Source organism: Bombina bombina, chromosome 4 (assembly GCF_027579735.1).
Source record: "Bombina bombina isolate aBomBom1 chromosome 4, aBomBom1.pri, whole genome shotgun sequence".
NCBI classification, from domain to species: Eukaryota; Metazoa; Chordata; class Amphibia; order Anura; family Bombinatoridae; genus Bombina; species Bombina bombina.
In genome coordinates, this window is record NC_069502.1 from 43,109,283 (window position 1) to 43,253,461 (window position 144,179).

At 39.3% G+C, this 144,179-nt stretch overlaps 1 protein-coding gene and 1 long non-coding RNA gene across 2 annotated transcripts in view; one reads left to right on the plus strand and one right to left on the minus strand.

The window, feature by feature from the left end:
• The first annotated feature begins 30,220 nt into the window (after positions 1–30,220).
• LOC128655229 (uncharacterized) lies at positions 30,221–109,351 on the plus strand. The gene is made up of 3 exons (XR_008401737.1): positions 30,221–30,290; positions 89,988–90,092; positions 109,078–109,351. It is a non-coding gene; the product is annotated as an uncharacterized LOC128655229 (long non-coding RNA).
• A 31,302-nt stretch (positions 109,352–140,653) lies between these two features.
• Positions 140,654–144,179, minus strand: part of LOC128655230 (C-type lectin domain family 1 member A-like) — a 140,217-nt gene continuing 136,691 nt past the window's right edge. The window contains exon 4 of the mRNA XM_053708897.1: positions 140,654–141,102. The gene's annotated coding sequence lies outside the window, so the exon portion shown is untranslated. The remainder of the gene's footprint in view (positions 141,103–144,179) is intronic.

Genomic DNA, 144,179 nt, shown 5'->3' on the forward strand with positions numbered 1-144,179 from the left:
CTGCACTAAGTTTCGGGATTTGAACTTGATCTAAATATTGTTGGCATTTATAGCGATGAGTGTGGTCTAACCTATCCGGGAACAAATTGTATAACCTGTGGTAAAAAATTTTAAATTCTTCAGCTATTTTGTGAGTGTTTTCAACATGTTTACCTGAGTCAGTTTTAATCGAGTGAACATATGTTTGTTGTTGTCTTTTTTTTAAAGCCCGCGCTAGCCATTTTCCGGGTTTATTCCCTTCCCTATAAAATGTTTGTTGGAAGGATAATAGTTGCTTTTGCGCATTTATCTGAAGTAGCTTATTTAGTTGATCCCTTTTAGAAGTCAGCTCTTCTAAAACTAGAACGTTATCCGGGGATTGTTTATGTAAGTAGTCAAGGTTAGATATGTCTTTGGCTAATAAGGTGAGTTCTTCCCTCCTTTTCTTTGTTATATGTGCCTTTGTTTTGATTAGTTCTCCTCTGATTGTGCTTTTATGAGCCTCCCATATGGTCGGTATTTGAACATCTAGTGTATTATTCAGGATGAAATAAGATTTTATGTGTTTGGCCAGCTTTTTTACCTGATTTTTTCCCATCAGTAAAGACTCATCTAGCCTCCACTGAAAGGATTTCAAGGGAGCCGAAGGCCACACCAGCCTACAAGAAACTAAAGAGTGATCAGACCAAGTAGTGTGTGAAATATCTGCTGCTTTAATGTATGACAAGGCCAGATGGTCTACAATGATATAGTCTAATCTTGAATAGCATTTATTTGGACTCGAAAAGAAAGTAAAATCTCTTTTCTGAGGGTTTAAGTATCTCCAGGCGTCGTGAACTCTTAACAATTTGAGATTTTGCCAGATACTATGCATGTTAGGAGTTTTTAGTTGTGTGTCTGGGTTTGAGCAGTCAATCATGGGGTTAAGGGGGACGTTGAGGTCTCCTGCAATAATCAGGGAGCCTTTAGCATGTGTTACTATAGAATTAGTGACCGTGTTAATAAATTTGCTCTGGAATTTATTGGGGGCATACACATTAGCTAATGTAACAGGTTTGCCAAAGAGAAGCCCTGTGATACATAAAAATCTCCCTTCTCTATCACATTCTACATGAGTTTTAGTGAATGATATGTTTTTGTGAATTAATATGCTAACCCCATTTGTTTTCTTAGCAGCGTTTGTACTGTGATAGTGCTGTGGATAGCTAGAGGAGAAGTACTTGGGAATATGTTTAGATTTGAAATGGGTCTCCTGTAGCATGAGGATGTGCCCCTCCCTTCTCTGCAGATCCACTATTGCCATCCTACGTTTATTTGGGCAGTTTAACCCTTTCGTGTTTTGAGTGATAATGACCAGTTCTTGTTGACCCTCCCTACTCGTCATAGTTTCCTATGTGAAGTGATGGGTAATGCAGTGATGACAGCTTACCAAGCTCTCCTGACATCAAATCCGGGCACACTGGGCTAAACAATAAAACAAAATTAACAACAATAAAATTAAGTACATGTACATAAGACCAAACAAGAAACCACATTCTTCTTCCAATAAGTGGAAGAGTTACGTAAAACATCTAAACTACTAGGGAGATTATCTCCCAACTGGCTGAGCACATTGAGTTTACAATTTAAGAACAAAACATTGCAATCAATGAAGCATGAACAGGATAATTATAACGGATATAGATACTGAAGGGTTGGTGACCCTGAACTACAGTCCAACTGTTAACCAATGAAAGTCCTTCAGGAGACAATCCTAGGGGAAAGGAGAGAAAGAAGAAACAACAACACAGAAAAATCACAGCAACAAAAGAGAAAAGGATACAATCTGCTTCAATGCGTTCATCCCTTTTCAGACTCCGGATTTTGGCTGTTTGTAGTCAGTCTGCGTGACCTCTTCTTTTGTATCTGCTGCCAGACTTTCCTCTGAGGCAACTGGACCATGCTGGACTCTTTGCTTTGCTGCTCTTGTGCCCCCAGAGATTCTTCCAACTCTGGCGTAGGGATGTCTAGCTCTTTGCAAATTTTGTGGATATCCCCTGGTGTAGTGCAAACAAATCTCCTCCCTTGCCAGATGATTATTAGATGGAAGGGGAAGCCCCACCTATATGGAATGTTCATTTTCCTAAGCAACAAGGTAAGAGGTTTGAGCTCTTTGCGTTTGGTTAGAGTTCTTTGCGAAAGATCTGCAAACATCTGGATATCTGCGTTTTCGTACTTGATAGGTTGCCTTTCTCGGGATGATTTCATGATCTCCTCCTTGACCTGAAAATTGGTAATACGTACTATCACATCCCTGGGGGGTTGTGAGTCCGGAGGCTTGGGGCGAAGTGCTCTGTGCCCCCTGTCAATATCTATTGTCTGAGGTGACTCTGTTTGTTTGAGGAAATTAAAAAGATCTTGTAGGTACTGTTCCAGACCAGATGCTGGTATAGATTCAGGTATCCCTCTGATTTTAATATTGTGCCTCCTGCTCCTATTTTCTGCATCATCTATTTTTTCCTCTAAGTCATGAATTACGTCATTTTGCTTATATATGAGCTTATGCAGATCTGACAGTGCTGTCGCATGCGTGTCTTGAGTGTTTTCTACTGCCTCCACCCTATGACCAATATCCGACAGTTCCTTTTTAAGGTCACTTATTTCATCTTTAATGCATTGCTTTACCTGCAGGATCAGGGTAGAGAAATCTTTTTTCGAGGGTAGTGACTCAAATAAGGCTTTGGGTACAGTGACAGCATCTGCTACCATTTCAGATTCAGACTCAGAAGAGGAGTACGCATTTACAGAGTCCTGGTCTTCTATGGGATTGAGTGTGGCAGACTTGGCTTCTACTGCTTTGAAAAAATTGTTTACTGAAGGTGTGGGATGGCCTTTTTGCTTAGGGACTGTCCCTTTTCTACCAAGTTTTTTAGGAGACATGATGATATTTCCCACTGGCTAGACGCCAGTTCTGTGTGATTAGAAAGTCTATATACCTCTTATTTTGAATTCCCCAGGGCAAGGAGATTATTAAAGTTATTCACTCTTCTAAGGCATATGTCAAGAAAACTGCTGGGTTATATTTGCTGGACTGACAGATTGTGACGTAGCTGCATAATCACCCAGACTTTTATGGGATATAACTTGTAACACCCAGGGCCTTCCTCTGAATTAATTCCTTCTGTATCCTACACTGACTTAGCAGAAAGTGTGTTGTCTCTATGTGTAAATGTAGCAGATCACGTTGTCTTCCCCCTTTCAGGCCTATCCTGCTCTTTTTCTTGTGTTGATTGCCCTTATAGCATCCTTGCTCATGTCATGCAGTGATGAGATGTGTGTCCGCTTAATTATATTTATATAATACTGGAGTGGTAATGTAGCGTGTTGGTGATTACATATTTGCTTGCCGCCATTTAACCTGCCCCTCTCTCTTCAGTTATAAAGATGGCGCACTCCGCGCCCGGAACTTTTGCGGCTATTACCAGACTCCTAGGTGCAATTTGAATAGAGGTCTGTTGCCTACCCCTTTCACCTTTAGCTTACCTCCGCTTCAGGTTAGGGTAGTTCTGCAGGAGTCCGGAATGCGGTACTTGCAAAATCCAGCGTGGATCAAGGCCTAAGCAAGCGCAGCGTTATATTATCGCCCCAGGCGCGATAACGATCCGTCCTCCAGCTTCACATTAGGCTGTCTGAGCGATGATTAGCCCAATCCACTTTGCTGGGCGACTTTTCCCCACTTCAATTAGGCTTTTTAGTGCCACTCAGCCAGATAGGGCTCGGGAGCTCACTTAAGCCGCGGCCATCTCCTAGGCTGGCTAGCTCCGCCCCCCCTACTGTTTCTTTTTATTTCCTTTTGCGTTTTCCCTGCAGCATGGGAAAAGCAGACAGCGCCTCAGATACCTCAGAGGATATCTGGGCAGCAATATCTTGCAAAGTAACCTCAGACGGATCATGAGAGGAAACGCAGGGCACTGCATGTGTAGATGAATAGGATTGGGATGCTTGAGGAGACAGCTGCGGCACATCTGAAACAGGAGGCTCCTGAACAGCATCCGCCTTAGCTAATGATGGCTCAGGGTCAAAAAGTCTATTTCTATAAGCTAAAGTTCTTTGAATACATGAAGAACAAAAAGGTACTGGGGGTTCCACCTGGGTATCAAAACATAAGCTACAGGTAACATCCTGCACAGCCTCTTGATCCATAATACAAAAAAAAAAAGCATATAAAAAAATCTAACTTTTTTTTAAATCTTTTTTCATTTTAAAGATTTTTATTGAGGTTATTCAAATATAGAACAGCAAATAAAAGGTCAGTGGCATACATACATTGGGTACAGCAATAATTGTTTTGCTATTACATTGAGGTAGAGAGTATTGAATTACAATATACATAACCGTGTATAATCAGAAGGGAAATACAGTACTAATGTACAATACACTGAACAGAAATATTTGGACCTCATTTTTTTTTCTCAATAGAAACATACATTTCACTTACTAAGATATTCAAAAACATTTAAACATACAAGTCAATAGTAAGCTTTTTCATAATAACAGATAAGAAAGAACAGCACAAAAATCGGGCGTTCATTGGCCCTAATAGGAGGACAATTAAAAGGTGAGCCATCATGGCCCATATAATGAATTTCCAGAAAACTTGATATATAAAGGTCAGACTAAAATACACATCTCCCTCGGAGAGGGGGTAAGGAAAAGGGGTAAGGAAAAGGGGATTAGGGCACTGCGGAAAGGGGGAAAAGAGAAAAGGAAGAGAGAGAGGCGGGGGAAAAAAAAAAAAGGGGGTAGGGAGAGGGGGTCACATAGGCACCTTCCCCAAAATTCAAATGCGAAACAGTGAAGCAGGTAGGTCTTATTTATCGGAGCTCAAGCCAGTCAGACCACGTCTCCCAGTAAGAGTCTAGAGTATTGGTTTCCCCAGCGACATCTTTCCATGGTTGCGAAGTGATTTATCACCTCACAGACCTCATTAAAGTTTGGGGGTTCAGTCTGCTTCCATGCCCGGGCTATACACAGTTTGGTAGCCACTAAAGCATAGATTAAAAACTTCGTGGCGCTCAGGGAGAAAGACCTCGGGAAAATGTGGAGCAAAGCCATCTTAGGTGTCAAGTGTACATCTAGATTTATGGAGCCAAGTAATATTTCAACCTCTCTCCATAAAGGAGCAACCTTGGGGCAGTCCCACCATATATGAAGGTCAGAACCTTCAAGATCACACTGTCTCCAGCATTTTCTGGTGGTGGACGGGAACATTGCTGCTACTCGCGTTAGGACTCTGTACCATTTCAACACACCTTTCATATATGTCTCAAAGACTGTGACACAATGAAGCGTCTTCTTAGAGAGAGTAATTGCATCTGCAATGTCACACTCTGAAATGGTTGTATTTAATTCACAGGTTTTTTTTTTTTATCTTTTAACAAAGGGTATAATACAGAACAAAAAAACGTTCTTAAATAAATGTTCCCTTTAAATTTACCAAATCAAGAAAAAATACCCCAAGCAACATTCTACACCTCAGCAGAATTACTGAGGTGCCCTACCTGTCCTGCAACCCGCAGCAAACTGAGAAAAAAAATGATCCCGTGTACAATCCAGATTCCAGAGAAGCAAAAACAGCAAGAAGCCTTCTAAACAGCAGAGCCATCTGAGATATGTGCACCTCACTCTACAGGAAGTGAAGAAAAGCGCCAAAAAAAGCTCTGACATCAAAGAATCAGAACCTCCCTAAAAAGGGCGGTCCTACAGCTGACAAAAAAGTCATTTTGTTTTTATTAAAAACAACTTTTTGAAAACAGGCTTAAAAACAAACAATAAAAACCCCCAATAAAAGTACATAATCCGTTACTAAAAATGGATCCTCACTGAGCCATCAATAAAATAAATAACTCCTCACACTAATAGTGCCTGCCATAAAAACCTGCACCCTTACAGGAATAATAAAAAACGTCCCCCTGCAGCGTTTCAAAACTGGCACTTACCTTAACCCCTTAAGGACCAAGGACATATAGGGTACGTCCTACAAAAAATGTCAGTTAGTGACCAAGGACGTACCCTGTACGTCCTCAGGGGTTTCAAGTGTTGGAAGTGATCCTGATCGCTTCCAACCGCTTTCAAGGGGTTGCATTGATGCCTCGCTACTGAGGAATCACTGTAATCCCTTTTTGTAGCCACCGATGCAGAGAGAGCCACTCTGTGGCCCTCTCTGCATCGGGCATTGGTGGTGCCGATTGTTGGTGGGTGGGAGCAGCAGATGGGAGGTGGTGGGTGGCCCATCGATGTACCGGCATCCTGATCCAGTTGTGGAGTGTTTCTCCTCAGTAGGGGGAAGCGTCCGGGGGGGTGGCGCACGTGCGGCGAAATAACGATTTATGCGGCCAAAGTCTTTTGCATTGATGCTTAGGTGGGGACATATTGGCTGTTGGGCAGAGGATCTGGGAGGGGGAGGTAGGTAGGATGTTGAGGGGGGGGCAGCTACACTTCAGAAAATATCCTATTAAAAAAAAAACATAATTTATGCTTACCTGAAAAATTCCTTTCTCCTGTAGTGTGGTTAGTCCACGGGTCATCATTACTTCTGGGATATTAACTCCTCCCCAACAGGAAGTGCAAGAGGATCACCCAGCAGAGCTGCTATATAGCTCCTCCCCTCTACGTCACACCCAGTCATTCGACCGAGAACCAACGAGAAAGGAGAAGCTAAAGGGTGCAGTGGTGACTGGAGTATAAATTAAAAATTTAGACCTGCCATAAAAAACAGGGCGGGCCGTGGACTGACCACACTACAGGAGAAAGGAATTTATCAGGTAAGCATAAATTATGTTTTCTCCTGTTAAGTGTGGTCAGTCCACGGGTCATCATTACTTCTGGGATACCAATACCAAAGCTAAAGTACACGGATGACGGGAGGGACAGGCAGGATCTTTATACGGAAGGAACCACTGCCTGAAGAACCTTTCTCCCAAAAACAGCCTCCGAAGAAGCAAAAGTGTCAAATTTGTAAAATTTGGAAAAAGTATGAAGAGAAGACCAAGTTGCAGCCTTGCAAATCTGTTCAACAGAGGCCTCATTCTTAAAGGCCCAAGTGGAAGCCACAGCTCTAGTAGAATGAGCTGTAATTCTTTCAGGAGGCTGCTGTCCAGCAGTCTCATAAGCTAAACGTATTATGCTACGAAGCCAAAAAGAGAGAGAGGTAGCAGAAGCTTTTTGACCTCTCCTCTGACCAGAATAAACGACAAACAGGGAAGACGTTTGTCGAAAATCTTTAGTTGCCTGTAAATAAAATTTCAGGGCACGGACTACATCTAGATTGTGTAGAAGACGTTCCTTCTTCGAAGAAGGATTAGGACACAAAGATGGAACAACAATCTCCTGATTGATATTCCTGTTAGTGACTACCTTAGGTAAGAACCCAGGTTTAGTACGCAGAACTACCTTGTCTGAATGAAAAATCAGATAAGGAGAATCACAATGTAAGGCCGATAACTCAGAGACTCTTCGAGCCGAGGAAATAGCCATTAAAAACAGAACTTTCCAAGATAACAATTTGATATCAATGGAATGAAGGGGTTCAACCGGAACACCCTGTAAAACGTTAAGAACTAAGTTTAAACTCCATGGCGGAGCAACAGTTTTAAACACAGGCTTAATCCTGGCCAAAGCCTGACAAAAAGCCTGAACGTCTGGAACTTCTGACAGACGTTTGTGTAAAAGAATGGACAGAGCTGAGATCTGTCCCTTTAAGGAACTAGCGGATAAACCCTTTTCTAAACCTTCTTGTACAAAGGACAATATCCTAGGAATCCTAACCTTACTCCATGAGTAACCTTTGGATTCGCACCAATATAAGTATTTACGCCATATTTTATGGTAAATCTTTCTGGTAACAGGCTTCCTAGCCTGTATTAAGGTATCAATTACTGACTCAGAAAATCCACGTTTTGATAAAATCAAGCGTTCAATTTCCAGGCAGTCAGCTTCAGAGAAATTAGATTTTGATGTTTGAAGGGACCCTGGATCAGAAGGTCCTGTCTCAGAGGCAGAGACCAAGGTGGACAGGATGACATGTCCACTAGATCTGCATACCAGGTCCTGCGTGGCCACGCAGGCGCTATTAGAATCACCGATGCTCTCTCCTGTTTGATCCTGGCAATCAATCGAGGAAGCATCGGGAAGGGTGGAAACACATAAGCCATCCCGAAGGTCCAAGGTGCTGTCAAAGCATCTACCAGGACCGCTCCCGGATCCCTGGATCTGGACCCGTAACAAGGAAGCTTGGCGTTCTGTCGAGACGCCATGAGATCTATTTCTGGTTTGCCCCAACGTCGAAGTATTTGGGCAAAGACCTCCGGATGAAGTTCCCACTCCCCCGGATGAAAAGTCTGACGACTTAGGAAATCCGCCTCCCAGTTCTCCACTCCCGGGATGTGGATTGCTGATAGTTGGCAAGAGTGAGACTCTGCCCAGCGAATTATCTTTGATACTTCCATCATCGCTAGGGGGCTTCTTGTCCCTCCTTGATGGTTGATGTAAGCTACAGTCGTGATGTTGTCCGACTGAAACCTGATGAACCCCCGAGTTGTTAACTGGGGCCAAGCCAGAAGGGCATTGAGAACTGCTCTCAATTCCAGAATGTTTATTGGCAGGAGACTCTCCTCCTGAGTCCATGATCCCTGAGCCTTCAGAGAATTCCAGACAGCGCCCCAACCTAGTAGGCTGGCGTCTGTTGTTACAATTGTCCAATCTGGCCTGCTGAATGGCATCCCCCTGGACAGATGTGGTCGAGAAAGCCACCATAGAAGAGAATTTCTGGTCTCTTGATCCAGATTCAGAGTAGGGGACAAATCTGAGTAATCCCCATTCCACTGACTTAGCATGCACAATTGCAGCGGTCTGAGATGTAGGCTTGCAAAGGGTACTATGTCCATTGCCGCTACCATTAAGCCGATCACCTCCATGCATTGAGCCACTGACGGGTGTTGAATGGAATGAAGGACACGGCAAGCATTTTGAAGCTTTGATAACCTGTCTTCTGTCAGGTAGATTTTCATTTCTACAGAATCTATAAGAGTCCCCAAGAAGGGAACTCTTGTGAGTGGAAAGAGAGAACTCTTCTTTTCGTTCACCTTCCACCCATGCGACCTTAGAAATGCCAGTACTAACTCTGTATGAGACTTGGCAGTTTGAAAGCTTGAAGCTTGAATCAGAATGTCGTCTAGGTACGGAGCTACCGAAATTCCTTGCGGTCTTAGTACCGCCAGAAGAGCACCCAGAACTTTTGTGAAGATTCTTGGAGCCGTAGCCAATCCGAATGGAAGAGCTACAAACTGGTAATGCCTGTCTAGGAAGGCAAACCTTAGATACCGGTAATGATCTCTGTGAATCGGTATGTGAAGGTAAGCATCCTTTAAATCCACTGTGGTCATGTACTGACCCTTTTGGATCATGGGTAGGATTGTCCGAATAGTTTCCATTTTGAACGATGGAACTCTTAGGAATTTGTTTAGGATCTTTAAATCCAAGATTGGTCTGAAGGTTCCTCCTTTCTTGGGAACCACAAACAGATTTGAGTAAAACCCCTGTCCGTGTTCCGACCGCGGAACCGGATGGATCACTCCCATTAGTAAAAGATCTTGTACACAGCGTAGAAACGCTTCTTTCTTTATTTGGTTTGTCGACAACCTTGACAGATGAAATCTCCCTTTTGGGGGAGAGGATTTGAAGTCCAGAAGATATCCCTGAGATATGATCTCTAACGCCCAGGGATCCTGGACATCTCTTGCCCAAGCCTGGGCGAAGAGAGAAAGTCTGCCCCCCACTAGATCCGTTCCCGGATCGGGGGCCCTCAATTCATGCTGTCTTAGGGGCAGCAGCATGTTTTCTGGCCTGCTTGCCCTTGTTCCAGGACTGGTTAGGTCTCCAGCCTTGTCTGTAGCGAGTAACAGCTCCTTCCTGTTTTGGTGCAGAGGAAGTTGATGCTGCTCCTGCCTTGAAATTACGAAAGGAATGAAAATTAGACTGTCTAGCCCTAGGTTTGGCTCTGTCTTGAGGCAGGGCATGGCCTTTACCTCCTGTAATGTCAGCGATAATTTCTTTCAAACCGGGCCCGAATAAGGTCTGCCCTTTGAAAGGTATGTTAAGTAACTTAGATTTAGAAGTAACGTCAGCTGACCAGGATTTTAGCCACAGTGCTCTGCGTGCCTGAATGGCGAATCCGGAATTCTTAGCCGTAAGTTTAGTTAAATGTACTACGGCATCTGAAACAAATGAATTAGCTAGCTTAAGTGTTTTAAGCTTGTTTGAAATCTCATCTATAGTTATTGAGTCAAGAGTCTCTTCCAGGGACTCAGACCAAAAAGCGGCCGACAGACACAATACATGCAAGGGGTTGTAATATAAAACCTTGTTGAACAAACATTTTCTTAAGGTAACCCTCTAATTTTTTATCCATTGGATCTGAAAAGGCACAGCTATCCTCCACCGGGATAGTGGTACGCTTAGCCAGAGTAGAAACCGCTCCCTCCACCTTAGGGACCGTCTGCCATAAGTCCCGTGTGGTGGCGTCTATTGGAAACATTTTTCTAAATACAGGAGGGGGGGAAAAGGGTACACCGGGCCTATCCCACTCCTTAGTAATTATCTCTGTAAGCCTCTTAGGTATAGGAAATACGTCAGTACTCGCCGGTACCGCATAGTATCTATCCAGCCTACATAATTTCTCTGGGATTGCAACGGTGTTACAATCATTCAGAGCCGCTAATACCTCCCCTAGCAGTACGCGGAGGTTTTCAAGCTTAAACTTAAAATTAGAAATGTCTGAATCCACTCTATTGGGATCAGAACCGTCACCTGCAGATTGAAGCTCTCCGTCCTCATGTTCTGCATACTGTGACGCAGTATCTGACATGGCCCTATTATTATCAGCGCACTCTGTTCTCAACCCAGAGTGATCACGCTTCCCTCTAAGTTCTGGTAATTTAGACAAAACTTCAGACAAAACTAATAGCCATGTCCTGTAATGTGATTTGTAATGGCCGCCCTGAAGTACCCGGCGTTACAATATCACGCACCTCCCGAGCGGGAGATGCAGGTACTGACACGTGAGGAGAGTTAGTCGGCATAACTTTCCCCTCGTTGTTTGGTGAATGATGTTCAATTTGTACAGATTGACTTTTATTTAAAGTAGCATCAATGCAATTAGTACATAAATTTCTATTGGGCTCCACTTTGGCTTTAGCACATATAGCACAGAGATATTCCTCTGAATCAGACATGTTTAACACACTAGCAATTAAACCAGCAAACTTGGAAATACTTTTCAATTCAATTTACAAATAATATGAAAAAACGTACTGTGCCTTTAAGAAGCACAGAAAAAGTTATGACAGTTGAGTAACAATAAACCGGAGAAACTATAAAATCAAATTCTTTCCGGTAAAAACACAATTTTAGCAAAGGATTGCCCCCATTAGCAATGGATAACTAACCCTTAAATAGCAGAAAAAATGTACAGAATATAACGTTTTTTATCACAGTCAAAGCACAATCTCACAGGTCTGCTGTGAGTGATTACCTCCCTCAAAATAATTTTTGAAGACTCTTGAGCTCTGTAGAGACGAACCGGATCATGCAGGGAAGAAAACAGACTTGTGACTGAATTTCTGATGCGTAGCAAAAGCGCCAAAATAAGCCCCTCCCCCTCACACACAACAGTGAGGGAGATCAGTAAACTGTCTTAAATTAAATAAAATGACCGCCAAGTGGAAAAAAAACCGTGCCCAAAATGATTTTTCACCCAGTACCTCAGAAAATTAAACGATTTAACATGCCAGCAAAACGTTTAACATCAAATAAATGAATTGTCATTAGAAAAGCCTGCTGCTAGTCGTTCTCACTGCAAGATAGGCTAAAATTTTATGCATACAGTATTATCCCAGTGAAGTGCCATTCCCCAGAATACTGAAGTGTAAATATACATACATGACAGCCTGATACCAGTTGCTACTACTGTATTTAAGGCTGAACTTACATTATATAGGTATTGGCAGTATTTTCTCAGTCAATTCCATTCCTCAGAAAATAATATGCTGCTACATACCTCTTTGCAGGTGAACCTGCCCGCTGTCCCCTGATCTGAAGTTTACCTCACTCCTCAGATGGCCGAGAACAGCAAAATGATCTTAACTACGCCGGCTAAAATCATACAAAAAACTCAGGTAGATTCTTCTTCAAATTCTCCCTGAGAAAGAACAACACACTCCGGTGCTGTTTTAAAATAACAAACTTTTGATTGAAGATATAAAAACTAAGTATAATCACCACAGTCCTCTCACACATCCTATCTATTAGTTGGGTGCAAGAGAATGACTGGGTGTGACGTAGAGGGGAGGAGCTATATAGCAGCTCTGCTGGGTGATCCTCTTGCACTTCCTGTTGGGGAGGAGTTAATATCCCAGAAGTAATGATGACCCGTGGACTGACCACACTTAACAGGAGAAAGAGACATTTTTGGGGCCAAACTGGGTACTGGCAGAAAGCTGCCAGTACCCAAGATTGCGGTAAATATGTAAAGGGAGTGGGTTTAGAGAGCTGTATGGGGGGGATCAGGGAGGTTGGGGGCTAAGAGGGGATCCAACACTGCAGATTCAATTAAATGAAAAAAAAAATGCCTTTTATTTTAGTACTGGCAGACGTTCTGCCAGTACTTAAAGGGACATTAAACCCAAAAAGTTTCTTTCATAATTCAGACAGAGAATACAATTTTAAACAACATTCCAATTTACTTCTATTATCTAATTTGCTTTATTCTTTACATATCCTTAAAGAAATAGCAATGCACATGGGTGAGCCAATCAAATGAGGCATCTATGTGCAGCCACCAATCAGAAGCTACTGAGCCTATCTAGATATGCTTTTCAGGAAAGAATATCAAGAGAATGAAGCAAATTAGATAATAGAAGTAAATTAGAAAGTTGTTTAAAATTGTATTCTCTATCTGAATCATGAAATAAAAAAATTGGGTTTAATGTCCCTTTAAGATGGCGGTGACAATTGTGTGGTGGAGGAGGGAAGAGAGCTGTTTGAGGAGGGTCAGGGAGGGTTCAGGGGGTGGGATGAGTGAGGTGGGAGGCTGATCTCTACACTAAAGCTAAAATTAACCCTACAAGCTACCTAAATTAACCCATTCACTGCTGGGCATAATAGAAGTGTGGTACGCAGCGGCATTTAGCGTACATTTTTATTTTTTTTAATTGGCAAATGGTAAAAAACTATTTTATTAGCATATTTATACATTATTTATAAGTTATTTATTAAACTGGCAACTGAGTTGTAACCAGGGGTCAAGTCATACAAAAAAACTGTGGGAACTCAAAAGGATTTCCACCCACTCATAGTTAATATTGTTTTATACATACACAACTCTGTCATGAGTGTCATATGAGTGTGAATGGTCTAGTATGTTGCTGTCTATTTAAATGTAAACACCCACACACACACACTCTCTCTCACACACACATATACTCTCCCACACACACAATCTCTCTCACACACACACTCTCTCTCACACACACACACACACACACTCTCCCATACACACAATCTCTCTCACACACACACGCTCTCTTTCACACACACACACTCTCTCTCACACACACTCTCTCAGACACACTCTCTCCCACACACACACTCTCTCCCCACACACACACACACACACTCTCTCTCTCTCACACACACACTCTCACACACACACTCTCTCCCACACACACTCTCCCATACACACACACACACTCTCTCTCACACACACACTCTCTCTCTCTCACACACACTCTCTCTCCCACACACACTCTCTCCCACACACACACTCTCTCCCCACACACACACACACACACACACTCTCTCTCTCTCACATACACACTCTCTCCCCCCCCCACACACACACTCTCTCTCTCTCACACACACACTCTCTCCCCACACACACATACACTCTCTCTCTCACACACACTCTCTCTCTCACACACACTCTCTCACACACACACACTCTCCCACACACACACTCTCTCCCCACACACACACACACACTCTCTCTCTCTCTCTCTCTCACACACACACACTCTCACACACACACACTCTCTCCCACACACACTCTCCCACACACACACACTCTCTCTCTCTCACATACACACTCTCTCTCTCTCACACACACTCTCTCTCACACACACACTCTCTCAAACACACACACTCTCTCCCACACACACATTCTCACTCTCTCCCCACACAAACTCACACACATTTCCAAGACAACAAACGATTATGCAAAATAATGCAAGAACCTAAACTGAAATACCAAACCTTCAAATAATTGAGACTAAGTACAGGTACTGCATTTTAAAAGAATGAAGAAAACCTTGGCTTTGGGAGTATTCATGAGCACTATGAGTTTAGTGGGGGGGTCACCAGGGGATCATCAGAGTATAACCCTTCTCATTTTACAATATTTTTAAACAAACTGAGCTAATAACCCAAAAGACAAACAGGGAGCACAGGTATAGAGCTCGCCTCAGTGTAGACAGATCACACAAATGTAGTATGCACAACATAAATGTTTTCTTCACAGACAGCTTCTTTATTAATGATGACGACCTGTGCACTCTGAAGTAGGCAGAGACTAGTATCCGTTTTCACAGCAGAAAGAGAATAACAGACTTAACCTCTGCCAAGGGGTTCTACTCACCCCAGCACAATGTTCCCGCACACTTTAGTGAAGCAAAGATAACAGTTTTCAGAAGCTACACTGCAGGATGAATCACGTGACTGCAATAACAGACAAGCTAAAGGGGAGGGGATTGCCCTCATAATACAAAATCACATCTAGCAATTACCATGTCAGCTCAGTATAAGTTGTATAACAAACTGCAAAGCCTGTGCCACTTTCTCATGTAAACAGTAAACACTTTTAGCTGTGACAGTGCTCTCACTAAGCTGTGCACACTTCAGAATTGTTTGCTTGCATAAAAATACTGATGTGTACTTCAGTGTCTTAGCCAGGGTGCTGTCATTGCATATCTACCTGCTCTGTGCTTAGACGCTCCGGATCTTGCTGGGTGAGGGGAAAGTCAGGGAGGGCAGAGGGCACAACGAGTGGTATAGTCTCAGCTAGTTCTGTAGCAGTTAACTACACCCCTTTTTAAGGTAGCACCAGTCACTCTGAATGTTCTCTGCACGCTTCTCAAGAAAGGGAGTTTGCGTGTCCGATCCTGTGTAAGAAGTACACAGTTTGAAACCCTGGCATGTGGTAACACTAAGGGGGCTGTCTTCCCAGGAACATTTCCGGGGATATAATTTGTCCGGGGACAGTATCCTCAATCCGGGGACTGTCCCCTGAAATCGGGGATGTCTGGTCACCCTAATTTAGCGGCCTTCTAATTACAAAAAGCAACGCCAAAGCCATATATGTCTGCTATTTCTGAACAAAGGGGCTCCTAGAGAAGCATTTACAACCAATTATGCCATAATTGCACAAGCTGTTTGTAAATAATTTCAGTCAGAAACCTAAAAGTGTGAAAAATTTAACAATTTTTTTTATTTGATGACATTTGTCGGTGAAATGGTGGCATGAAATATACCAAAATGGGCCTATGAACCCTACAAGCTTCCTTATTAACCCCTTCACTGCTGGGCATAATACACGTGTGGTGCTCAGCATAATACACGTGTGGTGCTCAGCTCAGAGGCCTTCTAATTACCAAAAAGCAACGCCAAAGCCATATATGTCTGCTATTTCTGAACAAAAGGGATCCCAGAAAAGCATTTACAACCATTTTTGCCATAATTGCACAAACTGTTTGTAAATAATTTCAGTGAGAAACCTAAAGTTTGTGAAAAAGTTTGTGAAAAAGTGAACGATTTTTTTTTTTTATTTGATCGCATTTCGCGGTGAAATGGTGGCATGAAATATACCAAAATGGGCCTAGATCAATACTTTGGGTTGTCTACTAAATATATATATATATATATACATGTCAAGGGATATTCAGGGATTCCTGACAGATATCAGTGTTACAACGTAACTATCTCTAATTTTGAAAAAAAGTGGTTTGGAAATAGCAAAGTGCTTCTTGTATTTATTTCCCTATAACTTGCAAAAAAAGCAAAGCACATGTAAACATTGGGTATTTCTAAACTCAGGACAAAATTTTGAAACTATTTATTTTGGTTGTATTTTGGTGGTTGTAGATGTGTAACAGATTTTGGGGGGTCAAATTTAGAAAAAGTGTGTTTCTTTAAATGTTTTCATCATATTTTATAATTTTTTTATAGTAAATTATAAGATTTGATGAAAATAATGCTATCTTTAGAAAGTCCATTTAATGGCGAGAAAAACGGTAGATAATATGTGTGGGTACAGTAAATGATTAAGAGGAAAATTCCAGCTAAACACAAACACTGCAAAAATGTAAAAATAGCCTTGGTCCCAAACGGTCAGAAAATGGAAAAGTGCTGTGGTCCTTAAGGGGTTAATATTTATCTGTCCAGCAGTAAGACAGCTCACCTGGTTTGAGAGGATGCCATCCCTCACATGGACCTGTGGAAATACAGAAATACTGAGTAAACTTACTCAGGCTATCTAAATAGGGCATCAAAATGTTTTGGGAAAACGCAGTGAGGATTGTACCCCACAAGTTCCCAATTGCTTAAAAGCCACCACTGCTCTACTGAAGAGACTGACATGGGCTAAGGCTAGACCCTTTAGAAAGATCATAGCAAACCTACTCTGCTTTTAAAATTAAAAAAATCTTTATTGACACCAAAACTTCACCTCCTCCTTGCACCACAGACAAAGAGAATGACTGGGGATTATGGGTAAGGGAAGTGAGATATATAACAGCTTTTCTGTAGTGCTCTTTGCCTCCTCCTGCTGGCCAGGAGTGATATTCCCACTAGTAATTGATGATTCTGTGGACTCACTATATCTTAGGAAAGAAATATCGGCTAGATTACGATAACTTGCACGTTCTTGTCACCGCTCACTTTCCTACAGTGCTGGTATTACAGGTTTTTACAAACCCAGCGTTAAAAGGCAAGAAGTGAGTGTAGAGCAAAATTGTGCTCTATACCACACTCCAATACCAGCGCTGATTAAGTCAGCGGTGAGCTGGTTGTACGTGCTCGTGCACAATTTCCCCATAGACATCAATTGGGAGAGCTGGCTGAAAAAAAGCCTAACACCAGCAAAAAAGCAGCGTAAAGCTCCGTAATGCAGCCCCGTTGTTTCCTATGTGGAAACACATTTTATGTTTACACCTAACACCCTAACATGAACCCCGAGTCTAAGCACCCCTAATCTTACACTTATTAACCCCTAATCTGCCGCCCTGATATCGCAGACACCTACATTATACTTATTAACCCCTAATCTGCTGCTCCGGACATCGCCGCTACTATAATAAACATATTAACCCCTAAACCGCTGCACTCCCGCATCGCAAACGCCTTTTGCGGGGCATTGCCCCAAAGAAATCAGCTCTTTTACCTGTCAAAAAAATACAAACAACCACCACAACAGTAAAACCCACCACCCTCACAACCAACCTCCCAAATAAAGGCCTAACTAAAAAAAAACTAAGCTCCCCATTGCCCTGAAAACGGCATTTGGATGGGCATTGCCCTTAAAAGGGCATTTAGCTCTATTGCAGCCCAAACCTCTAATCTAAAAATAAAACCCATCCAATACACCCTTAAAAAATCCTAACACTAACCCCTGAAGATCCACTTACAGTTTTGAAGACCGGACATCTATCCTCAATAAAGCCGGGAGAAGTCTTCATCCAAGCGGCAAGAATTCCTCAACGAAGCTGGGAGAAGTCTTTATCCAAGCCGGCAGAAGTGGTCCTCCAGACGGGCAGAAGTCTTTACCCAGACGGCATCTTCTATCTTCATCCTTCCGACGCAGAGCGGCTCCATTTCAAGACATCTTCAATCAATGGGTTCTTCTACAATGAAGGTTCCTTTAAATGACGTCATCCAAGATGGCGTCCCTTAAATTACTATTGGCTGATAGAATACTATCAGCCAATCGGAATTAAGGTTGAAAAAAATCCTGTTGGCTGATGCAATTAGCCAATAGGATTGAACTTCAATTCTATTGGCTGATCCAATCAGCCAATAGGATTGATCTCGCATTCTATTGGATGATTGGAATAGCCAATAGAATGCAAGCTCAATCCTATTGGCTGATTGCTAGCGTGCTGTGGAGGCTAGTGTGCTGTGAAACTATGGAGTTATGGTCATGGATTCAGCTACTTTAGCTATGCTCCCTACAGATTGCTAGCCACGCTGGAGCTACTACTATTTTACAGCTTCATTCTATGTGGCGGTCTGTTACACCGTAACCGTTAGTACCAGCACTAGTGTGATGATTCATTCATATGCTGCTACGAGTTGGAACTAATATCAGTATTGCTGGAGCAATTTATAGGGCAGCCTTAGTCCCAAGAGGATTTGGCATGAAGCTATGTATGACTTAATGTGGGGCTGCCTATTGAAGCGTTTCACACTGATTGTTGGATTGCCTGTTGTGAACGTTTTCCATATGGTTTTTATTAATACAGATGAACACCTAGGAACCTTGCCTGCCTGTTGCTACATTTATCATGATTTCTGTAGCTGTTAATTGATATTACTGTGGATGTTTCATTCTTGCTTATGTTTGTTGCATTTTTTTTAATTTTTTTTTATAATCAGATTTTATTGAGGTTTTTGTATATTTTTGGATATTACACCAAATTATATGTTTTATCACATATACAACAATTACAGAAATATACATCAATAAAGAAAACAAGTTTGAGCAATAACAACTGAATTTCCAACTAAACATATAGCAATGAAACCTAATTTTTTTAGCTTTTGTGTACCTCATAACTTCTCTATAGATCACTCTTGGGCCTATACCTAATAACTTGGATCACTGCAGGGAGCGAGGGTGATATATAGCCACTCTTGGACATGCTGAATAAACATATGTACAATGTATGCAATATGGGTTAGCAACTGAATTTGTAATTAGCAACTGAATTTGTAATTATTAATTAATTAGGGGAGCATAAAATTATGTATTAAGATTTACAATTCTGCATTCGAAATCTAGATTCTGCTTGATCCAATGACCTCAGTAGGAAGGATTTGTATAATAATAATGGAATAATTCTCATAAGGGTTCAGAATACACAAAATATTTCGGGCAAAAAAATATTTGGTATGCAATTGCTGTGAGCTGCCTATAGAGTAAGTTTGTTGCATTTTTATACAGCAGATATTCTCAGACAGCTTAGATCCCATATCATTACCCTGCCTTGGTTTCTACCTCCCCAATTTCTTCTGGGGGGTTCAGTGTGTAGCTGGTCTGATGTCTATTGGCTATATTTATATATCACACTGTGCTGATGTTTGATTTATACCATGGTATAGTATTTTTTGTATTTTATCTAGCCTTGACCGGTCTTGTTTTTAGGTACTGCGCTAGTTATGCTAGGTATACCTTATCTTACACTGTGAAGTATGTCTTTGCACTGTGCAATTTAATAAATGTACTTTGACCCCATGAGTTGTCAAGTCACTTGGCCCAACAATAACCCAATCAATCATACTTTCCATTCACATCCTATGTAAGACCCCCCCCCCCCCTTTTCAACAACCTCAATAATGGCACAACACCTTTTTTGGTATAAAATTAGGCCGCAGCTTGTTTTTATTAAAACAAATTAATTTAAACATAACCATATATAAATAAACTCTCAATACATTAACATTATAATATAACAGACCCAACCAACCAGTGGTGCTAGTCCAAACTCACCCCAAACGTTTTCTTTCCAAGGATGGCCCTAACCCACATATATATATATATTTATTTATTCTTTTCTGGTCAAAGCAAAGGCAACCTGCTCTATCCGTACCTTCCTTTCCTAGGGTTAGACTTAGATTTAGGGGTTAATAACTTTAATATAGTCATTGGGGGCGGCAGATTAGGGGTTAATAAATTTAGGTAGGTGGCGGCGATGTTAGGGACGGCAGATTAGGGGTTAATAATATTTAACTAGTGTTTGCGAGGCGGGAGTGTGGCGGTTTAGGGGTTAATATATTTATTATAGTGGCGGCGATGTCCGGTTTGGCAGATTAGGGGTTAAAATATTTCTTTTAGTGTTTGCGATGCGGGAGGGCCTCGGTTTAGGGCTTAATAGGTAGTTTATGGGTGTTAGTGTACTTTTTAGCACTTTAGTTAAAGGGACACTGAACCTAATTTTGTCTTTCATGATAGAGCATGACATTTTTTTTTATTTTTATTTTTTTATTTTATTTATATTCCAACAGTGTAACTATTATATACAGAAAATAACATTGGCTTTTCCATCACATCACTCAAAATGTACAATAAAAGAGACAAAAAGATGTTCATTACACAATAAAATGTTCATATTGATATAAAAGAAAAGCATTCAAACAATAGTTATAGAGCCAACAAGACCTTGTTTGTCTCTTATAGAAAAAACAAAATTAACCCCTTAATGACCACAATGTACCCTGTATGTCACTGGTCGTTAAGGGTTTTTTCAGGACATAATAGCACAAGTCTAGCAAGAACACACTATTAATGCACTCCCTCCAGCAGGCTTTGTGGAATAGAGCAGTCTCAACGCTGGTGGCAAGACCGTGCTATAAATCAATCAAGTCCCAAAAAGAGGCCAGCGACATACAGGGTACGTCGCTGGTCCTTAAGGGGTTAAAAAACGACATAGATAATTGCAAGGAAACGTCCCTCTGATGGTGATATGAATCTACTCTGTTGGTTGTTTTTAATTTTAATTCTCTCTGACTTATACCAAAAAACAAAACAAAACAAAAACAGAAAAAGACAAAAACAGAAAACAAACAGGGGAGAAAAAATAAATAAATTATCCCTTCTCTCCCCTCCGCGCACCCAGTCCCGCCCCCCCTCCCCCCCAGACGCCTACCAAATTCTTAGTAAAACTATTTCTGAGTTTTGAAATGGGGAAATTATAAGATTTATTTCCGTCGTGGGTAATGTCTTTAAGAAGATTGCCCACTTGTCAAAGAATTTTCTAATATCCTGTTCATTTTCTATATTTGTGTCCCTTTGCTCAAGTATACACTGTTTTTTCATACAGTTCTTGACTTCAATTACACTTGGGAGAGCACGGCTTTTCCATTTTTTGCCTATTAAGTACCTGGCAGCAAGAATAGAGGAATTTACCATTTTTTCGCCAGTATACCTGCCAGATATTTTATTTAGACAAAATATTATCTGAAAAAATGATAGGGACACTGGTTAATATATTTTTTAACCAGTACTCTAGTTTAGACCAAAAGTTCCTTATTTTTGGGCATGACCAGAACATATGCCTCATGTCTGCCGCATAGTGTGAACATTTAGGGCATTTATTAAATCCTAAGTTAACACATCTGAGGCCTCTCGCGGGGGTAAAATATGCTTCATGCAAGATCTTAACCTGTGACTCGCGCCAAGTGGCAGAGAGTGTGGTCTGGGCAACTTTAGTTATTGATATTTGAAGCACTTTTGGCTCAATATTGCTGTGGGGGATTGATGTATTCGATTCTGCTGCCAGTTTGGCTAAGATTGGAAGACCTTTGTTAGTACCTAAGAGTTGATAACAAAAGGAAATTGATAGATATCCATTTTTGGCTAACACAAGCCAATTTTCCAATTTACCTAGTCCCCAGTTCCAGCCTCTTTCCTTAATTAGTTCCGAGACAAAATGTCTCGCCTGTAGATAGGCATAAAAGTCCTTATTGGATAGACTAAATTCTGTTTTTAACTCCTTAAACATTTTAATGCATCCCCTATCCCTGTCTATCAATTGACAGGCTTTGCTCAGACCGGCATTATGCCAGCCTCTGAACACAAAGGAATTTAGGCCTGCCAGGAATTTAGGATTTCCTATAAGGGGTAAATAGTAGGAAGCTTTAACATTAATTGAAAGGGAGGTAGCGATTTTGTACCATGCTTTTAGTGGATTAGACATTGTTTTCAGTTTCTTAATTTACACCGGTAATTCCTTAGGTATAAGATGTATTAGTGCCGTTGGGAGATATGGCGCACAGACATTATGTTCGAGTTCGTTGTTCAGAATGTAGTTATTAAGTGATATCCAATCAATTGCTATCTGAGCGAGAAAACAAAGATTATAGTGCCTTAAGTCTGGTAAAGCCAGTCCACCATATTCCCTCGGCACTGATAGTTTAGCCAAAGAGATCCTAGATCTTTTCTCTTGCCAAATAAACCGTATAAGTGAGCTGTTGACTAGGCGAATATCCTTTTCATAAAGAATTATCGGGGTGTTTTGAAGAATATAAAGCATCTTTGGTAGGAGAACCATTTTGAATAATGCAATGCGCCCGGATATTGATATAGGAAGATTTTGCCATGTCTTAAGTTTTCCTTTAATGTAATTCAATATCGGTGGAATATTAAGATTATAAAGATCTGGGAATCTGGCCGGGATATGAATCCCAAGGTATTTGAAGGAATCCGTAACCTCTCGAAAAGGTATACTTGAAAGGGAAGCAGCGTTCTTCCTGAGCCAAAGAATTTCTGATTTTGATAGGTTAACTTTATATCCAGAGAAGGATCCAAAATGGTCCATTATCTGGATCAGCTTGGGAATATTTACTTTAGTGTTGGCCAAATATAGAAGTAGGTCATCTGCATATAGTCCAATTTTTATCTCATATTTATGTATTTTTATGCCCTCAAGGGCTTGCCTAATCCGAATAGCCAGAGGTTCTATAGCAATATCAAAGAGGAGTGGGGAAAGGGGGCACCCCTGACGCGTCCCCCTACCCAATAATATATTGGAAGAGAGAATACCATTCACTATCAATCTTGTAGAGGGTTGGCTATATAAATTCTTTATAAATTTGGAAAATTTGCCTCCAAAGCCGAACTGTATTAATGATGTTAATAAATGTTCATGGAAGATGGAATCGAAGGCCTTCTCGGCATCAATGGATAAAATAGCCAAGTCAGGGGTGCCCCCGTCTCCACCCTCTGAACCTGCCCCATTCCAGAAATGTTCCAGCACTACCAGAAGTTCTCTAATCTTTGCGGAGGAGTTGCGTTTATTTAAGAAGCCTGCCTGATCAGTATGAATGATTTTTCCAAGTATCCCTTGTAATCTAGTTGCTAAAATTGTGGTTAAAATTTTATAGTCAGAGTTTAGCAGAGCTATTGGCCTATATGATTCCTTACAAGATGGGTCTTTACCGCTTTTAAGTATTAAAGTTGTAAAGGATGCAGAGAAAGAGGGCAGAATGGGTCTAGAATTTATATAAAAGTTATTAAAAAGAGTACATAAGTGGGGGGCGCTCTCTGAGACTAAGATTTTATAGAACTCGCTGGGGAGTCCATCAGGTCCGGCTGCTTTATTGAGAGACAAATTAGAGATTACCTTCTCAACTTCATCCACAGAAATGGGAGAGTTTAAAATATCAACATTTTCTGATGATAGTGTGGGATATGTAATTTTGTCCCAAAACTCAGTAGAGTTCTTCTCATCATATATTTTGCGTGCGTATATTTCCTGAAAGTATTCAAATAGTGCCTGTGAGATCTCTTCAGATTTTAACAAATGTGTCCCTTTATAGTGAAGTTGTTCTATATTAGATTGCTTCTTCTCATTCTTAACAAGCTTAGCCAGCATCCTGCCCATTTTATTTCCATACCTATATATTTTAGCCTGCATTCTCAATTCCTTTTGGGACTCTTGTTGTAATATAAATGTATCCCTTTCATTTTTAGCACGAACGTAAAATGGGGGTTTTATCCAATAAAAATTGATTATATGAGTTTATCAAAAATGTACCTATTTCTTTTTCTCTTAGTCTAGTCTTTTTAAGAAATATACTCCTATATGCTATTATTTCGCCTCTCATTACAGCTTTTGCAGCCTCCCAAAATGTTTCAGGGCGGTCTAAATAATTTTTATTAAAATGTACATATTCCTGAAATTTGCTTTTAAGCCATCCTTTGAACTTAAAATCAGAGGCCAAGAAATGGGGAAAGAAGAAGCGTGCAGGGGTAGATTGGAAATGTGTCTTTTGGAGCTCAAGTGAGATAGGAGAATGGTCTGATACTATAATCTGCGGTATTACAGATTTAACCTGAGTTGTGGGTATATGCTCATCTATCAGAAATAGGTCAATCCGTGAAAGGGTTTTGTGGGCTTTGGAGAGGCATGTGAAATTTTGGACATCCGGATTTTGAGTTCTCCACATATCTTGCAATCCCAAATTTTGTATAATTTTCTTCAGCATCTTGGCTTCTAAGTTGTCTTTTTTTTGTTTCAACCGCTTGGTGATTCCTCTGAGCCTGTCAATTGGGCATTGTGGTGCCATGTTGAAGTCGCCACCTATAATTCAGTGTCCCGTGGTATATAAAAGTAATTTGGACTGGAGCCTATCCCAGAACTCAGGATCAAATACATTGGGACCATAGACATTGCAGAATGTATATGCCTTTTGGGCAATTTTTACCTTGAGTAAAACATATCTCCCCCCGGGATCGGCCTCAGAGTGGACAATTTCCAGATTAATTTTTTTCCCTACCAGAATAGCTACTCCCCCCTTTTTCCTCACACTTGGTGCAAAAAAGATTTCCTTTACCCAGGAAGTTTTTAATTTTAAGGATTCTTCTAAGGTCAAATGTGTTTCCTGAATAAAACCTATGTCCGTTTGTGCTTTCTGTAACTGGGTGAGAATAGCCTTTCTTTTAATGGGTGTTGAGATACCGCCCACATTCCAGGAAATTATTTTACTTTTATCTACCATTGTTACTTTTTATGTGATCAAGGGGAAAGGAAGGAAGGGGAGAGGGAGAGCTGGAGAGAAAAAAAAAAAAAAAAAACCCATCCCCCCTTACCCTGTGTCCCGTCTTACTGAGACTTACAGGGTTTCCCCATCCAAGGACCTGCATTTCACTTATTTCATTGATTAATGTGCTTCAACTAAACTGTTTAGGGAGGTAAATCAAGCGAGTTGAAGAAAACTTTGGCTTGATGGGCTTCCTCAAACCAGAGCGTGGTCTCATTCACTTTGACTCTGAGTTTACATGGATATGTTATAGTGGCACGATAGTTATGCTGTATAAATTTAGAGCATATAGGAGCTAACTCTCTTCTTTTCGACGCTGTATCAGCAGAAAAGTCTTGGAAGATAAGGATTGAGCTCCCTCCAAAACTGATTGGCTGGTACTTACGATAATGTTGTAGTAAGGTAGATTTATCCTGAAAATTTAATAGTTTAGCTATTACAGGCCTAGGTCTGTTGCCACTTTTGTTGTCTGTGTGAGAGGGGCCTAATCTATGCGCTCTTTCAACAATAATAGGTGGGTACTCAGATGAGATCTTAAGGATCTTAGGTAGTGTTTTAGATATGAAGGCAGAGAGATTTTCATACTGTTGTTCTTCAGGAAGGCCTATAATTCTAATATTGTTTCTTCTAGAGCGATTTTCTAAATCTTCTAATTTACTAAGAATCTTTTGAATACTAGTATCTAGGCCCTGCACTTTCGAATTATGTGAGTTTGTTAGATCTTCTAAGTCGGATACCCTCTGTTCGACCTCTTGTAATCTAGTAGAAAATTGTCGCACTTCCTGAGTTAGAGTAAGAATGTCTTGTTTGATTTCGGTTCTGAGGATCTCAAATTTGGGAGAGAGGGCCTCTGAGATACTGGCAACTAAGCTTTGAACATTAGTTGCTTCCTGTGTTATAGGTGTGCTAGATACCAATATAGAGCTGTCAGTGGTATTCTCTAGGGTGCTTTTAAGTTTTCTATCCTTATTTCGAGCCGCCATGGCAGGAGAGGGAGTTTTGGATATATTGTGAAGGAATTTATCCATGTGCTGGGGGTGCACAAGTAATAAGTGATAGGGTTGAGAAGTGGTTTAAATTTAAATTATACAAAAAAAGATGTGAAAAAAGTGAGTTATACGTGAGTCCGCCCCGCGAGGGGGATACCGAAAAAAATGGTGCAGGTGTACAAGTGAAGTGTTGGAAATGACATAAAGTGATTTAATTAATAATGTGTTTTATCCCTCCATGGGGCAAGAGCAGGGGTTCTATTTGATTCTTTAGTTAGAATTAGTGATAAGGTACAGGAGAGAAAAAATCACTGCAGCTAGTAAATGCATATGGGTTACTTTTTAACAGCTCAACAAGAAAAGAAATGTTCCTTTATCTTCAGTACTCTTCCTGTTCTACTACTCACAGGAGGTACTGCCTTATATTTTTGTATAAGATATACTAAGTATAGATTAGTAAGAAAAAAATAAAAAACAAAGATCCTTTGATCTCGAGAGCTTTTAATATCTGACTTCTAGATATGCTTATAAAGCCACATTTGCGGCCTTCCCTGAAAGGTCACCTACAGCCCGCTAATACTGAATTATATATCAGCCATTTGAGAAGAGTTTTACTTTTTAACCAAGGAGCTCTTATTGACCACAACCTAAGTATAAACCAAGCATTAGTTCATAGCAGAATTTCTTTCAGATTTCAGAGAAAAGGTCACACAACATGAAATAATTAAAGTAAATAAGCTGACTTGGTTTTGTTAGTTTTGATTACTTACAATAAAACTCATTGCTTTTCCTAGAAATAGTCTAATTGTACTAGAAGAAAAGCAGAAAGTTAAACCCACAGAGACATAAATACGAAAAGCAAAAAAACAAGAAAAGAAAAAAACAAAACAAAACAAAATTCACTTTGTTAAAGTAGTGAGCTGCTAAATAGTCAAAAATAAGCTTGTTAGTGGAAAAAGATACAAATACAGATTGTATATATCAGACTGCAAGGTAAAACTTTTGAATAAAGCGAGTTCTCTTTGAAGGTTAAATTATTATGCAGAGGAGAATTTCTGCGCCTTTCAGTAACCTAGATCAGCAGTAGGCAGTTCAATCCGTCCGGCAATATTTTCTGAAAACTTGCCATAATCTGATATATGTATTGTGTCAATTCACGTAAAGGAAATGTTAGTTTGTGACAGACCAATCACCAATATAAAATAATGTAACAATTAGCCTCTTGAAAGCAACAAAAATAAGAGAATGGCTTTTTTGTTTTCATTTGAATGTATCTTCTGCGTGTTCACTTGTTAGTGAAGTTTTAACTCCTTGAGTCTTAGCCAGCCAAAATTTAAGCCCCTTCTCTTTAACTTTCTTCTTGTTTCCTTCCCCTTCCCTTCCTTTGCTGGTTGCCTCCCATTGATAAAATATTCTAAGTCTCTTTAGTATGAGAACCGCTTATGCCTCAGATAATATCAGGCCCCTTTTACCCACTACTGTAAATGCAATAGAGTCCCGGGAACTCACCTCCTCCTCCGCCGTCCGCCCGCCGTGTATGAGTGGGTATTGAGAGGTTCCCGCGGGTCCATACGATTTGGTCAGTCAGTGACCGGTGTTGCTTCTATCGCACACTACCGTGCTCAGCAGTTCTGTATAGCCCTCCAATCTCCCCCTCACGCAGCACCGGTGGGAGGGGAGAGACAGGCGGTAGTGCGCAAAGCCCCGTAAGGCAGTACGTAGCCCTGGACGTAGCCCTCTGATCCTTCCGCCAAGCCCGGCACCTCCTCTCACTCAGCACTGGTGGGAGAGGAGGCTTCGCCGTCACCAACGAGTGCAATGGGTCCCAAACGGTCTCCAGGAAAGCCAGCGGCAACTCTCCCTCAGTGTCTCACAGCATCTGCACTGTGTTCAAAATCTGCACGTGTGGCGGCGGCAGAGGGGCGGAGAAGCCCGTATCATGAGGGTATGTAAAGGGAAACCTATTTCGATTGTGCAGTTCTTCAGCAGAAGGGAGAATTGTTTTAAGTGTAGAGTATTAGGAAAGTTGTAGCCAGATAAACTATTTGCCTAAGTAAATTGTAGGTCTTCTCTGGCTCACTCCGTTTGCCAGACGCAGTGGGTTGAAGTTCCACTGTGTGGGTTCAAGAGATGATAGTCCGTACTATCCAAATAGCGGCCCCAATGAAAGGGATGGCGCGAAAAACCCACCGCCACCAGCTGTAGGACTGGAGTACAGAGCTTAGCAATACTTGCTCACTCCTCCTCCACCGGAAACCAGAGCGTGACATTTTAAGCAACTTTCTAATTTACTCCTATTATCAATTTTTCTTCGTTCTCTTGCTATCTTTATTTTAAAAGCAGGACTGTAAATATTAGCAGCCAGCCCATTTTAGGTTCAGCACCATGGATTTTGCTTGCTTATTAGAGGCTTACATTTAACCACCAATAAGCAAGCATAACCCAGGTTCTTAACCAAAAATGGGCCGGCTCCTATGCATCACATTCCTGCTTTTTAAATAAAAATAGCAAGAAAATGAAGAAAAATTGATAATAGGAGTAAATTAGAAAGTTGCTTAAAATTGCATGCTCTCTCTGAATCATGAAATAATATTTTTGGGTTTAGTGTCCCTTTAACCAGTCTTTTCGCTCTAAGGAACCCCATGCCCCCAGAGTTACCAAAATTGCTCTCCAACCCCACCAATGGCCATAATTAATCTGTGCAAGAAGGAGGCGAACTAGTACCCTCCACACCATGCATATGACTGCGATAATCATGAGAAGAAAATTCTTATCCTGTTTCCACCAGGGCGAGCGAACCTGTCACAATCAAACTTCTCTAAACTTGTGACATTGTCTTCCTGCTCAGCTCCTACATTCTCCCTCACCTAGACTCCGCCCAACAACAACCACCCACTAATCGGGCCTCCCGTCTTCCAGGGGTCAAAGGCCCCTTCCTACTAGCTTTGCCCGTGTCCAGGGGCAATCTTTTTCATTTTTGCACATATGAGTCTGTGAATATATTTTTGAAGAGTGCTGAATTCCCAGTCTTTGTTTAGTAAATGTATTTAAATGTTTCTTTGCTCATCTATAGGAAATATATATATATCCACTGTATATAAATGTATATGTGTTTATGTGTGTATGAATAAATATTACATTTACATTGTTTAACCCACATTTTACTTCATGCCATTTCCCCTGTTCTATATACTTTAGACTGATTATGAGCATCTTTACCTGTGATTCTCTATAATCTATGGGGCCCATTTATCAAGCTCTGAATGGAGCTTGTGGGCCCGTGTTTCTAGCAAGTCTTCAGACTCACCAGAAACACAAGTTATGGTAGAGCGGGTGAAAGACTGCTGCTCCATAACCCTGTCCGCCTGCTCTGATGAGGCGGACAAGAATCGCCGGAAATCAACCCGATCGAGTACGATCGGGTTGATTGACACCTCCCTGCTGGCGGCCAATTGGCCGTGAGTCTGCAGGGGGTGGCGTTGCACCAGCAGCTTGTGAGCTGCTGGTGCAATGCTGAATACGGAGAGCGTATTGCTCTCCGCATTCAGCGAGGTCTTGCGGACCTGATCCGAACTGTTGGATCAGGTCCGCAAGACCTATGATAAATATAAGGCTAAAGTGGTTAGAATATTTTAGTAAAATGTTATCATTAAAATGTGTATCCAATTCTTTGTCCCATTTATCTTTAGTAACTCTGACTTTCCCTTAAAGGGACATGAAACCCCAAATTTTTCATTCATGATTTATGTAGAACATACAATTTTAAACAACTTTTTCGTTTTCTTCTATAATCAAATTTGCTTCATTCTCTTGGAATCATTTGTTGAAGGAGCAGCAATGCACTACTGTTTTCTAACTGAACACATGAGTGAGCCAATGACAATCAGTATATATACAGTATATATGCAGCCACCAATCAGAACCTATGTTCTTTGCTGCTCCTGATCAAGAGAAGGAAGCAAATTAAATAAAAGAAGTACATTGGAAAGCTGTTTAAAATTGTATGTCCTGTCTAAATCATGAATCTCTAATTATGACTTTACTGTACCTTTAATATTCAAAATTGATTTATAGAGATAAAACCCTTCTATGCAAATTTGATATGCCGTATTCTGTATTTCAAATTTGACTTTTAATGCTTTATCAATTAACCGTAAAAAGTTGCTAATCCTGGTTTATTTTATTCAGAATCTAAGTTGACAAACACAACAAACAATCGTACATACAACAGCTTTTTGTGAAACCTCAAACATAGTTAGGTTAGGATGAGGTTAGCAAGCTAAAGTTTCCGTTTCCTGTAAATGGTGATTGCTCAAAAGATACAGAACTATCTTGTTCACTGAAGACCGCCAGAAATGAAATTTACCCAGTGAAAATATTATCGCACTGCAATATGGGATAGATATAATGTCCACCAAGGTAAGCAGTCTTGACTGATATTAAACAGCAGTTAGTGTTCCTTTAATAGATATGATAAAATAATAACTGGCATTTTTAACTTTTGAATGGGAACTTCAGCATTTATGTATTTTTTGCTGTTTAATTTCCTAGGTTTTTATTTTAAAATGTGTGCATGTGAGTGTATGATGTGTGTAGTGTATTTGTAGTGTTGGTGTTATGTGTGTGTAGTGCTTGTGTGGTTTGTATTATCTGTATGTTGTGTTTATGTATGTAGCATTTGCATAGTGTGTGTGTGTGTGTAGTAAAGCATTTGTTTTGTCTGTTCTATGAGGTAGTGTGTGTAGCATTTGTTTAGAGAGAGAGTGTGTGTGTGTATAGTGTATCATTTAAGTTAGCAGAATTTTGTTGTTCGTCGCTCAGTTGTATGTTGTATTCATCCTGCATAGCTGTTTCTGTTTCAGTTAATGATTGTATTTCAACCTATATATTAAATTGATGATCATTTGCACATGTTTGGTATAATTTTGTAATCATACACCTGACTATATAACCGAAAAATCCCTGACTTTGCACAAGTGCACGTAGAAGAATTGTTGCTGTATTGAAGGCAAAGGGTGGTCACACCAAATAATGATTTAGATTTTTATTCTGATCACTGAGTTTTTTAGAATGATAACTTTTTATATTATGCTTCCGGTTATATCAGACCATTACTGATTTGGTTATATATCATTAAAAATGCATAGATAAACATCATTAAAATTAATTAAATGATTGGGAGGTGAACTGTCTCCAGTTTAATAGGTTAATCATTCATATTTGATCAACTTTTCAGCTGTACATTATTGGAAGGAGGAAAATAACCATTACCTTAAAGGGACATAAAACACGTTGGGATAGAGACAAAATATAATAATATGTACTTTAATTACTTTACCTGCAAATTTATACTGCAGTGCCTCACCATTAACCCTTTCTTTTTAGTTTCTGAATTGTAAAGCTCTAACTCCCCCCACTCATTTCCTTCTATGGCTGTATCTATATCTATTGTTGTTTTGGTAGAAGGCAAAAACGCATAGGGATTATTTGCTGGAGCATGCCTAGAAGCTGTGAAATACAATGCCTGTGTCTAAACACTGATAAGAGGGGTGGAGTTGGCTGCTCCAGTCAGCTTAGCTATGTAATTTATTTAGCTTATTTTTGAAAATTATTTTAAAATACTTGCCAGCAATTTTTAAACAATTTTTTATGCAAACTATTTTTAATTAATTAGCCCTTTTAGGATATGCACAGATATCAACCTGTTGTATGTCCCTTTAATAACAATTTAATTAGTTGTATTTAACTAAAGAAAAATAACCGTTACCTTAATAATAATTTAAATAGTTTTATTTAACTAAAACATTAACCCTCCCTCCTCACACATAAGTCCCCGTGCAGATCTATTCCACTCCATACAATCTTCTGTTCAATGAGCTTCTTGAAATGTATTATGGGTTCAGTGTGCATAGATTTGAAGGGGAGCAATAGCATTAAAGGGAGAGTAAGTTCAAAATGAAGCTTTCATGATTGAGAAAGAACATGCAATTTTTAACAATTTTCCAATTTACTTATTTTATCTAATTTGATTAATTCTTTTGGTATCCATTGTTGAAAAGCATACATAGGTTCAGAAACAATGCACTGCTGTGAGCTAGCTGCTTGTCACTGTCTAACCCAATGTGTTCAGCTAGGCCCCAGTAAAACATTGCTCTCCTTTAACAAAGGATTCCAAGAGATTGAAGCAAATTTGATAATAGAAGTAAATCTGAAATCTTAAAAGGGTATGCTGTATCTGAAACGCAAATGTTTATTTCATGATTATGTCCCTTTAAGGTCTATTTCTCAACTCTGTATGTTTATTTTATAACATTTCTTGCTGTAAAAAGGGGGCATGTTATTTCTACAGACAAAAATTCAGTCTTGAGAACAACAAGATATGTAATATGTGATAATGTCTTCAAGATAGAAAACCTGCCCAGGAACCTCCTCATAGAATTTTATTTGAAAAACCTGATTTAAATAAAAATAAATCTATTTTAAATTAAAAAAAAACTTATTTAAATAAAAAAAATCAGATTTTTTGGATTTAAAATCCCCCATAAATTGTGTTTACCAGATAATAATTTTTTTATTTTTTTTAAAATAATTTTTATTGAGGATTATAATGTTATGACATACAATCATGAGAAACATAACTTCACATTGTGAATAAAACTGAAACAGAACATATACAAATAAAAGAAAAAAGAAAACATTTCAGTTGCAAAACAGCAATAATCGTTGGTATATCATATGTATAAAGTCTCTAGTCAAGAGAAGACCTCACAGTTTTTTTCTTTTTCTTTGTTTGTTGCACAACACTTCTTCAGTAGTTAGTTAACATTGAAGCCTTGTATGAACATACACATCAATGTATATAGTAATAATAAGCCTTAAGGAAAGATAAACAAATCCAGCACACTTATTTCATCTATAAAGCTTTTACAATTGTGAGAGGATGATGAATGACAAATGGTGCAGAAAAGATGATAATAGTGATCTGAGTCTGTTAGTGACCAACTATGAGAGTCAATACAATGCCTTGGATATATATTCCCAAGGCAATGTGTTTCAGAATATTGGGGGTAATTAGGGACTAAATATTTATATAGCCTTGTTTTCAGGTGTAATAAACAAGAGAGAAGAGGAAAGGAAAAAAAAAAAAAAAAAAGGGGAAGGGAAGGGAGGGGGTACAGGTTTCATCTACACACAGATAGATATCTCAAATAATTGCAGGTCTGTATGTCCGCAGGAGACCCACTAGCAACTTTCAGTCCCTCCTTCCAAGCACTGCTGCCAAGCTTCCCTACACATACAGTGCATCACAATATTGTTATTGGCTGCAAACACTGCGCATTCCATTGTTTCAAGATGTACCATAATGGACCTAACCTGACTCCATCTTGGGCCCTTAGATTGGAGCCAAGTCCTAGCAATACTCAATTTAACAGCCATGAAAATATATATGCATAGACATTTTAAATGCCTGGGCATCTTATTAGAGAATAAATTAAACAGTGCTGCAGCTGGGCGGTTAGCTTCCGTCATTCCGTCATATGCATGGGAGAGCCCACTTTACCACACCCCCTCCAACATAAGGGGGAGTTTGTTTTAGATATCTGAAAAAGGCGTAGGGGAGTGTAATGCCATTGCGTCAGAATCTTGAAGTAAAGTTCAAAGTACGTGTTTACCAGATAATTTAATTTCTTTCTGTATGAGGAGGTTTTCTATCTTGAAAACATTATCACATATTACGTATCTTGTTGTTCTCCAGACTGTGAAATTTTGTCTGTAGAAATAACATGCCCCCTTTTTACAGCAAGAAATGTTATAAAATAAACATACAGAGTTGAGAAATAGACCTTAAAGGGACATAATCATGAAATAAATAATCTGTATGAGGAGTCCAAGGCTTCATTCCTTACTTGTGGAAAATACCGAACCTGGCCACCAGGAGGAGGCAAATACACCCCAGCCAAATGCTTAAATACCTCCCCCAGTCATTCTGCAGAGGGAACAAGGAACAGTAGGAGAAATATCAGGGTATAAAAGGTGCCAGAAGAACAAAACAAAAATGTAGGTCCGCCCAACGGAGAATATGCGCGAGAGCCGTGGACTCTCCTCATACAGAAGGAAATTAAATTATCTGGTAAGCATAATTTATGTTGTCCTTCTTAATATGAGGAGAGTCCACGGCTTCATTCCTTACTTGTGGTAAACCTATACACAAGTTCTAGAGGACACTGAATGAAAACGGGATGGGTAAAAAGAAAGGCGGACCCTATTCTGAGGGCAACACAGCCGCCTGCAAAACATTTCTCCCAAAACCTGCTTCAGCCAAAGCAAAAACGTCAAACTTGTAAAATTTTGAAAAGGTATGTAAGGAAGCCCTACAAATCTGATCCATAGAGGCCTCATTCTTGAAGGCCCAAGAGGAAGCCACAGCTCTAGTTGAATGAGCCTTAATCCTCTGAGGAGGCTTATGTCCACTGTCTCATAAGCTAAGCGAATAATGATCCTCAACCAAAAGAACAAGGAAGTGAACAAGGCTTTCTGCCCCCTACGCTTCCCAAAATAGGCATCAAACAAGGAAGAAGTTTGTCAAAACTCCTTCATAGCCTGAAGATAGAACTTTAAGGCCCAAACCACATACAAATTATGAAGTACTAGACTTCTGTGAAAATTAATCACAAACAAGGGCGCCTCCTAGTGTAACACTGGTGATATATAAGGTAGATATATACTTTGAAAACATACTCACAAGTATGGCAGCATCCAATTGTGCTGAGTAGGGTGTTCTGGGAACTCTCAGTGTTCCAGTGTCAGGGTTTTTAAACTGCTTTGTTTGCCATGTGCTACTAGCAGCCATTTTGTTCACCTTTCTTGCTGAATCTGGTGCAGAGTGTGTGATGCTGCTCATTTCCTGCACGTCCTCGTCCCAGTAACCGCTAAAGGAGAAACCTTTGGTCACGGTTTTCCTTTCCTGGGTGGACTCCTCCATAGTCACACAGGCTCTTGATGATGCCGGTGCTGCAAGCTATTTCATTGACAGTGCTTTTGTATCACAGCACTCCATTCCTGTAACGGTCTATTCCACTTGCTATTGAGGCCATTGATGGCAGGCCCCTTAAGCCTGCACTCATTACTCACAAAACCACTCCATAAACCCTCCAGTTCAAGGTGATTAAATCTCTGCATTTTCCTGTTGTTCTTGGTTATCCCTGGCTCCAAAAGCACAATCCTAGTCTCGACTGGCGTAGGTCCTAAATTTTGTCATGGTCTCCGCAATATATTTCCACTTGTCTTCGGAAACCAGTCAAAGTCCTGTGCACTTCTTCGGTATCTCAATTGCCCGAGGAGTACCGAGAGTTCCAAGATGTTTTTGACAAGGTGCGTGCCGGTACGTTGCCTCCTCACCAGTCTTACAATTGTGCCATAGACCTGCAACCCGGAGCCACTCCTCCTTGGGGCCGGGTTTACCCACTCTCGGTTGCAGAGAATTGTTCTATGGAGGAGTATCTTGCCGATGCTCTGTCATGGGAATCATCCGCAAATCCTGCTCTCCTGCAGGGGCTGGCTTCTTCATGAAGAAAAATGGTGGCGAGTTAAGACCATGCATGGATTATAGGGGTCTTAATTGTCTTACCATTAAGAATGCTTACCATATTCCGCTCATTACGGAACTCTTTGACCGCCTCAAGAGAGCTACGGTCTTTTCTAAACTTGATTTGAGAGGAGCATACAATCTCGCTAGGATTAAGGAGGGCCACGAATGGAAAACAACATTTAACAACAGGAGCGGGCATTATGAGTATCTTGTAATGCCTTTTGGCCTATGTAATGCTCCAGCTGTTTTCCAGGAATTTATTAATGATGTCCTACGAGATATGTTGCAACAGTTTGTTATGCTGTACTTGTTACCACTCTTGAGGCTCATCGTTTTGATGTTCCCCGGGTACTTCTGAGACTACATGAGAATGGCCTGTTTTGTAAACTCGAGAAATGTGAGTTCCATCAGACTCAAGTAACCTTCCTAGGTAATGTAATCTCTGTTGCAAGGTTCTCCATGGATCCTGACAAGTTGCCTGCAGTCCTGCAGTGGCCTCACCCAGTTGGTCTTCGCTATATTCATTGTTTTTTGGGCTTTGCAAATTACTATAGGAGGTTTATTAAAAACCTTTCTTCATGGGTCAAACCTATCACTGACATGACCCGTAATGAGAATGATCCACTCCATTGGTCACCTACTGCCAATAAGGCTTTTGACAGTCTTAAGACTGCCTTTGCTGCCACTCCAGTTCTGGCTCATCCTATCCCTGTCCTGCCTTTCGTTCTTGAGGTTGATGCGTCTGAGACTGGAGTAGGTACCCTTTTGTATCAACGTCCTACGCCTGGCGGTTCCTTGCTTCCGTGCGGTTTCTTCTCTAAGAAATTGTCTCTGGTGGAGTGCAATTATGAAATTGGCGACAGGGAATTACTGGCCATAATTTTGGCACTCAAGTAATGGAGGCACCTTCTCGAGGGTACTAGCGTACCAGTGCTCATTCTTACTGACCACAAGAATTTGACTTATCTATCCGAAGCAAAATGTTTGTCGCCCCGACAGGCCAGATGGGCGCTATTTTTGTCTTGCTTTAATTATGTGGTTTCCTACTTGCCTGGTAGTAAGAATGTTAGGGCTGATGCCTTCTCTCATCAATTTTCGCCTCTGTCCAAGGAGGAGTCTGTAACTATTCCAGTTATACCTCCTAACCATATTTTGGCCACCATATGTACTAATTTGACTTCTCCCTTAGGGGAGGAAATCCTGGCTGCACAAACCAATGCACCTCCTGAGAAACCTAGTGGTAATAAGCCTTTTGTCCTCCCGTGGGGGAGGGGTCATTGAGGGGAGGGTACAGTCAGGGTTTCTTTTATGCTTTGTTTGCCATGTGCTGCTAGCAGCCATTTTGTTCACCTTTCTTGCTGAATCTCGTGCAGCGTGTGTGATGCTGCTCATTTCCTGCAAGTCCTCGTCCCAGTAACCGCTAAAGGAGAAACCTTTTGTCACGGTTTTCCTTTCCTGGATGGACTCCTCCATAGTCACCCAGGTTCTTGATGATGCCGGTGCTGCAAGCTATTTCATTGACAGTGCTTTTGTATCACAGCACTCCATTCCTGTAACAGTCTATTCCGCTTGCTATTGAGGCCATTGATGGCAGGCCCCTTAAGCCTGCACTCATTACTCACAAAACCACTCCATAAACCCTCCAGTTCAAGGTGATTAAATCTCTGCATTTTCCTGTTGTTCTGGGTTATCCCTGGCTCCAAAAGTACAATCCTAGTCTCGACTGGCGTAGGTCCTAAATTTTGTCATGGTCTCCGCAATGTATTTCCACTTGTCTTCGGAAACCAGTCAAAGTCCTGTTCACTTCTTCGGTATCTCAATTGCCGAGTAGTACCGAGAGTTCCAAGATGTTTTTGACAAGGTGCGTGCCGGTACGTTGCCTCCTCACCAGTCTTACAATTGTGCCATAGACCTGCAACCGGGAGCCATTCATCCTTTGGGCCGGTTTTACCCACTCTCGGTTGCAGAGAATTGTTCTATGGAGGAAAATCTTGCCGATGCTCTGTCATGGGAATCATCCGCAAATCCTGCTCTCCTGCAGGGGCTGGCTTCTTCATGAAGAAAAAGGGCGGCAAGTTAAGACCATGCATCGATTATAGGGGTCTTAATTGTCTTACCATTAAGAATGCTTACCGCTCATTACGGAATTCTTTGACCGCCTCAAGAGAGCTACGGTCTTTTCTAAACTTGATTTGAGAGGAGCATACAATCTCGTTAGGATTAAGGAGGGCCACGAATGGAAAACAACATTTAACACCAGGAGCGGCCATTATGAGTATCTTGTAATGCCTTTTGGCCTATGTAATGCTCCAGCTGTTTTCCAGGAATTTATTAATGATGTCCTACGAGATATGTTGCAACAGTTTGTTGTGGTGTACTTAGATGATATCCTCATAAACTTACCCACTCTTGAGGCTCATCGTTTTGATGTTCCCCGGGTACTTCTGAGACTGCATGAGAATGGCCTGTTTTGTAAACTCAAGAAATGTGAGTTCCATTAGACTCAAGTAACCTTCCTAGGTAATGTAATCTCCGTTGCAAGGTTCTCCATGGATCCTGACAAGTTGCCTGCAGTCCTGCAGTGGCCTCACCCAGTTGGTCTTCGCTCTATTCAATGTTTTTTGGGCTTTGCAAATTACTATAGGAGGTTTATTAAAAACCTTTCTTCCTTGGTCAAACCTATCACTGACATGACCCGTAATGAGAATGATCCACTCCATTGGTCACCTACTGCCAATAAGGCTTTTGACAGTCTTAAGACTGCCTTTGCTGCCACTCCAGTTCTGGCTCATCCTAACCCTGTCCTGCCTTTTCGTTCTTGAGGTTGATGCGTCTGAGCCTGGAGTAGATACCCTTTTGTATCAATGTCCTACGCCTGGCGGTTCCTTGCTTCCGTGCGTTCCGTCTCTGGTGGAGTGCAATCATGAAATTGGCGACAGGGAATTACTGGCCATAATTTTGGCACTCAAGTAATGGAGGCACCTTCTCGAGGGTACTAGCGTACCAGTGCTCATTCTTACTGACCACAAGAATTTGACTTATCTATCCAAAGAAAAACGTTTGTCGCCCCGACAGGCCTGATGGGCGCTATTTTTGTCTCGGTTTAATTATGTGGTTTCCTACTTGCCTGGTAGTAAGAATGTTAGGGCTGATGCCCTCTCTCATCAATTTTCGCCTCTGTCCAAGGAGGAGTCTGTAACTATGCAAGTTATACCTCCTAACCATATTTTGGCCACCATATATACTAATTTGACTTCTCCCTTAGGGGAGGAAATCCTGGCTGCACAAACCAATGCACCTCCTGAGAAACCTAGTGGTAATAAGCCTTTTGTCCTCCCGCGGGGGAGGGGTCATTGAGGGGAGGGTACAGTCAGGGTTTTTTCCATGCTTTGTTTGCCATGTGCAGCTAGCAGCCATTTTGTTCACCTTTCTTGCTGAATATCGTGCAGAGTGTGTGATGCTGCTCATTTCCTGCACACCTTCTTATGGCCAGACTGTTATACATCATCTTTGTGGGACAAGTGATGACATCACAATTCTGAGACTGCAACCTATTATTTAAAGGGCCACTATTCAGTATGCTTTGCCCTTGCGTTGTCTCAGACCTGTTTGTGATTTCCTGTATTCCAGTGTATTACCTGGCTAGTCTGACATCTTTTCTGATTCCTGATCCCTGACTTGTTCCTGACTGACTACTCGCTTTGGCTTCTGACTCGGCTTGTCTGACTACCAGCTCTGGTTTTGACTCCTGGCTTGTTATTTGACTTGTGGACTTTTTATTATTTTTGTTATTAATAAAGGTGTGATTATTTTTGCACTTCTCAGCTCAGTCTGATTCCTGGCATCCTGACACCCAGCTCACTGATCCAAAGAGCAGGGAATCCTTTTGACCGCTCCTATTGCTGTGAGCTGGATTAATTAAGCTCAGACTTCCAAAAAACGCCAAAAATTAAAATTTTATTGAATAGATTTTTTTTTTTAAAACAAAAAGGCAATACATGTACCCTATGTATATTAAAAAACAGTAGATCAACGCGTTTCTCAGCTCTCCTGGCTGTTTCCTCAGGCTTCTGTTAATCTTGTGGAAGTACTGGCTTTTAAATAACAAACAATCCAATCACAAAACGTTAAAAAAAAACACCCACTAATACAGGTGTGTTGCCTTAATTACCTGTCTCTTTAGAAAATATACATTGCTCTCCAGAAAGTCAAATGTTATTGCTAAGCTTGTATACAATATTAACACAAATGTACAATTGACAATCTTGTAAATGATGGCTAAATAGAAAGTTATATATCCTATATCAACAACAAACTGTTGATAAATTTACATAGATATTTACAAATCTCCTATTCCTCAGATGTGACAATCATGTCTCCTGTCATATGCTTAATCTCTGTCCTATAAAACTTACCCTTTTAGATAAACCTGATTGTGATTACTCCAAACCACAAATAATAATACTACGTATTAGTAGATTGCATGACCCAATCTTTTATTGGCCATGTGGTTATTCATTATTATAGGTGTATTATAAGTATAGTTTGTATCTCAAAACCACTTACAGCAACTACACAGCATATATAAGAATACAATATATATATACTTAACTCTAGAACTGACTTTGTTACAAAACGGAACTTCACTTCTGTATATCTGAACAATCATTTCATTGTGATTACGTATGTGTTGCTAGTCATCGTGAACCCACCTCCAATGCGTGTGTGTATCCATTCCTATTTCCTATATCCTGCGGTAACGGTGGAAAAAAAACCCTGGTACTGGGAATAAGTGAACTCTTTTTTAAGTTTATCTTCCATCCATGAGATCGAAAAAGAAAAAGAAGGGCTTTTGAATGGTCTTCTGCCAGACGACAAGATGGTGCCTGAACCAGAATATCGTCTAAGTATGGCGCCACTACTATCCCTCTGGTTCTGGTCACTGCGAGCAGAGCCCCTAAAACCTTCGTAAAAACTCTTGGAGCAGTAGCTAGACCAAACAGAAGTGCAATAAACTGGAAGTGCTGGTCCAGGAATGCAAATCTTAGGAACTTGAAGTGTTCCTTGTGTATAGGGACGTGAAGGAAAGCATCCTTCAGTTCTATCATGGTCATGAATTGTCCTTCCTGGACTAAAGGAAGAATGGACCTTATTGTCTCCATCTTGAACAAGGGGACATGCAGGAATTTGTTTAAACACTTTAGGTCCAGAATTGAACAAAAAGTACCCTCCTTCTTTGGGACCACGAACAGGTTTGAGAAGTATCCCAGACCTCTCTCTGCTGGAGGTACCGGCACAATGACCCCCAGGGCAGAGAGATCCCTCACACACCCTAGAAAAGCCTCTCTTTTTTCTGGTCTTGAAGACAGGTTTGATAAGAGAAATCTGCCCTTGGGAGGATGAGACTTGAAACCTATCCTGTATTCCTGAGCGATGACCTCCAGTACCCACGGGTCTTGCACGTCCCCAAACCAAGCTTCTGAAAAGAGTGACAGTCTTCCCCCTACCATATCCAAATTCAGATCAGGGGCCACCCCTTCATGCTGACTGACTCTGCAGTCTTCTTATTCTGCTTATTCGAGGACTGAGGAGGTTTACAAGTTCCCTTGGACTGCTCAGGCTTTGCAGATGGCTGCTGATGTTGGGATTTGTCCGAATGAAAGGAACAAAAATTAGGACCTTGTCCCTTAGGTTTGTTCTTCTTATCCTGTGATAAAAAGGCACCTTTGCCTACAGTAACCATGGATATGATTGAGTCCAAGCCTAGACCAAAGAGAATTTTACCCTTAAATGGAAGGGAAAGAAGTCTAGACTTTGAAGTCATATCTGCAGACCAAAACTTCAGCCAGAGTGCCCTACAGGCTAGCACAGAAAACCTGAAACCTTGGCATTCAGCTGAATAATCTGCATATTTGCATCACAAATAAAAGAATTAGCTACCCTTAAGGCATAATTCTTTCCTGGATCATGTCGAGGGGACCCTCCATCTTGATCAACTCAGATAAGGATTCGCACCAGTAGGTAGCCGCTCCCGCAACTGCAGCAACAGCCGCTGCCGGTTGAAACAAATATCCCGTATGCTGAAACATCTTTCTTAAAAAAGTTTCCAGTTTCTTATCCATGGGCTCCTTAAACGACAAACTATCCTCAAGTGGGATAGTAGTGCACTTAGCAAGCGTGAAGATAGCACCATCCACTTTAGGGACGGAACCCCACAACTTCAACTAAGAATCTGGAACCGGGGGAAGGGGAAAAAGAAGAACCGAGTCTTTCCCATTCATTCTTAATAATGTTTGCCATCTTTACGGGAACCGCAAAGTCTGAAGTACAAAAGTCAACTTGCCATAAATTTCAAAAAAAGAGGGGGGGACAACCAGAAGAGACTATTACAGTTAGAAAGCAAGTGGATTTATAATTTAGATACATTACACCCACAAGGTTTGAATCTAGAAATATAATTGAGAAGTTTTTTCACATAGATGCATACCTATAATTAGGCCTAGTTAATACACTTTTAAATACACGTTTCATTTTTGCCCAAAAATCAACTTGCCATAAATTTCAAACATATTTTTATTAAAGTCTTACAGAAATATATCTTGCCATGTGTAAAAAACACCTTTAGTACTGCATAGAGACTTTTAAACTAATTAAATTATTTATTATTATTAAAAAATGTCCATTTTATAACAAAACCTTTTTACTTATAGGTACATTTTTTATGTATAATCTATTTTATGTATAACCTTTTTTTTATATACTCCTTTTTACAAGTTTTAAATATATGAACTACGCATATATTTATCATATTTTTTGGTATTTTTATAATGTATTTAAAGAATTCCCATCCCTCTTTTTCTCTTTCCGTACAAATTATAAATTAAAAAATACATATCCTACATAACAATTTTGCCCCATGATGAATACATATGTGAATATAATGAGCAACAATGAATTTATAGTAAATATTAAAAATCTTTTAAAGTTCCTAAATTTTTTTTTTTTTTATTATTTATATCATGTAAAATAATGAATTGCTAATGAATCTGGTTATACCACTGGATTCATTTCTGTACTACATGAATACTTTTCAGATACAAGTATTTTCAACACATAACTTTATATAACATTTGCAGAAAGAATTTCCACTTTTTTGAACTGCCTACATCCTATATTATAACATAGCTTTTTAACAAAGGACCATTGGAGAACTTAGAATACATTTTTAACATAAAATTATGCTATTAACTAATAAAGTATATAAATAATGAATCATATACAGGTAGCCCTCAGTTTACGCCGGGGTTAGGTTCCAGAAGGAATGGTTGTAAATTGAAATCCAGTTTATAATGTAAGTCAATGGGAAGTGAGGGAGTTAGGTTCCCGGCCCCTCTCAAAATTGGCATAAGTATCACTTAATACATTATTTTTAAAGCTTTGATATGTAGACTTTAAATGCTAAACAGCATTATAACCCTAATAAAATAATCACACAACACAGAATATATAATTAAACTAAGTTAAATGAACAAAAACATTTGCTAAACAGAATTAAAAACCTAATAAAATAATCACACAACACAGACTTTACTTGCATTTTTCTACAAACAGTTATTTCTATGCATTCCAATGTGGACGGATTTATAGACAGAAAGATCTTGTTCCTTTGCAAGCTGCTCGATAGCTTAGGTCTGGTTAAACTGATTAATTTCAGCTTGCTTGGCTTGCATATCTTTGCTGCAACACAAGCGGACAGCTCCACCTACTGGCTATTTTAATCAATGCACTGCTTCTCAATGCTTTTCAATAGCAGTCACATGACTGAAAAATAGGTTGTTATTCTGAAACGGTGTAAATTGAACCGTTGTAAACCGAGGGCCACCTGTACTAAGATCGGTTTTACCTAAATGTTTTAATAATTGCTCTAATAATTGTGTTCAAAATGTTGCAATACATATGTTACACAAAAGAAGATTAAACGGCTCTGCACAGTCAAATTGAAATATCCAATTAAAAATGACCTGAAGAGTATAAAAGAGAGCGTTAAGCAGATCTGTCATAGCTTGAAAAAGGCTCTCTTGAGCTGAAACGCGTTGCTAAGACACAGACTGCTACCACGGAACAAGTGTTAGAGGACGCTCTACAGGATTTGTACACACGCTGTTGGCTAACTTGTCATCCCGCAATTGGTGGGCGTGACCGGAACCGGTACACGGATTGACAGAGGAGTTTCTCAGGGGCCACATACGCCGGAGCATTGCTCGGATCTTTCTGAGACGTATTTGCCACAGTTTCTTTTGCTTCTCCGGTGTTTCGAACTGGTTAACCGGGTGAGGAGATCCAACGCTGACCCAGGATTCTTAATCATAAGGTACTTTATCATAAAAAGCTGACATTGTGGAAAAATCCAAGCATACCATTTCTCACTGTGATTTCGAACTAAAACTACAAGTAACTTAATGGAGACCAGTGGATCTTATTGGAACTTCCTGTTATATCACAAAGGAAGCCTAATATGCAAGTCAAAAAATAGCCGTTTTTTACAAATATATATACATGAACTAAGATAGCATATATCTTTTGAGGACATTTAATAAACGACTATAGATCTGTTTTATTAATAATTTTTATGTTTTTATTCTAATCCGGTCTGATTTAGATGCTCATATCGACTCAGAAATATATATTGCACTTTATTAGTTAAATTTAATATACTGAACTTAAGACTAATAACATACATTTTTAATATATTTCTTTAGTGGTTGGTACCAACAGTTATATGTATTAGAATTATTAGTTAGTTTTTAAACTTATCAAATTGTCATATGTCTCACTTAATAAATTGATTTATTTTACCATTTTTCTAGCAAATTATTATTATATATATATATTTTATTTTTTATAAAATTACTTGTGCTCATTACATTCCATTTGTATATCATTCTATATAGAAAACATATCAAATTACTTTTTTATCCCATTGTTTTTTGGTAGATATTTAGCCAGTGCTTTTTTACAAACACAGGCGCACACATATTAGAATAATATTTTTAACATACAGTAAACCATCCGGATCACTTGGGGTGTCTGTTTTTTTATGTGTAGTTTTGTCTACCACCAGCGCATAGACTTTTAGCTGTTTGCTTTACTAAAGTCTGAAGTACAACCCTGTCCTCGTAGACCTTATCTAATTTAGGAATACAAGGTTCCTCAGGTAACTTAGGTTCTGGAACCTCTAAAGTAGCTAAAACGCCCTTTAGCAGAAAGCATAAGTGTTCAATCCTAAATATAAAGTCTGGTCCCTCCGCAACCGGAGGCTTCAAGGCCGCAGATTCTGACCCAGAAAGAGTGTCCTCTGAAGTATCAGAGGCGTCTTCATCATCAAATAATCTTGTATCAGAAAAATCCAATAAGCTAGTAGATGACCCCTGGGAAGGATAGCAATATTTAACCTTTCGCTTGTGCTTAACAGTGCGTGGTAAAGCACTAAAGGCCGCAGACACTGCCGTCTGTAACTGTTCGGTAAAGTCTGGCGGTAAAAGGGCCCCTCCAGATGGAGGAATAGGAGTGCTACGGGAAGCTGTATGTGTATTAGGAGATGACTGTAGGGTGCGCACCTCACGGGATGGAGACTCCTCGGAGGTGTATGGCTCAGTGGCACTAAGCATATTAGCTTTCTTCGATATAATTACTTTATCAAGGCATGTGGAACATAATTGAGCAAGTGGGTATACCGTGACCTCCTCACAATATAGACAGGCATTCGATTTAGGTAAAGAGGGAGTGCCCTCTAACGTATCAGAGTCCTCCATAGCTTGCGCTTATAAATAGGACAATGACAAATATAAAAGGCACCTTTATACCCCCAATGGCTGGGGCACTCACCACCTCCTATGACCCAGGCCCAAGAGAGAAACAGCTTCATCTCCAGATAACCGCACGGTCAGGAAGAAGGGAATCAAAGTGACCACACCCGGTCACGTGGCACTTTGTGGCCAGGCTATTTTGGAGATGTTGGGTCGCAGGTGGGAAGTTCTAGGTGCCATATTAGAGAGGTGGGTTTTCAGGAATGGCTCAGGCATTCTTTTAAAACTGGGACACCAAAAAGGCTATAAGTGCGTATGGTTGTAACATATGCTTAAACTATAACAGCACAGCACTGTATAGTACATTTGGAATGTACAGCAAAACAAATTACACAATTTTCCTTAAAAATACTTACGCAACAAGTGATTTCATTGAAGCAGAGGATTCTGGGGGGAATTATATGCAAATTAGCTTTACAGTAACACATCTTTTCTAACATCTGTTTTAAGTTGAATATGTGCTTTAATTACCCCTGTTTATTATAGCTATTTACTCTCATTTGTGGTGCTACACACAGTGAACAATGTGAATTGATCTTCCATAGGTTTAAACACCCCTTCTACACTCAGGTATTCATGATTGTTCCTGGGAGTTGTTATAAAGCTAGAGAGTCTTTTTCTATTTTAAATAGACAAACAGGAATGATTTAGCCTACAAGACAGATTTTATTGTTAGAACTAGTCTATACTTAGACCCTATAAGCTGGTGACAGGATAAGGAAGGTATGGTCATACTGTGTAATTAAGATCTGTTTTATTATAAAAACTTACGCCTAGATTACGAGTTTTGCGGTGCTAACGAGCAGGTTTCACTCACCGCTCATTTACCTGCATTGCTGGTATTACGACTTTTTAGAATCCTGTTGTTAAAAGAAAAGAAGTGAGCGTTGAGCAAAATGTTGCTCATTACCGCACTCCAATACCAGCGCTGCTTAAGTCAGCAGTGAGCTGGTGTAACGTGATCGTGCACAATTTCCCCATAGGAATCAACGGGGAGAGATGGCTGAAAAAAAGTCTAACACCTGCAAAAAAGCAGCGTAAATTTCCCTAACGCAGCCCCATTGATTCCTATGGGGAAATAAAATTTATGTCTACACCTAACAACCTAACATGAACCCTGAGTCTAAACACCCCTAAACTTACACTTATTAACCCCTAATCTGCTGCCCCCAACATCGCCAACACCTACATTATATTTATTAACCCCTAATCTGCCGCCCCCAATGTCGCCGCAACCTACCTACACTTATTAACCCCTAATCTGCCGCCCTCAACGTCGCCGCCACTATATTAAAGTTATTAACCCCTAAACATAAGTCTAACCCTAAACCTAACACCCACTAACTTAAATATAATTTAAATAAATCTAAATAAAATTACTATCATTACCTAAATAATTCCTATTTAAAACTAAATACTTACCTATAAAATAAACCCTAAGCTAGCTACAATATAACTAATAGTTACATTGTAGCTATCTTAGGGTTTATTTTTATTTTACAGGCAAGTTTGTATTTATTTTAACTAGGTAGAATAGTTAGTAAATAGTTATTAACTATTTAATAACTACCTAGCTAAAATAAACAAAAGTACCTGTAAAATAAAACCTAACCTAAGTTACAAAAACACCTAACAATACACTATAATTAAATAAATTAACAAAATTAAATACAATAACCTAAATTACATACAATTAGCTAAAATAAAATAAAATAAGCCAATAGAATTGAGCTCGCATTCTATTGGCTGATTGGATCAGCCAATAGGATTGAACTTTAATCCTATTGGCTGATTGCATCAGCCAATAGGATTTTTCCTACCTTAATTCCGATTGGCTGATAGAATTCTATCAGCCAATCGGAATCTAAGGGACGCCATATTGGATGACATAACTTAAAGGTACCTTCATTCTGTGCTAGTCGTCGGATGAAGAGGATGCTCCGCGTCGGATGTCTTGAAGATGGACCCGCTCCGTGCCGGATGGATGAAGATAGAAGATGCCGTCTGGATGAAGACTTCTGCCCGTCTGGAGGACCACTTCGCCCGGCTTGGATGAAGACTTCTCCCGGCTTCATTGAGGACTTCGGCCCGGCTTGGATGAAGATGTCTCCCGGTAAGTCGATCTTCAGGGGGTTAGTGTTAGGTTTTTTTAAGGATGTATTGGGTGGGTTTTATTCTTTAGATTAGGGACTTTGGGCGGCAAAAGAGCTAACTGCCCTTTTAAGGGCAATGCCCATCCAAATGCCCTTTTCAGGGCAATGGGGAGCTTAGTTTTTTTTAGTTAGGGTTTTATTTGCGGGGTTTGTTGTGTGGGTGGTGGGTTTTTCTGTTGGGGGGTTGTTTGCATTTTCTTTAACAGGTAAAAGAGCTGATTACTTTGGGGCAATGCCCCGCAAAAGGCCCTTTTAAGGGCTATTGGTAGTTTAGTTTAGGCAAGGGTTTTTATTTTATTTTGGGGGGGCTTTTTTATTTTAATAGGGCTATTAGATTAGGTGTAATTAGTTTAAATTTCTGTAATTTGTTTATTATTTTCTGTAATTTAGTGGGGGGGGTTGTACTTTAGATAATTCAATTTAATTTAGCTAATTGTTAATTTAGTTAATTTATTTAATTATAGTGTAGTGTTAGGTGTAATTGTAACTTAGGTTAGGTTTTATTTTACAGGTAAATTTGTATTTATTTTAGCTAGGTAGTTATTAAATAGTTAATAACTATTTAGTAACTATTCTACCTAGTTAAAATAAATACAAACGCCTGTAAAATAAAAATAAATCCTAAGCTAGCTACAATGTAACTATTAGTTATATTGTAGCAAGCTTAGGGTTTATTTTATAGGTAAGTATTTAATTTTAAATAGGAATAATTTAGTTAATGATAGGAATTTTTAGTTAGATTTATTTTAATTATATTTAAGTTAGGGGGTGTTAGGGTTAGACTTAGATTTAGGGGTTAATAACTTTAATATAGTGGCAGTGACGTTGGGGGCGGCATATTAGGGGTTAATAAATGTAGGTAGGTGGCAGCGATGTTAGGGATGGCAGATTAGGGGTTAATAATATTTAACTAGTGTTTGCGAGGCGGAAGTGCGGCGGTTTAGGGGTTAATATATTTATTTTAGTGTTTGCGATGTGGGAGGGCCTTGATTTAGGGGTTAATAGGATGTTTATAGGTGTTAGTTTACTTTTTAGCACTTTAGTTAAGAGTTTTATGCTACGGCGTTGTAGTGTAAAACTCTTAACTACTGACTTTAAAATGCGGTACCAGTCTTGACAGGAGAGGGTCTACCGCTCACTTTTTGGCAGACTCGTAATACCGGCGCTATGCAAGTCCCATTGAAAAAATGTGAGCGGTACACCTGTACCTGCAAGACTCGTAATACCAGCGGGCGTTAAAAAGCCGCGTTAGGACTATTTTATTTGTAGTTTATATATATAAACTACAAATAAAATAGTATAATGTATTAATGAAACATCCTAATTCCTAAACCTATAGATCTAAAAAGAATACTCACTGATCAGGTATTTCCCATCAAACTAAATTCAAAATCAAAGAAGCAGAACACAGATTCGCAAGATAAGAAGGAATATAACACCAGCATATGTTGTTTTACTTTTTTTTATATTATCATCAAAGTATGGTGCTATATTACCACTGACGTATGTTGCTTTATAATAACACTATTTGCCCAAACTGCAGCTCCTCTCGGCCCAATGTGTGCGCTTCACTGCTGACAGCATCCTGCCTCATATCAGGCCTGATTATATGAAGACAAGGCAAAATATCATAGATTGGATATGTGGTGCACGCAATATTCCTGCATACCTTATGAATAGATACATATTACCATCAACTTGAACTTTACTACACTTAAAGTGATGGTAAATCCAAACATTTAAGAAAAGCTAGGATTTATCATCAATAAATATAATCTGGAGTTTTATTGATCATTTAGTAAAAAGGTTTCTAAACTCACCCTGTCTTATTTTTAGTGATGGTAAATCCTAGCGGTTTTATAAACACTTGGATGTACCATCACTTTAACATTGAGAAGCTACTGCGTTAAGAAAGTAAAAGGACATTTTTAAAGCACAGTATTGAGGTTATTCCCCACCTCCTAAAAAAATTATCTATAGTATATATATTAAAATATATTAAAATTGTAAAAAGTATCTAAGTGCAAAAAATATCTTGTGTGATAAAGTGAATGGATATATATCCAAGTGTTAGGTGAAAAACCATATAATATTTCTGATCCCTACACTGGGAAACTATAAAAAACTCAAAAATATGTTCTATTCTAAAAGGAAATTGCTGAAAATATATGGCATTAAACAGTGGTACAATATACTAGTGGGAAATAATCTATAATCCTATGTAGTAGATTAGTTTAGTTACTTTATAACTAAAGTGTCAGACAGAAACAATGTGTATTTACTATAGTGCCACAAAATATTGTTAAACACAAATATACGCTAATAATATATACTATATATCCAAAAGTGAATGCTTGAATAATAATCTAAAAATACTTAAGACTTTGTTATGATATAAAAAGATATTTTTATTTTTAACACCAAAAAATCAGAATTTAATTTAAACTAAAAGTAAGGGGACGTCTCCCCAAAGATAAAATGTTAAAATCAATATTGAGCAGGTTGATATTCCACAGCAGATATGATATACACAAAAATGCTCAGCTGAAAAATGTATTTGTAATCCACTCTGTTTATACAGGGAAAGTCAGTCTCTTTATATTGTATCAAGTATTTGTGAAATGCCGTCGCCTTGTAAATAGGCTTTGCTGACCAGACTCGAAGGTGAACGATAGAACAATGGTAAGACTTCTTATAACACGATACAGTCAGTGTACCCTATTAATCTTAGTATTTTAAGGTTCTTTTTACTCACTTCACCTCTCGTGTAAGACCGATGCCGTCTGTTAGGATCCAAATTCCAAGCCGAATCAGTGCGCCGCGTGTGTCTTGGCGTCTGACGTCATCGGTATACTTGACAGCTTTCAATGCTGGTTATCGGCTTTCTGGATATTCAAATCTTTAGATGTTATAGAGATAGTTACCTCTTCTATTGTAGCCAGATATGATTCCCTGCACTTAGTGCTTGATGCACGCAGGAAAAAAAGAAGATATAAGAAGTTGTTAGATACGTGGATAACCCGGGTTATAATGAAATGCTCTGGAGAAACTTCAGAACTGAAATGTCCTCATTTAAGTGATATTTTAGCAAATAACACAGCCACTCAGATCAATGCGTTTCGCTCACCAGGGAGCTTTTTCAAGATAGAGGTGACTGGTCAGGTGTATCCTTATAAAGGTATCAGATGGTTCTGATTGGAAGTTCCTTGATTGATATTTTTTAAGGTGGAATTTCAGAGATGCTTCATATCAGTGTTTTCTCTGTATGTGTTCTGACTTGTTAAGGTGGAATATTTTTTCTTTTTCAGCTTAAAAGAGGAATACCTTTCTTCATTCCGGTTTATGTCTTACTATTATACTAATTCAGGTATTTTCTTAAAGGATAATACTTATTTACTCCTGTGGTTTATTGGTGATATTATTAAAATTTGTACTATTCATAAGATTGGTAATTATGGTATGGTAATAAAAAATAAAAATATGTACAACAGACATTTAAAAATTACATAAAAAGTTTTTTGGAATTTTTCTTAGTTAGATGGCCATAGAGTTTAAATCATAACATATGAAGCAGTTTGTCAGTTATGACTAGGAGATCAAACAAAAAATGTAGATGGTCTCTACCCGTATGGAGTTGATCTTATTTCTAATTAATAAAAAAGAAAAGGTGAGATGTCTAGTTCGGAGTTTAGACCTTTTGGGTATAGAGTATCATATTTATAGATTAACTCAGCCTCTTTTATTAATAGTTTTTTCTCTATATTCCCACCTCTCCGATGTTTATGTACTTTCTGTATACCCCAATACTTTAGATCCTTCGTTTTGCCTTTATGGACTGATTTAAAATGTTTATATAGATGAGTATCATCTCTGCCATTTTTTATGTTCCCAATATGTTCTCTTACCCGATACCTTACCATTCTTTTTGTTTCCCCAAAATAAATACGGGTAGAGACCATCTACATTTTTTGTTTGATCTCCTAGTCATAACTGACAAACTGCTTCATATGTTATGATTTAAACTCTATGGCCATCTAACTAAGAAAAATTCCAAAAAACTTTTTATGTAATTTTTAAATGTCTGTTGTACATATTTTTATTTTTTATTACCATACCATAATTACCAATCTTATGAATAGTACAAATTTTAATAATATCACCAATAAACCACAGGAGTAAATATAAGAAGTATTATCCTTTAAGAAAATACCTGAATTAGTATAATAGTAAGACATAAACCGTAATGAAGAAAGGTATTCCTCTTTTAAGCTGAAAAAGAAAAAAATATTCCACCTTAACAAGTCAGAACACATACAGAGAAAACACTGATATGAAGCATCTCTGAAATTCCACCTTAAAAAATATCAATCAAGGAACTTCCAATCAGAACCATCTGATACCTTTATAAGGATACACCTGACCAGTCACCTCTATCTTGAAAAAGCTCCCTGGTGAGCGAAACGCATTGATCTGAGTGGCTGTGTTATTTGCTAAAATATCACTTAAATGAGGACATTTCAGTTCTGAAGTTTCTCCAGAGCATTTCATTATAACCCGGGTTATCCACGTATCTAACAACTTCTTATATCTTCTTTTTTTCCTGCGTGCATCAAGCACTAAGTGCAGGGAATCATATCTGGCTACAATAGAAGAGGTAACTATCTCTATAACATCTAAAGATTTGAATATCCAGAAAGCCGATAACCAGCATTGAAAGCTGTCAAGTATACCGATGACGTCAGACGCCAAGACACACGCGGCGCACTGATTCGGCTTGGAATTTGGATCCTAACAGACGGCATCGGTCTTACACGAGAGGTGAAGTGAGTAAAAAGAACCTTAAAATACTAAGATTAATAGGGTACACTGACTGTATCGTGTTATAAGAAGTCTTACCATTGTTCTATCGTTCACCTTCGAGTCTGGTCAGCAAAGCCTATTTACAAGGCAACGGCATTTCACAAATACTTGATACAATATAAAGAGACTGACTTTCCCTGTATAAACAGAGTGGATTACAAATACATTTTTCAGCTAAGCATTTTTGTGTATATCATATCTGCTGTGGAATATCAACCTGCTCAATATTGATTTTAACATTTTATCTTTGGGGAGACGTCCCCTTACTTTTAGTTTAAATTAAATTCTGATTTTTTGGTGTTAAAAATAAAAATATCTTTTTATATCATAACAAAGTCTTAAGTATTTTTAGATTATTATTCAAGCATTCACTTTTGGATATATACTATATATTATTAGCGTATATTTGTTTTTAACAATATTTTGTGGCACTATAGTAAATACACATTGTTTCTGTCTGACACTTTAGTTATAAAGTAACTAAACTAATCTACTACATAGGATTATAGATTATTTCCCACTAGTATATTGTACCACTGTTTAATGCCATATATTTTGAGCAATTTCCTTTTAGAATAGAACATATTTTTGAGTTTTTTATAGTTTCCCAGTGTAGGGATCAGAAATATTATATGGTTTTTCACCTAACACTTGGATAGATATCCATTCACTTTATCACACAAGATATTTTTTGCACTTAGATACTTTTTACAATTTTAATATATTTTAATATATATACTATAGATAATTTTTTTAGGATACCTTTAGCTTCCTTTTAGCGCACTTACTACCCCCCCCTTACTTCATTCTATTTGGAAAGATAGAAGGATCTTTCCTCTTTGTAAGTGCTCTGCTTAAACACTTACAATACTATTCCCCACCTCCCTCTAGTTATGGTTGTGCCATGTTGAAATCAATTTCACTACATTCCAGTGCTGACCTGTTTGCACAATTGCAGCAACTCTCCTTTAGATACCTGTAGTGTAACTTAGGTTCCAAAATGGCAGTCCCCATGATGAGTGGAAGTGCATGAAATGTATTTAGTGTCCATTTAATTAAATATGTCAAAAATTCACAAGCAATATTTTGATCAGGTGTGTAATTAACCCTTAACCCTTTGAGTGCTAAGCACTTTCCCACCTGGGTGCTAAGCTTTTTTAAGTTTTTTTATTTTATTTTAAAAAATTTTTTACTTTTGTTTGTTTTTTTTCAGATCCCCAAGACTTACACTGTTGGAAAGGCGATTACCTTTCCAATGGTGGGTCTTGGGGGTCTGTAGCTGCTTAGATGCCTGAGATACAGGCTTCTAAGCAGCATGCCCCCTGCTCCTATACCTAACATTGTTAAGTATAAATAAAGTTGCGCGGTGACGTCATCATTTCATTGTGCGTGACGTCACTGCGCATAATGTGAAGCCCCTTGATGCCTGTCACTATGCAAGCCCATTCGCCGGGGTTGGAGCGGGTGGGAGCCCCCAGATCTCCCTCAAGGTGGGAGAGTGCTAGCGACGGCTCTGAGCCGTCGTTAGAACCAGAGTGGGAAACTCTGCGATGGCTCAGAGCCATCGTTAGCAATCAAGGGGTTAAAGGGACACTGAACCCAATTTTTTTATTTTGTGATTCAGATAGAGCATGCACTTTTAAGCAACTTTCTAATTTACTCCTATTACCAATTTTTCTTCATTCTCTTGCTATCTTTATTTGAAAAAGAAGGTATTTAGGCTTCAACATTCCTCCTGAGATGTGTGCAAACCTGGTGGGCAACTACAAGAAATGTCTGGCCTCTGTGATTGCCAACAAGGGTTTTACCACCAAATACTAAGTCATGTTTTGCCAAGGGGTCAAGTACTTATTTCACTCATTAAAATGTAAATCAAGGGCGGAGCCTAGCCACGCTGGGAGATGGCTGCTGCATGTTAGAGCTCTGTAAGCCCGAGAGCTAAACTATAAAGCTATGTGTAGCTAAAACCTTTATTTTTCTTTAAAGAACTGTGCCTAAATAACTTTCAAGACAGGCATAAACCAATCTGCAAGACAGACCTTCATTCGGAGGATTGGGCCCACTGGTCAGGACTGCCCGATATAAACCTCACACCTCTACCTGACAAAAATCCACACGGAGACCACAGAGAAGCCTCACACCCTTCATTACCCTCACACAGCCCACGCTGCAGCCATTAGAGAAGAGGAACAATGGGCACTGAAACTGGATTGTTCTACCGGATCATACGTGATCCGTCACGTGGGTGCGCAGCATCTGACATCGGGCCCGAAGGATCTACCCTGCCAGGCCTAAGCTCACCACCTAATAACAGCGAGTGCCGATCTCCACAACACACGGATCGCACTTACCGTGGTCAGAGCACTGCAGGCTCAGTCATCCGGGAAAGAAGAGAAACAACACCTGCGAGACAAAGGTCAGAAGAAGCAGCAGGCCCAAAGTGCGTAACGGATACTGGCGCCTTAGAACAGCACACTGAGAAGTAACGGCCAGCTGGTGAGGGAAAAACACGGACAGCCTCAGCCCTAAGTTAGGCAGGGTAAGAATAAAGGCAAAAAGAATAGCAGATTGGGACCAAATATAAAAAATAAATAAATTACACCCTTAACCTACTCACACTAGAAACAACAGACCCGCTAAATAAGGGAAGGGCAAGAGGATTGGGCTGGCAAGCATTTACGAAGTGTGCATAAAATGTGTATAAGTCCCACACCCTCAACTAAACCCAAGAGATCCCCATCCAGTATTCAGTCCTACAAGCCTGAATTAATTAAGCAGCAGGCATCACATAGATCCCTTCCTCTGAACAGCTATATCTGTTAGAACAAATATAAATCAATTTTAATTACAAAACATCTGCACAAGCATCCTTACTATTTTCAAATATGCCTGGTTGGAGCCTGGTTAATGGGCAAATGAATTAAACTACATCTTAGTGCCCTGGACCACCTATAACAGAAAAGCAACCCTAACACAGCGCCCGCATATCCTGTCATGTCAAACAAAAGGTCTGCAAGGCCAACAAAAGGCTCACAATCCTCAATAATGGAGAGTTACCTACTCCCCCCCTGAAATTACTCCAATCACTCCTAGAGAACAGCAAGAAGGGAGAAAACAAACAATAGCTGCACAAATTCATAACATAGACTCAGCACAAGACAACTTTATCACTAAAGAAGACATTAAACATCTTTCCTCAAAAGAGGATATCAAAGAAGCAATGTCTGAAGTCAAGAACTTAAAAAAGACATAACAGCAGTAGATCAGAGTTGCCCAGATAGAAGAAAAGCAGGAAATTCTGTCCTCAGATCTGCAACAACAGACGAGATACCTGCAATCTCAGGAAATAGCTGTGCAAAATCTCACTGAATGCCTAGAAGACCTCGAAAACAGGAGCAGGAGGAATAATCTGAGACTGAAGAGAATCCCTGAATCCGTAAACCCTGCTTCTTTACAAAAATACATTCAAGATCTTTTTAGGCACATAAATAACTCTCCAGAAGCCATAGATGTCCAAATTGAGCGGGCGCATCGGGCGTTGTGTCCCAAACCATCTCCCAGAGCGCCACCCAGGGATGTGATAATAAAGCTGCTATCTTTTAAAGATAAAGAAGATATCCTCAAGCACGCAAGAACAAAACATCCACTTGTATATGAAGGCATGGATATTCAGGTCTTCACTGATCTCTGCCCAGCAACACTCCAGAAGAGGAGAGATTTGAGATACATCACTGCGGCCCTAAAATTCCTGAGGCAGAAATTTTCGAGCAGGGCGACAGGGTGGGGAGGCTATTGGCTGTGCGCTGGCTCGCAAAAAACTCAAAACATACATACACACAATAGTAGACAAACAGGAAGTCTTTAAAGCAGATGGTGTGTCAATTGCAAACTCTTTCAGCGAATACTACAAAAACCTTTATATCTTACAGACACGTGAGGTTGCAGGGACTGAGCCCAACCATAACGTAGAACATGAAATAGAGATACAGCAGTACTTGGCAGGAACATCCTCACCAAAACTGTCTAAAGAGGACGCTGAAACTCTTGAATCCCCAATCACAAAAGAGGAAGTCCTAAGGGAAATTAAAGACTTGCCAACATGCAAAAGCCCACGCCCAGACGGATTTGGCCTGAAATATTATAAAGCCTTCTCAGAGATACTAACACCGCATTTATTAACAATATTTAATCAACTCGCGGAAACTCACAGTCTCGCTAACACCATGTTAGAAGCGCACATTACTGTGATACCAAAGCTAGGCAAACCAACTGACAAAACAGGGAACTACCGTCCCATATCCCTACTTAACTCAGATGTTAAAATACTAGCTAAAATACTTGCCCATAGACTGAATAAACATTTACCCCTCCTGGTATCACCAGAGACAACACACTTAAAGTTTTACAATTAATCACGTACGCTAAAGTCAACACCATACCCCTGGCTTTGGTGTCATCACACGCGGAGAAGGCGTTTGACTGAGTAAACTGGTCATTTATGCGACACACTATGATTAAATTTGGCTTTGGGCCCAAATTTTTTAACAGAGTTTTCTCATTATACTCCACACCTAACGCTAGGGTACGGGTAAATGGTACACTCTCAAACACATTCCCAATTAGCAACGGCACAAGGCAGGGCTGTCCACTTTCACCCGTTATTGTTCACCCTCACAATAGAAACGTTAGCCTGCAGAATCCGGGACAACCCAACTATAAAAGGTATCACAATAGGAAAGACAGAACACAAAATCGCGATGTACGCGGATGACATCCTCTTAACGATCTCTGATGTAACCCCCTCACTACAATCAGCACTGACAGAGTTTGCTGAGTATGGAGCGGTATAGAATTTCCTTCTAAATCCCTCTAAAACTGAAATATTAAATATTTCAGAACCTGACAAAGCATTTGACAGACTAAAACAACACTGCCCAATCAAAGTCGCGCCAACCTCTCAGATATTTAGGTGTTACACTCACACCGGGGGTAGAGGAACTTGTAGATATCAACTATAGGACAATCAGAGATAGTGTACTCAAGGACCTTTCCAGCTGGAAGAATAAAAATATTTCTTGGCTTGGCCGTGCTAATGTAGTCAAGTTGAATATTCTTCCTAGAGTCTTTCATGATTTAAAGACTATACCGATCCTCACATCCTCCCATTTACTTCATCAAATACAGATGGCCATAGAGGCATATATCTGGAATGGGATTAAGCCCAGAATCCAACGTAAAATACTGTACCTCCCTAGGGAGAGAGGTGGAGTGGGAGACCCACACTTAGAGACATATAGGAAAGTGATTGGTTTACAAAGAATGGTTGAATGGTGCCAAAACTCTAAGAATAAGGCATGGACACAGATAGATTGTGAGATCCTCGGTAGGGGGAATGTTGGATCACTGGCTTGGGTGACACCACCCTGCCGCCCTAGCATAATTGAACACTACCCACTTCTACAGGAAACCTTTTCAATGTGGGACAAAATAGTCTGAACTGAGGCCTTTATCTCCACTCAGCACTCACCCCTGTCCCCTGTTAGGGAAAACCCAGACATCAGACTAAGATGCAACAACCGGACAAACACACACACACCCGTACCCTTTAACATACAACACAATAACACATGCCCTACACCAAGGAAAACTCAAAACTCAGGCAGAAATCACTGAATGGGACAGTCACACATTTTCATCATGGTTCTGCATGGCACAACTCACTCATTACTACTCAACACACAGGCACAAAACAAGCTTTAACAGACGTAAAACACCTTTTGAAAGCCTTTGTGTGGCACATCACCCTCCAAAGCACCTAATCTCACAGCTATACAAAATGCTCCTTACAAAAGCAGACTCCTGCTTACCATCATATGTACACGCATGGCACATAGAACTTGGGCAAACCATAGAGCCTAACGAATGGTACACAATATTTGACAAAAACAAGAAATCTTCGGTGTCAGACAGAATTTAAGAGATGCACTACACGTTTCTTAGCCATTGGTACATGACCCCTCAGAGAATTAAAAACCTCTACCCTAACATGAAAGGGGAATGCTGGAGAGACTGTGAGGGGGTAGGAACTCTACTACACCTATGGTGGTACTGCCTTAGCATCTGCCTCTTTTAGGGTGATGTATTTGAAGATATGAGCAGGGTCCTCAGGATCACTGTCTCACCCAACCCAAACTCCCTACTATACTACGAACTCCCCAAGGAATTTGGAGAAGCAAAGTACCTTCTGCTGATACTGATGATCAGTGCGGCCAAGGGGCTAATACCTAGACACTGGAAATAAATGCAGACACCTACCCTGCAGGAGTGGAGGGTTGGAGTTGGGGACTTGCTCCGGCTTGAATGCTACCATTTCCGGAAAATCGGGACACATGGACTCATGCAGCTGACATGGGAGGGTAAGGGCCTCTAAACTGACAGGTTACCACAGCAGACCTAGCGTTTATGTTGCAAGAGAACTAAATTTTGAATTCACCAAACATGCCCCTCCCCATAGACATGAAACCCAAAATTTTTCTTTCATGATTCAGATAAATAATACAATTCTAAACAACTTTCTAATTTACTTCTATTATCTAATTTTTTTCATTCTTTTGGTATCATTTGTTGAAGAAGCAGCAATGCACTACTGGTTTCTAACTGAAAACATGGGTGAGCCAATGACAATCAGTATATATATGCAGGCACCAATCAGCAGCTAGAACGTAGGTTCTTTGCCGCTCCTGAGCTTGCCTAGATAAACCTTTCAGCAAAGGATAACAAGAGAAGGAAGCAAATTAAATAATATAAGTAAATTGGTAAGTTGTTTAAAATTGTATTCTCTATCTGAATCATGAAAGGAAAAAAATGGGTTTCATGTCCCTTTAATACCTCCCTCCACTCCCCCCCTTTTTTTTCTCTCCCCAACCTCTCTCATTTTCTCTTTAAACCAACAATACCAATGTTTTGTTTAATGTTCATTAAATATAAACTAAGGTATAACAAGCTCATGTAGGTGGACATAACACCCCACCTCGCCACTCATAGTATCTGGACTATACCATGGCGCATTGATCAGGGACTATGGCTGTGCGGGGCAGCAGGGCTGGCATGAACCTTTTGCAGAATGTCAAATTGAATGATGTACTTTTCCTTCTGTTTGCCCTTGTTGTAATGCACATTTTCCATCAATAAAGCTTGTTTAAAAAAAAAAAAAAAAGAATAAAATGCTGCAATTCCTAAGAGGGCTTTATTTGTGCATTAGCAGATCCCTTTAATAAACTGATTGAATCCTTCTGCAAACCTTTTTAAAACTTTAAATGCCAAATACAAAAAACAACTGAAATCCTGCATTATCTACATGTTTCACTATCTCCTTCTGACAACAATGTCAAAGAACAAATCCAACAAGCAAATTCATAAGAAATTAGACCAAGTAGGTTTCATCTGTTGTCTGAGAATATACATTGCCCTTTTATCTACTGCCTGATTCTTTAGCCTACATTCAAATACCAAGTCATGAGCTATCCTTTGGAGTTGGTTAAAAAAATAAAAAAAATTAGATATATCACCGAAAAAAAATGCAAATCAATTTATAACTTTTTTGAAATGCGTTTTTCTGGATTTTTGTTGTTGTTATTCTGTCTCTCACTGTTCAAATAAACCTACCATTAAAATTATAGACTGATCATTTCTTTATCAGTGGGCAAACGTATAAAATCAGCAGGGGATCAAACAATTTTTTCCCTCACTGTACATAGAGTTACCTGATAGTTGCTAGCTCTGCTGATATTTACAGGTGGTTGTTAACCCTGTAGTGCCGGTGTTGTATCGAAAACTCCAAGACATCGAAATCTCCAAGATTATGTCACTTCTGATGACTCCATACATCTGATTGGTTGTGCATCCTGTCCATCACAGAGACACAGACCAATCAGATGGGCACTGTAATTGCTTATCTTCATTATATATTTTGCCTCCACCTGGGTGGTTCAAGGGGGATGAAGCACCCCTTGTAAAACATAATTTATGTAAGAACTTACCTAATAAATTAATTTCTTTCATATTGGTAAGAGTCCATGAGCTAGTGACGTATGGGATATACATTCCTACCAGGAGGGGCAAAGTTTCCCAAACCTCAAAATGCCTATAAATACACCCCTCACCACACCCACAACTCAGTTTAACGAATAGCCAAGTTGTGAGGTGATAACAAAAAAAGGAGTAAAAAAGCATACAAAAAGAGGAACTGGAAATATAATTGTGCTTTTATACAAAAAATCAAAACCACCATAAAAGAGTTGGCCTCATGGACTCTGGCCAATATGAAAGAAATTAATTTATCAGGTAAGTTCTTACATAAATTATGTTTTCTTTCATGTAAATGGCAAGAGTCGATGAGCTAGTGACGTATGGGATAGAAATACCCAAGATGTGGAAGCCCACAGAAGAGTCACTAGAGAGGGAGGGATAAAATAAAAACAGCTGTTTCTGCTGAGAAATTAAATCCAAACAAAAATAAGTTTTCCTTATAAAGCTCAAGAAAAAAACTTAAATCATAAGCAGAAGAATTAAACTGAGACAGCTGCCTGAAGAATTTTTCTATCAAAGAATGCTTCAGAAGAAGCAAATACATCAAAATGGTAAAATTTGGTAAATGTATGCAAAGAAGACCAAGTTGCTGCTTTGCAAATCTGATCCACCGAAGCTTCATTCTTAAAAGCCCAAGAAGTGACAACTGATCTAATAGAATTAAATGTGATGCTCTTAGGCGGAGATTGCTCCACCTCCAAATAAGCTTTGTGAATCAAAAGCTTTAACCAAGAAATGGCAGAAGAAAAAACAAATAGACTAGAAGTCTTTCCGAAATCCTTAGTAGCTTTGATATAGTAAACAACATCCAAAGAATGTAAAGATCTTTCAAGAGCATTCATAGGATTAGGACTCAAAGAAGGAACAACAATTTCCCTAATAATGTTGTTAGAATTCACAATTTTAGGCAAAAATTTAAATGAAATCCGCAAAACAACTTTATCCTGATTGAAAATCAGAAAAGGAGACTTGCAAGAGAGAGAGCAGATAATTCAGAAATTCTTCTAGCTGAAGAGAACAACACTTTCCAAGAAAGTAGTTTAATATCCAAAGAATGCATAGGCTCAAGAGGAGGAGCCTGCAAAGCATTTAAAAGCAAATTAAGACTCTAAGGAGGGGAGATAGATTTAATAACAGGCTTGATACGAACCAAAGCCTGAGCAAAACAGTGAATAACAGGAAGTTTATCAATCTTTTTATGAAATAAAACAGAAAGAGCAGAGATTTGTCCCTTCAAAGTACTCAGACAAACCTTTATCCAAACCATTCTGAAGAAACTGTAAAATTCTAGGAATTCTAAAAGAATGCCAAGAGAATTTATGAGAACACCATGAAATATGTTTTCCAAACCCCATGATAAATCTTCCATGAAACAGACTTACGAGCCTGTAGAATTGTATTAATCACTGAGTCAGAGAAACCTCTATGACTAAGCACTAAGCGTTCAATTTCCATACCTTCAAATTTAGTGATTTGAGATCCTGATGGAAAAACAGCCCTTGAGACAGAAGGTCAGGTCTTAAAGGAAGTGGCCAAGGTTGGCAACTTGACATCCGGACAAGATCCGCAAACCAAAATCTGTGAGGCCATGCTAGTGCTATCAGAAACACATGTAATTGTTCCATTATGACCTTGGCGATCACCCTTGGAAGAAAAACTAGATGCAGAAAAATATAAGCAGGTTGGTAAAACCAAGGAACTGCTAACGCATCCACCAGCTCCACCTGAGGATCCCTGGACCTGGAAAGGCACCTGGGAAATTTATTGTTTAGATGGGAAGCCATCAGATCTATTTCTGGAAGACCCCACATCTGTACAATCTGACAAAATACATCTGGATAGAGAGACCACTCCCCTGGATGTAAAGTCTGACTGCTGAGATAATCTGCTTCCCAATTGTCTATACCTGAGATATGAATCACAGAAATTAGACAGTTGGATTCCGCCCAAGAAAGTATCCAAGATACTTCTTTCATAGCTAAAGGACTGCGAGTCCCACCCTGATGATTGACATATGCCACAGTTGTGATATTGTCTGTCTGAAAACAAATGAATGGTTCTCTCTTTAATAGAGGCCAAGCCTGAAGAGTTCTAAAATATTGATCGGTAACCTCGCCTCTTGAGGATTCCAAACCCCTTTGGCTGTCAGAGACCCCCAGACAGCTCCCCAACCTGAAAGGCTTGAATCTGTAGAGACTACAGTCCAGGAAGGACGAACAAAAGAGGCCCCTTGAACAATACGATGATGGTCTAACCACCAAGTCAGAGAGATGAGTGTTGGGATTTAAGAATATCAATTGTGATATCCAAGTAAAATCCCTGCACCATTGATTCAGCATACAAAGCTGCAGCGGTCTCATATAAAAACTAGCAAAGGGGATCGCGTCCGATGCTGCAGTCATGAGACCTAAAACTTCCATGCACATAGCCACTGAAGGGAATGATCGAGACTGAAGGTTTAGACAGGTTAAAACCAACTTTAAATGTCTCTTGTCTGTTAAAGACAGAGTCATGGACACTTAATCTATCTGGAAACCTAAAAAGGTGACCCTTGGCTGAGGAATCAAGAAACTCTTTGGTAAATTGATCATCCAACCATGTCTTTAAAGAAACAGCACTAGTTGATTCGTGTGAGATTCTGCTAAATGAAAATATTGAGCCAGTACCAAGATATTGTCTAAATAAGGAAACACTGCAATACCCTGCTCTCTGATTACAGATAGAAGGGCACAGAGAACCTTCAAAAAGATTATTGGAGCTGTCGCTAGGCCAAATGGAAGAGAGACAAATTGGTAATGCTTGTCTAGAAAAGAGAATCTCAGAAACCGATAGTGGTCTGGATGAATAGGAATGTGAAGATATGCATCCTGTAAGTTTATTGTGGACATGTACTGACCTTGCTGAACAAAAGGCAGAATAGTCCTTATAGTCACCATCATGAAAGTTGGGACCCTTCCAAAATGATTCAAAAACTTCTGATCCAGAACTGGCCTGAGTGATTTTTCCTTTTTTGGGACAATGAATAGATTTGAATAAAAACCCAGACCCTGTTCCAGAAATGGATCTAGTACAATTACCCCTGAAAGCTCCAGATCTGAAACACACTTCAGAAAGGCCTGAGCTTTCACAGGATTTGTTGGAACGTGAGAAAGAATCTTCTCACAGGAGGTCTTATTCTGAAACCTATTTGATACCCCTGAGAGACAATGTTCTGAATCCACTGATTCTGAACGGAATCTGCCCAAATGTCTTGAAATAAATTCAATCTGCCCCCCACCAGTAGAACTGGATTGAGAGCCGGACCTTCATGCAGTCTTGGGGGCTGGCTTTGGTTTCTTATAAGGCTTGGATTTATTCAAACTTGAAGATGGCTTCCAATTGGAACCAGAGTCCTTAGGGGAAGGAGTGGTTTTCTGTTCTCTATTCTGACGAAAGGAACGAAGAAGATAAGAAGCTTTAGATTTACACTTAGATTTTTTTATCTTGGGGCAGAAAAACTCCCTTTTCCCCAGTGATAGTGGAAATAATAGACTCCAACTGAGAACCAAATAAATTATTACCCTGGAATGATAGAGATAGTAATCTAGATTTAGATACCATGTCAGCATTCCAAGATTTGAGCCATAAAGCTCTTCTAGCTAAAATAGCTAAAGACATAGGGGCCTATCTATCAAGCTCCGAATGGAGCTTGATGCCCCGTGTTTCTGGCGAGTCTTCAGACTCACCAGAAACAGCAGTTATGAAGCAGCGGTCACAAAGACCACTGCTCCATAACCTGTCCGCCTGCTCTGAGCAGGCGGACAGACATTGCCGGAAATCAACCCGATCGAGTACGATCGGGTTGATTGACACCCCCTGCTGGCGGCTCATTGGCCGCGAGTCTGCAGGGGGTGGCGTTGCACCAGCAGCTCTTGTAAGCTGCTGGTGCAATGCTGAATATGGCTAGCGTATTGCTCGCCGTATTCAGCGAGGTCTGGCGACCTGATCCGCACTGTAGGATCAGGTCCGACAGACTTTCTTAAATAGGGGCCATAGATTTAACATCAATCTTGATGATATAAAAAATAGCATTGCAGATAAAATGATTAGCATGTTGAAGCAAACGAACAATGCTAGACAAATCAGGATCTTTTTACTGTTGAGCTAAGCTATCCATCCAAAAAGTTGATGCAGCCACAACATCAGCCATAGAAATGGAAGGCCTGAGAATATAGTCAGAATATAAATAAGCTTTCCATAGATAAGATCCAATCTTCCTATCAAAAGGATCCTTAAAAGAAGTACTATCTTCCATAGGAATAGTAGTACGCTTGGCAAGAGTAGAAATAGCCCCATCAACCACTGGCAAAGGATACAACTTTTTAAACCTAGTAGAAGGAACAAAAGAAGCACCAGGCTTAGTCCATTCCTTAGCAATCACATCAGAAATAGCATCAGGAACAGGGAAAACCTCAGGAGTATTCACAGGAGGTTTATAAACAGAATTTAAATGTTTACTGGATTTGTTATCAAAAGGACCAGACTCCTCAATATTCAAAGTAACCAACACTTCTTTCAACAAACATTCAAACAAAAATATCCAATTTCCTCATATAGCAGTTTCAGGAATGGGAAAAAATGCAAATGCTAAAATAGGCAAAAAAGCAAACAGCATAGCCCTCTGAGCATAAAGAAGGCAAGGAGCATATAGGAAGTGGGGTAAAATAAAACCAATTTTTTTGGCGCCAACTAACATCCAGAAATGAAGCAGCTTGCGTCATAACAGATGCAAAACAACCTGGCGTCAACTAAGACAAAGGAAATTACGAACTTGCGTCATCATAGACGCACATTCGCGGCGAAAAAAAATTCCCGACAAGAATGATGCAATAAATAACAGTATTTTGCGACCTCGCAAGCCTAATTTTTTCCCGCAAAATATAAAGAAAAAACAAGTCAAAATGGAAAAGAAGACTATACCCCAGGCAAGAAAATATTAAAAAAACTTCCTAAAACATGATTCCCATACTGAAACTGTTAGACTGCAAAGGGAAATATACATAGACCTGACTCATGGCAAATATAAGTACATATAAGTAAATACATATATTTAAAGCTTTATATTAATTCATAAAGCGCCAGAGTGTCTTAACAGTGATACATACTTACCGAAAGACACCCATCCACATATAGCAGACAGCCAAACCAGTACTGAAAACTATCAGCAGAGGTAATGGCATAAGAGTATATCGTCGATCTGAAAAGGGAGGTAGGAGATGAATCCCTACGACCGATAACAGAGAACCCTTGAAAAGATTTCCCGTGAGAGAAACCATAAAATCAATAGGCGAATCTCTTTTCACATCCCTCTGACAAACACTGTACTCTGAGAGGAATTGGGCTTCAAAATGCTTAGAAGCGCTTATCACAGAAGAAAAATCAAGCACAAACTTACTTCACCACCTCCATAGTAGGCAAAGTTTGTAAAACTGAGTTGTGGGTGTGGTGAGGGGTGTATTTATAGGCATTTTGAGGTTTGGGAAACTTTGCCCTTCCTGGTAGGAATGTATATCCCATACGTCACTAGCTCATGGACTCTTGCCAATTTCATGAAAGAAAACTCATTCCACAAGGTTCACTTGGGGTGGATGCCAGAGGATCGGGGGTGCGACCCCCAGACAGAGGCAAAAACAAATAGTGAAAATGGAAGAGTCACCGGAAGTGACATAATCTTGGAGTTTTCAATTTCTTGGAGTTTTCAACAGAACACCGGTTCTTTTGTGAATTTACAGCAACTTACAGCGATGTTATTTTGTCAAATGGGCTAATCAAGAAACCGGAATTAATAATGCATATACCTGTGTTACACTGATGGCTTTTGAATAATCCTAACAACAATGTAAATGTGCATGTGCACGCAGAGTATCTCATATAAAAGCATAGTGTTAGTTCAGCACGCTTTAAACACTTAAAAAAAAAATAATTTTGGACTTCCGGTGGGTGGAGCTACAGTGTGGATGTGCTTGCAACGAGCTCCGTGCATAACCCTGAATAAAACTCATATTTTGAGCCCCACACTGGCTCCCAAGCTTTTCCTTGGCTACAGCGGGACTTAGCTTAGCCTGGAGGCATCGTCTATCGTGGATGCTGTGGTTTGAGAGGTGTAATAACTTCTAACCTCACCACCAGAGATGTTGCAGGGACCGGCCGCCATCTTGACTGCCCTCGTGGAGCGTATGAACATCCTTGTCTGTTAGCCAGATTGCCCCTGCTCTCACCAGGCTGCACGCCACCACAGATGCTGACAGGAGAGGCTGCCAGCTAGAGCCGGGGTCGACTGCAGTAGACGGATTGCCTTAGCAAGTAACCGGAGGTGGCTGAATCTTTGAGAGGGATCTGGAGGGTCGGGGCTCCGCTCTGGAGCTATCCTCCACAGATCACTACGCCATACAACTGGGCTCTGCAGCCGGAATATTCAGGCAGCATAGCAAGGATTTGTGAAAAGTAACTGCAGACACGCTAGCGACAACGGATGCATATGGGAGTTAAAGGTAAAGAGTGATAATACCTACGACACGCAGCTTATTCATATTCCAACACATCTGTCTCATAATAACCCACAGACTGATAGACTGCTAGGATGGATATGATTCTGTAAGAACTTTTCCCTTCACAAAGGTAAACTGCTTGTGCTGCTGTGGGGGATTTTATTATCTAACTTGAGAAGCGTAACCTTTCTACCTCTGGCGGTTGTTTTGGACTAGATGCACCTGGCATAGCCAGCTAATAGCAAAGAGACTAAATTGCGCCTATTGAACGGCAAGCATAGGTGGCTGCTGTGTTTCCCTGTACTACTCTACTTTGCTGTTATACATGCTCTGAAGACCATATAACATAGTAGGAATATTTTCTACATTGACATCTTGGTATTGATATGTGGGCATTGTGGCCATTATAACCTCACCTAGTCAGAAGACCTTCCTGATTGAGTGCTCTTTGGGGCAACCCTATATGGCCTAATCCCTTACAGAGAAGCACACCCTGTGCAGCTGCCCTCCACCTCTGTGGTAAACGAGATTTTAACTCTATACTTCTCATCCGGCAAATTATATAACACCTGAGGCACTGCCTTAGAGCTGCCATATGCTGACAAGACAGTCTGAACCGCCGCAAGAACTGTGACACAAGAAAGTAGAGACCCAAACGGGTTGGGGACAGTATCTCTACTCCCCCTTTCCCGCTCCACAGCTTGGAGCGGGTCATATCCTCCCTCCTTTTCCCGTCAAAGCCCAGTGGTGGCATATTCCCTGAGGAGAGATACGCTGTTACCTACAAGATTATTAGCCCCTCTCAGACTCTCTCGTCCCTTTCTATGGACAGATTTCTGGCAGCTCCTAAAATGTCGAGCAGAAACAAATCCCAACAGGAGAAAAAGCACAGACAGCCTCCAGACACCCAGAAGCAGAATTCTCCTACAAAATCCGCTCCTGCCCAGGAAGCTGAGAGCTCCAATTCCGGAGAACAACAGATAAGCTCTCTGCTACTGTCTAAGCTGGATATTCTACAAAAGGTAATGGACAATTTAATGTCAGAAGTCAAACAATTCAACTCCAGGTTGGCAGGGGCAGAACAGAGAATCTCTGATCTGGAGGATGGCCACCACACTTCTTCCGTCCAGGTTAAAAAGCTGCTCCGACAAAACGAATACTTGCACCAAAAACTTGACGACTTGGAGAATCGCTCACGCAGGAATAATGTCCGGCTGGTGGGGCTGCCTGAGTCTGTCCGACCTTCAGAGCTACTATATTTCGCTGAGCATTCACTCCCCAGTCTCCTAGGCATTCCTGCAGAATACATACCGATGAAGGTGGAAAGAGCTCACCGTATTGGAGGCAACAGACTGCCCGCGGATGGGAAAAAGCCTCCCCCTCGAGGGGTGATGATCAAATATCTCAATTTTCAGTCTAAGATCCAACTCCTCCAAGCATATAGGAAAGTTGAAATGCTGCTATACGATGAAAAAAGAATCTACATTTTTCAAGATTACTCCTCAGAAGTTGCAAAAAAGAGAAAAGACTTTGCTCCGATATGCAGCTCCCTACACAAAGAAAAACGTCAAGCTATCCTTCTTTTTCCTGCACGCCTCAAACTCCGCACTTAACCCCTTAAGGACCAGCGACGTACCCTGTATGTCGCTGGCCTTTTTTTGGGACTTGATTGTTTTATAGCGCGGTCTTGCCACCAGCGTTGAGACTGCTCTATTCCACAAAGCCTGCTGGAGGGAGTGCATTAATAGCGTTTTCTTGCTAGACTTGTGCTATTATGTCCTGAAAAAACCCTTAATGACCAGTGACATACAGGGTACATTGTGGTCATTAAGGGGTTAAAAAAGCTTCAAATTCTTTGACTTACCCAGAGAGGCGCAGGATTTTCTGGATCAAGAAAGGGATGCACCTGCTAGCCTCTCCCCAGTGAGAAGGGACTCTCCTGGCTAACCTTGATAACCTAGCCAGTAACTCAGTTGGTCCTTGCAGACTATACAGTTAAGGTACTGAATCTATACCTCAGACTTTCTTTTATGGACTCAAGAAGATATCTAGATGGATAGGTATCGTATGATAATGTTCAGGAGTGTTGATGTCCTGGTTGTTATTTGTAAAAATGTTATGTTTTTGCTATATTTGATGAATGTATGGAAGTCATATGTCCCATGTCTCATGTCTCAAGAAACTGTCCAGATGGCCGGGTATAGTAATGCAGTATGCAGAAATGTCAGTGTCCTGATTATAATTTGTAACTATGTGATATCTCCGCGGTGTGTGAGATATATGTCGAGGCTGTCTGTCTCCTACTTAAGGTTTGGAGAAAGTTTAGAACAACTACAGGTATATCTCTCCCCCATCTCCCTTACCCCAGTTTTTACAAAAGTGACCCATGAGGTATCAACAGATACCTGTGGCGATGGCCTGGGAGGCAAGTTACCCATGTATCTAATCCCCTTCCTCCTCGGGCGTTGCCTTGGGCCGGCCGTAGGCGGAATAAGAGATTACGGGTGTCTAATCTTGTTAGTATTTAAATGAAGCTGTTGGTGAACTTTTCTCTAAAAACTCTCAGACAGCCATGACGATCCTAAAATGGCTTGGTATTGTATTACACAGTTTATGAATGTTATTGCATTATGTGATGATGATTGTAGGTATGTTATGCGTTGGATGATTTGTTTTTTGATGCTATGTGTTTTATGTCTCTGTTTCCATGCTGATAAAAATTTTTACTGCACATGTCTCTTCTCACTCCCTCTTGTGACAAACTTCAGTATAACACAATGTAAGATAATCTGCTGTCTTAGCCACACTCACCAGCACAATAACCTATCTTACACCTGGGCTCCCTTTCTTTTGAATTGTAGGCCCCAATTAGTGACGGGCAAACCAGAGGCAGTTAGGTTTCCAACTCTTACGGCCTTTAAATGACAATAAAAATATGTTCCTGGAATGTGGGGGGGATTAACTCTCCCATTAAGAGGAAAACTATCTTGGCATATCTCAAAAAAACACAGGCCCATATCATGTTTCTACAGGAAACGCACCTAACCGCTTCCGAACATGAAAAGCTTAAAGCTAAGTGGATCTCAGGGGTCCTATATGCCCCTCACAATAGCTCTAGCAGAGGAGTAGCTATCCTCATACGCCAAGGCTTAGATTACCAGCTAGGGAACATGGTAACTGACCCCGAGGGGAGATTTCTTATTGTTAGATTGAAATGGCAGGATGACTGGTATACTTTTTGCAATGTATATGGCCCCAACCAAAGAGCACCTGTTTTTTGGAGATCCCTAGCCACTTCTCTGGCTCAGCACTAAATCATCATCGCAGGGAACTTCAATCTAACACCTAACCCTGTTTTAGACAGATTTCGGGACCCATCTGGTCCTTCCCTAACCTGTAAACGCAGGGGCGTGACAGTTTTTCCAACCAAAGTATTTAAGGCTCTATATGACTCTCTGGGGGTACAGGACATTTGGAGGAGACGGAACCCTACGGGCAGAGACTATACTTGCGCGTAGCGAGCACACAACTCACTTTCTCGCATTGATCTTTTCCTAACCTCTAACTCCTTAGAACTATTAGTTACAGATGCCAAGATTGCCAATCTGACTATTTCGGACCACGCCCCAATTTTTTTAACTGTTACACACTCTCCCCAACCCACCAATAAGAGGGTGTTTAGATTCCCAACTTATCTTATAAAATCTCCCGACTTTGTAATGTATCTGACGAGACAATGGGATGACTTTATAACTAATAACCGTGCACACTTATCCTCCCCGACTGGGTGGGAGTATATATTAGTGAGGAAAGTAATGAAATGGCCTGATATACCAAAGGTCTCCATGGAGTGGAAAAGATGTGTCCACTCCACTCTATCAAAGGCCTTCTCTGCGTCAAGGGACAGCAGGAAGGCAACCGGAAGGGACGAGAGAGTTCCCTTTTGCTTAGCATGCCAATAGTGTGATATTGCGTGGAGAACCTGTTGATAAATAATCTTTATTCCCCCCTGATTCCCCTTCATAGAGGGACACGCCAGGGATGCCCTCTTTCCCCACTGCTTTTTAATTTGGCATTAGAACCTCTAGCAGTACGCCTAAGAAATCTTTTTCCGGGGATACAACTTTCCTCCAATAAGCTTCAAATCGCCCTCTACGCAGACGACATGTTACTTTTTATCTCCAACCCTCAGACACACATCCCAGTTATCTTGGACACTATTGAATTGTTTGGACAATTCTCGGGATAGAAAATAAATGTCTCGAAATCTGAAATCCTATGGCTGCACCAGAGATCTGATAACAATCCTGAACAGTACCCTTTTCGCCCAGTAAATGCTTATTTAACCTATTTAGGAATACACATTTCGGCAAACCCACAAAATTGGTATTCTCAAAATCTATCTTCTCTGATCCAACAAATTAAAACAGATTTGACCACTTGGCAAAATATGCCACTATCTCTAATGGGTAGAGTCCACATTATTAAAATGATGATCCTCCCCAAAATTGTATACCCCATACAAATGCTCCCATTATTACTCCGACGAAAGGACATAGCCTCTTTAAATGCTGTAATCAGAACCTTCCTGTGGAAGGGTGGTAAATCGCATATTGGTGCACATAAACTGTATCTCCCCTACTCGCTGGGAGGATTGGGCTTACCAAACCTATTATACTACAACTGGGCCTCCTTAGCAGAACTGGCACTAGACTGGTCACTAAACACCCAGCATTTCTCTAGTGTCCATTTGGAAGAGGCCTCACTGCCTCAAATATCCCCTGCTTTTCTCCCACATGCTGCTCTGTCCGAACTGCCAACAACTATATTATATCACCCAATGTTTCGTGACGTGCTTCTTGGTTGGAGGTCTATGACCAAAGCCCTTGGGTGGGACCCCGGTAACACCAAATATCTCCCCTTGGTAGGGAATCCGAGATTCCAACCTGGCACATTATATCCCGTTTTTCAGACCTGGAGAGCCCTGGGTATCGACAATATAGATAAGTTACTAGACCATACTGCCAGGACGGTTTTACCCTTTGATGTGATATGCAGGAAATTCCTAATTCCTTACACTAACAGATTTGCATACTTCCAGGCTAGACATTACATAAATCCCATCTTACTACATTGCGAGACATTTTGGACCACTTTACCGTTAGAGCGCACCATTGCACAGTTTCAGGCTCATAATTACACCATTTCCTCACTCTATAGAGAACTAATAAACACCAAGGCCTCTACTATGCTATCACACCTTTTTGACACTTGGCGTAGGAAACTGCCTATGACCTCATCTGAAAAGACTATACTATACAGCCTCACTCATACCTGGTCGGCGACTTTAGCTGCCGACCTTAGGGAGTCACAAATACGGGTTATCTACCAGGACTACCTCACACCTAGCAGACTGAGCAAGTGGCAAACAGACTTTTCAAATGTATGTGGAAATTCGTAGATACTGGAGCCAGGTTTCCTTCAGGCTTTCCAGGATCATGCATGCCTCTATCATACTTACCCCTGTACAAGTATTATTCTTAGAGCAGCTATTAGTCCCGAGACGGGATAAAAAACTTCTAGTCAATGTAATACTCCTTGCTAGAAAATGTATCTTTCGTAAATGGCTTCATGGAGAGGCTCCCTCTATCGGATTCTTGAAGCAAATGATACTGAAGTCTCTGATGTATGAACAATATGACACCTTGTATGATGTCAACACTAGAATAACTCGTTTCATTGTGAAATGGAGACTCTTCTTGGAGTCGCTAGATCTCCCAACTCAGAGGCAGATGCTCTATCCATTTAAAAATATGATGTACATGTTAGAAGCGACCTTGAGAGGTGAATGGAATATTTGGTAAAGGGGTGCCAGGTGGGGAGTGATTGAGAACGACATGCAAGTCGCGAATGATGGAACTGACGTATCTTAATTTCTAATGTACCATGTATACTTCATGCTGGATATCTAACCTGATATGACGCATAGCAAAGTTTGCTTTGATTTTTTTTTTTTTTGTTTGTATTTGTTCTTTATTCTCAAATTAAGAAATGTTCCACCCTAGGACTAATGTTCAACCTAGGGTGTCATAATTTTCAAAAGTTATGTTAAAAAAAACAAAATGTGAAAGAGTTCAACAGGAATTTATGTTCAATGTTTCTTCTTTTTGTGAAATCTACCTTTGCTGGACAATTAATCAATTGTGAAATTTGACACTGTATCTTGGAAACTATTTCTGTATACCTGTGAACCTTAATAAAAATAAAAGTTAAAAAAAAAAAAAAATAATAATAATTTTAAATTTAAACTCCAGAGATACTGGAAATGTACAGCCAGAATAGCATGAACGCTTTATAGTAACAGTATTCATGTGATTTATTCAGGCATTTCATTTGAGTTTGAAACTTTTTATGTTTTTTTAGGCACTACTCCCACCTAGTGGGGAAATAGTGCATTGCAAATCTTGTCTATATCTTGTGAACACTAACAGGACATGGATGAAAATAATTGTGCAGTTGTGAGAATTGTGCAACACTGATTTTGAGGGGGAAAAAAAGGCACTATCACAATTTAATATAGAATGCTGCTATATTTTTTTGGAACTAGTATTACTATTATTATTATTCCTATTATTATCATATTATAATTTAAATGTTCACAATAACATAAAATATGTTTATAGAAAGTAAAAATATTCAGTTATCATAACCCCTCAGAGAGGTATTTGCAGACAACATCAGAGATTCCAGACAGATTCTAACATAAAAATAAAATGGTCTCTTTCTTATTGCATTTTTATTTTAAACAAATTACCTTCAATTACTATGCATGGTACTCTTGCAAATTGACTAAATACATAGGTTTATGCTCATGTGCCACTGCTGGTGAGCCAATCAGGAACAGGAATACATGTGTATGCTCCAATCACTGGCTTTTGACCTCATTTGGCACAGAATGGGAGTGTTCCTTTGGTGTCAATTTATTGTGGGGCTAACCACACATTAAAAGAAGGGGATTTCATTTAAAGGGACACTGAACCCAAAAAAAATTTCTTTTGTGATTCATATAGAGCATGACATTTTAACCATCTTTCTAATTTACTCCTATTATCAATCTTTCTTCATTATCTTTCTAACTTTATTTTAAAAAGAAGGCATCTAAGATTTTTTGGTTCAGTACTCTGGACAGCAGTTTTTTATTGGTGGATCAAGTTATCCACCAATCAGCAAGAACAACCCAGGTTGTTTACCAAAAATGGTCCGGCATCTAAACTTACATTCTTGCATTTCAAATAAAGATACCAAGAGAATGAAGAAAATTTGATAATAGGAGTAAATTAGAAAATTGCTTAAAGGGACGGTTCACCCCAAAATTTTCTCCCCTTTAAATTATTCCCAATGATCCTTTTAATCTGCTAGAGTGTATTAAATTGGTTACAAGTAGCTCCTTTACTCCTATTTCAGCATTTGAAATAGCTAATTTAGCCTGTGGTATCGCCACCTATACTGAACAAATTAATACTGGAGTATAGGCTATTGAATAGCCTAAGTATACACAGCTAGCAGAAGAGATTACACTCTCAGTGGGATGCAGGATAGTTAAGTAATAAAATGATAATTTTCCATTGTTCTCTCTATGTATTGTGCTTTGGTGTTCCAGCCAAATAAAAAATAAGGAAGCAAGTCTGTGTACGCAAACTTAGAACATAATGAGATCTGATATCACCTTTAAGTTCAACCCATTGTAATAGGCTGTGGTTTCAAAGCACAAAATCAGCTACTTCATATACACAAATAAGCATGAAAATGGAATTTCTCAAATATTTTATACTCTGCAGTTGGTATAACAAGTCATTTAAAATGGCATGCTCTATCTGAATCACAAAAAAAGAAATTTGGGTTCAGTGTCCCTTTAACTAATTTGCAATATAATGTCACTTTCATAATTCCCAACACTAAGGGCTAGATTTATTATAGCTGAGGCGTACAGGGGCGCGTATACGCAGGGCGAAGTTACCCGCAGGTATTTGGCATTGCACACAAGCGCAATTTTGCGCTCACGTGCAATCCCGCCCCCTGCCCGCTCACAGCCAATCACGCGCGGGCAGGAGCTGTCAATCTCCTCGGTCGGATTTAGGGAAGCAGCGGTCTTGTGACCGCTGCTTGATAAATCACGGCGAGCAAGTTCTTGTGAGAACTTGCTGCCGTAGGGCTGCCATAGGGGCTTGATAAATCTAGCCCTAAGGGTTCTATTGCACATGCCTGTGACACATTGAGTCAATAAAACTTGTACAGGTCAGCTTGTAGTGCTGGGGTGGCTTTTTTTTTAGATTAGGGATTTTATGGGCTGTAAAAGAGCAGAATGTCCCTTTAAGGGCAATGTCCATACAAATGCCCCTTTAGGGGCAATGGGTAGCTTAGGTTTTTATAGTGTTAGAATTTTTTGGGGGGGTTGGTGGGGGGACTTAGTATTTTTTTAAAGCAAAATAGCTGTTTAACTTAGGGCAATGCCCTACAAAAGGCCCTTTTAAGTGCTATTGGTAGTTTAGTATTAGATTAGGGGGTGTTTATATTTGGGGGGGTTATTTTCATGGTGGTATTAGATTAGGTTTAATTTTTTTATTTTTGATAATTTGGTTTATTTTTTCTGTATTTGTAGACTTTTTTATTTTTTGTAATTTTAGTTTTATTTAATTTAATCTTATTTTTTTTTTAAGTAATGTTAGGTTTTTTATTTTTATTGTAACTTAGTATTTTTTTATTTTATGTAATTGGGGTTAATTTAGGGGGTGCCAATACCGCAAGATCCATAACGTAAACTGAAAGTCAGTAGTTATGGTTTTTTCGCTACAAAGCTGTAGCATAAAACTCATAACTAAAGTGTTAGAAAGTACACTAACACCCATAAACTACCTATTAACTCCTAAACCAAGGCCTTCCCGCATCGCAAACACTAAAATAAAATTATTAACCCCTAATCTGCTGCTCCGGACATCACCACCACTATAATAAACACATTAACCCCTAAACCGCCGCACTCCTGCATCGCAAACACTAGTTAAATATTATTAACCCCTCATCTGCCGCCCTAACATCGCTGCCACCTACCAACATTTATTAACCCCTAATCTGCCGCTCCGGACATCGCCACCACTATAATAAACATATTAACCCCTAAACCTAACCTAAATCTAACCCTGACACCCACTAACTTTAATATAATTAAAATAAATCAAAATAAAACCTATTATTAATAACTAAATAATTCCTATTTAAAACTAAATACTTACCTATAAAATAAACCCTAAGCTAGCTACAAAATAACTAATAGTTACATTGTATCTAGCTTAGGGTTTATTTTTATTTCACAGGCAAGTTTGTATTTATTTTAACTAGGTAGAATAGTTACTAAATAGTTATTAACTATTTACTAACTACCTAGCTAAAATAAATACAAATGTACCTGTAAAATAAAACCTAACCTGTCTTACACTAACACCTAACCTTACACTACAATTAAATAAATTACCTAAATTAAATATAATTAACTAAATTAAATACAATTACCTAAATTACAAAATAAAACAAACACTAAATTACACAAAATAAAAAAATAAATTATCAGATATTTAAACTAATTACACCTAATCTAATAGCCCTTTCAAAATAAAAAAATGCCCCCCCCCCCAAAATAAAATAAAACCCTAGCCTAAACTACACTACCAATAGCCATTAAAAGGGCCTTTTGCGGGGCATTGCCCCAAAGTAATCAGCTCTTTTACCTGAAAAAAAAAAAAAAAACAACCCCCCCAACAGTAAAACCCACCATCCACACAACCAACCCCCCAAATAAAATACTATCTAAAAAAAACTAAGCTCCCCATTGTCCTGAAAAGGGCATTTGAATGGGCATTGCCCTTAAAAGGGCAGTTAGCTCTTTTGCAGGCCCAAAGCCTAACCTAAAAATAAAACCCACCCAATACACCCTTAAAAAAACCTAACACTAACCCCCTGAAGATCGACTTACCGGGAGAAGTCTTCATGCAAGCCAGGCAAAGTGGTCCTCCAGACGGGCAGAAGTCTTCATCCAAGCCGGGCGAAGTGGTCCTCCAGACGGGCAGAAGTCTTCATCCAGACGGGCAGAAGTCTTCATCCAGACGGCATCTTCTATCTTCATCCATCCGGCGCGGAGCGGGTCCATCTTCAAGACATCCGACGAGGAGCATCCTCTTCATCCGACGACTAAAGATGAATAAGGTACCTTTAAGTGACGTCATCCAAAATGGCGTCCCTTAGATTCCAATTGGCTGATTCAGCCAATCGAAATTAAGGTAGAAAAAATCCTATTGGCTGATCCAATCAGCCAATAGGATTAAGCTTGCATTCTATTGGCTGTTCCAATCAGATTGGATTTTTTCTAACTTAATTCCGATTGACTGATAGAATTCTATCAGCCAATCGGAATCTAAGGGACGCCGTCTTGGATGACGTCACTTAAAGGTACCTTCATTCGTCTTTAGTCGTTGGATGAAGATGATGCTCCGCGTCGGATGTCTTGAAGATGGACCCGCTCCGCGCCGGGTGGATGAAGATAGAAGATGCCGTCTGGATGAAGACTTCTGCACGTCTGGAGGACGACTTCGCCCGGCTTGGATGAAGACTTCTCCCGGTAAATCGATCTTCAGGGGATTAGTGTTAGGTTTTTTTTAAGGGTGTATTGGGTGGGTTTTATTTTTAGGTCAGGTTTTGGGCCTGCAAAAGAGCTAACTGCCCTTTTAAAGGCAATGCCCATCCAAATGCCCTTTTCAGGGCAATGGGGAGCTTATGTTTTTTTAGATAGTATTTTATTTGGGGGGTTGGTTGTGTGGGTGGTGGGTTTTACTGTTGGGGGGTTGTTTGTATTTTTTTTTCAGGTAAAAGAGCTGATTACTTTGGGGCAATGCCCCGCAAAAGGCCCTTTTAAGGGCTATTGGTACTTTAGTTTAGGCTAGGGGTTTTTTTATTTTGGGGGGGCGCTTTTTTATTTTGATAGGGCTATTAGATTAGGTGTAATTAGTTTAAATATCTTGTAATTTGTTTATTATTTTCTGTAATTTAGTGGGGTTTTTTGTACTTTAGCTAATTTAATTTAATTGATTTAATTGTTGTATTTTTTGTTAATTTATTTAATTATAGTGTAGAGTTAGGTGTTAGTGTAACTTAGGTTAAGTACTTTTGTATTTATTTTAGCTAGGTAGTTATTTAATAGTTAATAATTATTTAATAACTATTCTACCTAGTTAAAATAAATACAAACTTGCCTGTAAAATAAAAATAAACCCTAAGCTAGATACAATGTAATTATTAGTTATATTGTAGCTATCTTAGGGTTTATTTTATAGGTAAGTATTTAGTTTTAAATAAGAATTATTTAGTTAATGATAGGAATTTTTATTTAGATTTATTTAAATTAGATTTAAGTTAGGGGGTGTTAGTGTTAGGGTTAGGGGTTAATAACTTTAATATTGTGGCGGCGACATTGGGGACGGCAGATTAGGGGTTAATAAGTGTAGGTTGGTTGGGGCGACATTGGGGGCAGCAGATTAGGGGTTAATAAATATAATGTAGGTGTCGGCGATGTTGGGGGCAGCAGATTAGGGGTTCATAAATATAATGTAGGTGGCGGCGGTGTCCGGAGCTGCAGATTAGGGGTTAAAATTTTTATTTTAGTGTTTGCGATGCGGGAGGGCCTCGGTTTAGGGGTTAATAGGTCGTTTATGAGTGTTAGTGTACTTTTTAGCACTTTAGTTATGAGTTTTATGCTACGGCGTTGTACCATAAAACTCATAACTACTGACTTTTAAATGCGGTAGGACTCTTGACAGGGTAGGGTGTACCGCTCACTTTTCGGCCTCCCAGGACAGACTCGTAATACCGGCGATATGGAAGTCCCATAGAAAAAAGACTTTACGAAGTTTCTGTAAGTCGTTTTGCGGTAAGGCCAGAAAAGTGTGCGGTGCCCCTAAACCTGCAAGACTCGTAATAGCAGCGGTAGGGAAAAAGCAGCATTAGGACCTGTTAACGCTGCTTTTTCAGCCTAACTCGCAACTCGTAATCTAGCCGATAGTTTGGAAAATGTAAAGTGTTTAAGGTTTTGATTTCTTGTTGATCTTTCTATTAGATAGGAACAATTAAGTAGTGTTTATATATGTATACTAAACGCCAGTAGTAAATTGCTGTACTGGAAAAGATATGCATGCAAAATAAATGTTTAAAAAAACTTTTAACTATAATTTTGTTAGCAAAATGTGCATTGTTTTGCAGTCAAATTACACACCCCATTGTGAAGCCTCTTAAGTATGTTTATTTCTTTGCTGTAGACCATTAGGGACAGACACAAAATGTTACTTGTCAAGCAATCTCTGAGTAGTAGGTTGCAGGGTGGTTGTTCTAGATTTTCAAGGTGCTAATCAGTCTATCTGAGGTCTTTGAAAAGGCATACTTTTTAGAGTTAAACCGAAGGAGAACATTTCCGGACAGATTATAAGTGGAACGCTAAATATCACTTGCACAAAATACCAGATAGGAAACATTGCGCTAACGAGAGCACACTTCCATAGGCTCCAATGGGAGCCTTGTTCTCATGGCGTGAGACAAAGCATGAAAACCTAGTGCAGCAAAGGGGGTAAGTCGCGCAGCGATGGGCAGTAAATTGTAAATATATAAGTATATGATTATAAAGAGAAAAAGTCTTTGGCAGTGATGAGATAGCATAAAAAGTCTTTATTGAAATCGCTGTATTAAAAGATACATGGGGTCACAGGCTTCAACAAGAGACGCAATGTTTCAGCTTACGTCGTAATCATAGCTATGGATTTCTCACCTGCTTGCTTATTTAAGATCACTAGATACATCTGATTGGTTAAAACAACAATTGCCAGCTCTATATCCTTTTTAAATTTAAAGCAATCGTTACTCGTCATTGCAGGACATTCAGAGGCAACATAATGGTGACATAACATCTAAGTTGTTGGCGGCTTATGCTTGTGGGAACTTATCATCTTAGTCTAGGGGGATTAAATTAATTTGTCTCTATACGTGAGCTTATTTGGGGCACCAAATAAGGAGAAGTGTAGCTCTTATCAGGAGAAAGTGAGCTGTAGGAAGGAGAATAGAAGGACTATGGTGTTTATAGGAAATAACCCAAAGAGGATATCTGGAGAGTATATCTAGTTTGTAGGCAAGCACTGGGAACGTCTAATGAGTATAAATATATAATATGAGCTGAGTAAATGGAAAGTAGTAATAGGTTACCTCCTAGACAGCAACAACTTGTAAACATGGTGCCGTAGATGACTACATAACAATAAGGTTGCCTTCAATAAAATGTCCTATAAACATGGCTTCCCTTCATATAAACTAAGTATGTCCATTCAGAGTCATATATGTAATTCAGACTCAGAAGTCATCATTGATACTAGCGCAGGAGGCATGGTATATGTATGCAGTCCCTTCTTGTAGGATCATTTGTGCACACAATTGTAAAGTCACCCAATCGAAAAGCCATGAGTCCCGAGGGTTGTGGAGTAGGGCGACAATAAAGGGTCATTCCCAGTGAGCCCATCAGGACTAGAGGACAGAGGTGGTTGTAGAGGCTCAAACTTAGATCTAGGAAATAATAATGTGAGACCGCGCCAAAACAAAACTGCTACACAAACTCCAAATAAACAGAAGTCTCTCTACTTCTATAAAATACGTAAATGCAATATAAAATATAAAAAAGGAGCGCTCAAAATAAGCTAAAGTGCGGCTGTATTGGATAGATAAAAAAGAAAGTGCATATAATGCTAATCGAACTGATAGTTGTATCAGTCAGCAAGCGCAGAAGATTAACCACAAATGCCAAGCAATGCTACAATCTAAATGTCCTAGTTAAGCACTAAATATAACTAAAAATACACAATCTGAATAAAATGATTCAAAAAGCAGTATAAATACAATTATTTGACATTCATATAAAACATTTAATTAAATGAGTTAAACAGTTCAATTTCATAAAAAATAATACATTTATAAAAAATAATAAATTTAATACACACAATTAAGGCCGATCTTATAATGAAACCAAATAACAATATAACAAATTAAATCAAAAATATTGTGGAGACAATCTGGGACTACAGAAATAATTTATACAGCTTATGCTTTTGGGCATTATACCATCGCAGACTTCGGATTTTTGACACTGTGAGTACAGATTAAACATTTTGCATACGGCTCTTCACACGGCCTTAAGGAGATTGTCTTTTGTTACCAGGAGGCTTGTCGTTTACACGGATTTAAAGTTTACAAGCACCCAGGATTCAAAGACTTCCAAATAGACTTTTGGCTATTGAGGACACTTTTCTACCGTCCTAAGGACACACAATGCCACATTTTAATTTTGTCTTTTTGATTTAATTTGTTATATTGTTATTTGGTTTCATTATAAGGTCGACCTTAATTGTGTGTATTAAATTTATTATTTTTTATAAATTTATTATTTTTTATGAAATTGAACTGTTTAACTCATTTAATTAAATGTTTTATATGAATGTCAAATAATTGTATTTATACTGCTTTTTGAATCATTTTATTCAGATTGTGTATTTTTAGTTATATTTACTGCTTAACTAGGACATTTACGCCTAGATTTAGAGTTCTGCGGCCAAAGGGGTGCGTTAGCTACGCGTGCTTTTTTTCCCACGCACCTTTTAAATACCGCTGGTATTTAGAGTTCACAGAATGGCTGGGTTTTCAGTGCGTTAGGCTCCAAAAAGGGAGCGTAGAGCATATTTAACGCCATTGCAACTCTAAATACCAGCGTTGCTTACGGAAGCGGCCAGCTTAAAAAACGTGCTCGTGCACGATTCCCCCATAGAAAACAATGGGGCTGTTTGAGCTGAAAAAAAACCTAACACCTGCAAAAAAGCCGCGTTCAGCTCCTAACGCAGCCCCATTGTTTTCTATGGGGAAACACTTCCTACGTCTGCACCTAACACCCTAACATGTACCCCGAGTCTAAACACCCCTAACCTTACACTTATTAACCCCTATTCTGCCGCCCCCGCTATCGCTGACACCTGCATATTATTATTAACCCCTAATCTGCCGCTCCGTACACTGCCGCCACCTACATTATAGCTATGTACCCCTAATCTGCTACCCCTAACACCGCCGACCCCTATATTATATTTATTAACCCCTAATCTGCCGCCCCCAACGTCGCCTCCACCTAACTACACTTATTAACCCCTAATCTGCTGACCGGACCTGAGCGCTACTATAATAAAGTTATTAACCCCTAATCCGCCTCACTCCCGCCTCAATAACCCTATAATAAATAGTATTAACCCCTAATCTGCCCTCCCTAACATCGCCGACACCTAACTTCAATTATTAACCCCTAATCTGCCAACAAAATCTCGCCGCTACTGTAATAAATCGATTAACCCCTAAAGCTAAGTCTAACCCTAACACTAACACCCCCCTAAGTTAAATATAATTTAAATCTAATGAAATAAATTAACACTTATTAAATAAATTATTCCTATTTAAAGCTAAATACTTACCTGTAAAATAAACCCTAATATAGCTACAATATAAATTATAATTATATTATAGCTATTTTAGGATTAATATTTATTTTACAGGTAACTTTGTATTTATTTTAACCAGGTACAATAGCTATTAAATAGTTAAGAACTATTTAATAGCTAAAATAGTTAAAATAATTACAAAATGGAATCAGCCAATCAGAATCAAGTTCAATCCGATTGGCTGATTCAATCAGCCAATCAGATTGAGCTTGCATTCTATTGGCTGTTCCGATCAGCCAATAGAATGCAAGCTCAATCTGATTGGCTGATCAGATCAGCCAATCGGATTGAACTTGATTCTGATTGGCTGATTCCATCAGCCAATCAGAATTTTCCTACCTTAATTCCGATTGGCTGATAGAATCCTATCAGCCAATCGGAATTCGAGGGACACCATCTTGGATGACGTCCCTTAAAGGAACCGTCATTCGTCGGGAAGTCGTCGGTGAAGATGGATGTTCCGCGTCGGCGGGATGAACATGGATCCGGAAGAAAGAAGATTGAAGATGTCGTTGATAGAAGACTTCAGCCGGATCATGGACCTCTTCAGCTACTGCTTGGATGAAGACTTCAGCCGGATCATGGACCTCTTCAGCTCCCGCTTGGATGAAGACTTCAGCCGGATCATGGACATCTTCAGCCCCCCGCTTGGGCTTGGATCAAGACATCGGAGGCTCTTCTGGATCGATCGGTGAACCCGGCGAGGTGAAGATAAGGTAGGAAGATCTTCAGGGGCTTAGTGTTAGGTTTATTTAAGGGGGGTTTGGGTTAGATTAGGGGTATGTGGGTGGTGGGTTGTAATTTTGGGGGGGGGGTATTGTATGTGTTTTTTTTACAGGCAAAAGAGCTGAATTCTTTGGGGCATGCCCCGCAAAGGGCCCTGTTCAGGGCTGGTAAGGTAAAAGAGCTTTGAACTTTTGTAATTTAGAATAGGGTAGGGCATTTTTTATTTTTGGGGGCTTTGTTATTTTATTAGGGGGCTTAGAGTAGGTGTAATTAGTTTTAAATTGTTGTAATATTTTTCTAATGTTTGTAAATATTTTTTTATTTTTTGTAACTTAGTTCTTTTTTATTTTTCGTACTTTAGTTAGTTTATTTCATTGTATTTATTTGTAGATATTTTATTTAACTAATTTATTGATAGTGTAGTGTTAGGTTTAATTGTAGATAATTGTAGATATTTTATTTAATTAATTTATTGATAGTGTAGTGTTATGTTTAATTGTAACTTAGGTTAGGTTTTATTTTACAGGTAATTTTGTTATTATTTTAACTAGGTAACTATTAAATAGTTCTTAACTATTTAATAGCTATTGTACCTGGTTAAAATAAATACAAAGTTGCCTGTAAAATAAATATTAATCCTAAAATAGCTATAATATAATTATAATTTATATTGTAGCTATATTAGGGTTTATTTTACAGGTAAGTATTTAGATTTAAATAGGAATAATTTATTTAATAAGAGTTAATTTATTTTGTTAGAATAAAATTATATTTAATTTAGGGGGGTGTTAGTGTTAGGGTTAGACTTAGCTTTAGGGGTTAAAAAATTTATTAGAGTAGCGGTGAGCTCCGATCGGCAGATTAGGGGTTAATACTTGAAGTTAGGTGTCGGCGATGTTAGGGAGGGCAGATTAGGGGTTAATACTATTTATTATAGGGTTATTGAGGCGGGAGTGAGGCGGATTAGGGGTTAATAACTTTATTATAATAGCGGTGCTGTCCGCTCGGCAGATTAGGGGTTAATAAGTGTAGGCAGGTGGAGGCGACGTTGTGGGGGGCAGATTAGGGGTTAATAAATATAATATAGGGGTCGGCGGTGTTAGGGGCAGCATATTAGGGGTACATAGCTATAATGTAGCTGGCGGCGGCGTGCGGATGGCAGATTAGGGGTTAATAAGTGTAGGTAGGTGGAGGCGACGTTGTGGGGGGCAGATTAGGGGTTAATAAATATAATATAGGGGTCGGCGGTGTTAGGGGCAGCAGATTAGGGGTACATAGCTATAATGTAGCTGGCGGCGGCGTGCGGATGGCAGATTAGGGGTTAATAAGTGTAGGCAGGTGGAGGCGACGTTGTGGGGGGCAGATTAGGGGTTAATAAATATAATATAGGGGTCGGCGGTGTTAGGGGCAGCAGATTAGGGGTACATAGCTATAATGTAGCTGGCGGCGGCGTGCGGACGGACGGCAGATTAGGGGTTAATAAGTGTAGGCAGGTGGAGGCGACGTTGTGGGGGGCAGATTAGTTGTTAATAAATAAAATATAGGGGTCGGCGGTGTTAGGGGCAGCAGATTAGGGGTACATAGGGATAACGTAGTTGGCGGCAGTGTACGGAGCAGAATATTAGGGGTTACAAAATTTTTATAGATTGGCGGCGATGTGGGGGGGCCTCGGTTTAGGGGTACATAGGTAGTTTATGGGTGTTAGTGTACTTTAGAGCACAGTAGTTAAGAGCTTTATAAACCCGCGTTAGCACAGAAAGCTCTTAACTACTGACTTTTTTCTGTGGCTGGAGTTTTGTCGTTAGAATTCTAACGCTCACTTCAGCCACGACTCTAAATACCGGAGTTAGAAAGATCCCATTGAAAAGATAGGATACGCAATTGACGTAAGGGGATCTGCGGTATGGAAAAGTCGCGGCTGCAAAGTGAGCGTTAGACCCTTTCCTGACTGACTCCAAATACCGGCGGTAGCCTAAAACCAGCGTTAGGAGCCTCTAACGCTGGTTTTGACGGCTACCGCCCAACTCTAAATCTAGGCCTTAGATTGCAGCATTGCTTGGCATTTGTGGTTAATCTTCTGCGCTTGCTGACTGATACAACTATCAGTTCGATTAGCATTATATGCACTTTCTTTTTTATCTATCCAATACAGCCGCACTTTAGCTTATTTTGAGCGCTCCTTTTTGATATTTTATATTGCATCAAACTCAGATCTAGCCCAACCTCCAAGCATGCAAGGAGACATTCCGACTATCAGAACCGGATCGGAGAATCAGTTCTTATTTCATCTCGGGCAGTCGGCCGCACCCGCCCAGAGTAGTTGAGATCTTTCCTTTAAGTCAGTTTCAAGCTCTGTCGGGAAGAGCGTGGATGCCGAGCTAGATAATGTCATAGACTGATCAGCTCCTCGGACCCTCATTAGAGGTTCCACCATTGGTAGTATGTGACTTTGGGTAGGTTCTATCGTAACGACTGAGGCCTGCAAATTATGATGTTGCTAATCTCGTTCTTTTACCGCCGCCATTTTGGGATCCTTGCGCTCTCCCTCTTCATGTTGGGCACCCGCTAAAAAAATTAAGGCCTAGATTTAGAGTTGGGCGGTAGCCGTGAAAACCAGCGTTAGAGGCTCCTAACGCTGGTTTTTACCGCCCTCTGGTATTTGGAGCCAGTCATTAAAGGGTCTAACGCTCACTTTCCAGCCGCGACTTTTCCATACCGCAGATCCCCTTACGTCATTTGCGTATCCTATCTTTTCAATGGGATCTTTCTAACGCTGGTATTTAGAGTCGTGGCTGAAGTGAGCGTTAGAAATCTAACGACAAAACTCCAGCCGCAGAAAAAAGTCAGTAGTTAATAGCTTTCTGGACTAACGCCGGTTTATAAAGCTCTTAACTACTGTGCTCTAAAGTACACTAACACCCATAAACTACCTATGTACCCCTTAACCGAGGTCCCCCCACATCGCCGCCACTCGAGAAAATGTTTTTAACCCCTAATCTGCCGACCGCCACCTACATTATACTTTTGTACACCTAATCTGCTGCCCCTAACACCGCCGACCCCTATATTATATTTATTAACCCCTAACCTGCCCCCCACAACGTCGCCACCAGCTACCTACAATAATTAACCCCTAATCTGCCGAACGCAAAGCGCCGCCACCTACGTTATCCTTATGTTCCCCTAATCTGCTGCCCCGAACACCGCCGACCCCTATATTATATTTATTAACCCCTAATCTGCCCACCACAACGTCGCCGCCACCTACCTACAATTATTAACCCCTAATCTGCCGACCGGAGCTCACCGCTAGTATAATAAATGTATTAACCCCTAATCCGCCTCACTCCCGCCTCAATAACCCTATAATAAATAGTATTAACCCCTAATCTGCCCTCCCTAACATCAAAGACAGCTAACTTCAAGTATTAACCCCTAATCTGCCGATCGGAGCTCACCACTACTCTAATAAATTGTTTAACCCCTTAAGCTAATTCTAACCCTAACACTAACACCCCAATAAGTTAAATATATTTTTTATCTAACAAAATAAATTAAGTCTTATTAAATAAATTATTCCTATTTAAATCTAAATACTTACCTGTACAATAAATCCTAATATAGCTACAATATAAATTATAATTATATCTTAGCTATTTTAGGATTAATATTTATTTTACAGGCAACTTTGTAATTATTTTAACCAGGTACAATAGCTATTAAATAGTTAAGAACTATTTAATAGCTACCTAGTTAAAATAATTACAAAATTACCTGTAAAATAAATCCTAACCTAAGTTACAATTAAACCTAACACTACACTAGCAATAAATAAATTAAATAAACTACCTACAATTATCTACAATTAAACCTAACACTACACTATCAATAAATTAATTAAATACAATATCTACAAATAAATACAATTAAATAAACTAACTAAAGTACAAAAAATAAAAAAGAACTAAGTTACAAAAAATAAACAAATATTTACAAACATTAGAATGCGAGCTCAATCTGATTGGCTGATCGGATCAGCCAATCGGATTGAACTTGATTCTGATTGGCTGATTCCATCAGCCAATCAGAATTTTCCTACCTTAATTCCGATTGGCTGATAGAATCCTATCAGCCAATCGGAATTCGAGGGACGCCATCTTGGATGACGTCCCTTAAAGGAACCGTCATTCTTTAGTTGGACGTCGGAGGAAGAAGATTGATCCACGCTGGAGGTCTTCACGATGGAACCGTTCCTCATCGGATGAAGATAGAAGATGCCGCTTGGATCAAGATGGTTGCCGGTCTGGATCGCCTCTTCTTCCCGGATAGGATGAAGACTTTGGAGCCTCTTCTGGACCTTTTCAGCCGCAGGATTATGGATCGCCAGCCCCCGCTTGGGTTGGATGAAGATTTAGGAGCCAGGACCGATCGGTGGTGATACCCGGCGAGGTGAAGATAAGGTAGGAAGATCTTCAGGGGCTTAGTGTTAGGTTTATTTAAGGGGGGTTTGGGTTAGATTAGGGGTATGTGGGTGGTGGGTTGTAATGTTGGGGGGGGGGGTATTGTATGTTTTTTTTTACAGTCAAAAGAGCTGAATTCTTTGGGGCATGCCCCACAAAAGGTCCTTTTAAGGGCTGGTAAGGTAAAAGAGCTTTGAACTTTTTTAATTTAGAATAGGGTAGGGCATTTTTTTATTTGGGGGGCTTTGTTATTTTATTAGGGGGCTTAGAGTAGGTGTAATTAGTTTAAAATTGTTGTAATATTTTTCTAATGTTTGTAAATATTTTTTTATTTTTTGTACTTTAGTTAGTTTATTTAATTGTATTTATTTGTAGATATTGTATTTAATTAATTTATTGATAGTGTAGTGTTAGGTTTAATTGTAGATAATTGTAGGTAGTTTATTTAATTTATTTATTGATAGTGTAGTGTTAGGTTTAATTGTAGATAATTGTAGGTATTTTATTTAATTAATTTATTGATATTGTAGTGTTAGGTTTAATTGTAACTTAGGTTAGGATTTATTTTACAGGTAATTTTGTAATTATTTTAACTATTTTAGCTATTAAATAGTTCTTAACTATTTAATAGCTATTGTACCTGGTTAAAATAAATACAAAGTTACCTGTAAAATAAATATAAATCCTAAAATAGCTATAATATAATTATAATTTATATTGTAGCTATATTAGGGTTTATTTTACAGGTAAGTATTTAGCTTTAAATAGGAATGATTTATTTAATAAGAGTTAATTTATTTCGTTAGATTTAAATTATATTTAACTTAGGGGGGTGTTAGGGTTAGACTTAGCTTTAGGGGTTAATCCATTTATTACAGTAGCGGCGAGATTCGGTCGGCAGATTAGGGGTTAATAATTGAAGTTAGGTGTCGGCGATGTTAGGGAGGGCAGATTAGGGGTTAATACTATTTATTATAGGGTTATTGAGGCGGGAGTGAGGCGGATTAGGGGTTAATAACTTTATTATAGTAGCGGTGCGGTCCGCTCGGCAGATTAGGGGTTAATAAGTGTAGGCAGGTGGAGGCGACGTTGAGGGGGGCAGATTAGGGGTTAATAAATATAATATTGGGGTCGGCGGTGTTAGGGGCAGCAGATTAGGGGTACATAGGGATAATGTAGGTAGCGGCGGTTTACGGAGCGGCAGATTAGGGGTTAAAAAAAATATGCAGGTGTCAGCGATAGCGAGGCCGGCAGATTAGGGGTTAATAAGTGTAAGGTTAGGGGTGTTTAGACTCGGGATACATGTTAGGGTGTTAGGTGCAGACGTAGGAAGTGTTTCCCCATAGAAAACAATGGGGCTGCGTTAGGAGCTGAACGCGGCTTTTTTGCAGGTGTTAGGTTTTTTTTCAGCTCAAATGGCCCCATTGTTTTCTATGGGGGAATCGTGCACGAGCACGTTTTTTAAGCTGGCCGCGTCCGTAAGCACCGCTGGTATCTAGAGTTGCCTTTTTGGAGCCTAACACACTGAAAACCCAGCCATTCTGTGAACTCTAAATACCAGCGGTATTTAAAAGGTGCGGGGGGAAAAAAGCACGCGTAGCTAACGCACCCCTTTGGCCGCAGAACTCTAAATCTAGGCGTAAGTGAGTAAAATTTCTGTCCATCTTTTTAGTCAGAGCTGCCAAGAGGTCTCTAATATCCGTATAGAGTGTCTTATCCATGTTTAGACGGATCCTACCCTTTGAATTCAGCAGTGTAGTAAATCTGCTTCACCCGGCGAGCCGGGGGGAGTGGGCTAGGGTAGATGATACAGGGCCGCAGCCCTACCTAGCAAACTGTCCAAAATTTGCTTCTACAGGTGTGATTTGGCTTTTGCTTAGTAGAATTCTGAATTTTTTGAGTTTATTTGGATATTTGACTTTTAGTCTGTGAAGTATCAGAAGCTTCTAACTTTGCATCTGATCATGGCTGCCGTCCGGACACACCCCCGTGACATAACATCTAATTGCAAAATACTAAAACAACTGGTCACAAATATTTTATCACAAATAGGTTTTAAAGATGTTTCACCAAAGCATTAACTAAGTAGATATAGTTGTACATATCAGCTACATATTAAATACATGATATTACATGAGCTTGTATCGAAGAAGGGGCCCGTTCAATTGATTTTAATTTAATGTTAAATTTGAAATGGGATCACATGTCTAAGCAACTTTCCTTCCCGCAGTGAGGGACACCGAGTGAGCAGAGAGGAGGCTCTTTCTTAAGATGTGGGACACCGAGAAGTGGAAAGGTGGCTTTACTGAGACGACATCACGGAGGATCCGGTGCGGTGAGTAGATTCAGCTTAAAGACTGTTGATTGTCCCTCCCTCCGGTATTAAATGTTCCGTTGTATGTATTAGAATGCTCACAAGATTGGTGTACAATTACTGCTATTTAGCACTTTGATCTGAGCGATACTGGTAGTTTGGAATTGAGCCAGTATTTTATGGTTGGATTGGCATTTCAAGTTATAATAACATTTATATGCATATAGTGAACTCTCCCTTTATATATGTATACATATATATTTATGTGTTAATATGTGTGTATAAGCATATACATATATATTTACAGGGAACACACAGTTAAATATAATGTAAAGGCACTTTTCAGTGACTTTTTTTTAAACACCTCACACCCGCCAACTTTATACCCTTAAAACTGCCTAGTAATGCTAAATTGTTTTAAAATAAAAAACTATAATACCCTCCATTTTTTAAATTTGCCCATTTGGCTTTTTACTATGAAATATGGGGACCTTGGATAGAAACCTTCTCAGAATAGATTAACCCTGCACACTCCCCTTCCCTCTCCCCTTCCCCCTCCTCCTCCCTCCCCCTCCTTTTTTTTTTTTTTTTTTTTTAATGTCTCTCTCTCTTTCATCCTCCCCTATACTTTTAACTTATACCCTTCACTTATACCTTTCCTATTGTAAGATGTGAAATACAGTGGGGAAAAAAAGTATTTAGTCAGCCACCAATTGTGCAAGTTCTCCCACTTAAGAAGATGAGAGAGGCCTGTAATTTTCATCATAGGTATACCTCAACTATGAGAGACAAAATGTGGAAACAAATCCAGACAATCACATTGTCTGATTTGGAAAGAATTTATTTGCATATTATGGTGGAAAATAAGTATTTGGTCACCTACAAAAAAGCAAGATTTCTGGCTCTCACAGACCTGTATCTTCTTCTTTAAGAGGCTCCTCTGTCCTCCACTCATTACCTGTATTAATGGCACCTGTTTAAACTTGTTATCAGTATAAAAGACACCTGTCCACAACCTCAAACAGTTACACTCCAAACTCCACTATGGTGAAGACCAAAGAGCTGTCGAAGGACACCAGAAACAAAATTGTAGCCCTGCACCAGGCTGGGAAGACTGAATCTGCAATAGGCAAGCAGCTTAGTGTGAAGAAATCAACTGTGGGAGCAATAATTAGAAAATGGAAGACATACAAGACCACTGATAATCACCCTCGATCTGGGACTCCACACAAGATCTCACCCCGTGGGGTCAAAATGATCACGAACGGTGAGAAAACATCCCAGAACTACACGGGGGGACCTAGTGAATGACCGGCAGAAAGCTGGGACCAACGTAACAAAGGCTACCATCAGTAACACACTAAGCTGCCAGGGACTCAGATCCTGCAGTGCCAGACATGTCCCCCTGCTTAAGCCAGTACTTGTCCGGGCCCATCTGAAGTATGCTAGAGAGCATTTGGATGATCCAGAAGCAGATTGGGAGAATGTCATATGGTCAGATGAAACCAAAGTAGAACTGTTTGGTAGAAACACAACTTGTCGTGTTTGGAGGAGAGAGAACACCATACCTACTGTGAAACATGGGGGTGGCAACATCATGCTTTGGGGCTGTTTCTCTGCAAAGGGAACAGGACGACTGATCCGTGTACATGAAAGAATGAATGGGGCCATGTATCGTGAGATTTTGAGTGCAAACCTCCTTCCATCAGCAAGGGCAATGAAGATGAAATGTGGTTGGGTCTTTCAGCATGACAATGATCCCAAACACACCACCCGGGCAATGAAGGAGTGGCTTCGTAAGAAGCATTTCAAGGTCCTGGAGTGGCCTAGCCAGTCTCCAGATCTCAACCCCATAGAAAACCTTTGGAGGTAATTGAAAGTCCGTGTTGCCCAGCGACAGCCCCAAAACATCACTGCTCTAGAGGAGATCTGCATGCAGGAATGGGCCAACATACCAGCAACAGTGTGTGACAACCTTGTGAAGACTTACAGAAAACGTTTGACCTCTGTCATTGCCAACAAAGGATATATAACAAAGTATTGAGATTAACTTTTGATATTGACTAAATACTTATTTTCCACCATAATTTGCAAATAAATTCTTTCCAAATCAGACAATGTGATTGTCTGGATTTGTTTCCACATTTTGTCTCTCATAGTTGAGGTATACCTATGATGAAAATTACAGGCCTCTCTCATCTTCTTAAGTGGGAGAACTTTCACAATTGGTGGCTGACTAAATACTTTTTTTCCCCACTGTACCTATACATTAGGAATATGAGGTCATGATATGTGAGCACTATGGATAAATTATTTATACATTGACTTACTTTTCTACTTACAATGTATATACATTTCAAATCAGCTGCATGTGATATTTGCTATTTCTAGATCCGAATGGATAAAAAATAATAATTGAGATATCGGGTCACAAATTGTAGACCAATGAGGAATTTGAATTTTATTGTTCCTTTTTTATGTTTTGACATCCTGTTGGTTGTATCAGGTTTTGATAATCTATTGTTGTATATCTGAACCGAATTCTCAATAAAAACGTTGTTTTAAAAAAATGTTTTGCCCATTTGAGGGCATGCGATAAATTAGAGCTCCACTTGTAAGGGTATTATGAGGAACATAAACATTGATATGATGCGTATGCTTACTATATAGTGTTTATTTTTTTCTACATATATGCATTCATTTTTGTACACATAGTTTATGTGTTTTTTGGAAATCTAAAAATGTCCCCAAATATTTTTTAATTGCTTTTAATTTTAAGAAATGTCATAATACATATTTAAAGTTACAATCTACTTTTAAAAGATAGATAATCCCTTTATTACCCATTCCCCAGTTTTGCATAATCAACACAGTTATATTAATGTACTTTTTACCTTTGTGATTACCTTGTATCTAAGCCTCTGCAGACTGCCCCTTATCTCAGTTATATTAATGTACTTTTTACCTTTGTGATTACCTTGTATCTAAGCCTCTGCAGACTGCCCCCTTATTTTAGTTCTTTTGACAGATTTACATTTTAGCCAATCATTGCTAACTTGCAAATAACTCCACGGGAGTGAGCACAGTGTTATCTATATGGCACACATGAAGTAGCACTGTCATGATGTGAAAAACTGTCAATATGCACTGAGATAAGAGGCTGTCTTCAACGGTTTAGAAATCAGTTTGAACCTACCTAATTTTAGCTTTGAAAAAAGAATGCCAAGAGAACAAAGCAAATTTGAACATAAAAGTAAATTGGAATGTTTTTTAAAATTGCATGACCTATCTGAATCATGAAAGTTTAATTTTGACTTGACTGCCCCTTTAAGGAGACATTCTGAATTAAGTTTTCATAACTTTGGTGGAGCATGCAGATAAAACATCTTTCACACAATATACATATATGAGTGTGCAATTCACTGATGACGGTCACATGATAAAGGGGCAGGGAATTAGAAGTAACTGTGAAATTAGTTAGAAAAAAATCTACTGCTCATTTGAAATTCAGAGTAAGTATTATTACATTGTCTTTTTTATTACATGTGTGTTTATTATGCCCTTCTACTGTATCTAATGGTCCTATAAATTACTATTGTCCATCTATGTTAATTTCCTGCAATGTTAAAGGGACATAAACGTGAAAATGTAATTTGATTATTATGATTTAATCATGACTTAGGTAAAGTGAACAATTTTAAACAAATTCAATTTATATTTATAACATTTAAAAGGATAGTAAACCCCAAAATGTTATTTTATGTCAGATAGAACATATAATTTTAAACAACTTTCAAATTTAATTCTATTATCACATTTTCTTTATTCTCTTGTTATTCATTGCTGAAGGGACAGCATTGCACTACTGATAGGAAGCTGAAAATATCTATTTAGCCAATCACAAGAGACAAATGTGTGCAGGCACCAATTAGCAGCAGCTCCCACTAGTGTATGATAGGTGCGTATTCATTTTTTAACAAGGGATACTAAGAGAATGAAGCACATTTGAAAATAAAAGTGAATTTAAAAGTGTCTTAAAATGACAAGCTATCTGAATCATGCAAGTTTAATTATGACTTTCCTATCCCTTTAACTCTTTCCTTGAGTTTATTAAATTGTGCTCGTAACAAGCACTTGTGAGCCTACCTAAGTATGCTTTTCAACAAAGGCTTGAGGTGATTCACTTAATTGGTTGGCATTATTGTAATTTTGTATATGAGAAGACAATTTTTATTTTTTGTTGTTTGTTGTTGTTGTTGTTGTCCACTAGGTGGTTATATCACACCACAAAAGTGTGCAATTAAGGCACCTTGTACGGCTATTTAAAAACGTTGTACATTGGACCCATGTTTGTTCAATAAACATCTGTTTTTAAACTTGGAAGCTGGAGGACATTGTTGTTTCATTTCAACAAAGGCTACTAAGAGAACACAAGCTATTTATAAAAGAAGTACATTTGAATATTTTGAAAATGATATATATTATAGTTAAGCTAAATCATGAAAGTTATTTTCTTTTATGTTTATTAATGTACGCAATAACGTATCAAATGGCAGAACAGACTTAAATACATATTTCTGACACTTTTTGGTAAAATATATATCTATACCGATAGATAGATAGATAGATAGATAGATAGATGATAGATAGATAGATAGATAGATAGATGATAGATAGATAGATAGATTATAGATAGATAGATAGATAGATAGATAGATAGATAGATGATAGATAGATAGATAGATAGATGATAGATAGATAGATAGATAGATAGATGATAGATAGATAGATAGATAGATGATAGATAGATAGATAGATGATAGATGATAGATAGATAGATAGATAGATAGATAGATGATAGATAAATAGATAGATAGATGATAGATAGATAGATAGATAGATAGATGATAGATAGATAGATAGATAGATAGATAGATAGATGATAGATAAATAGATAGATGATAGATAGATAGATAGATAGATAGATGATAGATAGATAGATAGATGATAGATAGATAGATAGATAGATAGATAGATAGATAGATAGATAGATAGATGATAGATAGATAGATAGATAGATGATAGATAGATAGATAGATAGATGATAGATAGATAGATAGATAGATAGATAGATAGATGATAGATAGATAGATAGATAGATAGATAGATAGATAGATGATATATAGATAGATAGATAGATAGATAGATAGATAGATAGATAGATATATAGATAGATAGATAGATAGATGATAGATAGATAGATAGATGATAGATAGATAGATAGATAGATAGATGATAGATAGATAGATGATAGATAGATGATAGATAGATGATAGATAGATAGATAGATAGATGATAGATGATAGATAGATAGATAGATAGATAGATAGAAGTGTAAGCTGCATACAGGTGGATTCTTTCACCACCCTGCCATTTTCGGAATCCACCAGGATGCAGCGAAGGCAAATGGAGAATTACAAAGCAAAATTTAACCGCCCGCATCAAGTATTAAAAAAAAAAAAAAACTCCTACACAAAGTATTAACACATACACCGCAAACCCCCACATCACTAAATAATAAAGTAATTAACCCCTTAATCACTTAACCGTCAACCACCCACATCGCAATACACCTAATTACCCTATTAACCCCTAAACCGCAAAACCCCCATATTGCAATAAACCTAATTATCCTATTAACCCCTAAACCGCAAAACTCCCACATCGCAATAAACCTAATTAACTTATTAACCCATTAAACCGCAAAAACCCACAATGCAAATAACTAATTAAATTACTAAGCCCCCTAACCTAACACCCCCTAAACTGACACCCCCTAAATTAAAAAAATTAGCTAAACTAAAAATTACTAAAGTTACAAAAAAAAGCTAAGTTTACAAAAAATAAAAAAGGTTAACATTACAGGAAATAAAAAATCAAATAACCAAATTTTACAAAATTAAACCTAATCCCTATGAAAATAAAAAAAGTCCCCCCAAATAAAAACAGCCCCTACTCTAAGAATAAACTACCTGTAGCCCTTAAAAGGGCTTTTTGCAGGGCATTGCGCCAAGATAATCAGCTCTTTTACAACAAAATACAGAAAGTCCCCATTAACAGTTAAACCCCCCACCCACCCACCAAACCCCCAAAATAAAAAAACCTAACACTAAAAAAACTAAACTACTCATTGCCCTGAAAAGGGAATTTGTTTGGGCATTGCCTTTAAAATGAAATTTAGCTGTTTTACTGCCCATCCCTAATCTAAATACCCCCCCCCAAAACCTTTAAAAACCCCCAGTTTGGTACTCACGGTTGCTGAAGTCTGGTAGAGAAGGTCCTGTTCCAGGTGGTGAAGTCTTCTTCCAAGCTGCAACCTCTTTTTTCTTCTTCCAGTAACATCCGGTGCAGAGCGGAGCTGAAGACCGATGACCGCGGAGCTGAATCAGCCAATAGAATTTCAGTAGCTCTCATCCTATTGGCTGATTTGAATTTGAAGAATCAAATCAGCCAATAGGAATTCAAGGGACGCCATCTTTAATCATGTACCTTGAATTCACTATCCAGTGTACGGCGGCGATCGTACGAAGAGGATCCTCCACGCTCCATGGCTCCGCAGTCGCCGGTCTTCAGTTCCAGGATCGCCAGTATTCAGCTCCGAGGTCATCGGTCTTCAGCTCTGTTCCTGGAAGAAGAAAGAAGAGGTCGCCACTTGGAAGAAGACTTCACCGCCTGGAACAGGACCTTCTCCGCCGGACTTCAGGAACGGTGAGTAGCAACCTGGGGGTTAGACTTAGGTTTTTTTTAAAAAAATTGGGGGGTTTGTTTTATTTAGATTAGGGAATGGCAGTACAAGAGCTAAATGCCCTTTTAAAGGCAATGCCCAAACAAATGCCTTTTCAGGGTAATGGTAAGTTTAGGTTTTTTTAGTGTTAGGTTTTTTATTTTAGGTGGTTTGGTTGGTGGGGGGGTTAATGTTAGGGGGGACTTTGTGTATTTTTAATATAAAGAGCTGATTATCTTGGGGCAATGCCCTGCAAAAAGCCCTGGTAGTTTATTCTTAGAGTAGGGGCTCTTTTTATTTTGGGGGGGGGGGGGTTTATTTTGCAGCGCTTTTGTCCGTGGGATCCCCCACTACATTGTTGTGGAGCAGCATATACCAGTGGGACTTTTCTACACTTGCCGGTCAGGGAGCCGATGGTTTTAAGTGTGGAGTGGTAGTGAGTATATAATTTGGAGGGTCGCAGGAGTGATCGGTCTTAGGGGCTTTGAGTGTGGTAAGAACTGCCGTGTATCCTCATTGGATCTTCATGTATTGAAGTACACTCGACCCATTTAAGAACTTTCTCACATAAATCCCCCACACTTTTCATTGTGATTTGTCACATATACTGGTTGCTGTGAATGTTTGCAAGCCTAGAAAATTTACCTAAGTGACTTGATCATCTGTCATCATCATCAGTTGTTTATTCATATATTATCCATATTATCACATTGCATACAATCTGTTTTCATCATCATCTTTCATCCATTTGATACAATGCATGTGTCTGATGTTTATCCATACTCATCTCATCTATATGTGGATGGAGTTTTCTCCTTGAACATTTATCATCACGTATCATCTCTCTTGTGGTTCTCTTCCTATCTATCTAACCGTACCTTTAGTGTAGCCTTCTCCGTAGCATCCTCTGCCCCGTTACCACTTTCTGTTGGGGTAACTGAAGGCTCTGTCCTCGGTCTCCTTCTCTTTTCAATCTATACATCATCATTAGGTTCCTTAATAAAGTCCCATGTTTCAATATCATTGGTATGCCGATGAAACCAAATCTACCTCTCTGCACCAGACCTACCTCCTTCCTTACTAACCCGTGTCACTAATTGTCTTTCTCATATCTCATCTTGGATGTCCCCTCACTACCTTAAAGGGACACTGAACCCAAATTTTTTCTTTTGTGATTCAGATAGAGCATGACATTTTAAGCAACTTTTGAATTGACTCCTATTATCAAATTGTCTTTATTCTCTTGGTATCTTTATTTGAAATGCAAGAATGTAAGTTTAGATGCCGGCCCATTTTTAGTGAACAAACTTGGTTGTTCTTGCTGATAGGTGGATAAATTCACCCACCAATAAACAAGTGATTTCCATGGTCTGAACCAAAAAAATAGCTTAGATGCTATCTTTTTCAAATAAAGAAAGCAAGAGAACGAAGAAAAATTGAGAGGTGTAAAATAGAAAGTAGCTTAAAAATGCATGCTCTATCTGAATCATGAAAGAAAAAATTTGGGTTCAGTGTCCCTGTAAGCTAAATCTCTCCAAAACTGAACTCCTTATTTTTCCCCCTTCTTCCAAAATCTCAACCCCCCAATTTCATCATTACCCCTACCCTGCATGCCTGATGTCTTGGGGTCACACTTGACTCAGACCTTTCCTTCACTCTTCACATTCAGTCCTTGGCTAAAGCCTGCCGCTTCCACCTTAAAAACATCTCTAAAATTAGACATTTCCTTACACAAGACACAACTCATGCTTTCCCGTCTCGACTACTGCAACTCCGTCCTATCTGGTCTACATAGTTGCCGCCTAGCTCCTTTATAATCCATAATAAATGACTCTGCCAGACTCAACTTCCTTTCACGTCACTCTTCATCTGCTGCACCTCTCTGCCAATCCCTTCACTGGCTTCCTCTTGCCTCTAGGATTAAACACAAAACTCTCACTCTAACATACAAAGCACTCAACTGCACTGCTCCCCCCTACATTTCAGACCTTGTCTCCAGATACTCTCCCTCCCGCCCCCTTCCCTCCGCTCATGACCTCCTACTCTCCTCCTCTCTTGTTACCTCCTCACACTCCCGTTTACAGGACTTCTCCAGACTGGCCTTCATCTTGTGGAACTCTCTGCCTCGCTCCACAAGACTCTCCTCTAGTTTTAAAAGCGTCAAGCACACCCTAAAGACTCTACTATTCAGGGATGCTTACAACCAACACTAACCTTTCCTAACTCTATTGCTATCCCTTTGAACCCCTTAGAATGTAAGCCTATGAGCCCAGCTGTTTGTAGATCACCTTCATAAGAGCCGACTACAACAGTGCGACTCTCGGCAGGGCCCTCCACCCATTTGATCCCTATAAATGTTATTCTGTATACTGAATATGTTTATAGTGCTGCGCAATCTGTTGGCGCTCTACAAATACCTAATAATAATAATAATAATAAATTACCCCTATACCAGGAGTCAGTGAGTTGGGACACTGAAAGTTCCCAGACTGTGTGAATCAGCACACTTGAGTGCTGCCAGCTCTGTGAGTACAGATGTTTATGCACTGAAATTCTTTGGAGCTGCATATTACAGTATTGTACTAGGAGATGCCTTCTGTTTGTTTCTGTTTTTCAGAGTGGAATTGGATACACAATACCCTAAGGGGTTAAACACATCTATCATTTTTAAGTTATCTATAGCATGGCACACATTGTAAAAGTCACAAATGTTAACTCATTTAGTTTTTGAGAAATGTGGGTAACACAGAATTTATGTTGCATTATAGTTTTGTAACTAAGTTTGATGCATCTTATTTCTCTGGTTATTTTTTTCTGGGAAGCTAAACCCATTAGCAAAGCACAGGATGCAATATATAAAATGGCCAGGAGATGGCAGTGGAATCATATACTTGCAGCTGTTTGTAATAAGAAGGGTATTTAAATGCTGATTGCACATAGTTGTATCACATTGACAAAGACCCCTGTGAGGGACGAAGCATTGGATTATACCATGTATGTTATATCTATAATAATGGTATTTTCAAGCAAATAATGGAACACAGTTTTCTTTTGAATACAAATGTATACTGTATGTTTATATATGTGAATTTGTGTATTTAAATATGTTTTTACAGACATATGTACACAAATATAGACATATATATATATATAGAAGTGCATTGGAGCCGTTTGCAGTTAAGTTGAGAACATGTAAGAGCATATTTATGCAATATTCATATTTAAAGGGTCAGTAAACCTAAAAAATAATGTTATATAATTCTGCACATAGTGTATAATTAAATAACATTATCTTAGCGCCAACTTTGTACATGAAAATATATTTTATTATAACTTACAATTTTACAGACCGCCGCTCCCTGCTCTACTGAGCGGGTCTGATTGTTTTCCTAAGCACATCTGGACACACTGTCTACTCACAGACGGCCCGATCGCGCCATTAAACTAAATGTAGATCGCTCCTGCTCAAGGAGCGGCGGTCTGTAAAATTGTACGTTATAATAAAATATTGCAGCGATATTTTGATGTAGAAAGTTAGCGCTTAGATAATGTTATATAATTGCAGAATTATAACATTATTTTTTAGGTTTACTGTCTCTTTAATAAAGTGTTATAGTGTGTATTTACTGTAAATATTTTACATTCCAATGTTCTGTACATAGCAGAATATATTCTATGTATTTTTAAATAGATATCCTTATATCTGTACCTATATATACAGTAATTATTTATCTATATATCTATGTATAAATACAATATACATTGTACCAAAATACCATCAGATATAAATATGAATATGTATTTATGAATAAATAAAACATATTAGAGTATGTGAAGAACATTGGAATGCGAAAAATTTATATTTCTTTCTAATGACACGATGAGTCCATGGATCTTCTAATTACTATTGGGAATATCACTCCTGCCCAGCAGGAGGCGGCAAAGAGCACCACAGCAAAGCGGTTAAATATCACCTCCCTTCCCCCCAACCCCAGTCATTCTCTCTGCCTACGTTAGTGTAAGGAAGTGGTAAAGTTTGGTGTCTGGAAAGATTCTTCAGTCAAGAATTTATTATTTTATTTGCAGTAATAGTATGTGCTGTTTTTCCTCCAGGGTGTAGCTGTAGTCAATTTCAGTCTCTTCAGTAGAGCATTGGTGGCTTTTAAGCAAAGGGAACTTGTGGGACATAATTCTCACTGCGCCTCCCTCATATTTAAATAAAAGTTTCTGCCCTTATTATTATTTTCCACAGGTCCATGTGAGGGAGAGGACCTCTCAAACCTAGTGAGCTGCCTTGCTGCCAGGCAGATTATTGAGGTAAGTGACAATTTATTTTCTTAAGCTGCTTTAAGGAAAAAACATGGCACTTTACTATTTCCCTGACAGGGATTTTTAATACATTACTCCTAGTGTTGTAAGGGGGATTATGTATGGCAATTTTGCAGGCACTGGGGACTTGAGGAGTACTTGGCTCAATTTGGTGTTATCGTTTTTTTTCCATTAAACATGTCTGCTGAGACTTTATTTTTCACACGCCCCCACGGTGGGCGGGGCTTGTGTGGAGGTAAAAGTTATCGAAATTGCTCACTTGTTATTCTCTCACTTCCTGTATATGGAGGAGAGATATCTGCATCTTAACGTTTTTCAAATTTAACGGTTATTTGTTAGCCTGTCATTACTGAAACAGCTCCAGTCTGGATTCCGGTTTTAAGAAATATATATATCGTTTTCCTGCAATGTAGGCACCTCAGCAAAGCTATTGTTGAGGTGTAGAGGCTGTTTGAGATGTTATTAAGACATAGTAACATAGTAACATAGTAGATGAGGTTGAATAAAGACCGAAGTCCATCAAGTTCAACCTATACAAATCTAAAATATATACAAAAAGCTCCAGTTAAGCTTAAATAATCCCACTAAAAGGTGACCCATTTTAAACTAGCAATCATATCCATGAATTTTGATTATAGACAGAAATGTATCCAAATAATTTTTAAATGTATCTAGGGTATTGGCATTCACTACCTCCTTTGGTAATGAGTTCCACACTTTTATTGCTCTTACAGTGAAAAAACGTTTCCGTTGCAGGAGATTAAATCTCCTTTCCTCCAACCTTAAATTGTGACCTCTGGTCACAAACAATTTTCTTGGAATTAACAGAGCTTCTGCCATCTCTGTATATGGGCCTTGAATATATTTATATAAAGTAATCATATCACCTCTTAAGACCCTTTTTTCTAAAGAAAACAGACCCAGTTTGGCTAGCCTCTCCTCATAGGTTAAATTCTCCAATCCCCTTATTAGCTGTGTGGCCTTTCTCTGGACTTTTTCTAGTTCTGCAATATCTTTTTTTTGCGATTGGTCCCCAGAACTGCACTCCATACTCAGGGTGAGGTCTTACCAGGGATTTATATAGTGACAGAATTATGCTTTCCTCCCTTGAGTCAATGCCTCTTTTAAAACATGCTAGTATCTTATTAGCCTTTGAAGCTGCTGCCCTGCATTGTGCACCCATCTTTAGCTTGTTATCTGTTACTACCCCCAAATCCCTTTCCTCCTGTGTTTGGCTAAGTCTTGTCCCATTTAAATAATTCAGTTCCTGCTTATTTTTATTTCCAAAATGTAGAAACTTGCATTTTCCCATATTAAATCTCATTTTCCATTTACCTGCCCATACTTCTAATTTTTGCAGGTCCCTTTGTAACGAAAGTTCATCCTGCTCTGACCTAATAACCTTACTTAACTTAGTATCATCTGCAAACATAGAGATGTCACTATTTAATCCTAGCTCCAAGTCATTTATAAAAATATTAAAAAGAATAGGGCCTAGCACTGATCCCTGGGGTACTCCACTGATTACCTTTGTCCAATCTGAGTATGATCCATTTACTACTACTCGATGCTCCCTATCTTTTATCCAGTTATTTATCCACAAACTAACATTTTCAGCTATTCCCAGTCTCCTAATTTTGTGCATTAATCTCTCATGTGGCACTGTATCAAACGCCTTTCCAAAATCTAAGTATATCACATCAACTGATTCCCCTTTATCTATATTTTTACTCACTTCCTCATAGAATCTAATTAGATTCGTTTGACATGATCTATTTCTCCTAAAACCATGTTGATTATAATCTTGTTTACACGAATATGTTCATCAATATAATCCCTTATAATCCCTTCAAATATCTTCCCCACTATTGATGTCAGACTAACTGGTCTATAGCTTCCTGGATCATCCCTACTTCCCTTTTTGAAGAGTGGCACCACATCAGCTTTACGCCAATCCTTGGGTACCATGTCTGAGGATAATGAGTCTTGAAAAATTAAGAGTAGAAGTTTGTCTATAACAGTGCTAAATTCCCTTAACACCCTTGGGTGTATTTCATCTGGGCCTGGAGTTTTATTTACCTTAATATTATCCAATTAATGGTATGGACTGGCATGTTCTATTTTGTTCCAAAGTATCATCCAATGGTTCCTCTCTTGTGTATACTGAAGAAAAAAACTGATTTAGTATCTCAGCCTTCTCCCTGTCACTGTTAATCATGCTACCCTCCCCGCATTTTAATGTACCTATATTATCTTTCTTAGATTTGTTGCTATTTATGTACTTAAAGAACCTTTTAGGGTTAGATTTAGAATCCTTTGCAATTAATTTTTAATTTTTAATTTTGGCTAATTTGATTGCTTTTTTGCATGCTTTGTTACATTCCTTATAAATATGGAATTTTATGTCAAGACAGGAGGCTTCATATTTTGCATTATTCTTTACTGACACCAAAAACAACAGCAAAGAAACTGAAAGTAAGAAAAAAATAATCACACAGCAACAGTGTATAACCAATCAGGATACAGCATCACAATAAAGAGTCCAGAACAATCTAAGTCCTTCCTCTTTTCTTTGCTGCACCAAGAACAGCAGGTCACGTATTATTGCTCTCCTTTTGTTATAACACATATGTAGAGTGTTGTATTTAACTATTTTTTAGCTATTAGTTTTTCTATTGCAAACGTTAGGCAGTCGTTCTATGTAAAAGTTTTTTAATTTCTCTAGGTTAATCAAATAGCTTGTGTTTTTTTCTAATTATCTGTAGTAATTGTATTTTGCTATTACTATACTTGTTTATTTTCCCATACGGATCAGCCACTTCAGTGTGGCTGCTCCTTTCTTTATGATCAAGCTGCAACTATCTGTCAGGCTCTCGGTATGCCTGACAATTAGAGAGTTGTATTGCGCTATATTCGGAGTAGCCGCCTTGCCGACGGGCTGCTCCGTTTTTACCTCCCATCTGACCGCTGTCCGGTAAACTTGTATTCCTCCTCACCCCTCTACTAATTGGGCCGGTGCCGCTACGAGGTCTCGCGGACACACATCTGACCGGGGGCTTTCAAGCTGATCTGGTCAGGTGTGTGAGCCGCGGCCTGTGTCGGCTCTGGCTCGGGAGTTTGGCAGTCTAATTTATTGGGTGGTGTAGTGGTTAGAGTGTTGCTACTATAACCCCAAAGTCTCTACTTCGAATCCAACATAGGCCTAATTACACATAAAGATATATTTATGAATTAAAGTTTCTATTTCTCAATTTTATTTACATACTTAAATATTATACAACCTTATATGTTTGTTTTTTGCACCTAGTTAAACAGAGCTGTTTGGCCGTTTTTTTCCCGCCATTTTATTGCTCAAAAGGTTTAAAATGTTTTAACCTATTTTAACCTATTACTGCTACTCTAATGGCTCACTGAGTAGCCTCTTTGCCACTCATACAATAGGTTGGGGGTTTGAATCTAGCCTCCACCTATTAGGACAAACTACAGGAAGATAATTTATTCTGTGTGTAACACTTTATATAAAATAAAAAAAAAGATATTTCTTTTAAAAGTCTCCTTTAATTAAACTTTCTGTTTAGCCTTGGGGACTAACACTGTAAGCAGACAGTTTTGAGGTTCAGGGTTCAAATCCTGCCTATTCAGCATAATTAAAATTCCTGTTAATAAAATGATTTTTATGTCAATATTTTACGTTTTATTTAGATCATAACGCAGCGCACCGCATTAAAGAAATGGAGTCTGCCGACCCTGTCATTGACCCCGCCCCTTCTTCCTCTCAATCTAAAGAGGAACTTTTAGCCTATATTAATTTGGCCATAGCTTCGGCACTAAAACATAATATTTCACCTTCTGAAAAAGTTTTAGAACAACCTATGCCCCTTCATGTTGAGGAATCCTCCTCCTCCTCTTCCTCTGATTCGGATTCTCCAATATTGCGCAAGCGCCATTGGAAGGCTCATTCTCGTTCTGATTCACATAAAAGCAAAGCTCAGAGACATAAAGCCCCTCCCCCGGGCGTTTCACATAGGGGTGCCAGAACTTCCTCCCCAGAGGTTAAACGAGGTAGACGAACCCTTTCCCCCTTGGGTACTCGAAGGGGAATTCAGAGCTATATATATGGAGTCTTTCCCTGGGCTAGATTGGGAGGAGGAGCCTCAGTCTGACCTTGAGCTGGATCCATCTCCGGCTCCTCAGGTGGGGGCTCCTCGTTCTCGTTCTTCCCAGAGGAAAAATATTGAACTGGAGGACGAGATGATTGACCCGTCTGGGAACCCCATTTTTAGTCCCAAAAACATTAAACATCCCAGGTCATCTGACTGGGCATTAGCGCCTCATCTCTCTCGCTTTTTGCAGAGATCGCTCAGAAAGCCTCTCGATCGTGAAGATCGTAATAAACTACGTGCAGAATGTCGTAGACCTTCCCTCCCTTGTAGGGAATCTGTAACTCCTGAATTTGATGCTAAACTTGATACCTTTCTAAATAGAAAGGGTAGGGACCCAAGAAAGGGCTTAGATAAGGCTCTCAGAGGGGTTCAGGATAAACTTCTGGACACTTCGGGTCCTTTGGCCCAGATTTTACATCTTTCGGATGAAACACTTCTGTCCGGCTCTCCTTTAGATCCTTTCGCCTTTCGAGAATGGGCCTTTCGAGCCTTTTGCTTCCTTGGTAATGCCAACGTAGCCATTTCTACTGAACGCAGAAGGTCGGCTTTGTTGCGAATTAACCCCAGATTGGCTGTTCTCGCTGTCGAGGAAGCAGGCTCTTCTGCCAAGGGTCTTCACTTTTGAGAACCCTTCTTGGATATCATGAGTCATTACGTTTCCACCTTTACCTCTATCGACAAGATTCAAGCCTCCCTTAGGAAAGTTTTCAACCCTTCCAATCGGGTTTTAGGCAGGGCCGGCAGATTCAGGGGTCGTCTGCCCCGCCGTCAACAGTTCATGGTCCAGCAATGCCAAGCAGTCGCTTACCAACAGTACCCCGCCTACCCTCAGAGAGCTCTCTTCAAAATCAAATACAGACCTTATTGGTTCAGAAGGGCTATCTCTCCATCTGAAAGGCGCAATAGAGGAGGTTTTCAACCCACAAGACGGGTTTCTAAGCAACCTTTTCCTAGTGAAGAAAAAGACAGGTGGTTTTCGGCCGGTCATCAATCTTCGGAACTTAAATTTCTTCGTGGTTTACCGCCATTTCAAGATGGAGGGTATCCACATGCTCAGAGACCTTCTCCGTCTCGAAGACTGGTTCATCCGCCTGGACTTGACGGATGCCTACCTTACGGTACCTGTATTCCCAGACCATCGGAAGTTCCTCAGGTTTCTCTGGGACGGAAGGATATGGCAAAAGCTCCCTGGTGTTTCACCAAGCTTTTAAAGCCCGTCGTGGCAATCCTCAGAGGCAAAGGCATTCGCCTTATCATTTATCTGGATGACATTCTCCTTATGGCAGAAGATCAGTCTTCCCTCCTTTGTCACTGACACACAACCACCTCCCTCCTTCAAGGACTGGGATTTGTGATCAACTCGGAAAAGTCGGCTCTGATTCCCTCTCAGAAGGTGGAGTTTCTAGGTTTTCTCATAGACTCCACCTCAGGTCTTCCCCTTCTTCCTCAGGAGAAGATCGACAAGATCAAATTAGAAATTCAAAATGTGCTGACGTCCCCCATGATATCTATCCGTCAACTTTCCAGAATTATCGGACTACTCGCCTCCTCCATTCAGGCAATTTTTCCTGCCCCTCTGCATTACCGAGCAATGCAGAAGCTGAAGATTCAATCTTTCAGGGAATGTCGTTCATATCATCAGATGATTTGTCTGAACGAAGAGGTCCGTGCAGAGATGTCCTGGTGGCTCCGTCACATGGAATCTTGGAATGGCAAAGCTATCTTCGGATCCTCACCAGACTTTGTGCTTTCCTTAGATGCCAGCCTTCTGGGTTGGGGGGCGTCTTTCGAGAACTCTGCGACGGGGGGATCTTGGTCCCCTCTGGAACAGTCGCTTCACATCAATTGTCTAGAGCTCTTGGCAGGCTCTTTTGCCATTCGCTCGTTCTCCAAGCAGTTTACAAACTGTTGCATCCTCCTTCGGATGGACAACATATCTGAGGTCCAATACATCAACCACTTAGGAGGTACGAAATCCAAGATGCTATCAGATCTTACTTCAGAATTCTTCAGATTCTGTGCCTCCCGCAACATTTCCCTCCGGGCGCAATCTATCCCTGGAGTTTCCAATATTGTCGCGGACTGGTTTTCTCGTTTCTGGAGAGACTCCAGCGATTGGCGACTTCTTTGCCCCGTGTTTTTACGAATTCAGAATATTCTTGGTCCCTTTTCTGTGGACCTTTTTGCTTCCAGGATCAATCATCAGTTGCCTCGTTATTTCAGCTGGCTTCCAGATCCGGGGAGCGAAGCTTCAGATGCTTTTCTACAGAAATGGCCTCTATTCGGAGCTTATGCTTTTCCCCCCTTCTCACTCATCACGAGAACCCTTTGGATGGTCAGGAGACTCAAATGCTCCCTGACGATAGTTACCCCCTTCTGGCCAATGCAACCCTGGTTTCTTCTCCTTCTGGAAATGACAGTCTCCCCCCCTCTCCTTCTACCCAATCAATGCAACATTCTTTCAGATCCACTAGGCAAACCTCACCCCCTGGTTCTCCAGAATCGCCTTCCCCTGCTAGCTTGGCAGATTTCAGGGGATCCTGGTCCACCGAAGGCCTTTCAAGAGACGTACAGCTTCTCCTTCGAGAATCTTGGGCCCCTGGCACCAGAAAATGTTACGCTTCAGCCTGGGCATCATGGGCTTGTTGGTGTTCTCGCAGGCAGGTTGATCCCTTTTCAGCCCCTGTAGTTCTTATTGTAAACTTTCTTTCTGAACTTTTTTCCCAAGGGAAAGCTTATCGTTCCATTAATGTCGTCCGCTCGGCAATCTCAGCGGGCCACTTTCCAGTCGATGGCAATCCAGTTGGTAGACACCCCTTGGTTTGCAGAATTTTAAAAGCTATTCGGTTGAAAGTTCCCCCTTCTGCTCGATACTCTCACCTTTGGGATGTCTCCATCATGCTATCCTTTCTTAGGAATTTGCCTCCCAATGTAGAACTTTCTCTTAAGCAATTGTCGACCAAATTGGCGATGTTGCTCTGCCTGGTTTCCTTCCGCAGGATTTCGGACATCCGTGCGCGGGACGTTGAGGGCATTTCCTTTTCCCCTGAAGGCCTTTCCTTTTCCGTCTCTAAACGCACAAAATCCATGTCATCTTCCATCTTTTACCCTTATTTCCCTGACGATCCTCAACTCTGTGTGGCTCTCTGTTTGAAATCTTACCTTTCTAGGACAACGTCCTCCCGTCCTTCTCCCGGGGGTCAATTACTAATTTCTTTTGTTCCACCCTTTCGCCCTGTCTCTTCTCCCACTTTGGCCAGATGGGTCCGTTAGCTCATGTCCTCCGCAGGCATTGACCTTTCGTTTGGAGCTCATTCTGTTCGGGGTGCGGCTGCATCCAGAGCTCTTTTATCGGGCAGTAACCTTCAAGATATCCTTAAAGCTGCGGATTGGTCTTCTTCTACTACCTTTTCTCGTTTCTATTTTAAACCCATTCTTCACGCTTCTGAGTCATTACTTTTATTGCGTTAAAATTGCAAAATATGAAGCCTCCTGTCTTGACATAAAATTCAGATTATTATAACCTTGGTGACTAAATAATCTTGATTTTATTAAAGACAGGAGGCGAATATTTTCCCTCCCTTTCCTCTCCCAATACAGGATTTAAAAAAAAAAAAAAAAGGGTTTTCTGATAAGAATAGTAAACTGTTATGTTTATTCTTTATATGATATTCTTTGAATCTGTATCTAAGAGAACAACTATTATTGTAACTTTATTTTTCTTTTACAGTTTAATTCGATGGATGGGATTTTCCTGATTTCTCTCAAGGCTTGACTAGGATCTTCCAAGCTCTGGATTCCTTCTTCCCAGGATGTTTTTGATGTTCGTTCTTCTATAATCTTCTAGTTATCAACCAAAGAAAAGAGGAAGGACTTAGATTGTTCTGGACTCTTTATTGTGATGCTGTATCCTGATTGGTTATACACTGTTGCGTGTGATTATTTTTTTCTTACTTTCAGTTTCTTTGCTGTTGTTTTTGGTGTCAGTAAAGAATAATGCAAAATATTCGCCTCCTGTCTTTAATAAAATCAAGATTATTTAGTCACCAAGGTTATAATAATCTGAATTTTGAGTCTGTACTATTTTCTTTGAATAATTTAAATGCCCTACATTTTTTCCTAATTTCTCTTAACACATTTATATTCAGCCACATTGGCTTGGATTTTTTATTTTTATTTTTATAACCATATGGTATTTGTTGATATGTATATTTATTTAACAAAGTTTTAAATGTTATCCATTTATGCTCTGTATTTTTATTAGAGAATACTTTGTCCCAATTTATATTATTTAATGATTTCCTTAAATCGTTGAATTTTGCTTTCTTAAAATTAAACGTCTTGGTTAAACCTTTAAGACACTGCTTATGAAAAGAAATTTCAAATGTGACCATGTTATGATCACTGTTACCCAAATGTTCTTTGACTTCTATGTTTGATATTATATCTGTATTGTTTGATAGCACTAAATCCAATATAGCTTTACTCCTAGTTGGCTCCTCTATTAACAAGAAGTTATCCCTGAGAACATTTATAAATCTATCCCCCTTAGCTGAATTACTAGTTTCATTGGCCCATTTTATATCAGGGTAGTTAAAATCTCCCATAATTACAGCACTGTTATTAGCAGCCTTACCTATTTGTATTAGTAGTTGAGTTTCATCCAAGTCACTAATGTTAGGGGCTTGTAGCATGTTCCTAGTAATATTTTTTTAGGATTTTTCCCCCCACTCTTTATTTCCACCCACAGGGTCTCTACATTGTCGCCTGTATCAGAAATATCTTCCCTTATTGTAGGTTTAAGGTTAGGTTTAATATACATGCAGATTCATCCACCCCTTTTCTTATTTCTGTCCCTCCTAAATAAAGTATACCCCTCTAAGTTAACTGCATTTAATTTTCATGTGCTTTCTGCTGATACTTGGTGTGCTTTCCTCCATACTTTCTAATGTGACATTTCTTAAGTCATCTTTTCCTTGAGATATTAAAGGACTGACAGATTCACAGACTGATCTCTCTATTCTATTGTGTTCTAACTGACCCTCCCCCCCCCCTTTGCCTAGTTTAAAAGGTTCTCTAAACGTGCTACCATCCTTTCCCCCAACACACCTGCACCCATATCATTCATATGCAATCCATCCTTACTGTACAAATTGTACCCAAGTGAAAAGTCAGCCCAGTGCTCTAAAAAGTCAAACCCCTCATTTTTACACCATGTTTTTAACCATGAATTAACAGACCTAAGCTCCTTCTGACTTACTGAGTTAGCACACGGCACTGGTAATATCTCAGAAAATATTACTTTGGAGGTCCTTGCTTTAAGCTTGCTACCTAAGTCCCTGAAGTCATTTTTTAGGACTCTCCATCTCCCGCTGATTCCTTCATTAGTACCAATATGTACCATTACTGCAGGATCAGACCCACATCCCTCTAACAATTTATCAATACGCTCCACAATATGCCTAACACAATCCCCTGGAAGACAGCAAACTGTTCTATTTAAAGGGTCTGGCTGACAAATTACCCTACCAACCTTCCTAATAATAGAGTCTCCTACCACCAACATCTGTCTCAGGCCCTGACTTGTATGCCCCTCTTCCATGACTGAAGGACTGTTAACTATAGTATGCCCCTCTACCATGTCTGAAGGACTGCCACCATAGTATGCTGCTCTTCCACAACTAAAGGACTGTTCACTATACTAGGCAATACAGCCCTCTCTGACACTGCCACCCCCGAACTGATATCCCCAACATCTTCACTTAATCTGGCAAATCTGTTGGTGTGTCCCAGCCCAGAACTGGCCTGTCTCTTCCGCTTACCTTTACTTCACCCTCTAACTGTGACCCAGCTACATCCTGGAGTCTCCTCATCTGAATCCTCCCCATTCCCACTGCTAGAACCATTAACAATTAGCTCAGTCCTATCCATTTCACTTTTAAGTGTCTGAATTTCATGCAGTGTTGTAATTCGTTCCTCCAGAACTCCAATATGAGTTTCTAAAGAGACAATATACTCACATTTACTACAAACATATAATCCCTGAAGTGGGTGCTCCAGTAATGCAAACATATGGCAAGCTGTACACTGAATAAGATTCTCACACATTCTTAATAAAAGGTTTCACTTAAAAATATAAAATAATTATATTTCCCCTTAGTTACTCCAAATCCTTGTTTGCCTAACTACCTTGGTTAGCTAACTATTATACTTAAACAGATAATCTTACTTTAACAGAGAATCAATACAGCAGACCCACTTAGAGCAAGCTTAACAGAGTTAATGTGCTAAATTTATAGGCTTGCAGCAAGGCCCATACAGGTGAAAATAACCCCTCCCCTAATTACCCACACAGGAAATAAAAACCAAAATGGAATGGAAGAAATAAAATGTTTTTCTTTTTTAAAAATGCAACCCTTGAAAAACAAAATATTTATAAATTAGACGTTTTTATCTTTCAATACCTTTGTAAAATAAAGCAGATACGTTTTTGTATTTGTTCAAAAATAAAACAGTTTCGTTTTTGCATTGCATCAAAAATAAGGCAGTTTTGTTTTAAAATTTAAAGAAACAGTAACGTTTTTTTCTTTATTTAAAGGGACACTGAACCCAATTTTCTTCTATCATGATTCAGATAGAGCATGCAATTTTAAGCAACTTTCTATTTTACTTCTATTATCAAATTCTTTTCATTCTCTTGGTATCTTTATTTGAAAGAATGTAAGTTTAGATGCCAGCCCATTTTTGGTGATCACACTGTGTTGTTCTTGCTGATTGGTGGGTAAATTCACCTACCAATAAACAAGTGCTTTCCATGGTCCTGAACCAAAAAATTGTTTAGATGCTTTCTTTTTCAAATAAAGAAAGCAAGAGAACGAAGAAAAATTGATAATAGGAGTAAATTAGAAAGTTGTTTAAAAGTGAATGCTCTATCGGAATCATGAAAGAAAAAATTTGGGTTCAGTGTCCCTTTAAATTGTTCATAATTTAATTATTAATTAATTTATTTTTATTCTGTTACGATGGACCAAGACTCTGTTACAGATTACAGTTGTCCTTTATGTTTAAATGCTTATATTGAACAGCCAATTCCTTTTTGTTCCTCATGTGTTGAGAGAACATTAAATCTTAAGGATAGATTTTTTGACCCTATATTTTCTAAGACGGATGCTGTCCAGGAGTCTTCTGATAATGTTCAAGATATGCTGCAGCTTTCTCCTCAAGCGTCTCAAAATTTAGCGTCCATACAGCCAGTGCCCTGTGCTTCCTCTATTTCTCCACTTGGAGTTACCTTGCAAGACATCGCATCCCTAATGTCATCAGCGGTATCTGATGAGTTGTCTGCTTTTCCCATGCTGCAGGGAAAGCGCAAGAGGACATGTAATCAATCAGTGAATAAGGGTGCTGACACAGTAGTGGCTATTCCAAATGTTTCTTCCCAGAAACCTGAAGAGGAAGATACTTCGGTAGCATCTGAGGGTGAAATCTCAGACTCAGACAGTGTAATACCTTTAACTGATACTGAAGTTGTTTCCTTCAGGTTTAAGCTTGAACACCTCCGTTTGTTACTTAAGGAGGTTTTAGCTACCCTGGACGACTCCGACACTACCGTCGTAGTCAATCCTAAGAAGTCTAGTAAACTAAACAAGTATTTTGACTTGCCCTCCATGGTGGAGGTATTTCCTGTACCAGATAGGGCTACAGAGATTATTGCTAAGGAATGGGAGGGATGGGGTATCCCTGTTTCTCCTTCCCCTATATTTAAAAAGATGTTTCCTATAGCAGACTATCAAGGAGTCTTGGCAGAGGGTACCCAAAGTGGAAGGGGCAATTTCCACGCTAGCCAAGAGAACAACTATTCCCATAGAGGATAGTTGTTCCTTTAAGGATCCTATGGATAAGAAGTTAGAGGGGTTACTCAAGAAAATGTATGTACACCAGAGTTTACAATGGCAAACTGCGGTTTGTATTTATACTGTCACTAGTGCGGCAGCAAACTTATTTTTATTGTGTCGTCGAAGAAATCCAGGATAGGATAAAGGCCCTTAAGTTGGCCAACTCCTTTATCACGGATGCTTCCCTTCAAAATATTAAGCTGGGAGCTAAGATTTCTGGTTTTGCCATACTTGCCTGCAGAGCTTTATGGTTAAAATCTTGGTCTGCGGATTTGTCATCTAAATCTAAACTTTTGGCGATTCCTTACAAGGGAAAGACTTTGTTTGGGCCGAGTTTGACATAAAAAATTTCTGACATTACTGGAGGAAAGGGCCATTTCCTCCCTCAGGATAAGAGAAATAAACAAAAGGGACGACAGAGTAATTTTCGTTCCTTTCGAAATTTCAAGGGAAAGCCTTCCTCTCCCTCTCCCTCTTCCAAGCAGGAGCAGTCCAAGCCTTCCTGGAGGTCCAATCTGTCTTGGAACAAGGGAAAACAATCCAAAAAGCCTGTTATTGAATCAAAAACCGCATGAAGTGCCTGACCCCGATCCGGAACCAGATCTTGTGGGGGCAGACTTTCCTTCTACACTCAGGCTTGGGTTTGAGATGTTCAGGATCCCTGGGCAGTGGACATCGTGTCCCAGGGATACAAACTAGAGTTCAAGACCTTTCCTCCCAGGGGCAGGTTTCTGCTTTCAAGATTATCTGTAGACCAGACAAAAAGAGAGGCGTTCTTACACTGTGTTCGGGACCTCTCTGACCTGGGATTGATAGTTCCTGTTCCGATGCAGGAACAGGGTCTGGGGTTCTATTTCAATCTGTTTGTGGTTCCCAAAAAGAAGGGAACCTTCAGACCAATTTTAGATCTCAAGAGTCTAAACAAATTCCTCAGAGTGCTGTCCTTCAAGATGGGAACTATTCGTTCCATTCTTCCTTTGGTCCAAGAGGGTTAATTTATGACAACGGTAGATTTAAAGGACGCGTACCTGCATGTTCCCATCCACAGGGATCATCACAAGTTTCTAAGGTTTGAATTTCTAGACAAACACTTCCAGTTCATGGCTCTTCCATTCGGCCTTGCCACAGCTCCCATAATTTTCTCAAAGGTTCTGGGATCCTTGTTGGCGGTGCTCCGATTGTGGGACATTGCAGTGGCACCTTATCTGGATGACATTCTGGTTCACGCGCCATCCTTTCAACAAGCAAGATCCCACACGGAAATGTTGTTATCTTTCCTGCGATCTCACGGTTGGAAGGTAAATTTGGAAAAGAGTTTGTTAGTTCCAAATACAAAGGTAATTTTCTTGGGAACTATAATAGATTCCTTATCAATGAAAATTTTTCTGGCAGAAGTCAGGAAATCAAAGATTTTCGATTCTTGCCTAATGCTTCAGTCCTCTCCTCGGCCATCAGTGGCTCAGTGCATGGAGGTAATCGGTCTGATGGTAGCGGCAATGGACATCATCCCGTTCACACGTTTCCACCTCAGACCTCTGCAGTTAAGCATGCTCAGTCAGTGGAACAGAGATTATGCAAATCTGTCTCCGCGATTACAGCTGGAGCAGGAGACAAAGGATTCTCTTCTTTGGTGATTGTCTCAAGATCATCTCTCCCAGGGAAGCTGCTTTAGCAGACCCTCTTGGGTGATTGTGACAACAGACGCCAGCCTTCTGGGATGGGGAGTATTCTGGGGCTCTCTAAAGGCTCAGGGAACATGGACTTGGTTGGAGTCTGTTCTACCAATAAACATTCTGGAGCTGAGAGCGATCTTCAATGCTCTTCTGGCCTGGCCTCAGCTAGCCTTGGCCGGTTCATCAGGTTCCAGTCGGACAACATAACTTCAGTGGTTTACATCAACCATCAGGAAGGAACTCTGAGTTCCTTGGCCATGACAGAGGTAGCCAAGATAATTCAGTGGGCAGAGACCCACAAATGCTGTCTGTCTGTGATCCACATCCCAGGAGTGGACATCTGGGAGGTGGACTTCCTGAGCAGGCAGACCTTTCACCCGGGGGAGTGGGAACTCCATCCGGAAGTGTTTTCCAGCTTGATTCTCAAATGGGGTCAGCCGGAATTGGATCTCATGGCATCTTGGCAGAATGCCAAGCTTCCGAGGTACGGGTCGGGGTCAAGGGACCCTCAGGCTGTACTGATAGATGCTCTGGTGGTACCTTGGAATTTCAGTCTTGCATACCTATTTCCTCCGTTCTCCCTCTTCTACCTCGGGTCATTGCTCTAATCTAGCAGGAGTGGGCGTTGGTGATCCTCATTGCACTGGCGTGGCCTCGCAGGATTTTGTATGCAGACCTGGTGGACATGTCATCTCTTCCACCTTGGAGACTTCCGTTGAGGAAGGACCTTCAACTTCAAGGGCCCTTCTTTCATCCAAATCTAGTTTCTCTGAAGCTGACTGCTTGGCGATTGAACGCTTAATTTTCAGTCATTGAGACCATGATTCATGCTTGTAGACCTGTGACTATAAAGATTTACCATAAGATATGGCGTAAATATCTATATTGGTATGAATCCAAGGGCTACTCTTGGAGTAGAGTTAGGATTCCTAGAATTCTGTCCTTTCTCCAAGGAGGTTTGGAGAAGGGTTTATCGGCAAGTTCCCTAAAGGGTCAAATATCTGCCTTGTCTAATTTGTTACATAAACGACTGGCGGACGTCCCAGACGTGCAATCGTTTTGACAGGCCTTGGTCAGGATCAGGCCTGTGTTCAAGCCAGTTACTCCTCCCTGGAGTCTTAATTTAGTTCTTAAGGTTCTTCAAGGGGCTCTGTTTGAGCCTATGCATTTCTTAGATATTAAGTTGTTATCTTGGAAAGTGTTGTTTCTTGTTGCTATTGCATCTGCTCGTAGAGATCTCGGCATTACAGTATTAGTCTCCTTACCTTATTTTTCATTCACTAGTTGAAAATAGTTTCCAGCACTCCAAATCTTATAAAGGCAATTTTATTCATGTAACTTGAGCAACGTTTCAGGGTCACAGCCCCTTACTCATGCTTCATACAAATTGACATAACACAGTGGCTTTTAAATGCTCTCTGTATGGCGCCAAAAGCACCAAATTTAGGGTACTAACACTCTCATGTGCCAACAGTTAGTAGTTAGTGCTGGAGACTATTTTCAACTAATGTTATACTTCTGGAGGGATTGGCAGTACCCTTGGTCTTTCATGCACTCCTTGTCCACTGTGCTGTGCTCACTTTATTGCTTTTTATTTTTCATTCGGATAAGCTAGTTTTGCGTACTAAGTTAGGGTTTCTCCTTAAAGTAGTTTCAGATTGGAACACTAATCAGGAGTTTGTTGTTCCTTCCTTGTGTCCTAATCCTTCTTCTCAAAAGGAACGGCTTTTGCACAATCTGGATGTGGTGCGTGCATTAAAATTCTATTTACAGGCGACTAAGGATTTTCTTCAGTCTTCTGCTCTTTTGTAGTATTCTCTGGGAAACGTAAGGGGCAGAAAGAAATTCGCTTTGCCTATGAAACTGCTGGACAGCAGTCTCCTGAGAGAGTTACGGCTCATTCTACGAGGGCTGTTTCCTCTTCCTGGGCATTCAAAAATGAAGCTTCTGTGGAACAGATTTTTAAGGCTGCAACTTGGTCATCTCTTCACACTTGTTCAAAATTCTATAAATTTGACACTTTTGCCTCGGCTGAGGCCTCTTTTGGGAGAAAGGTTCTTCACGCAGTGGTGCCTTCCGTTTAGGTTCCCTGTCTTGTCCCTCCCTTATTATCTATGTACTCTATCTTGGGTATTGATTCCCAATAGTAATTACATGATCCGTGGACTCATCGTGTCATTAGAAAGAAAACAAAATTTATGCTTACCTGATAAATTTCTTTATTTCTTGACACAAGTCCATGGCCCGCCCTGTTCTTTAGACAGGTTGTTGGTATGTTATAAACTTCAGACACCTCTGCACCTTGTTGCTTCCTTTCTCTCCTTTATTTCAGTCGAATGACTGGGGTTGGAGGGAAGGGAGGTGATATTTAACAGCTTTGCTGTGGTGCTCTTTGCCGCCTCCTGCTGGGCAGGAGTGATATTCCCAATAGTAATTAGATGATCCGTGGACTCATCATGTCAAGAAAGAAAGAAATTTATCAGGTAAGCATACATTTTGTTTTTCATGTCGGGTTAGTGCACTTGAGAATATGCAATAGAGTTTGCGCGCAAGTTGTGTGTTAGTTTTTTTTGTACATTGACTTCTATAGTGGAATACAGGAACGCAAATGAATATTCTAAGTTCGGATTTTTGCTCTTGTTATATGAGCACAACCCGACACATGCAAAATGCTTACTTCAGTAGGAGTGTTAAACAGCACTCCACTTGTAATCTTGCTCTGAATTAAACGCAGGGTGTAAGGTGTTGTTGTAAATAGATCATACCCAGATTGGCCAAAAGTAATTAGTAATTAGTACTGGGCCATGTTCTATTTAATATTGTTATTAATGACTTGGAGGAAGGATAACATAGCAACATCTCTATTTTTGCAGATGATACAAAGCTGTGTAAAGGGGATTACGTCAGTGAAGGATGCAATTGCTTTTTACTGGAATTTAAAAAAAAAAGGAGGAATGGGCTGGTGAATAGCAAATGAGATTTAATATTAGTAAATATAAGGTTCTACATTTTGAATGCAAAAATATGCAGGCTACCTATTAGTTAATTTACGGCGAGATTACGAGTTTTGCGGTAACAGAGGTGCGGTGCTAATGAGCAGTTTTTTCTCCCCGCTCACTTCCCTGCAGCGCTGGTATTATGGGTTTTTACAAACACGGCGTTAACAGGCAAGAAGTGAGCGTAGAGCAAAATCGAGCTCCACACTTCACTCCAATACCAGCGCTGCTTAAGTCAGCGGTGAGCTGGTCGTACGTACTCGTGCACAATTTCCCCATAGACATCAATAGGGAGAGCCGGCTGAGAAAAAGTCTAACACCAAAAAGCAGCATAAAACTCAGTAACGCAGCCCCATTGATTCCTATGGGGAAACACATTTATGTTTACACCTAACACCCTAACATGAAACCCTGAGTCTAAACATCCCTAATCTTACACTTATTAACCCCTAATCTGCCGCCCCCGACATCGCGGCAACCTACCTACACTTATTAACCCCTAATCTGCTGCCCCCAACGTCACCGCCACTATATTAAATGTATTAACCCCTAAATCTAAGTCTAACCCTAACACCCCTAATTGAAATATAATTTAAATAAATCTAAATAAAATTACTATCATTAACTAAATTATTCCTATTTAAAACTAAATACTTACCTATAAAATAAACCCTAAGCTAGCTACAATATAACTAATAGTTACATTGTATCTAGCTTAGGGTTTATTTTTATTTTACAGGCAAGTTTGTATTTATTTTAACTAGGTACAATAGTTATTAAATAGTTATTAACTATTTAATAACTACCTAGCTAACATAAACACAAAAGTACCTGTAAAATGAAACCTAACCTAAGTTACAATAACACCTAACACTACACTATAATGAAATAAATTACCTACATTAAATACAATTAAATAAATTAAATTAGCTAAATCACAAACCCCCTCTTTAAACTAATTACACCTAATCTATTAGCCCTATCAAAATAAAAAAAGCCCACCCAAAATAAAAAAAAAAAACCCTAGCCTAACCTAAACTACCAATAGCCCTTAAAAGGGCCTTTTGCAGGGCATTGCCCCAAAGAAATCAGCTCTTTTTCCTGTAAAAAAAAATACGAACACCCCCCCAACAGTAAAACCCACCACCCACACAACCATCTCCCCAAATAAAATACTACCTAAAAAAACCTAAGCTCCCCATTGCCCTGAAAAGGATTTGAATAGGGCATTGCCCTTAAAAGGGCATTTAGCTCTACTGCAGGCCCAAAGCCCTAACCTAAAAAATAAACCCACCCAATACACCCTTAAAAAAATCCTAACACTAACCCCCGAAGATTCACTTACCGGGAGAAGTCTTCATCCAAGCGTCAAGATGTCCTCAACGAAGCAGGCAGAAGTGGTCCTCTAGACGGGCAGAAGTGATCTTCCAGACAGGCAGAAGTCTTCATCCAGACGGCATCTTCTATCTTCATCCTTCCGGCGCGGAGCGGGTCCATCTTCAAGACATCCGACGCGGTGCATCCTCTTCCAACGAAGTCTTTTTGCTGAATGAATATCTCTTTAAGTGACGTCATCCAAGATGGCGTCCCTTAGATTCCAATTAGCTGATAGAATTATTATAGAAATATTATTCAATCAGCCAATAGGATTGAGCTCGCATTCTATTGGCTGTTCCCCCCCAACCACTTCTCTCGGCTTTGTTGAGGACATCTTGCCGCTTGGATGAAGACTTCTCCCAGTAAGTGAACCTTCCGGGGTTAGTGTTAGGATTTTTTAAGGGTGTATTGGGTGGGGTTTTTTTTAAGTTAGGGCTTTGGGCCGCAATAGAGCTAAATGCCCTTTTAAGGGCAATGCCCATCCAAATGCCCTTTTTAGGGCAATGGGGAGCTTAGTTTTTTTAGTTAGGGTTTTATTTGGGGGGTTGGTTGTGTGGGTGGTGGGTTTTACTGTTGGAGGGGTTGTTTGTATTTTTTTTTTACAGGTAAAAGAGCTGATTTCTTTGGGGCAATGCCCCGCAAAAGGTCCTTTTAAGGGCTATTGGTAGTTTAGTTTAGGATGGGTTTTTTTTTTATTTAAAGATCTTGTAATTTGTTTTTAATTTTCTGTAATTTAATGTTGTTTTTTTTGTAATTTAGCTAATTGTATTTAATTTAGTTAATTGTATTTAATTTAGGGAATTTATTTAATTGTAGTGTAGTGTTAGGTGTTATTGTAACTTAGGTTAGGTTTTATTTTACAGGTAAATTTGTATTTATTTTAGCTAGGTAGTTAGTAAATAGTTAATAACTATTTAGTAACTATTCTACCTAGTTAAAATAAATACAAACTCACCTGTAAAATAAAAATAAACCCTAAGCTAGCTATTAGTTATATTGTAGCTAGCTTAGGGTTTATTTTATAGGTAAGTATTTAGTTTTAAAACGGAATTATTTAGTTAATGATAGGAATTTTTATTTAGATTTATTTGAATTATATTTAAGTTAGGGGGTGTTAGGGTTAGGGTTAGACTTAGGGGTTAATAAATTTAATATAGTGGCGGCGACGTTGGGGGCGGCAGATTAGGGGTTAATAAATGTAGGCAGGTGGCGGCGATGTTAGGGGCGGCAGATTAGGGATTAATAATATTTAAGTAGTGTTTGCAATGCAGGAGTACGGTGGTTTAGGGGTTAATATGTTTATTATAGTGGCGGCGACGTTGGGGCGGCAGATTAGGGTTAATAACATTATGTAGGTGTCGGCGATTTTGTGGGCAGCAGATTAGGGGTTAATAAATATAATGTAGGTCTCGGCGATGTAAGTGAGCGGTGACAATAACGTGCAAGTTATTACCGCACAGCTCATAACACAAAACTCGTAATCTAGCCGTATATTACTTGGGTACCTAAACTGTCCCCAGTAAACAACTGCTTTATAGAAAAACAATAGTTTTAAAGTACCTGCTTTTTCTCCCTCTGTGTCTCTGTGCTTACAGGCGTCTGTCAGGGGATTTCCTGCTATATATTAAGACAGCACAGCTCCCAATCCAACTTCGGAAGCATCTGTCTGTAGAAAGAACTGCTTGGAGAAATCAGGGGCTATTAAGACTGGATGGCAGCATTAAGCTGTTTTTAAATCCAATAGCCTTTTGTGAGGTCAAGACAAGTTAGAAATCTGGCTGGTGCCAAATTTTCAACAAGCTCATATATCCTAGGCATAGGGTATGCAACTCATTGAGTTTCCTGAAATCATAAACAGAACCACAGAGACCTATTTGGCTTTGGCACTCATTACTATTACAGTAAGACTATAGGACTTGACCACTAACTATTAGATTCTTCAATAACCCCTAGTTGTAAAATTTTTACTACTTCTGCCTGTATTGCCTCTCTTTTTGCTTTCGGTAACCTGTATGGTTTTACTTTTACAATTACTTCTGGCTACATAATATCATGGACTATGTCCCTGGTTCTACCTGGTGTATTAGAAAAAATATCAACATTTCCTTAACATTTATTTAACTTCTTTTTGCTGTTATGGCGTAAGGTCAGTAGACACTTGCACCTCAGGGACAAGAGTGGGTGTCATCTATAATCCCTGTTCTCCTACCAACACACATGCTTCTCTAGCCTTCCAAGGTTTTAAAAGATTTATGTGGTACACTTGCTCTACCTTTCTCCTGTCAGGCTGCCTCACCTTGCAATTTACAGGCCCTTCCTAGCTAACAATCTTATATGAACCTTGCCACCGAGACAACAGTTTACTCTCAGCCATGGGGACAAGAACCATAACCAGGTCGCCTGGCTGAAAAGTTCGTACGGATGATTGTCTGATATAAAGTACTTGCTGTCTTTCTTGAGTCTCTTCCAAATACTGTTTAACTATGGGAGTGATCTGCTTTATGCGTTCTTGCATTTGTTCCACATAGGTAATGACATTCTTCCCAGGCACCCTTTCTTCTTCCTATACTTCATTAGCTATATCTCCCATAAAGGAGCTCAAAGGGAGAAAACCCTATTAACGCTTGGGGTACTTCCCGTATAGCAAAAATTAAATGCGGTATAAGTGTATTCCAGTTTTTCTCATCCCTGCTTACAACCTTGTGTAACATATGTTTCAGTGTCCTATTAAATCTCTCCATTAACCCATCCATTCCATTTGGGGATGGTACACTGAAGTTCTCAGAGACTTTATCTGTAGTAACTGACATAGCTCTTTCATCCCTTTTATATGATCGGTAAGAATTTAATTTGGTATTCCTACTCTTGAAAAAACCTGTACTAGTTCCTTAGCTATATCCTTAGAAGTTGTGTTGCAGAGGGGTATTGCCTCTGTATAGTGTGTGGCATAATCTAATATGACCAGAATATACTGGTTACCTTTGGCTGTTTTCTCCAAAGGCACTACCAAGTCTATAGCAATTTGTTCAAAGGGGTGTCAATGATGGGAAGGGGAATAAGAGGAGCCCTTAAATTAAGCTTTGGGGCTGTTAACTGGAAATCTGGGCATGAGGTACAGACATTTTTTACCTCTTCATAAACCCCTGGCCAAAAATCCTTCTGAATATTGTTTTTTTTTTCTGTTCCCAAATAACCCCAAAAAGATGGGCATGCGCTAACTGTAATACATTTCTCCTAAAAGGCTGAGGTACCAACAGTTCCTCTATTTCTTGCCCTTCCTTTTTGGTTACTCTATGCAATAGATTATATCTTAGAATGAAATGGGGATATATACATGTTTAGTCTTTCCTTCTACCCCAACTCCATTAACTTCTACAACATTTGAGAATGCATTTTGTAAAGAAAGGTCTCTAACTTGTTCTCTGCCAAAGTTTGTATTATTGTACAGATTGTCAAGATGCTGTCCAACATCAACCTCTTCCTCAGTTTCATTAATTAATGCTTCACGTAAACGGCTTGTACCTCTGTACTTATCTGTCCTTCTCTCTCTCTCATTGATTTCCATGGTTTACCACCTTTAGAAATTATATCAGAGTGAATAAAAGGGAATATATCTGTGAGATTTTCAGCTACAGGCGCTGGATTTTCTTACTATGGTTAGCTCATTTTGTATAAGACTCCTGAAACCTGCATCCCAATACCAGAGAATAGGGCAACCTGGGGACAAAAACAACCTCAATTTTTATAGTCCAACAAGGTGTTTTATTTCAATAGCAACAGTAGGGTATTCTACTTTAGTACCATGGACACAAAGTATGCCCACCCTTTTCCCAGGTAGTACTTCTAAAGGTGTGACTAGACTCTGAGAAACTAAATTAATATCACTGCTTGAGTCTACAAGGGCAGTAGGGCCTTTCCAGTTGGTTGTACACGTACACTGAAAACACTTGTTTCCCCATTAAACACACAAGGCCACAAAAGTTTTTATCTGCAGAAGCATATCTACATTCCATGGCTTCCTGCTGTTGGGGACAATGAACTTTGATGTGTCCTAATTGCCCATACTCAAAGCAGGTAACTGCAACAGTATCATTCTGCAGTCCTTTCTGGGGCTCATTATTCTTTGAGCCAAACTGAGTTCCTTTAGGTCGCCTGGTCCAGTTTACCTTTTTCTGAATTCCTCTAGTTCTCCAGTCCTTTGGATTCTGGTGTTGTGTCACCTCTTAGCTTCTTGCAGGTGGAGAGGAAGATTTAAGTTCACTCACAGCAGTATATTGCTCCACCATCTCATCATAGGTAGTGTGGTTAGCATGCCACCCTGACTGGAGTAGTCCATTTGGTAAAGCTTGCAAAAACTGGTCCAACACCATGGTCTCTATAATTTGTGCTGGTGTAGAGTTTTCTGGGGTCAGCCATTACTTTGCCAAATGTATCAAGTCAAACAACAGGGCTCTTGAGGCCTTCTGCTCCTAATATGCCCAATTGTGATATATGTGGGCATACACTGCAGGGGATACGCCAGCCCTGGCAAGGATTTCTGCTTTAAGACTGTCATAGTCATTCGCTTCCTCTTCTTCCAGATCAAAGTGAGCCCTTTGGGCCTCTCCTAAAAGAAATGGTGCAAGGATTCCAGCCCACTTTGCACGTGGCCACTTCCCCCTAGTGGTAGTCTTTTCAAAAGCAAGGAGGTAAGCTTCCACATCATCTTGCAGGGACATATTTTGCAGATAATGACTTGCCTGGACAGTCCTGGTATCACTGCTGGTCTCTCCTTTGCTGGCCTTTGAAAGACTGTCCATTATCCCTTTAAGCATAATACAGACAGTGTTTTGTGCCTCTATTACTGCTCCAAGTTGCACAGATAGTAAATGTTTACTTTCTTGCGGCACTGCTGTGGCCTGTAACAGGGCTTTTACAATGTCCTCCATATTTGCAAGCACAAACTTTTATATATCTTTATTTTAGTGTGCTCCGTACTTTTAATCCCTCAGTACTAGACCAATCCCACTTCTGACACCACTGTGACAATGTGGCCGAGCTTTTGGCTTTAGCAAGAAGGAAAAGTGAATTTTATTCAAAACAAACTATTTGTTGCACAGCAGGTTTTACATAAATCAAAACACCTACTCCTAACTCAGGAGGCTAACTAAACTTTTAAGTATTCCTAATATTACTGGAGCATCTAAACTGTCCTCAGTAAACAGTGGAATGTTACTCCCCTCACTTGCTAGATAAGATGCTGTGTGGGAACAGACTGTGTAAAAAACAATAAAAGCAGTAAAAACATGTCTAACTTTCCTTAAAGGCATTTCTGTTAAAAGGATATATGTGCTATATATATATATATATATACACAATAGAACAGAGAACAAACAAATGATGCAGCCAAAATAAGCAGGCGTGAGTGGAGACCTAGCTGTTACTGTCGCAACATGCAGAGTGAGTTTGACTCTTGGGGGTTAATATCACCACTTCTCATATAGCACATAAAGAGCATTCATATTGTACGTTAAAAATTCACAGCATGATGTAGCAAAGCAAAGCAATGAAGCGTATAGGGATGGTATATCTGTGAACAATGTCAGGCTGCAGATGTCAGGAAAAACCAGGTCCCGCATATGTAAATGCTTATAATTACATTTAGGTATGATGAGCCATTCAACCCACAAACCCTAATACATGCAATCAAGCAAAGGAAATGCAGAGCGTGTGATCCTCATTCAAAGCAGGCTGTAAATACCACACCAGTCACTCAAACGCTGATCATTGATGTTAATGTAGAGACAAGCATAGGAAGCATGTGTAGCAGGCAGATATATCACTCATAGCAGTTGTATTAAGTCCATGTAGAAAGGTAGGTAACAGGTGTCATGGAAAACCAAGTTCCTATTGGCTGGAGAAGTTATAGTTATGCAAAGTAACAGGGCCCACATTCAGTGGTACAACCCTGTACAATATAATGCAATACAATTAGCCCCAAGCTGTAATAGATAATAGTCATCCGTTACTCACTATCTGGTCTTCGTGCTCCGTTGAGTTGTACACTTGAATGCCTCAGTTGCGGTCTCTGTCTCTGTGTATCCAGCTCCAACTCTGCTCAGCTGGTCTCCACTGTAGTGACACGCCAATCGACTCCTCCTCCGGCCGTGACGTCACCCGGCAAAGCAGTCCAGACTCGCTGTGAACTGTGTTGTAGGAATGGAGTCCCAGTACTCCATATAGAATAGCAGAAAAAATATCCAAGATAGTTCCAGCAAGGAAACAAGAGTGCCAATTAAGTAAACAGCAAACTTTATTAGGACGAAATAAAAATGAATACAAAATAGGCAGACTCCTAGCAAACGAATGGGAGTATCAAAAATAGGTCTGACCGGTTTCAGCCAAACTGGCTGTAGTCATAGACATGTTACACCTATGCAGGTGCAATCTATTTAAAACCCTTAGCTCCTCCCTTGGGAGGTGGTAAAAGAAAATGTCTCCCAACGTTAACCCTTTAAAGAGAAATGTTTACGTAGAACATATAGATGAATGGGTGGCAAAGACAAACTAACAGATAATAAGCACCCCTTGTAGGTGGATACTGAATTATTTTAAATATTGCCAATTAATATAATTACCTAAAGTAAAAGGAGGATGGATAGCCATATAGAATAAAGATGTTCATGTTTAAATTGTTAAATATACCTATATACAAATAAACTAATGAGCATCACATAATATTGGGGCTTAATAAGAAAAACTATTCTCTATGTTATCAAATGATATGAGGATAGATAACATATAGGAAGCATGAAGAAATACAGTGTGTTTTAATAGGCAAGTATATATTACTAATCATAATTATGTCTTGCATGTACACTTCTAAAGTAAAGGAATCATTCTAGTTGACATATAGTTCACATGGGGGTTATTGCAAATGGTTATGTGATAAATAGAATTATGCAGATAATCCCTAGAAAGTGAACAGATTAAAACAGGACTAAATATCTCATCTGGGTAGGGACAGATAGAAATATCAAAGGGCTAGTTAGAGCCCTAATCCAAGAACTGAATGTTAGTACTGATATAGAAACACATATATGAGTAAACAAATAAATCTACAGAAATAAATATATATGGTACACTTCACATGTGGTCATAGATCAAAGGTATGTAATCAATCAGTGCTGCCGATAATTGATAATGTCAAATTCTGAGTTGAATCCCCTAGGCAGCAGGCAACCGAGTTTGTGAATCCAATAGATCTCTTGTCGACACAATATGTGACATTTGTCACCTCCCCTAGGGGGTCTGACTATTTGCTCGATTGCCTGCCACCTAAAGGACCCAACTTGACCATGATGAACTTCAAAAAAATGTTTGGACAGAGCTGAAACTGCTCTTTCATGAGAAATGTGAGCTAAATGCTCTTTGATGCGTGTCCCTACCTCTCTGGTGGTTCTTCCCACGTACTGCCGATGGCACAAGGTGCGCTCAATGAGATACACCACAAATTTACTACGAAACTTCACACAACCCTTGGTCTCAAAGGTTTCAGCCCCAGTAGCTGAAGTGAAGTGGGTAGCAACTTTGATATGGTCGCATGAACCGCAGGACCTCTTTCCACACCTGAACGTACCCTTGAAGTGTAGCCAGGAACTCCTCCTTGGTTCTTCCCTAAGTAGACTAGGAGACAGCAAGTTCCCTAGGGTCAAGTTCCTTCTATATACAAAATTATAGCCATCTTTTATTACTTTGCGTAGGGATTTATCCCCTCGCAAAATTGGGATGTTCTTCCTAACTATGTTGCATACTTGGTGGTATTGGTTGGAGTATGCGGTGATAAGAGTGGGTACATTACGCGCTCTGGATGTTTTGAATTTTTCACCATCTGGACTGGTAGTCCTATGGAACAACCTAGACCGATCCATCTGGTCGACCTCATGTCGTGCTCTCCTAATTACCTTTGCCGGATAATTTCTTTCTAGTAGGCGCTTATTCAGGTCCTCACTTTCTCTATAGCAGTCCTCTCCCCGTGAACAATTGCGTTTGATACGCATGAATTTACTTTTAGCGATACCTCTAAACACATGTTTAGGGTGACTGCTGTTCGCATGCAATAAAGTGTTCCCGGAGATAGGCTTGTGGTAGAGCGATGATGTAATTCTGTGGGTGTCAGGGTCACCCGTCAGTGTTACATCCAGATAGTTCAAAGTCCTATTATGCCACTGGTAGGTGAATTTTAAACCCACTTCGTTAGAATTCAGTTTGTCCACCAATTCCTGTACTTGTGTCTCACCTGAGGACCAGATGATCAGAAGATCATCTATGAACCTCAGATATTTCATGATGGAACCAGAAAAGGTGTTTCCACCCCCATAGACGTGGAACTGCTCCAACCACCCCATAAAGAGGTTGGCGTAGGAGGGGGCAAATTTTGCCCCCATAGCGGTTCCACATCTCTGGAGGTAGAAAGTGTCTGAAAATTTGAAAAAATTATGTTGTAACAGGAACTTAATAAATCTCAACACGAATTCTTTGTGTTGAGAAACCAGGTCTGTGCACATATCCAAAAAGAATTCAACAGCTTGGAGTCCAAATTCGTGGGGAATACTGGAATACAATGCCACCACGTCAATGGTTATCCAGCTGTAATTTGGCTCCCATCTGATTTGTTCAAGTTTGGATAGGGCATGAGCTGTGTCACGTACATAGCTGGGTAATCTATGTACCAATTTGTAACAAATTAATTTGGTCATATCTTGAGGGACCTCCTGGATGATGGATTGGAGATGGGAATCATAGATAGACACACTCTCAATTGTTTATTGGTTGACAATTCGGTGATGCCCATCTTCCACCACTTCCCTAAGGTCCACAAGTGTCTTGAAAACGTACAGGGTAGACCCATTGTGGCAGGTATTGGCTCACTACTGGAGCCACTGACCAAATGGGTCGACAACTTTTTACAACCATTGGTACATAGATTACCCTGCTATGTACGTGACACAGCTCATGCCCTATCCAAACTTGAACAAATCAGATGGGAGCCAAATTACAGCTGGATAACCATTGACGTGGTGGCATTGTATTCCAGTATTCCCCACGACTTTGGACTCCAAGCTGTTGAATTCCTACCCAGATGAGATATTTAGTCCTGTTTTAATTTGTTCACTTTCTAGGGGTTATCTGCATAATTCTATTTATCACATAACCATTTGCAATAATCCCCATGTGAACTATATGTCAACTAGAATGATTCCTTTACTTTAGAAGTGTACATGCAAGACATAATTATGATTAGTAATATATACTTGCCTATTTAAACACACTGTATTTCTTCATGCTTCCTATATGTTATCTATCCTCATATCATTTGATAACATAGAGAATAGTTTTTCTTATTAAGCCCCAATATTATGTGATGCTCATTAGTTTATTTGTATATAGGTATATTTAACCATTTAAACATGAACATCTTTATTCTATATGGCTATCCATCCTCCTATTACTTTAGGTAATTACATTAATTGGCAATATTTAAAATAATTCAGTATCCACCTACAGGGGGTGCTTATTATCTGTTAGTTTGTCTTTGCCACCCATTCATCTATATGTTCTATGTAAACATTTCTCTTTAAAGGGTTAACGTTGGGAGACATTTTCTTTTACCCCCTACCAAGGGTTTTAAATAGATTGCACCTGCATAGGTGTAATATGTCTATGACTACAGCCAGTTTGGCTAGGAGTCTGCCTATTTTGTATTTGTTTTTATTTCGTCCTAATAAAGTTTGCTTTTTACTTAATTGGCACTCTTGTTTCCTTGCTGGAACTATCTTGGATATTTTTCTACATATATATACACAGTATATATATATATATATATATATATATATATATATATATATATATATATATATATATTCATTCACCTAGACAAGAAATATTGAGACAGTAGTGCAAGGTACTCCACATTCCCTCACACCTCTGCTCAAACAGACTACCCTTTCCTAGTACAATACCATAAGTACTACAATATTAAATCAGAGAATAGCCACCACATATTGCAGAAGAATAATACATTTTAATTAAAGATATAACACAACATAATCTCTTAATACAATAAAGCCACAATAGCGACAAAATACTTATGAGTCCATAGCAGAGATGGTGATTATAATATCATAGCATATTCAAGGGTACCCTTATAAAGGAAAAAATGGTATATATGTATTCAGAGCTCACAAAAAAACTTAATTGGTTTGAGGTTCTCAAATCCCGTATGAAGTGAAGATGAAGTTCACAAAGTGAGATTCAAATTTTCCTATACGGTCAACTAAAGTTCACAGCATAAAGTGAGTCAGTGTAACAAATGTCCCTTGTCTCCAATAAGAAATAGCAAACTTGCAATTGCAAAAGCAGCAAAAGAAAAAGCACGATAATGCGTCCCTGAAGCAGTCAGCAGTAAACAGTGCAGTCTCCCCCAGCAGTGTAAGTCCATCCGTGCAAAGCAGGAGCTAGTATAGGCAGGGTTAGTATAAATAAGTAAAAAATTCTCTCACACTTGGGTTTCCAGAATGCGATTTCCGTTGATGTAAATCCAGGTTACATAACTTACCTAACCCTCCTGACAATATCACAACTAGCTCTGTTTGCTGGGAGGCCGGTTGCCTGTTGCTGAGCCGATACCATGCAAGTGAGTTGGGAGACATTGTGATTGTAAAGCTTTACCAAAGTATTGTGCAGGATCCTTGAAGATAATGGTCAGAATTTTCCTCTAACGGACACTTGTAGCTGCCTCTCTTGCTAAGTACGTTTCACCCTTTACGGCATGGGGCTTCTTCCAGCTATGTCTGATTACGTCACTATTAGGTGATGCTTTTTATTAGACTAGATTCACCGCCTCCAAGTGAATTTTCAAGAGTTCAATAGAAAAAACATGTATGTTTTAATAAAGTGGCAAAAACATGAAATATCGCTATGTGGCTAATTGGTGGCTATTATATTCAAACATGTTGCATTTATAGATAGTTATTTCCTATCTAAAATCTATTATTTATAATAATAGCATTACCAATGACAGTTTATTATTTTCTTTATTAAAGTCATAAAGAAAGAATTTTGACTTCACTGATTATTGTGAAAATTACATGCTTTTCAACAAAGAATGAAAGAAGAACAAGATTTTTCCTTTTCATTTATTCTATTTTGATTTTTACAATTCTCAGGTAGCAGTAAGGTTACCAGCAGTAAAATTTCGAGCTAAGAGTAATTATGAGTGAAAGAATGTTCTTCAATAAAGGATAAGTAAAGAACCATAAAACTTTTTTTTACAAAATGGACATTTTAACTCTTGCAGTTTGGGGGAATTTGTTGTTTCAATTTTCATTTTCTTTTACCACCTCCCAAGGGTTTTAAATAGATTGCACCTGCATAGGTGTAACATGTCTATGACTACAGCCAGTTTGGCTTTTTACTTAATTGGCACTCTTGTTTCCTTGCTGGAACTATCTTGGATATTTTTCTGCATATATATACACAGTATATATATATATATATATATATATATATATATATATATATATATATATATATATATATATATACACATATATACATACATATATATATAAATTTTACAAAGGTGTGGAAGAAAAACAAAGAGACCCAGAACCTGTCTTAATATAAAGACACAGGAATTTTATTCCGGTTATTTATATGTATACATATCTCGAATGACTTAGGGTCAGCTAAAATCAGACGTGGTGCAGGCCCCTAAAATTTAAATTTAATCCAGTATTATATAGATAAAGAATGATGGTAGAGCTATATGAGATACCATTAGATAAAGTAGGGGATTTCAGCACTCAAAGATATATAAAACCCATTTAATCCAATTCCTTAGAAATGTACGGCTGTAGGGTAGCACAGAGCCCAAAAAATGAACTACACATGCACAGATTCAAACACATGCAACTAGTTTATTGCAAGAAGCTGCCAGCACAGAAAATAAACAGCTAAAATGCTTTTCATCTCAAAATGCACCACTGCAGTGGATTTTATAAAACACATACCAAGCAACATGATATATTATCACACATATATTTGAACTAAATGCTGCAAAATAGACTGGTTTAGAACATGTGATCTGCAGATATTTTACTATTGGCATGCAACAACAAATCTTGTATCAACTCCTCTATGATAGTAAAAGAACAAAGTCCTTAATAAAGACCATATAAGTCCTTTGATGGAGGAAATCTGATGTTATACTTTAGTAGCAATTTGTATCACTTTGTAATCCAGCTGAAATAAACCTTTTGACAAACAAATGTTCGTTAATTAGGGTTAACCGAGGTGAAAACGTCCTCTATTGTTAACTAGAACTTGGCAATATTATAACTTGATAGCAGATAGAACATCTTATATTGATGAAAAGCAGAAACAATATAGCAGACCTGTGTTTAAGAACTGCAGCAAACATCCGGGAAAACAAAGTCACAGTATCATTGACGAACGGACCGGGACATGAGCCTCTGACATCCTTGTCTCACCTTTCACAACCGCGTCTCCCTGCTCACTGGAGACACAGATTAACCGGTGTATGTTTTGCTTCTGTGTGTAAACCGTATCCAGGCGGTTTATTTGAACCACTCAATTACCGCAAGATCCAGGCTTGCTTCTTTGGTTTGGTTTTTTGAAATTCCCGGGCAGGCTTAAGCCAGCTGCTTCATTCACAGGTGCAGTAATAGCTGTTATTGAGAAAGTCGACGCGCGTTTCGCCCCATAATGCTGAGCGAAACAGGGGCCTCGTCAGGACTGTCCATCTCTTCCTAATTACAGCCTTTATTGCAGTTCCAATGAACTGGGAGGTAGCAGTTCAGCCAATCAAATTCGCTATTTGCACATACCCTCTTTCATTTTAAAGCTAAACATTCCTGTTTGTAGGTTCAATGATTATCTGTATTTTAAATTAATACAAAAAGGCTTGCATTGAAAAGATGGAATACTCTCTATGCTTAGCAACTCCTATACAACAAACAACAATTTCGCATGTGAGAAAACCCTATGCACGTTGCAGCCCAATTAAACATTATTTCCTTACTTACTATGTCTAGATGAATGAGCTTTACATAAATCCTATATTAACTAAAATTCTATAAATTTTGGAATGACTTACTAAATAGCTAAAAATAATTCTATGAAGGTAAGTTATGACATAAACGACCCACAACTTAAAAACAAGCTGAATGAAAGAAATGAATATCATAGTTAATGATCTATTTATAAAGATCTATTTAGAAGTTATTCAACTTATCATTTATTTGATTATTTCTCACATTGCAGCTGGAAAAGAGAGAATTTTTAAATTCTAACTACAAATCTCTATTTTAGAAAAGATGCATATTCTATCCTTTCATTTAGGCCTGACGGTGACACCGTATTCAGCATAAAGGTCCATCTTGCTTCCTTTTTAACAAACAGTTATCCTCATCTCCACCTCTTCCATTTGTTATTCCTCTGTCGATACCTATAAATTTTAAAGAAACAGTACTACTATTATGAACTTCCTTAAAGTGACGAGCCACACTTGTATCTCTCCCGTAGAGGATGTCATCCCTGTGCTCCTGTACCCTGTCCTTGAACAAACGTTTTGTTTTACCTACATAGAACAGGGGACAGGAGCACCCCAAGAGATAAACAACCCCCACTGAGTTACAGTTTGAAAAACATCTAATGGTATAATTTTTACCTGTATTGGCGGAAAATGTTTTACTTTTTGGCAAATAGGGACAATAGACACAATGCCCACAAGGAAAGCTTCCTTTCACTTGTTTTTTAGTTAACCAGTTTGTATCTGGTTCAGACCGAGTAAACCTGCTTCTGACTAATTTATCTTTAAGATTAGGAGATTTTTTTGCGGTCAATAGGGGTCTACTTCCTACCTTATCAGCTATCTTGTCATCTAAGGTTAAAAATGCCAATTTTGAGATAAAATATTTCTTATACTTTGCCATTGGCAATTAAACGTAGTAATAAATCTGATGTTATTCTCAGTTTTTGTCTCTTTTTGGTTATATAGGAGATCTTGACGGTTCAATTTACTTACTTTATTTAAGGTTTTTTTGACTAGGTTGTGAGAATAACCTCTTTCAATGAAACGTTTACACATTTTTTCTGCATGATAATTAAATTTAGTATTAGAAGAACAGTTTCTTTTTAATCTCAAGAGTTGGCCATATGGGATGCCTTTTTTCAAGGGCTCTGGATGCCCACTTAAGGCTTCCAACAGATTGTTTGTCTTTACGATAATTTTCAGTTGAGATACGACTTCCTTCTTTTTTAATACAGATGTCTAAGAAGGGTAATTCCTTATTGCTATAGGAATAAGTTAAAAAAATGTTACGATCATTTTTATTTAACTCAGAAACAAAATCATGTAGGCAGGTCAGGGGGCCATCCCAAAGGATAAAGATGTCATCCACAAATCTAATCCATAGGGACACATGGGAGTCAAACGTCTCACTATATTGATCAAAGACATCTAACTCCCATGCTCCCAAATGGAGACACGCATAAGTTGGCGCGCATACTGCACCCATAGCTGTCCCCCTGACCTGCCTATATACTGAGCCATCAAACTGAAAAACATTGTTTTCAAGAATGAAATGAAGAAGTTTAATGACAAAGGCTGTATGCATGTTACTGTCTGAACCCCTACTTTCTAGAAAAAGTCTACAGGCACTAATTCCTTTCTCATGTGGTATAGATGAATAAAGACTTTCTACGTCTAAAGAGACTAGGATAGTGTCAGGGGAAACAGTGAGGTCGTCTAACTTCCTCAAAAGGTCAGGAGTGTCTTTCACATATGAGGGAAGAGACAGAAGGAAGGGTCTCAGAAAGAAATCAACATATTGTCCAATGTGTTCACTGATGCCACCAATCCCAGACACAATGGGTCGCCCTGGGGGGGGTGTCATATTTTTATGAATTTTAGGGATAATATAAAATGTTGGCATAACTGGACACACTGGATTCATAAATTTGAACTCATCTGGAGAGATGAGACCTTCCATTTTGGCTTCTTGTAAAATTCTACTTAATTTTGATTTCATTTGGTTAATAGGATTTCTAGGGAGTTTCTCATATTGCAATTTGTCTGATAACTGTCTTTTAACTTCGTTTAGATAGAAAGACTCATCTAAAAGAACCAAATTTCCGCCCTTGTCGGCTGGCTTAAAAATTACCCCTTTTGCAGAATTCAGCTCTTTTAAGGCTTGTCTCTGTTTAGCTGTTAGATTATCTGCCCATATCCAGTCTTCTGGTAATTTATGAATTTGTTTTTCTACAGCTTTTACAAACAGTGACACAGCTGGAACCTGTGCTATAGAGGGCATGAAAGTCGATTTCAGTTTCAAATTGGTTCTAAAAACAGAATTCAATCTGGTAGTGGATTCACTCTCTTCATTTTCTGTCAAAAAAGATGTTAGAATTTTTAAAGTCTCTTCATCTTTTTGTTGCTCAGTGCGCTGAAACATTGTATAATGTAGCACTATTTTTCTGGCAAACAAGTGAAGGTCTTTAATTAGATCAAATTTGTTTAATTTGTTTGTGGGACAAAAGGATAAACCTTTCTTTAATATTTCAATGTGAGTCAAATTCAAACTAAACAAAGAAAGATTAATTATCTGCAATTCATCTGTAGTTATATTTGGAACTAGTAACCCTGATAGGGTCGTCTGCGTGGTCTCCCTCTGCTCCTGTACCCTTGTCTCAAATTTTCTCCTCTCCCTCTCTGCTGTCGTTGGGGATATCTCCGCTCTACAAGGTTCAAATTTCTGTTCCCTCCACCTCTTTCTCCTACCCCCCCTCCTTCTTCTCCTCTTGGATCTGAACTCTGAGACCCTGGTGTTCCATCGTTTTTTGACGCCCTTTCTGAGTCAGTTTCAATATCTGACATATCAGTACCTGAGTCATATGATCCTCTATCAAACTTATAAACATAAACCTTTTTATTAACATAATCCTCTTGATCTCTGTGCAATTTGCTACTCGGTCTGAACCAGATACAAACTGGTTAACTAAAAAACAAGTGAAAGGAAGCTTTCCTTGTGGGCATTGTGTCTATAGTCCCTATTTGCCAAAAAGTAAAACATTTTCCGCCAATACAGGTAAAAATTATACCATTAGATGTTTTTCAAACTGTAACTCAGTGGGGGTTGTTTATCTCTTGGGGTGCTCCTGTCCCCTGTTCTATGTAGGTAAAACAAAACGTTTGTTCAAGGACAGGGTACAGGAGCACAGGGATGACATCCTCTACGGGAGAGATACAAGTGTGGCTCGTCACTTTAAGGAAGTTCATAATAGTAGTACTGTTTCTTTAAAATTTATAGGTATCGACAGAGGAATAACAAATGGAAGAGGTGGAGATGAGGATAACTGTTTGTTAAAAAAGGAAGCAAGATGGACCTTTATGCTGAATACGGTGTCACCGTCAGGCCTAAATGAAAGGATAGAATATGCATCTTTTCTAAAATAGAGATTTGTAGTTAGAATTTAAAAATTCTCTCTTTTCCAGCTGCAATGTGAGAAATAATCAAATAAATGATAAGTTGAATAACTTCTAAATAGATCTTTATAAATAGATCATTAACTATGATATTCATTTCTTTCATTCAGCTTGTTTTTAAGTTGTGGGTCGTTTATGTCATAACTTACCTTCATAGAATTATTTTTAGCTATTTAGTAAGTCATTCCAAAATTTATAGAATTTTAGTTAATATAGGATTTATGTAAAGCTCATTCATCTAGACATAGTAAGTAAGGAAATAATGTTTAATTGGGCTGCAACGTGCATAGGGTTTTCTCACATGCGAAATTGTTGTTTGTTGTATAGGAGTTGCTAAGCATAGAGAGTATTCCATCTTTTCAATGCAAGCCTTTTTGTATTAATTTAAAATACAGATAATCATTGAACCTACAAACAGGAATGTTTAGCTTTAAAATGAAAGAGGGTATGTGCAAATAGCGAATTTGATTGGCTGAACTGCTACCTCCCAGTTCATTGGAACTGCAATAAAGGCTGTAATTAGGAAGAGATGGACAGTCCTGACGAGGCCCCTGTTTCGCTCAGCATTATGGGGCGAAACGCGCGTCGACTTTCTCAATAACAGCTATTACTGCACCTGTGAATGAAGCAGCTGGCTTAAGCCTGCCCGGGAATTTCAAAAAACCAAACCAAAGAAGCAAGCCTGGATCTTGCGGTAATTGAGTGGTTCAAATAAACCGCCTGGATACGGTTTACACACAGAAGCAAAACATACACCGGTTAATCTGTGTCTCCAGTGAGCAGGGAGACGCGGTTGTGAAAGGTGAGACAAGGATGTCAGAGGCTCATGTCCCGGTCCGTTAGTCAATGATACTGTGACTTTGTTTTCCCGGATGTTTGCTGCAGTTCTTAAACACAGGTCTGCTATATTGTTTCTGCTTTTCATCAATATAAGATGTTCTATCTGCTATCAAGTTATAATATTGCCAAGTTCTAGTTAACAATAGAGGACGTTTTCACCTCGGTTAACCCTAATTAACGAACATTTGTTTGTCAAAAGGTTTATTTCAGCTGGATTACAAAGTGATACAAATTGCTACTAAAGTATAACATCAGATTTCCTCCATCAAAGGACTTATATGGTCTTTATTAAGGACTTTGTTCTTTTACTATCATAGAGGAGTTGATACAAGATTTGTTGTTGCATGCCAATAGTAAAATATCTGCAGATCACATGTTCTAAACCAGTCTATTTTGCAGCATTTAGTTCAAATATATGTGTGATAATATATCATGTTGCTTGGTATGTGTTTTATAAAATCCACTGCAGTGGTGCATTTTGAGATGAAAAGCATTTTAGCTGTTTATTTTCTGTGCTGGCAGCTTCTTGCAATAAACTAGTTGCATGTGTTTGAATCTGTGCATGTGTAGTTCATTTTTTGGGCTCTGTGCTACCCTACAGCCGTACATTTCTAAGGAATTGGATTAAATGGGTTTTATATATCTTTGAGTGCTGAAATCCCCTACTTTATCTAATGGTATCTCATATAGCTCTACCATCATTCTTTATCTATATAATACTGGATTAAATACATATATATATATATAGCACACACACGTACTGAACAAATGTATTCATACTGAAAACTATATATCTATACTGTGATACAAACTGTTAATTCATTGGCTATTATTTGTGTATGGAATCCACCTATTAATTCTATCACAAATCCTTAATTTTACATTGGTCTTTTCAATCTGCGGATAAACACCCGTAGGCCCAGATTGGCTACAGTCTCTTTCAAGTCCAGTCCACAAAATTAATCAGTGGGTGTTTAACTTGTAGTGAATATTATTCTTATTATTATTATTTCAGTAGTGTACCCGCAAAGTGTATTATGTCTTTAGACACAATAAATATTATGGAACCTCTATATCATTCTGATAATGTAACTCAATATTTATATAATAGCAGTTACCAACTTTGCAGGGGCAATGTGTGCAATTTAATAACACTCGGAATTATATCATTTGCAAAGGATAATATATATAAACCTGAATCCTTTTAGTTCTGATTTGTCTATTAATTAAACTGAGATCAGATCAATAAACAAACTTAGTTTATTAAAAGAATTATTGGAAATAATAAGCAATATTTAAATAAAGCAAATCAATAAGCATACATCATTACCATGATTTAATTATTATCAGGTAAAAACTAATGAAAACAATCACTAAATTATTTTATTTGCAGTAGCTTGCGTGTATAATAGAGAAACGCAAACTTTTGTTATTTTAATAACAAAAACATAGCTGGCAAGAATCAGGTGAACTAATAATCCTGGCAAACCATAAGAAGATTATATTATTACCAGATTCCTGATTGACCCAGTATTATTGTCGACAGCTAAGACCAGGTTAACAGGAATTACCAAACAAAAATATGTGTGACTATAAAGGGCAAACCAGAATTTATTAACTCACCTGATTCAATAATAAAACTTTGAATATAAATGTAAAGAGCATAAATCATATTAACAAAACTGTTTCATATAGGTTTGTTTCATACTTATCAACATTGTGGGATCTTTCACTGGGGTTCAGTGTAAAAAGACCCTCTTAGGTTACCCCTGGACCCTCTCTTGCCATTATCCTGACTTGTCTGGTCAGCTTAGCCTCCCATCTCCTCTGAATAGGGTGTGGTCATCATGCATGCTCAGTGTGGCCACTTGTGCCGTCTGCTTGTGTCCCCTCCCCCTTTTGTGGGTGAGTGTGTATTTTATGGAAAACTCTTAACTCCACCCCAACTGATAAGGTTAGGTTCACATAAATGATTGGCTAACACTAATTACAGATTAATTAACCTTTTTGTTAATAAGCTAAGATTTAGCAGATAGAATATTTTCCCCTCAGAAGATGGCACTTGTCACTAAGCTATAACAGAAAAATATGTATTTTGTAAATATATTCTAAAAAACAAGTCAGTATCTCGATTTGACTGTTAACCAAGGTTGAACCCCACTAATAGAAAAAGAGACTTACTGGAACCATGTATAAAAAACATGGGGATATTTGTGGATATTTATACCAATAATATGATGATAGGAATCATGCAGCTATGTTGGGGACCTTGAATATCATAGCAACTAAATATGGATTATTTTGATAAAGTACAAAAACTTCACAGCAAGCAATTATATACTGACACGCAGCACTAGCTAATAGCTACATATTAATACTAAAAAATACTATATATGTGTATGTGTACCTGAATATATAAGTAAATACACATGATCAATTGTACCCCTATATTATATAGCACAGACATATGTGATTAATATGCAATATCAAAACGGTGAATTATACTGGACAATTGTCCTGACAAAATGCATCAGCAGTACATGTGTAATGTTCATCGGTGAGTTAAAGCAATTATTGGACACAAAGTCATGTGAAAAAGAAAGTACTCTATCTTTAAATGTTATGGTTTTACGTATCAGGACATAATAACAATCATCTGGTGCTTAGCAGATCTTAAAATTAGGTAAATACAACCTCAGATGAACAACAACACATGACATATTACACCATGCCATGATTTATTTAATAAAAAATTAAGCCAAAATGGAGAAGCCATGTGTGAAAAACTAAGTACACCTTATGATTCAGTAGCTTGTAAAACCACCTTTAGCAGCAATAACTTGAAATAATCGTTTTCTGTATGAATTTATCAGTCTCTCACATTGTTGTGGAGGAATTTTGTCCCACTCTTCTTTACAACGTTGCTTCAGTTCATTGACGTTTGCGGGCATTCATTTATGTGCAGCTCTCTTAATGTCCCGACACAACATTTCAATAAGGTGGACTTTGACTGGGCATTGCAACACCTTGATTCTTTTCTTTTTCAGCCATTCTGTTGAAGATTTGCTGGTGTGCTTGGGATCATTGTCATGTGGCATGACCCAATTTTAGTTAAGATTTAGCTGTCGGATAGATAGCCTCACATTTGACTCTAGAATACTTTGGTATACAGAAGAGTTAATGGTCAACTCAATGACTGCAAAATGCCCAGGTCCTGTGGCTGCAAAACAAGCCCAAAACTTCACCCCTCCACCAACGTGCTTGACAGTTGGTATGAGGGGTTTGTGCCGATATGCTGTGTTTGGTTTTCGCCAACCATGGCACTGTGCATTATGGCCAAAACGATTTATCCTTCTAACCTTCCAATATAAACCATACTTTTCTAAATTGTACTGTAATGAACTTTAATATTTAACATGCTTACTGAGGCCTATAGAGTCTAAAATGTAACTCTTGAGTATTTTGCAATTTTTTGAACATTGCACGGTCTGACCTTGGAGTGAATTTGCTGGGATGTTCACTCCTGGGAACATTGGCAACTGTCTTGAATGTTTTCCACTTGTGAATAATCTTTCTCACTGTAGAATGATGGACATTGAATTGTTTGGAAATTACCTAATAGCCCTAACCATTTTGATGGGCAGCAAAAATTGTTTCTCTAAGATCATTGCTGATCCTTGGCATTGTGTTAAAACCTGAATGCTCCAGACCAGCAAACCACTAAAACACTTGCTGATGATCAATTAATCAAGGGCATTTGAATAGCAGCACCTGGCTGCTACTTAGCCTCTTAATTCCTATGGTAGCAGCAAGGGTGTGTTTAGTTTTTCACACATGGTTTCTCCATTTTGGCTTTACTTTAGTTAAATAAATCATGACACAACATAATATGTCATGTGTTGTTGTTCATCTGAGGTTGTATTTACCCAATTGTAAGACCCGCTAAGGACCAGGTGATTGTTATTATGTCCTGATACATAAAACCATGGGGGCCGATTTATTATATGGTGATAGCAAATCATGTCCGCCCGACATCAATAAATGCCGACAGTATACGCTGTCGACATTTATCATTGCATAAGCATGTCTTGTGAAATGCTTGTGAAATGCCACCCCCTGCATATTTGTGGTCAATCAGTAGCTAGCAGATGGTGTCAATCATCCCGATCGTACCTGATCGGGATGATTTCAGTCCGCCACCTCAGAGGTCTTATGACCGCTGCTTCTTAACTCTTAACCACTGCTTGGTAAATCTACCTCATAGAATTAAAATAGGGTGTACTTTCTTTTTCACATGACTGTGTAACAGTCTCTTTTTGGGCCAAGAGTCCAGTAAGAACTGCAGCAGTAGCGGTGAAACTCAGGTCCTGTGTAGCTTTCATATCTGACATAAATGTTCGTATCGGACCACACATCTTACTGCACCTAAAAAGTAAAAAAAATATATAAGTCTGCATTGCAATATCATCTTTAAAGTTAATTTCTGCAATTAGCATCACTTGTTTTCTGAGTCCACCTGTGGGCTCTAGAGCACACACACCTTGTCAGGACATGTGTCTAAACCCTTACAGTACACTGTCATTTGTCCCTCTCTGTTTATCAGTCTGTCAGTCAATGTTTTATTGGGAAAGCTCCCCCACCATTTTGTCAGAGTGTTATTTTAATTATTATTATCAGTTATTTGTAGAGCACCAACAGATTATGCAGCGCTAAAAACAAAAACTGTTATGTATCAGCTCTCATGAAGGTGCTCTACAAAGCAGCTAGGTCCATAGGCTTACATGCTATGGGAGTTAAAGAGGATAACTTAAAGGGACCCTTAACACTTGTCTTCTAATAATCCCCAAAACCTACTTTTTCTTATAAATAAAAATAAAATAATCACTGCAGTTTATTTTATCTGTTCCTCACACTGATAAATAATGCATAAGAACGATCCTTGCTAAACGAACACTAAGCTGTCAGCCCTTAGTGATTCACATTACCAGGATCAAAGGTCATGAAAGGCAGAAATCATCTCCACAAACTACACTCAGTTCCGTTATAGTTTCCCCCTCCCTCTCCCCCCTCCTGGAGCATGATGTCAGTAATTGACAACAACAGTGACTGAACGCTCTGCTTAGAGCAGAAAACTTGTGGAGTTTGAAAAAGTAAAACTGTGGGGGGAAGTTAAAAAAAATAGGTAATGCACTTAGCATTTGATGCATAATGTGTATTATATACAATAGACTGGCAAATTAAATCTATTTACACCCTAACTGAGAAATAAATGTGTCTCACTGCAGCTCACACACTGCAGGCAAATGTTATATTCTCTAAGTACTGTAACAGCCAATATGCTGTGTCATGTGACTAATGAGCCCTGTAACGCACACTACAATATGGCAGCTTACATAGGAAATTTGGCACTGGCTCAACACTGTATTTCAAAACAATCCCTTTGAAAAGTTTGGGGTAAGAGGAACAGATAAAATAAACAGCAGAGATTATTTTATTTTTATTTATAAGAAAAAGTAGGTTTCAGCCATTTTCATTAGGTGTTTAAAGTCCCTTTAAGGAAGAGAGGAACTAAGATAATAAAAAGAAAATTTATGCTTACCTGATAAATTTATTTCTTTTTTGACATGATGAGTCCACTGATCATCTTAATTACTAATGGGATATTCACCTCCTGGTCAGCAGGAGGAGGCAAAGAGCACCACAGCAGAGCTATTAAATAGCTCCTCCCTCCCTTCCCTCCCACTCCAGTCATTCAACCGAAGTTAGGAAGAGAAAGGAAAAGCCAAGGTGCAGAGGTGTCTGAAGTTTACAATAACCCACAACCTGTCTAAAAACACAGGGCGGGCCGTTGACTCATCATGTCAAAAAAGAAATAAATTGATCAGGTAAGCATAAATTTTCTTTTTTAAGACACGATGAGTCCACGGATCATCTTAATTACTAATGGGATTTAATACCAAAGCTAGAGTACACAGATGATACGGGGAGGGACAAGACAGGGAACCTAAACGGAAAGCACTACTGCTTGAAGAACCTTTCTCCCAAAAGTTTCCTCAGCTGAGGCAAAAGTGTCAAATTTGTAAAACTTTGAAAAAGTGTGAAGAGAGGACCAAGTTGCAGTCTTGCAAATCTGTTCCACAGAAGCTTCGTTTATGAACGCCCATGAGAAAGCAACAGCCCTCGTGGAATGAGCCGTAACTCTCTCGGGAGGCTGCTGTAAAACAGTCTCATATGTAAAACGTATGATACTCTTCAGTCAAAGAGAAAGAGAAGTAGCCGTAGCTTTCTGTCCCTTACGTTTTCCTGAGCAAACCACAAACAAAACAGGTCTTTCCTTCTGAGAAGAAGGATTAGGACACAAGGAAGGAACAACAATCTCCTGATTAATGTTCCTATCAGAAACAACCTTGGGAAGAAATCCTAATTAAGTATGTAAAACTACCTTATTTGAATGGAAAATAAGATAAGGAGACTCATACTGTAATACTGAGAGTAATACCGAGAGTTCTGACACTCTCCGAGCAGAAGAAATATCAACAAGAAATAAAACTTTCCAAGACAGCAACTTAATATCTAAGGAATGCATAGGCTCAAACGGAGCCCCTTGAAGAACTTTGAGCACTAAATTAAGACTCCATGGAGGAGTAACTGGTTTGAACACAAGCCTGATCCTGACCAAGTCCTGACAGAACGATTGAACATCTGGAACATCTGCCAGACGTTTGTGTAACAAGATAGATAAGGTTGAAATTTGCCCATTTAGAGAACTCGTTGAACCTTTCTCCAAACCCTCTTGGAGAAAAGACAAAATTCTAGGAACCCTAACTCTACTCCATGAGAGATATTTACGCCAAATCCTATGGTAAATCCTTCTAGTAACAGGCTTACGAGTCTGAATCATGGTCTCTATAACAGAGTCAGAAAACCCCCGCTTGGATAAAATTAAGCGTTCAATCTCCAAGAAGTCAGCTTCAGAGAAACTATATTTGGGTGAAGGAAGGGCCCCTGAATCAACAGAAGCCTCCAAGGTGGTAGAGAGGTCATCTCCACCAGATCTGCATACCAAATCCTGCGAGGTCAGGCCGGTGCTATGAGGATCACCGAGGCCCTTTCCTGTTTGATTCTAGCAATTACTCAAGGAAGAAGAGCAAATGGAGGAAACAGGTATGCTAGATTGAAGGTCCAAGGGGCTGCCAGAGCATCTATCAGTTCCGCCTGGGGGTCCCTGGATCTCGACCCATATCTCGGGAGCTTGGCATTCTGCCGCGATTCCATTTGATCTAATTCCCGCTGACCCCACTTGAGAATCAGGCTGGAGAACACTTCTGGATGGAGTTCCCACTCCCCCGGATGAAAAGTCTGCCTGCTCAGTAAATCCGCCTACCAGTTGTCCACCCCTGGGATGTGGATTGCTGACAGACAGCAAGAATGGGCCTCTGCCCACTGAATTATTTTGGATACCTCTGTCATCACCAAGGAACTCCTCGTTGCTCCCTGATGAT